Source organism: Saccopteryx leptura, chromosome 4 (genome assembly GCF_036850995.1).
Source record: "Saccopteryx leptura isolate mSacLep1 chromosome 4, mSacLep1_pri_phased_curated, whole genome shotgun sequence".
Taxonomy (NCBI): domain Eukaryota; kingdom Metazoa; phylum Chordata; class Mammalia; order Chiroptera; family Emballonuridae; genus Saccopteryx; species Saccopteryx leptura.
The window spans coordinates 77,867,015-78,011,193 of NC_089506.1; positions in this window are offsets into that span (position 1 = coordinate 77,867,015).

A 144,179-nucleotide genomic window follows, 5' to 3' on the forward strand; every position below is an offset into this window, starting at 1 on the left:
CATCTGCTTCTCCACCCCTTCCCCTCTCCTTCTTCTCTGTCTCTCTCTTCCCCTCCTGCAGCCAAAGCTCCATTGGAGCAAAAGTTGGCCCAGGCACTGAGGATGGCTCTATGGCCTCCATCTCAGGTGCTAGAATGGCTCTGGATGCAACAGAGCAACGGCCCAGATGGGCAGAGCATTGCCCCCTGGTGGGCATGCTGGGTGGATCCCAGTTGGGTGCATGCGGGAGTCTGTCTGACTGCCTCCCCGTTTCCAACTTCAGAAAAATACAAAATAAATAAATAAATAAATAAATAAGTAAATAAATAAGAGAGGACAAAGAGGCTCTTAAGAAAGTGTGGCCCTGGCTAGTTGGCTCAGTAGATAGAGCGTTGGCCCAGTGTGCAGACATGTCCTGGCTTTGATCCCTGGTCAGGGCACACAAGAGAAGTAACCATCTGCTTCTCTTATCCTCCCTCTCCCCCTTCTCTCCCTCTTCCCCTCCTGTAGCCAGTGGCTTGATTGGTTCAAGATTTGGTCCTGGGTGCTGAGGATATCTCAGGTTGGTCCTTGTGTTGGCCACAGGCACTAAAAATAGCTCGGTTGATTCAGCCTCAACCCCAGACAGGAGTTGCCAGATGAATCCTGGTTGAAGCGCATGCAGGAATCTGTTTCTCTATCTCCCTTTCTCTCACTTAAATTAGACAAACAAACAAACAAAAAAGAACTTTGAGTTTCACTGGAATCACCATAAAAAACTAACACTACAGAGATATATCCACCTCTCTTAGGCACAAGGGTTATGCCAGTAACTCTCAAGTCTGCTAGCTACACAGCGGGAAGAGAGTGTTGTTTCAGAAGAATTGCTGCCAGATGCCATTGTCTGGAGGCATAGTCTTAAGAGAACTTGGAGCAAGCCCAGCCTTGAGCCTTCTGCAGTGCAGGGTGAACTGTGGCTCCCGGGCTTCAGCCCACGATCACCAGAAGCCACACAGTTGTGGCAGTTGTGAGAAGGGAGGAATCAAGTAGGATTTGAAAATGTATTGGTAGAAGGGGGTACTGTAGATGCAGGAGAAATCAGCCCATCACTGCTGTATTGAGTCAGGTGTCTTTGTCAGTTAGGGATGCTGAAACCAGAATACTAGTAAACTGGGCTGCTTAAATAACCAATGTTTATTCCTCACAGATCTGAAGGTCGGAAGTCTGAGACCAGAGTGGCAGCAGGGTCTAGTTCTGGTGAGGTCTGTCAGCTTGGCTTGCACACAGCTGCCTTCTGGTTGTGTCCTTACATGGCAGAGAAAGAGAAAGAATAAAGTCCCTTTGTCTCTTCTTACAGTGGTACTAATCCCATCATGAAGGCTCCACCCTCATGAACCAGTTACCTTCCAAAGGCCTCATTTCCAAATACCATCACCAGGGGTTAGGGTTACAACTTATGAATTTTGAGGGGACACTAACCTTTAGCTCATAGCTCTCAGGTAGTGCTGTCTTGTGACTGGTGGTTTTGGAAGGAGTTGCTTAATGGAGCGGAGTTTCTGTAGCTAAAGGGAAACACACACACTCTCTGTTCTATCCTGGGGCAGACAGACACTCAGTGGACCATATTTCTAGAGCCTGACTTGGCCATACTGTCTCTTAATGGTTGGGTCTGGCCTTTGCACCTTTGGTAGGGGAGGGTGTGTCCTGACACTGCTCAGATCTGGCGCTGACTCAAGTGACAGAAAGCTCATGTCAATTTGAGGCCAATGGGGCTTTGGAAGCAATGTTTGATTTTTCCGCTTCATTCTTGGTCTATTTGTTGAATTTGTGTCTGTCTAGTAAAACATTTTAAAATTTCTTCTGCTTTTTCTGACTTTTTTTTAGCGACAGAGAGAGAGAGAGAGAGAGAGAGAGAGAGAGACAGGAATGGAGAGAGATGAAAAGCATCAACTTGTAGATGTGGCACCTTAGTTGTTCATTAATTTCTTCTCATATGTGCCTTGACCAAGGACTCCAGCTAAGCCAGTGACCCCTTGCTCAAGCCAATAACCTTGGGCTCAAGCCAGCGACCATGGGGTCATGTCTGTGATCCCACACTCAAGCCAGTGACCCCACACTCAAGCTGGTGAGACCTCACTGAAGCCAGCGACCTCAGGGTTTTGAACCTGGATCCTCAGCGTCCCAGGCTGACACTCTATCCACTGTGCCACACTGCCTGGTCAGGCTTGACTAATCAATTTTTTCAGTTAATTTCTTCTTATGCTATTTACTAGATTTATTTATTTAATATTGTGTGTGTTTGTAGACAGCATAATGTATATTTCAAAGTAAATTCCTAGTTTAAGGAAAAAAAATTTTTAATAAAAGGAGAACTATACTATCTAAAATTTCATATTTAGATGTTAAGGCAACTTCTTCAAACTGAAAGTTTACTGTGCATAGTAATTTCATTCATACCACACAGTTTAGGCCATGTAAGAGTTTATTCAGAGTTATTTTTTAAATAAAAGAAAAAAATGAAATACGTATTTTTAGCTGTTACATCAAATATTACACTATTTCCCCCCTCTAAACAAGTTAAATTTATTAAAAGAATAAGTTACTAGTGGCCATTGTAAGAAAATAAATTGCCTTAGTATGATTTCATTGTTAATTAATGAGAAAAATGAAATTAACAAAAGATTGTGTCTTTTTTTTTTAATTAATAGACTCTATGAGTTTTCATAGAGTCTATTAATAAATGGAAAAAGTTTAGAAACTTCCCACACAGCCTAAACAATTCACTTAAAAAAAAAAGCATTAGCTGATTTGCTTCAAATTATAACATCTTTGGGATATAGAATGGAAAATGTAAGGAATATTAGAAAAATTAAAATCTGTCACTTACAAAGATTATCTTCTTACCTTCTCCTCAGTCATTTTATTTTTACAATAAAATTTAGAAGATATCTTCTGACTAAATGTTATCTTCCTACTTATAAAAATCACACAGAACTGATAGTGAAGCCCTAGTTTAATCACCCAACTCTCCTCATCTTGTATTTAAGGCTGTGTTCTTTTTTCAAGGTCCTATTGAAATAAAACAATGAATTAGTGACCTTCACACCCACTTTCCTAACCAGCGGCTGGTTACCGACCCAACCTCCAGTCTGTCAATAGCTTCTGCAGTTTCAGATTTCATTTGGGGTGAAAAAAAACAACAACCTAGTTCCTTTCTATAAACATCATATTTCAATTGTTTCTTTTTAAAAAGCTAATTACATTTTCACATGTTACATACTATCCTAATCAAGACCTACTTTGTTGGTAAGCTTTATTCAGAAGTGGAGCTTGATTGAAAATGTTTTCTTTGAGACATATGGAGAAAGCTGCGATGGGGAAGCAAAATATTTATAATTCTTCTCTGTTTGGTTTCCATTTGTCAGTCTTTTCCCTTCTTTACATAAAATAACATCTTGCATACAAACTGCTTAAAAGTTGAAATTGTGGCATTCCAAATGTAGCCAGAGAAAGAACACTGTAATTAAATTTAGAAAGAGCAATGTAGGTAAAGGAGACCAATGCTGTTAGCTAAGATTTGGAAGTCTGAGAAGAGCTTCCAGGTCTCAGAAGACGAGGAGTTGCCAGCTCCTGAGGCTGGCAGCCCAGAGGACACAGCACACTGCTCAGTCCTTCCCTCTTCATCTTTGTCTTAAATTTTAACTAGTTTGTTTAGTACTTTCTTTCATTTTTTTTTCATTCTTGATGTTTCCACTATTCATTATGTTCTTTTTATTATTTATTTATTTATTTATTTTTTGTATTTTTCTGAAGCTGGAAACGGGGAGAGACAGTCAGACAGACTCCCGCATGCGCCCGACCGGGATCCACCCGGCACACCCACTAGGGGCGACGCTCTGCCCCTCCGGGGCGTCGCTCTGCCGTGACCGGAGCCACTCTAGCGCCTGGGGCAGAGGCCAAGGAGCCATCCCCAGGGCCCGGGCTATCTTTGCTCCAATGGAGCCTTGGCTGCGGGAGGGGAAGAGAAAGACAGAAAGGAAGGAGGGGGGGTTGGAGAAGCAAATGGGCGCTTCTCCTATGTGCCCTGGCCGGGAATCGAACCTGGGTCCCCCGCACGCCAGGCCCATGCTCTACCGCTGAGCCAACCGGCCAGGGCCCATTATGTTCTTTTTAAAAAACAATTTCCATCCGAATTTTTTTCTTGTTTTATATATTTATTTTTCTCTCTGCCCTGAAGAACAGAGGAACATTGATATATTTGTCCTTTTTAAAGATATCCGCAGTTGTTTCTGCAGAGCACTTGTCAGAAAGTCTTGACCCTGCATCCCATGTAAGTCTTCCAGAATCAGAAGCTCTCTAGTTTCAGCTGTACCAACAAATAATGCCCACTTTTCAGTAGTGGATTTTCTATTAGTGAATTCTTCAGGCTGTGACACATTTCCTCAAAGTCCGATTTCCTGAAGTTACAAACCTTTTATTATTTCCTTTAATCTTTCATGACTTTGCATTTCAACCCCTGGAATATTTATTATCCCTGAATCCTAGATGTTTTCCTACTGTGACCTTAAAATTGGTGACCATCCAGGCTAAAATCTGTGTTTGGTCCAGACTGGCCTCATACGGCTGTGGTGTTGATGCCTTTGAAGATATGTCAGATCAAGGTTAGAATTTTAGTTTTAAGGAAAAATTAATCCTCAGGATGGTTTATAATATTTCACATATTTTTGTTTAATGCTTGGAAGGCTTCTTGAGTCTTCATACATTTCATGTAAAGGAAATGCTATGTCTGAGCCTGTCTAGCATGGTCAGAGGGGTGGCTCACAGTGTGTGTTTTCCAAAACCCAGGGACTTGTGTTTTTGAGGCACTTTCTTCACATTGCAGGTGAGGCTCATGTAGTTACTACTTTGAAAGGCAGGGTGAAGCTAGAGAAAGATTGCCTTTATTATTATTGTTTTTCGACTTCTACAGCCTGTTTACTATGTAGGTCTTATTATTTCCCCCAATCTTCTCTCAAACTTAGGAAAGTCTCTGTCATCTAAAATGTGCTACCAAGGTAAAGGGTCATCTTAGGATGTCTTTTGCTATTTTCTCCTGAGGTTGATAGTTTAAAAAATATTTTTTTCACATGCTCTTCCACCTGTTTTTCTCTTGAAGCATGAACAGTCTTAATTTATTTAGACTAACCGATTTAGAAATACCTTCCTGGGACTCTTCCCTGCAAGACAAATAAACACAGACAGCTATGAGACCAAAGAGCTGACTGAGGAGAGGTGCATGAGAAAGAACTTCTGGCTTTGGCATTTGAGAGTGCCGTGTTCAAATCCCGGCCTGGGTTTGGTACATTTGGGCAACTTGCTGAACTTTGTTGAGTCTCAGTTTTTCCATCCATTAAATGGGATAATAGTATCCATTGTGAAGATTAAATACTGTATAATGTATATAAAACTCTCAGTAGACTTCAGTGAATGGTCACTAATAATAGTAATAAAATCATTGTGTCTTATTTAGAGTCTTGTTAAATGGTGCCCTTTGGGATTTACATTCTTGGAGTGTTAAAGAAAAAGAAACACGTCCTGCATTTCTTGCTTCCCAGTCTCTTTTTCTTATGGTATCAACATTGCTGAGCAAGAATAGAAACCAGAGTGTTTTCTACCACCTTTATTCAGCATAAGATGCTGCCTACCCTGGTTTACTTTATGGTAACCTGGGGAGATTTGACATCTCAAAAATTCAAAGACTGCCTGAGGGTTTTGCCCAGCAAATAGAATTGGCCTAAGGAACCCCAACCTACTTCTTAAATAAATCTCCATAGGACTAAGGACATTTGATACAGTTGAACGGTCATGTTCTTTGGAGCACACACTATTAGGGTTCCAGTCCTGGTTCTGCCACTTACATGCTGTGGTGTTTGAATAGCTTGCCTTATCCTCCTAGAGCTTTTCTTTCCCGATCTACAGAAGGGTGCTAATTCTGGAAATCCTGTCCAGGTTGTAAACTGCCTGCCATTATATATGTTTAGCACCCAGAGGAGGTTGCTAAGATTGCAAACATAAATGGCCTCAAAAAATAAAAATAAAAAATAAAGTGAAAATAGCCTTGGGCTTGAGTTTTAGCCTCAATTTTGCCGCCACCTGACTAGGTGCATAGGACAGATTAACCTTGATCTCTAAATTAACATGTTGAAATTAACCATTTATAAGAAATTACCATTTTTAAGGAACACATTGTGGATGTAGAGCAGTTAAGTACAATTCGAGTTGTACTTAGATATTTTTTCACAAATTGTCTTTCCATGCCACTTTCAGAAGAAAGAGTTACAGAGTCAGAAGCCTAACACGTTCCTCCATTTTGGTTATTTCTTTTGTTCTTTCGATGTGTGAGGAATGTGGGACAATTGCTGGGTTTTCATTCAGTCTCCTAGAAAGGTAGAGTGAAGAAGAGTCTTAGTAACATTTTCTTTCTCCTACTGTCCCGCCCACCCCCGCCAAATCTGGTACTAATACCAACTTGAAATAGATATTCCTGACTACTGCTGGCTGAGTGCATTTTGAGAGTTAAGTCAGGTGAGTCTCCGGGTCTCTGAAAACATGATAGCTCTCTAGTTAGACAGCAGACAGCAAGTGGCCATTTAGGGGTTGGACCCCAAATTGGGTTTAAATCAGTGGTCCCCAACCTTTTTTGGGCCACAGGCCGGTTTAATGTCAGAAAATATTTTCACGGACCGGCCTTTAGGGTGGAACGGAATAATGTATCACGTGACCGAGACGAGTGTCAAAAGTGAGTCTTAGACGGGTGTAACAGAGGGAATCTGGTCATTTAAAAAAAAATAAAACATCGTTCAGACTTAAATATAAGTAAAACAGAAATAATGTAAGTTATTTATTCTTTCTCTGCAGACTGGTACCAAATGGCCCACGGACCGGTACCGGTCCACGGCCCAGGGGTTGGGGACCACTGGTTTAAATGACAGTCAAGAAAAGAAAGGTTAAGCTTTGTGTTTTACAAAAGGAACTTGATATTTTTTGGTCATTTAGAATGTTTGTTGTGTTTAACTTGCTTTCCCTTTTTGAGCCTGAAAGGTGCATTTCCAGATTAATTTGCAGCATATTTAATTGTATGGGGAGTTTCTGTCTCGTAAGGCTATAGAAAATAACGAGCAGATAAGAAGACCTAATGGCAGCATCTGCATAGCAGTCCATGACACATTTATCTGCATAAAAATGTTCCCCTTATTTCTAAGGAGTAGTAAAGACAAATAAAAAAATACAGCCGATTGAATGACAAGGGAAATGGTAGTGCCCCCTGAAGGTTTGAGCTGGACCTCACCGGCCTGAAGGCTGTGACAGGGATTGCTAAATGGCAGACAGGAACTGCACTTCTGCTGTCACAGTTTCAGCAATTGTCACTGTCAGAATGTAGCACATTCATTATTCAGGTACAAAACTATAATTAAGAACATTGGCCAAGAAAGGGGGAGGGAAATTGGACGGTCCAGGGAGTTGGAAGTAGGATAAAGAGCAGTTCTCTTCTAGGTCACTAGTTCAAACTTCGCCCATATTGGTAATGACTGACAGTCATTAATATATGATGGCTGTTTGATGGCCTATAAGAGTAGGTGCCCATATCAGAAAAGTCACCATTGTAATTGGCATTAATTGGCACTTTTGTTGGCAGCGTCAGCCGAGAGGCTGAAGATTGAATGGGCTATAGCGAGTGAATTATCCTCTCATCCTGAGAAGTGGGCCTCCCAGGGCCGAGATGAAGCACCGTCGCAAGGCACTGTGGGAAAGCGGCTGCTGTCCCAGCTCCTTGTGCTCTGCAAACACAGGACATCAGTTTGTGGTACTCTCTGTTTGGCACCTTGCTTGATGAGCACGAATCTACTTAAAATCCAGCCTCACCTAAGTGAACAATGGGCAACTGAAAGCAAAAGGGCCCAAGGTGGAGATAACGAGGGGTACCTCCAGGGCATCATCCTCCCTGGTTTGTTTCCTGCTAAACCACACTTGCTCAGAGAGCCAAGCAGCTTCCTATGTGATCTGCAGCAATGATTGATTGTAACTTATGTTTCTTTCTTTCTTTCTTTCTTTCTTTCTTTCTTTCTTTCTTTCTTTCTTTCTTTCTTTCTTTCTTTCTTTCTTTCTTTCTTTCTTTCTTTTCTTAAAGCATACTCTTTTTCAGAAATTAAAAAGCAAAAGTTTCTCTTAACTGCTTGCAGTAAAACCCTGTTGAACAAGCCACCGTGTTGACTTTTTATAGTTGAAAATTAAAGGTCCACTGTAATCATTTTTTACTCTTCATTGATTTAAGGACCCAGTCGAATAATAATTTAGACTCAACTTTTCATCTCTGCGTAGATTCATGATTTGTAAGCTGTTTCTGGCAACTACCTCTGTAATATCAGTGAAATTTCTTTTATTCATCTCACTTTTTGGCTCATCTCCCTCATAATTAGCTTCTAGGTCAAAGTAGCAAGTGTTTAAGACTAAATTTCTATGGATATCAACTCCGAACGGACATTTCACACCAGTAGCACAGTCACCATTTCCTTAGCATTCTTCATTTATCTTATAAAAATGCTAAAGTATTTGGGCAATGTGTTTTCTAAAAAATTAAACATCAGAAAAGAAATTGATGTATTTGTACTGTAAATGACTATTGTTTTTAGGTTTCAAAAAAGCAGGTTGCTAAAAGTGTAGTTAACAAAAAGAAAAATAGAGAAATGTTTAAGAATAACAAAAAATGCAATAGTTTTTTTCGAATTATTCTTTATTGAAACCAGAACAAAAGCTATTCTTGAGGTTTAAATTATCTGCAATATCAGAGTACTTTTTCCTTAATTAGGAAAAAGTTGTCTTAGCATATTTGTATTTTTATTTGAATAAATTTTATACAGTTTATTTTTAAGGTGGTTCAAACTTATAAATTAAGCCAGATATCTTATTTCTTTGACATATTGTTTTCCTCTAAATTTTCTGCTTCAAAACCTGCTAACTTTATGGGTTTTTAGCATTGTAAAATAAATGTGGAAGTTTTACTATAGGTGGCGCTCTTGCATACATCTTGCTTTTAGAAACGTCCCTCTATATAGAATGAGTTTGGCAGGCAAGTTTAATGGAAGCTGCTTAATAGTATACATTATATATCATAAATTCTACTTAATGATTCTGCCCAGATAAAGAGCCATGAGCCCATTTCTCAATGATTGATATGCTTGTTTCATCCAAATTACCACCATTTGGTATATTATGACTTTTATTAGCAATCCAAGAATTTTAACAAGTAGATCATGGCTCACCCACATTAAAGTGTGAGAGAAATTTGGATCTTTCCGTTTTCTCCTCAACTGCAGAGATGGCATCATTTATGTTTCCAATTTTTAAAGATTAAAAATTTCAAGACATGATTAAAGAAAGGTGGACAGTGTACTGACAGGGCAAATTCACTTTCTTGGATGAAAGATCATGGCTCTGGGGTTCTCACACTGACACAAAGTAAGGCTTGCTTACTATCAAAATGTTGCCTTATGAGTTGACAGAATTCACCATGTGAGAAAACATTACATATTATACATATTAGCATTTATCTTAGGTGAAGGAAGACACCATGGAAATTTTAACTTATGATAAAGAGATAGAGTAGATTAAAAAAGGTAAGAACATAGTGATTTGCATGTGTACTTGGGAGATGACAGGATGAGAATGAGAGAAAAGTGAGGAGAGAAGGGAATGGAAGGAGGAAAAACTTTTGTGTAAGAAGCAAGTTGAACCTGACCTGTGGTGGCGCAGTGGATAAAACGTTGACCTGGAACACTAAGGAAGCCAGTTTGAAACCCTGGGCTTGTCTGGTCAAGGCACATATGGGAGTGGATGCTTCCTGCTCCTCCCCCTTCTCTCTCTCTCTTCTCTCTAAAAATAAATAAATAAAGTCTTAACACTAAAAAAACAAAATTCTTAAAAAAAAAAAAAGAAGCAGCAAGTTGACTGGGCTTTTCCTATGAGGAAAGAGCCTTTCCTCCTTCTGGTGTTAAATCTCTTCTCTGGAATCACAAGGATGCTAGTGTTCCTTTCGGAGGGCCTCGTAGTTGGATTTACATCTAGTTTCCAGGGATAATGTTTTCTTTCAATTGGTTAAATCTGTACTGTGGTTTAGCCACACACAAATATTCCACTTACAGAGTATCTCAAACAAGATATTGGGGAAAATATATCATTCCCATTCTGTAAATCTTTTCATGCTTTTTGGGAAAATTTTGGGATAAGTTAATTCTCTCTGATCCAGGCCTAGATCACCTTAGTACACAAAGAATGTGCAGAACCTTTTTTTCTGTTTGACATTTCATATTCAGAGAGAGCTCCTTGATTTTTTTAAAGCCTTCACAGAACAAGTTAAAAATAACCTTCCCTGATGATTTAGTAGCATGAACTGAGATTAGAACTTCAAAGACTGTTGCATACAAGATGTACTTATTGTTCTTGTGGTCCCTTGAAATATTCTAAAATGTCATGTTAAAAATGTCATTGCCATTTATTTACCTCTTTTTGTTCTATGTTTGTATGGGATCAAACTTCATTGTACCACTTTTAAGGCCTTCACATTTCCCCTTAAAATAACATTTTTTTACACGAAACCAAACTTTCTCTTTACAGAGGAGAAGGTCATATCATCAGTCATAATTTCAGACATAATATTTAAGAAGCAAAATGAGCAGTTTGATGTTAAATCTTGAGAACAGCAGAAAGTGCTTATTCAATAATCAATGAGATAGATCTAATACAGCAAAAATTTTGCAATAGTTTTCTTTTTTATTGTGTGACTAGATTAACTTCTCTTTGCTTCCCACCCCCAATTTTTAAGAAAAAAACTAATGATGACATGTAGCTTATAAAGAATGTGCTATTCATTATCTACATATGTCAATTAATGTCAGTATTTTAGCAATAATGCTATTAACTTTGGCATTTGGTAAGATGGTCCCCATGTTAGCTAAGAAAGTTCATTCATCAGCAAACCTTTGTCAAAGCCTATGTGTTTGATGTGTTTTAAATATATGACTTTATTGAATCTTTCCCCAAACCATAAAAGGTAGGTGTTGTCACCTTCAGTTTATAAACAGGAGTAGCACTTCCACCACCTCACTCTAGAGTTTACATGCTCACCTACCACATATGTGGCTTCTCAAGTACTGCTAGAAACTTTGTGGGAATACTGAGCACACTTTCACTCAAGAGCATATGTTTGATGGTCTGCCTGCATCTATGACTGGGAATACCCAGTGACTTTGTTTTCTAGATACCTGGCCATAATTGGTGTTTAAGTAGGACTTGAAGTTCATAGCTAAAGAGAAACCAAAGGGAATTTCAAGACTTTGTAAAATAAGCAAGGAGATTTATGACTTTTGCTGGATACCTAGAAATAAGATAAGGAATTTTGGGTTCCAATTTTATGTTCATCTGGAATTTTATGAATTTCAGGGTGGTTTTCATGTATTTTCTTACTTGTGGAAGAATGTTAGCCTACTTTAATAAGTAGAAGGGAGTGAGGGAAGTGTGAACCAAAGAAATTATTTTCTGCTTTGAATTTGTTGAACTACTAAAGATGGTGACAAAAATGAGGAGATATCCAGTAGGGGTTCAGGCTGAGAAAAGTGTCCCATTCTTCATTAAGATTGTTACATTATTTGCTTTGAGCACTTAAGACTTCTCAGAGCAACAAATATAAAGAAAGTTAAATAAAAAAATAACAGTTAGGAAATAATTCTCCAAATTATCAAATAAAATCAGAAAATACAGTTGGGAGATTTTCTCCATGGGTCTCATATGTTTTTAACCTTCTGCAAACAGGGATGCTGACTGCTTCTGCTCTGGACTATTTTTTCAAGAGTATTTATACAGTGAACAAACTTGGAAGACAGAGATAGTGTGTGTCTCCCTCTGGAGAAAAGATACTCACTATCCATTACAATAAACCATTCAGGATCCCTAAGCTCAGAGTTTGTCTCCTTGAATGTAACCTACAACAGGAGCAGCTAATGTCTCTTTGAATCACCCTAAGAACTGGGGTTTGGAAAACCAAAGCAAAATTAATGACTACTGCTGTTACTGATAGTAATAACATCCTTTTTCTCTGTGCTGGGAGTATCGTGTCTCCTGCCAACACCCATGAAACTACCATAGGCTAATTTGTGAGCTTGCAAAAAGTGTAAAGTCTTAGGCCCTTCATAATTCTTAATAAATACGTACTATTGAAAGCTCTTTGGATTATTCCTTGGATGATAATTTCATTTTGCTGATATATATAATTGAATTTACATCTAATTTCTTATATCAATGTAGATTATATAGTTTATTCTCTGAAAAATTTTCCATTGCAAATTTAATTATTTCCACCTATCTTTTCCCTTTTTCTATTCACATTATTTAGCATTCTCCTACTTGAGTGGACTCACATTTTTGTATTTGTATCAGAAAAGAGAAAATATATCTTATGGATATGTCAGTGAGAACTGAGAACACCACCTGGATATATGGTATGGACTATAATTTGAAAATCATTGTTTTAAATCATTACATCTCTGCAAGATGATCAAACTACATTTCTACCCTGCCATGAGCATAGAATATTTTATTCATCAGAGACCTTCCATTTAGTTTAGTAGCAAAGTGGTTGAACAGAGTTCTTGATTAGTATCAGGACACCTAACTTCTAGTACACACTTGGTCAAGAGTGCTGTGTCAGCAAACTGTCTCATTGTCTCTTTTTTTAAAAAATAGGGATAATAAACCTTGCCACCTGCCTGCCTCACAGCAATATTGAGAATATTAATGAGAGTCTCCTGAGAGAGTGTGAAATCTGTGGAAGGAATACGCTATATAAATACACAGCACCGATCATATCGTTTTAGGACTGAAGAGCTCATAGAAAGCACTTGAGCTAATCCCTTCATTTTATAGGTGAAGAAACTGAGGTCCTGAAAAGTTTAATGGCTAGTCTAAGGTCAGATAACTGGTTAGTGCGGAACAAAGTACAATAAGCTCGATGACTCAGTTCCCCTTTAAAAGAGTTGCTTAGTGGTAAAAAAAAACTAATCCCAGATGTTTCCAGGTATATAGGGATGTTATTTCCTCAGTGGCTTGGCAGACAACAGGTTGCCGCCCCCCACCCCGAGGCAAGTCAATTTAGTAATTGGAGTTCATCATGGATTTTGCTTGCATCAAGTGAATATTTGGCTTTTGGCAGTTGTACTGACTCTTCTGGAAGATAGCTTTGAAATAGCTGGTACCTCAGTTAGGTGTGGAAGATGTGGATGAACTCTTTCAGGTGACTGAGGTAATCACTCAGGCTCAAGGAATAACTCAACACACATGTGAGTGTGTTGCTATATCCAGGCGTCCATATTTTCTTTTCGGTAGTTTACTTGGCGTGACTGGATTTCTCTAGTTGCTTTGAATGTTTACTTGTGTACACTTGCCAAGGAGCACCAGCAACTTCCCTGGGCTCTGCAGTGCCAGTGACAGCTGAGAGCTGTCAGACAGCCAAGACTCACTGGAGACTGTTTGCCCAGATCCAGGTACAAACACTGGGAGCAGAACCTGCATCACTTATCCTGTTGATGCTCTTAATTAGGTAGTAATTAAATATTATGGCTGGAAACTTCCTCTTTCTGTGTATAGACGACCAGTTTGAAGCAAATGTTGTATGACCCAAAGAGAGAAATCAGCTAAGTCTCCGAGAATTTCCAGGTGTCTTACACTCTTAAGAGATCCTTATCCACTGTGTGGGCTACGTAGGTTGCAATAAGTTTGATAATACACTATTTGAAAATATGTCCTTATTCTTGGTTTTGTCTATATTGGGTACTAGAGTTTTGATCTTTATTTGTCCTTTAAACCAGGAATTTTTGGAAGAGATTATAGAGTTTGTTGATTTGTTCAGACTGGCTGAAATCTTGTTTGAAAAAATTGCACATGTGTTCTACTAACTGTACAATATATTCTAAAAGAAATACAGTGGCTTCTGATATTACTTTTCAGTTCCTCTACTTTTTAAAATCAAGTATCACTGGCATGGCAAGGGATTAGTCTCAGTTCTGGTCTAGCCTGTAGTCCCTTCAGAGAGCCCAGCACTGCTTTTGCTTCATACCATCTGTCCAGGTCACCAACTTCTGTTTCACCTGTACAAACTCTCTTTTAAATAGCATCTTTTCCAGTTAGTCTAGAAGTCCAAGCTGCCGGACCTATCGGTTGCCAGGCTGCCGACGTGATGCCGCCTGCCATGCTGTCTCTGTAGCCCAAGTGTCTTTGTGCTCTTCCTTGGGTTGACGCTCTGTCACGACTAGCAATGACTTTTGTGAGGCACCAACAGAACACCTCTTCCTTTGTCCTTCCACCCTCCTCTTCTTCCTTTGTCCTTCCCTGACCCTCCATTGTCATGACATTACTAGTGAGTTACCATTAATCATCATCTTACCTCCCAGCTCAAAGCCACTCTCTGTTTCTTCACTTCATTTTCAATCAGATAGGTATACATGTCCTGTTCATTCAGTCGGGTGCATAGGCAATAGTCTCCTGCCTCTAAGGTGTTTCTGACTTAATTTGGACTAAATAATCATTATTAATGGTAATATTAACAATTCACATTTATTGACCATTTACAGTGTGCTAAGAGGCTGTTTTAAATGATCTATGTGTATTAACTTATTTGACCCTCAACATATAGAGACAGATATTCATCTGAGTTATTGTCATGCTGTCTTTCTGGCAGCAACAAAGGGACAAATATGCAAAGAAATTTTTTTAGGCTAAAATATGATGATTCTATTGTGCATTCTACATTAGAGCAGAGGCAATTCACAAAGCGTTCTGTGTTAAAATTGTATATCGGTTGGTGACAACTGCCACAGGGACCCTGTATTTGAAGGAAGCTTATCTCAGGTAAGGAGAAGAGAGATACTTTCCCAATATTTCTTCAGAGACTGAGAGATATCTTTTAAAAATATCGGTGACAAATGTAAGATTTTACTGGCTTGAGAAAATAAACTATACTCGAACACCTTCTAATTGAAAAGGTTTACATTGTGATGTAATCATTAAAAGAAAAACATCAGGTGGGTGCTTCTTTGGGAGAACTGAGGGAACAGAGCAGTTTTTTCTAGTTAATATGGGGACTGGGATCCAGCCTGTCTTGGAATTTCTAAGGCATTATGAAACAACTTTTTAAGAAATATTATTAAGTTAAAAATATTTTTCAAATAAAAAATAGCATAAAAATGATACCAGTTTGTAGTTTAACTTTCAATATTTGGTATGTTGTTTCTTTAAAAAAATCATAAAGAAAATACAAATTTTCTATGGTCAAATTGATACATTCATCTTCTTTATGATTTTTATTTGTTGTGACATGTTTAAAGATGTCTTCTATTTAAAAATTATATTACAACTCATCATAGTTGTCTTCTAAATGCTTATAGGCTTATTCCAGAAATTAAAATATTTTATTTATCTGGAATTTGTTATACTGTAAAGACTGAGGTTGTTACCTACTTTTACTTTTCTTTTTTTTTTTTACAAACAATAAGTATTTTCCCTAGTGTTATTTATAGTTCAAATTTAATTTTTTAAAAAGCTTTATGAATTTTTAGTGAGAAGAGAGAAAGAAGAAGGGGAGGAAAGGTGGAGCAGAAAACATCAACTCATAGTTGCTTTCCATATGTGCCTTGAACCGGCAAGCCCAAGGTTTTGAACTGGGGACCTCAGCATTCTAGGTTAACCCTTTATTCATTGTGCCACCAAGGTCAGGCCATTCAAATCTGATTTGAAATGACATCTTTATCATACAATAGATCACACTTCCTGGAATGTGTATTCTGTTTCACTGATCTCATTACAACTTCCTGTGCCAGTACCACATTGTTTTAAGCATAATAGCGATACAGTACACTCCATCTTTTATGGCGCCTCCTCTTCCTCCTTGTTCTCTTTCTCTCCTCTTGATTCTCCTTTTAAAAAACTGTCCTGAGCCTGACCTGTGGTGGCACAGTGGATAAAGCGTCAACCTGGAAATGCTGAGGTTGCCGGTTCAAAACCTTGGGCTTGCCTGGTCAAGGCATATGGGAGTTGATGCTTCCTGCTCCTCCCCCCTTCTCTCTCTCTCTCTCTCTCTCTCTCTCTCTCTCTCTTCCCTCTCTATAATGAATAAATAAAATCTTAAAAATAACTGTCCCGAATAGTCTTAATATTTCTGTATACAGTATTTAGATAACATTTAGAATTATTACAAAATTCTCTGGGATTTTAAATGGAATTGCAGTAGATTTATACAATCATTTAGAAAAGACTAATTTTATTGCAACATTGAATCTTCATATCTAACACAGGTTTTATTTTTTCATTTATTCTAGTTTTGTCTTTGTCCTTTAGTACAATTTTATAGTTTTTAATTATACAACCTATACATTTACATGTTAATATGTAACATGTTAAATGTTTAAATTGCTTACGAATGGGATCTCAGTTTTTAAAAAATATTTTTATAAGATAGTTTTTTATTTGGATAGAATGATTAGCCAAATAATCACATCCACAAAATAACTACAAAAGAATGTTTTAAGTTCATCAATGATAGACTAAGTAAATTTTGCTTATATGTATTAGTGAGTACAATATGGCAATGAAAGTAATGATATAGATCCACACTGACTGAGATAAAAAGGATGAGCACAGCATATTGTTGAAAGAAAAACATATTAAGGAATACCATTTGGCATGATATAATTAATGTAACACCATATGTACATAATTCATATGTGTATATATGTTTGAAAAGAGGTCAAACAATTTTTTTCAAAGTATTAACAGAGATTATTTCTAAATGGCAAGTTTTTGGGTGATTTTTATCACCTTTTGTGCATTATTTAAATTTTCAATAGTATTTACCATAGTTTATCAAAACAGTAATGCAGTAAACTACAAACAGAAAACAGAAAACCCCATAAAATTAGTGCTTAGTATAATTTTTTTCTTCCAAAGATATTCTAATGGAATTGATATGGATGTTTTCTCAGTAGCTTTAACTATATTTTATTGGTCTACTAAAATCTATTCAGCCTATAAAATTGTTAGTAATTCTGTTTATTTAAGGTGCACTGATTACTCTGATAATGACATCAATAGAAATGTCTTAACATCTGAAGGACATATTTCTATTGCTTTACAATCACACATCCATGCTTGAGTTATTAAAAATGCTCTGCGTCCCTGAAACTTAAAACTAAACCATCTAAGAGTTAATTGGTTATTTAAAAAGTTCCATGTGAAGACTTTAAGAGTTTTGAGAATTCATTTAAATTAAACACTTTACAAGGAACTAGGTAAGTTGTGATGGAAAGTTAGTTTTCTACTTTCATATTTTGTTTTTATAATTTAAGCGTGATAAATCTGACAACTAAAAGAAGGAATTAAGTTGAGCTAAGTCTCACACCACCCATTTAATACAATTTTTTATACTTTACAATGATTTTGTGAATTGATAGAAGAGTTAGTTATAAAATAGCTTATTTTCCTATAGACATCATGATCATCATCCTTCTTATCGCCACCAGAATATTGGTATTACAGTCTTACTGTGTGCCAAACTTTATGCTTTGCATGCATAATCTCCTTACTGACTACTTGTAAAGAAGACATTGCTATTAAATTGTGATAGACATGCGGATTTTGAGGTTCAGAGAGGTGATCGAATCTGTTGGTTGTCACATAGGTTCAGGAGAAGCTAGGATTTGACCAAGGCTAAACTGTTTACAAAGCTCAATCACCAAAGTAAGATGAGCCTACTGGCAGTCTCCCAGGATTTACCGTATTTCCCCATGTATAAGACACACCTTAATTTTGGGGTCTGAAATTTGAGGAAAAAAATGTATTTCATAAAGTTATTGAACTCAAATTTTATTCATCATAAAATTCATTCAACTCCTCATCACTGTCAAAACTCCCATCCATTAGCTTGTCCTCATCTGTGTCTGATGAGGAATCACTGTCTTCAACAGTGAGTGCAAAAATAAGCATGAAAATACTGGAAATGTGAGTAAAAAAATCTACAACTGCTGCATAAGATGCACCCAGGTTTTAGACTCCCAATTTTTCGAATAAAGGTGCATCTTATACATGGGGAAATATGGTAGTTTCCAGTGACTCTACTCTAATTTCCCTCTGCTTTATTTTCCTTATTATATTACATAGTTTCCTCTTCTAATTATCCCCAAAAGAGGTGACTCAAGTAGAATTCAGAGGTTGTGCAATCACTTCATGTTATAGAAAAGGTTATTAAGGATCAGATAAGTTAAGTGACTTGTCTAAATTCACATAGCAACTTGTCTAAATTTTGTTTCATTGGCAAAAATTTATCCAACATTTACTTTGTTCCAGACATTGTTTTATAAGTCTTGTAAGTCTTAATTTGATCCTGATAACTCAATCAGGTAGGTGTAATTGTTCTAATCCTCACTTAACTGAGGCATTAGGAAGTTGACCAACAGGCCCACTGTAACAACCAGCAGGTGGTAGAGTCGTGATTGGAATGAGGTTAGCAGGTTAAGTTTTTGTCCTTAGTCACTCTGCCATGTTGCCTAGAACAAGAACCCAGGGCTCTGAGTTTCCATTCATTTTTCTTTTTACCATATTGGCCAATTATTTCAATTTTTGATCAGGAAGAAAGTTATCTGGAATCTGGCATTGATAGTTTTATACATTTCAGAAAAATGAACTTAAGGAATGCTGTTAAAAATAACTACAGTCTGCATAAGGTGCTGCATATATTTTTAAACCAATACTCTGAAACTGTGTTTAGAGTCATATGAGATATTTTTATTGATGAATGCTTTTTCATCCAATACCTGCTGATCTTCCATAATGCTAATACATACCCAATGTTGACACTTGCTAGACTGTCTTTGAATGCATAAACGTTAGACATACTGAAATTTGATTTTGGCTCATCTTTTACTTTGAATAAAGAGATCTAAAAATCAATCCTTACAGCTGTGTTTCATTTTCTATAAATAAAGGTCAAATATATCAGGGCAAGGGTAGTATTAAAGGTAATCTATGATGTCAATGTAAAATGGATTAGTAAGCAGTTTTTAAAATTCTAATTTTAATAGGATATGCAAACCTTGTGTATCTTATTTTTTACCGTCTTGCAACAGACCTATGTAAAATTAGTAGTAGTTCTTCTTGTATTTAATTTCTTTTTTTTTGTAAAGAGCTTCTATTTCCAAGCTCTGCGTTCAAGTTTAACTCTTACTAGCTATAAACTTCAATTTCCTCATCTGTAGAGCAGGAATCTTATTCTTAATTCATGGAGTCATGAGAATGAAATAAGATAATGTATTTAATTTATTTTGTTAATAGGAAATGCAATTTATTCAGTGTCATCAAATGCTATTAATTCTACTGCCTGATTTATCATCCAGTGGTGAGGCAGAATGTGGCAGTGGGCTGCACGTTTGATTAGGATTTACTCATTGGATTCTAAAATACCAACATTTGCGACGTGAACCAGGACAAACATCTGGGACTCAGATTCTTGAACAATCAAATTGGACTAGGAGAACTTTAAGATCCTTCCCGGGTCAGAAATTTAATATTCACGATGTTCTGTGCTACATGTGGTCAAGTGACTGGAACACAGGCTGGGATCACACATTTTAGAGCTGAAAATTGTGACATAGATCAGGTACAAGGATGAAAATCATGTAACTTTATAAGCATCTAGTTTTCTTTTTCTTTTTTTTTTGTATTTTTCTGAAGCTGGAAATGGGGAGAGACAGTCAGACAGACTCCCGCATGCGCCCAACCGGGATCCACCCGGCACGCCCACCAGGGGCAATGCTCTGCCCACCAGGGGGCGATGCTCTGGCCCTCCGGGGCGTCGCTCTGCCGCAACCAGAGCCACTCTAGCGCCTGGAGCAGAGGCCAAGGAGCCATCCCCAGCGCCTGGGCCATCTTTGCTCCAATGGAGCCTTGGCTGCGGGAGGGGAAGAGAGAGACAGAGAGGAAGGAAGGGGTGGGGGTGGAGAAGCAAATGGGCGCTTCTCCTATGTGCCCTGGCTGGGAATCGAACCCGGGTCCCCGCATGCCAGGCCGACGCTCTACCGCTGAGCCAACCGGCCAGGGCTTAGTTTTCTTCTTTTAAAAATGAGAATTAGCACAATTATGCAAAGACTCTCATTCAAAATCAGAAGGTTTCAATCTGTTTTTAAAAAGGAACAGAATTCTGTGAGGCACTGGTCATCTAATGGTAAGCATAACTGCCTTCTAAGAAAGCACCAGACTCCTTTTACAAATAACCTTTGTGCTGAACCCAATACGTAAAATAAATTTATCTAATCTACAAAATATGTAGAAATGCAGAATCTTTCTTAAAAGTGAAGACCTAGCATTTGAGCTCATTGTCTTCCCCTGTAAACCCACCCTTCTTTATTCTCATTACCCAGTTGCTTAATAGTTAATACCTGTGAATTATCTTAGACTTTGTTCACACTGACTCTAATGTGCCATTGATCACCAAGATGATTTTACTTCCTAAATAACTCCTGGTTCCTTTTTTCTCCGCCCGTTTACATCTGCTGCTACTCCACTCCATCGACCTTCTTGCTTCCACTGTTATAATAACTATCAACACGGTCTTCCTGCTGCCTATCCTTCACTCTCTAATCCATCACACTGCTGCCAGGTGATCTTTATGATCGGCAAACTTGAACCCACCCATTTCTTCTCCGGCAGGACTCCTAGCGCGCTGTGGTAAAATACAGAGGGCTCTGATAAAAAGTTTTAAAAAAGATTTGGAGTCACAGTCATCTACATATATTTTATGTTATTTTCATAGAGTTAAATTGGGAAGGAACATCAGAAATGCCCTCAGGCCAAGTTACTACTGTTGAGCAATCCAGTTTACAATGTTGCCTTCTTTTTGATAAACTTTAGTTTGTCAGTGCTTTCTTTTCTTATTCTTTATAGGAGCTTCTTTTTTTTTTTGCCAGCCATACATTAAGTTGTGTCATAGTGTGCACTTGTAGTCCACTGAACTTATGTAATTATTGTAGCTTTACAATTGCTTTATAAAAATACATTTAATATCTCCCAGGAAAAACCTTTCTGCAGTGTTCTTTTTAAAACTGTTCTTGATTATACTGGCACATTATTCTTCCAGATGAACTTCAGATTCATTTTGTCAAAAAATACTATTGAAGTTTTCAGTGGAAAATACTTTGTAGCTTAAGAAAATGGACATTCATGCAGTATTAAACCATATCAATAACTGCCTATGGTTTTCCATTTATTTTATTTGTTAAAAAATGTTGTATTTTTCTTCATCTAGATCTCTGTATTTTATTTTAATATATATGCTTAACTTGTTACTAAATATAAATAATAATGGCAATTATATTATTTAATAAAGTTTCTTGGCGGTAAGAAAAATTTGTATTTTGTTTTATTCCAAAAATGGACAGAACTTTCCAGTAGACCTTATATTTTATATATTTTGATACAATTATGAGTGTAATTTAAAAATTATATATTTCTAACTGAATATTGATGATATTTAGGAAATATACTGTCAAGAGTTTATTCTTTTATCTGCTTATTTTGTAGAGCTCTATTATTAGCCCAAATACCAATGGGTTCAGTCCTTGATTTTATATCAAAGCCTTGTTGATTTAAAAAATAATTTTCCCTGTTTAAGATCAATTATTATTGCTAGGCAATGAAATAAGTTTTATAGTTTAGAGTTTCTTCACTCTTCTTTTCCCAGTTAAAATCTATGTCTGTGTGATCATAAATATATTTTCTATGAACTTTATAATGTAGAACTTAACATTTAGCCCTCTTAATTTTCTCTCTTTTGAGTCTAGTATAATAAGAGGATATGTTTGATACCTCTTTCATAGAGCAAAAATGCCAAATACCACGAGTGTTGCTCTTACAGTGAATTTGATCTTTTCCTCTCAACGTTTTTCAAACTCCCAATGGATGTGACTTATACAACACAGCTAGGCTTTTGAAGTTTTTGTTGGATATTTTTTTAATATCCCTTTTCCATCACCATAAAGATGCTTGTTCTCACATAAAATAAGCCGAATTTTATAATCTGTATATATCCAGCTAAATTATTTCTATAAATAGCACAGTCTGAGTTATCCATCATTGTCAGGAAATGAGCTATTTGGGTAAGCAAATTTTCTGAGGATATTATCTTTTCAAGGGTCAAAACTTTAAATTTATTTTAGATTGACATCTTTTTAAATTATATGCAATACTATATTTGATATTTATTTTCCAACTGTGGTGGCCAGCTTCTTTAAAAACACTGTGTTGGAGGAATTTAACCACTAAATGTAAAATGCGTTGAAAGAGAACAGATGTTGGAAGTAAATATATTAAAGCTCACTTACAAACATTTTTACACTAAAACTGCATGTTTAAACAATAAGTGAGTACACTCACTAAATTATTACAGAACAATTAAGTTAAGAGAATATCAATGAGGTTTTGGAAATACTGAGTAATAACTGGTAGTTTGTACTACTGAGATATCTTCTCTCCTTTAATGAGAAGCTTAAACACTATTTTAGTTTTTATTTTGTTTCAGATAATACACATCTAGAGACTAAGAGACATTGATAAGAGTGTGGTGGTTACGGGGGGAGGGGGAGAGGAAAAGGGAAAGGGGGAGGGGCACAAAGAAAACTAGATAGAAAGTGACAGAGGACAATCTGACTTTGGGTGATGGGTATGCAACATAATTGAACGACAAGATAACCTGGACATGTTATCTTTGAATATATGTATCCTGATTTATTGATGTCACCCCATTAAAAAAATAAAATTATATAAAAAAAAAGATAATGCACATCTAGGTGGCACCATTTATTTTTGTAACTGGTTGTTATGGGTTGAATTTTGATTCTTCCTCCTCCAAATTCATATGTTGAAGTCCAAATTCCCAGTACATCAATAGGGTCTTTACAGAGGTCATCAACCTAAAATGAGGTCATTAAGCTGAGCTCAATATGACCAGTGTCATCAAAATGAAAAATGTGAACACACACACACACACACACAATGCCATATGAACATTAAGGCAGAGATTGAGGTGATTCATTTACAAGCCAGGAATGCCAAAAATTGTTAGCAAACCACCAGAAGAAGAGAGAGGTATGGAACAGATTTTTCCTTAGTTTATCTCCTGAAGATAAAAAATGGTTAGGATATTCATAGGTATATGTATGGCTACTCTTCAAATATATAAGATCATTTATCCACCTATGTAACCATCTGTCTATCCAACCAATATTTATTGTGTCTACCATGTACTAGGCTCTAGGAATATATAACTGGTAAAGCAGACATTGACTTTACCCTTGTGAAACTTGCATTGCAGAAAATATATACAGGGTTGGAATTTGCCAGGATTATATTAGCTTAGTTCATTAAAACTGCAAACAGAAAGTCATGAATCCTTCTTAAGCACATCTACACGCCCCCCTCTTCACTGATACAGCAACTGTAATTGTAATGCTCGAGTTTACTTTTTCTCATCATGTTTTATTTTCCTTAAGGCTTTTAGCACATGTGTTTGCTAAATCCTCTATTTCCTACTATTCTGTCATTGACTCCTCCTTCATTTTCTCTTTAATAACCATAATAATGAAATTCAGAATATACATGTCCCTGAAAGGAAATGATGATAATTCTAGAACAGGACCACGAAGATAAAGTGTCATATACTAGTGCTAGTGGTTGAAGGTCAAACTCGCCATTCATTCATTCAGCAAGTATTTGTACTTTCACCTTTTCTGGTCGATGGTAGCTCTGGTGAAAATGCCCAGGGGAGCAATAGGAAACATAGAAATGGCTGAGTACTGATTTTAGCAGGGGATGTGAAAATTTAGTTTCTGGAAAAAGAAAACCTTACATCGGCCTGCCTTTAGGTCATTTGTTTCTTTCTCATAAAAAAGGTGGAGTGAGACATGTGCAGCTGCAGGGCCTCTTGGGTAGCTGCCTTTCCACACATTTAATTAATGAATCAAAGGCGAGTGCTGTCTCTCTCAGGTGTTCTCCTGCCCTCAGAATCACCTCCTGGCTGCTCTCCTCAGCGTCTTCTGACTTACCCGCAATCAGCAAGGCCTCCTGGATCATCGCAGCCTGCCTGAAGAGACCAGTGTCTCCTCACCCTCCCTTGTCCTTGTGGAGAGCAAAGGGCTTGCTCTTTCTTCTCCAGAGACCTGGCCAGGCCAATGCTTCCTGGATTTGCCCGGTCAGAGATACTGCGAACTTTTACTTTTAATAACTATACCAGGTGGTTTCTACAATTAGGCACATTAGAAAAGCTCTGTGCTATAGCATTTTGAGGTAAGTCAGCACCTCAATTGACGTATATCTTGCTTAATACAGGCCTACATTCTCTAAACTTTAACAAGAAACAAATTAAAAACATAATTTTTTATGTTTTTAAAACATAATGGAAAGTCATAATGTGACGTAGAGGAAACTTTAGAGAGTCTGGGTTTTGGTTTTTTGTTTGCTAGTAGTCCAGGACAAATTCTTTACTTATTTTGGGGGCTACTATTTATAAAATGAAGAGGCTGAAACAGATTAATGCATTTGTTCATTTATTTTGACACTTATCAAATATGTATCAAGATTCTAATATGTTAGCTGTTGTTCTAGTTCCTGGTGAAACAGTAAAGAATGAGTCATTCATTGACTATCTGGCTTTAAAACTGGCCCATTTCTCAGCGCACCATGAATCTATCCACTGACATCCAGTACATGGTGGAGAATAGTATTGAATTATCACAGCAATTTTCAACCTTTTTCATCTCACGGCACAAGAAACTAATTACTAAAGTTCTGTGGCACACCAAAAAATATATTTGTTTGTTGATCTGACAAAAAAAAATAGGTATAATGTTGATTGATTTACACAAAACATAATAGTACTCATCTAAACTTTTTGCTCCAAAGTGACTTTTTAAAAAATTAGATTCCTATACTTTTATATGAGGATTTCTGGTACTTAAAATTAATCAGTCACGTGCAACCTTATTACGCAATGTGACCAATAAGATGCAACTTTATTATATGACCTATATATTTATGGTTCAAGATAGGATATTACACTGGATGGCTATTGTGTTGGCTGTTGTAATTTTTTAATTTGACAATCTAAGGGAAAAGATATCAGTGTCTCTGACTAAATAGTCATATTTAACGTTTTAAAAATTATTACTGCACACTGGGGTGCCATGGCACACCTCTTGAAAGTTGCTGACTTATCCTATTGTTACTGTAGTGCTTTATTTCCCGCCCAGAAGAACCTTGGAATTCCAGTTGTATACTAGTTGTTAAAATTCTGAAATTTGTTCTAGTGAAAGAAGTGATTTCCTAACAGAGGTATGATCAACTTTATCCTTAAGACCATGGTGGACTTTCCTAACTCCAATCAGCTTCTACTTGGTTTTGAGAATGAAATGAGTTGAGAACTGAATATTAGATAACTCCATTCTGAAACCAAAATGGATATGTTTAATTATGCTTTTTGGATGGAAAATCGTAGGAAGAAGTTTCCAAATAATTCAGTCAAGGATCCTACATTTTTTCAGGTGAGGCCACAAAATGTTCAGTTATGAGTGCAGGGTTTTAGGTTGAATCATTGGGAGGGTTGAAGCCAGGATGACTATTAATTTTATCCCACTCACTTTAGTATTCACTTTTCATTCAACTTGACTTCCTATACTGAATCCCATCAAAAGTCTGGAAAAATCTGCTTTCAAGATGAAATTTGCAGCAAGATCACATTAAGGGGCTCCCCAGGTGTGACTTTGCCTCGATGTGTTCTAAGGTTACAATGAAGATTTTTTGAGACATCCGGCTAATTTCATAAAATCCTTTAAATGCGAGACCCTAGATTTTCAACAATTAAATTATGTAAGAACTTTTATTTAAAAAATTATGTAAGGACTAAAAAGACCTTAGGTGAGAGAGCAACATTTTTCCTATAGCTTTCCTAAGCTGTCTTTGGATCTAGATTTATTGCTATTTTGTGGGAAACTTTAAATTCATAATTCGACTGAGTTATGAAGAGCTGTGGTTTTAGGTGTTTCACTCCCACAGAGCATTGTCTTTAAGGTCAAGAGGATAATTTAAAATTGGAATGGAGATCTGCTATGAGGGGTTGGAATCTATTTTGAGGGCTAATTATCCTTTGTTGAAGGGCTGGCTTATCCTTAGGCTTTTTAGCCATATGCTATTATTTTATTTGCTAAAGACTAAGAAAAGAAAATCTTAAAAAATTGTAAAATATAGTAAATAGTAAAGTAGGAAAATAAGAAAATTTTCTGTTATATGAACAAAAGACAAATTTGTCTGAAATAAAATGAAAAAAATATTGCCCCAAACTGACAGGCTTGATTGAGAACTTCCTGGGTGTGAGATGCTTGCTCAAAGTCTGAGAGGAGAGAGAAAGCACCCAGGCTCCAGGGTTCTGAGCTCGGACAGAAGCAAAGCACTTTCTCATCCTATAGTCCTTCAACATTGCAGCTGCAATCAGACCTATCATCCTGGGGGAGAAAAGCATTCTTCTAAAATATATCATCTTGGGAAAGTTGCTTTACTTCTCTGATTCTTATTTTGTTATCTTCTAAAGGAAGATAATAACATACACAACAGAATGTGGCTGTTCGCTTTGAATAGAAAGTTATAAGAGAATAGTCTTACACAAGCCTTGCACAAAGTAGGTGGTCGAATAATATTTACTAGATCTATGGCTATGTACAATAGAACCTGTAAGGAAATATTTCTTAAACATAGAAAATAAGGTTTGAATTTACAGGTTATTTAGACTTAAAATGTGTCCTGTTAGGATCAAAGAAATATTGTTGAAAATATGTTGGGTCCATCTTTGACGATGTAGGAGTATATCAACTGAGCCTTGGCAGGCTTGGATTACAGGTACTCAGAGAATAGTCTATGGAATGATTTGAGGTTCCCACCTGTAGAAATGAAAATGCATAAATGTCGTAACTCTTCTTGTATGTTACTGGGCAGGCAACTCCTGTTCCATACCTCACTCTGCCACCCGCTATCTGATATGTTGTCACCTTCTCAATTATCTAATCCTTTGCTTTGATTCATTACTTTACAGTGTGTTTGTCCTCTTGTAAAAGCTACCTGTCTCACACAGTGTTGGTTATAAACCTCATATCACATTTCGAGGACTGCAAGATTTGATTCCTCCCTTCTCCTCAGTATTTTATGATGATTTGACATTGGTGAAAAAACAGGCAGCCATAGTTTTATTACAGATGTTTTTGTACTGCAATAGGTCTGTGAGGTTAACACAGCAAGCATCTGTCCTTTTGTCTTAGGAGTGTTTCCATTTTGACACATAATTTTGGTACCTAAGAGCACAAAAATCAGGAAAAATCACAGAAGAGTGAATAATAAGGTTAGTTATATTTTTAAACTATTTTTCTTACTTCCTCACTATGTTGTAACTACACATGGTGAATCTATGAAAGTAGATAATTAATGTTGAAAATAAGAAGTTGAAGTTCATTTTCTTTCTTTCAATATCTTTGAAATTAAGAATTTTCTATCTTATAGTTCTTGATAATTTATACTTTTATAAACTTAAAAATTACTTATTTTCTGTTTCCTATAAAAATAGTATGATAATAGTATATACCTCGTCAGGTTTTTCTGAAGCTAAAATAAGTTAATGCATATTAGAATCTGTCATAGGAACACTGAAAAATACTAGATACTGTATTTCTATTTAAACAAAAGAGAGATTAACAGAGGTGTGAGAACATTTATTGTGTGTATGTATGTATGTGTTTAAGGCTCTCTATTTGGCCAATGAGAAATGTTGAAGAACCAGTGGAGGCAAGTGAACAGTTATCCCAGACTTGTCTTCATACCAAATATTGATGGGATTGTCAATTTTGGTGGTGTTTCTAGAGTTTAGTTCCCAGAACTCAAAAGGTGGATCCTAATGTGTAAAATAAGTTTTATGTGCATAGTATAACTGTTATGTTTAGGTTTTGAATCTGGATTTTGTTTTATTGATTAAAAGAGAAAAATAACACAGTGGCAGATATTGTTAGAGAGTAAAACAGTTGTCTCCCACAGGTCTGAACTCACAGTCTTGTTTTTGTGCTTTATTTCAGTGATCTCCAAATTTATTTGCTTATGCATATTAATTAATAAAATTATAATTTATGTCTATATCATACACACACAAACACACTCTCCCTTCCTTATTTATTAGATTCATGTATAAGTGTACTGTATTCTTTTGGATAAAAACAAGAAGAAAATGAAAAAGTTAACAGATATGTAATCTTTAAAACAGGAAGAGTAGTAATGAGGGAAGCAAACTTCTGATTGCAGTGGTTGGAGAAGGGGAAGGGTGCAGTGATGGGAGGTGAGTTGGGTAGTCCCCTAAGAAAGCTTTTATTTTTTCTCTGTGTCTTGCTCCTGGATTTTCTCCAGAAGCATGTCTCCTCCTGCTTGTGTGTGTGTTTGTGTCAAGCAGTCACCTCTCCTTTAGTCCTTTCCTTCTGAAACAACAACATTTATTACATAAAGACCCTCAGGAATGATCCTTCACTTACATCAAAAACATGTCAGAACAAAGCAAAACTTCCAGCTACCAAGATTTAACAAGCATGGTACAACTTGACCGAACTCAGAACATCTGCCTTAGAAATACTTTCTGTTTTCTAAGAACAGACCATTTGTTGGTCAGAAATGATAAATTAGGGAAATCATCAAATGTATCCATCTTTATTTATATGTTTATTTTTCAGCAAACATCTGCATTTGGGTTTTTATCCTCCCTCTGGGGTAGAAAACAAACTCTTCTTTTTAGGTTAGGTTAATTTCACTCGTTTTATTAGCACTTGAATATAAAGATATCTTCTGTTAAGAATTAGAAAGTATTCTGAGGCCCCTGTTAATCTTAAAAGTAAAAAAGATGGAAAGAAAGGCATGATGAAGACGAGAACAGCTGCTTTTTGGAAAGATGTGTTCTATTGTTCAGCATTCATCCCCATCCATTTCCTGAACCTGTCCCTGTATGAATCTTTTGAAGGCCACCTTCACTTTTTTTTTTCTCTTTCCTTGCTACGCCAATAAAATCAGTCATCCCCTCAGCAATAAGCATGTGAAATGACTTCTTTTGTAGAACAAACCCTTTGTGTGTAAATAATTTGTTAGCTCCCTCCTCCTTCCAAGCACTGCATTGAAAAAAAAAATATCCAACATAAATTGATTGTATAGATAGGCTGATTGTAAAGCAAGATTAATATGAAAACACAAGGAGTCTGCAATAAAACCTACTAACTTAAATCATTCACATTTGTGTACAAGCATTCATATTTAGGAACAGTCCCAAGGCTGAGATTAAAGCTGTTTGGTAGGTTACTTCAAGGCCTTTTTATTGCTAAATCTTATTATGTCTCTAAAATGTAGAAATTAATCACCTGTCATCAAAGCTGCAGTGGATTATTGACTTCTAAATGTCTCTACAAATTGATTCATGACAGAATGAAACAGGAGACTGAACTAGCATTGAAATTCTTTTCCATGTGATAAAAAAAGGTCTATTAAAAGCATTTCAACAAATGCTGCCTATTAGGTAATCATCACAAAGTACTTTCCTATCAAAATGAGGTTCTTCTGGAATAGTTTTGATGAGACACATTTCCCCCCCAACACTGATATGGTAACATAAAATTATTTTGAAACCCCAGGAAGCTGAATTGGAAATCCATTTAATTTTTATATAACTGAATGCACAACTTGTTCTATACTAACACAATATAAAAATGGTTAGGAAAATTCTACTTCATTTGTGTATGTGTATTTGGGTATGTGCATGTGTGTCAAACAGACTCTGAAGATTATTCAGGTTAAGAATTTAAGAGAATATTTATAATCTGCAATAGTAGAATTATAATAATTTTTGCCATAAGTATTTCTCTAAATTTTTTTGATTATGTTCTGCCTCTTTGTCCTTGTTAGTTTAAATTAGTGGTTCATAGAGGAGTCAGTTTTGCTCTTCATGACACTTCAGACAATATTTGGAGACATTCTTGTTTGTCACAACTGATGTATGTTTAGGGGTGCTACTGGCATGCAGTGGATAGAGGCCTGGGATCCTGCTAATTGTCCTAAAATACACAGGACAGCCCCCCACAACAAAGAATTATCCAGCCCAACATGTCAATAGTGCTAAAGTTGAGAAACCTCCATTTAAAATATGATTTCAGGAAAACATTCTTTGAATAGAGATAAAGGAATGGTTTAAGTAGAAATCAGACATTTTTCTTTAATTGAATTTCCCCTCTCATTTTATAGTCCCCTACTTTTTCTATCTTGGTAAACATTTAACTGCCTGTGAGGCTTTCCTTTTGTTTCAGAATTTTCTCACAAAGAGCTTCATCCTACAGCCCATTCTTTGTCATGTCTACTCTACACAGATCTCTTTCCCTTTCAACTCTATGCAGCTCTTTATTATTTTAGCTCTGTAGAGACTCTCAAAGGTCAACAGAAGGAACAGTTATTGAGCTCATCACCAATCAAAATGCATTTTGATTTTCAATTAACACTCAAGGATAGAAATTACTATTTTTTATTACTATTACTGTTTTTGATTAAGAGAGAGAACATAGTGGAAAAAGAGACTTCTATTTTGGGTTTCTGTCTCAAAAGACTTAACTCAAATACTAAAAACAATTAAAAAAACTTTCCACAAAACTAAACAATCATTGTTTGGACAACACGTAAGTTAAAAAAATACTGCCTTAACCAGACTATGAGCTCCACAAAACCAAGAACAAGGTAGAATCTTCTTTGCATCTTAGTGCTTAGATCTCTAAATAAGCGAGTCATTTTATTTTAATCCTTAATGTTCAATTATAACTTAAACACAAGCACACGATGCAATACAGAGAGTCCTTTGTGTAGACCACAGAATCATTTACATGTCTTCTATGCAGAGAGGCAGTCATAGGGTATTGATCAACAATTTTTCCTACCACTTTATGTTCTGTGCAGTTCCGTGAATATATCATGCTCTTTCCCTGGTCTGGCTATTCCCTTTGGGAGGCATTCTGTTGTCCCTTTTACTTGTCTACTGCTTGGTTCTCTCAGACATCAGTTTTGCTAGGACCACACCTGATTGGATTAGAGCCCTTTCTTTGAGCTCTTGAGATCTTAACCATGATGTACTAGATCTGCCTGTTTACTCATCTAGATTTTGCTTTAGACCAGTGGTAGTCAACCTGGTCCCTATCGCCCACTAGTGGGCATTCCAGCGTTCATGGTGGGTGGTAGCAGAGCAACCAAAGTATAAATATAAATAAAAAGATTTAACTATAGTAAGTTGTTTTATAAAGATTTATTCTGCCAAACTTAGCAAAAATCCGACATAAAGTACTTGGTAAGTAATTATTATTATATGCTTTAACTTGCTGTAACTCTGCTTTATAAATTTTATAAAGTAAAGTTACTTCCCTACTTTATAAATCACCATTACTGTGGAACCGGTGGGCGGTTAGAAAATTTTACTACTAACAGAGATACAAAAGTGGGCGGTAGGTATAAAAAGGTTGATTACCCCTGCTTTAGACAGTCAGCTTCTCAAAGCGAAAGGTTTTGTCTCAATTACCATTAGATTTCTCTGAACTTAACAAAAAACCTAGAAATGTCACATAACTGTTGTCCATCAAGTATAGTGCAGTGAATAAAGGTTATGTGGAATACATCAGTTGGATCAAGTTAAAAACCCCTTCCATCAGTTGAGGTAGCACAGTTGACATGTTAGAGATCTGGTACTATCAAGGCATGCCACAGAGCCCCGAAACCAAGGGCCCAGGCAGGGGAAGCTGAATGCACCCTAGGTTTTATTTCTTCTTTTCTTAAGCTAAGAAGAACAGAGAGGAGAAGCTCCCAGTGCCGCACAGGACTGCTGTCTCTAAAGACCTGACCTCTGCTTCATTTTCAGGAAGAAGAAGAGTTACATTTTTTTATTTAGGATCTTAAGGGAACAGAACTAATGCCAGTGGGTAGAAAATGCACTGGTTATTACAGAAAAATTGGTTTTGGAGAGATGAGCTGACCAAAGATGGAGAAGGCTGCCCGGGGGACAGGGCATCCCCTGACTCTGTCTGTGCAGGTGAATGAAGCTGGAGTGCGGACGCTGGTGAGAATGGCCACACCCAGTAAGATCCCAGACTGGCTCCCTGTAAGGCCCTCTACGAATGTAAGATTCTCTGGCGGTGAGATATGTACCTGCAGGTCATGGCTGTAGAAGAACAGTCCCAGGTCTGACAAACCCTTAGCAAAGCCCCTGTAGATGCCAAGACTGAGTTTATAACTCTCACCCTGTAAATAGGTGGGATCCCTGGTAGTATCAGAAATGCTGCCCAGGCGCCTGTCACAGTAGGAAGTCACAATCCTTCTGTCTGTAAGAGCTCTCCACACACGAAGGGATTCCTGTCCCCTGCAAGGCCTGGCAGCTGCTTTTTATCGTCAACTTTACTGTTGAGGGAAACCCTCATCTAAGTGTACATAGTACATTCATTTCCATTTCACTCCCTCTCCCTCCCCTACCTCTCTCCTCTCTCACTCCTTCTTTCCTCTGTGAGTCTCACCTCTCACTTCTAGCTGAATATCTAGTACGATGTGCGAAACGGTAGAGGGATGTAATGAAACTAATATGCTGTCTCTATGGAAGATTCAAATACAAGCAATTAATTGTTAGGAAACTGAGGCGAGAGACTTAAAATGGAATCTATGGAGATTACTCTGATGTAGAAAGAGGGTTTTAGACTTTAGACCTGATTTCTTAAAGAGCCTCTGCTAAGCCTCAATTCAGGCATAACAGCTTTTAGTAGAGATTTGCCTGCGCTGTGTAAAACAGTACTTATCATTGCTTCATGCATAATTATTCTATTACATTCCTCTTAAGACTTCTGAGAAATCTCTCCTGAGATATTCTTGGGAAAGTGGTGGCAATGATCTTGAACCCTCAGCCGCTTTGCAGTCTGGAGTGCCACCAACCATTTCCGCTTGTATTTTATCTGTGTATTAATGCCATGAAGCTTTCTCTAGTTCTAGTTTTTAGTTTCAGAACTCAGTGATCATTTCTGGCACTCACATAATGTTTACAGGGAACTAGTTAAAATTTAACTGATATTTGGGGGAAACTCTTGTTAGCAAAGATTGTTTATGTAAAAGTATATCTCATAAAGAATCTCCAGTCTTTTTGAAGACAGAGATCTTAAAAGTCAGCTTTTGGGCTGAATTCATATGTCTTTGTCTCTCTTGCAGTTAGTTGTTCTTGGCAACACCTCACATGTAACCCAAGACCAAAATAAAGTTACATTTAGGAGGCAGTCACGAGTCAGTGATCTTATCCGGCAGAATGCCTTCTCTTGGCGTTACATCATATAGCTTGCTAAGCGGTTCGCACATTTACTCCTGCGATTTTCAAGGGGCTTTTATAGTCTGCCAAGTGGACAAATGTCAACGGGCTTTAAGGATTGATATACTAGGATTTCTGTCTTTTGTGGACAGATTACTGTAACTCATAATAAAACACATGTAAACAAGCCCAGCAATCTTACTGGAAGATGCAACTCCCAACAGATGAGGGGCTTGATCAGGAAAGCCTCTGTCACTACGCCGCTTGGAGTAGTAACAGTTTTTTCTCTCACACAACTGTTCTGGAACAGTTCCCTGGGTCTGCACTGCCTGTGTGCAGCCAGGGAGTAGAAGTGGCAAGGTGTCAACACCCGGGAGTCTGAGGCTCACATGCTGCAGCTCTCACGGAAAACTCCTGCATCCGCCCTGTGACCTGACCCGCAGGACCTTGACTCCGCCCATGTAATCAACGGCCACGCCCTTCTGTGGCTGAGAAAACTCAGGACCAGGGTGGCAGAAACCCAGGTTTAGACTACAAGTGGGAACTGACTCGAAATCTTCTGCAAAGCTGTTAGTAATCACAATTTATTGTTCTTTGTAAAAGAATGTCAAATTGTGCCATTTGTGTCTTTTAATTTCCATGTTTGAAAATCTTTGAACAAAAGAAAAGACAAGGGTCCTTGGTTTCTCCAGGCTTTTTGTCATGTTTCTCACTTCCCGGTCACTAGCGGATGGGACCATAATCTCCATGTCCTCCGTGGACCATGTAGATTTTCTCTACAATTTTCATTTTCTGAAGATTTGCAATATTTATATCCTCTACTTACTGGTTTTTTAATCTTGAGTAAATGACTTAATATCTGTTTAAAAGGGGGATACCAATGCTAAACTCTATTCCATAAGCTTACTGTGAAGTTGAATTAAGAAACATACATGGCCACGTAGCTCAGTTAGTTAGGACATCACCCCGACGTGCGAAGGTTGTGGGTTTGATTCCTGGTCAGAGCACATATAAGAATCAACTAATGACAGCATCAATAAGTGGAACAATAAATCAAAGTTTCCCTTTCTCTCTCTGTGTCCCTCTCCCTTTCTCTCTAAAAATCAATTAAAAAAAAAGAAACATATATAAAAAGCCTTGCAGGTGCCTGGCACACAGGAGACATTCAAAAACCTTAATGCTCAGTTCCCATCCAGGTCAACCTGAGGTACCATTTGCTGACTGTGTGGGCCACCAACAACTCACATCGGCTCTTTCAAATCACATCCTAAGCTCTTTTGGACTGGCCCCAGACATATGACATGAGCTGATTGAATTGAATTGAAACTTTCAGTTCTGCCCTGAATTGGTTCCCCTATGTAGACAGTCTGTGTGATATCAATCCTCTACTTTTGTGAGAAAGAGGCTGTTTGGGCATGGGTATTATTTTCTTAAATGCAGAATGAAACAGGATCAGCAGGATGTTTCAGAGAAATATCTCATTCGAACTTTCCTATTCATTTGCTCTTTTATGCATTCACAGCCAGGGGTTCCCAGCTGATCCATTTGACTGCTCTCAAGTACAGAGTGTAGAGATAGCAAAGAGGGGATTCCTGTAGATTCTTAACTTGTTAACAAAGGCTGCTATGACTGCGGCAACCCCTAGAGCTGACAGCCACTTTCAGTCCTTTGTAGGGGTTAAGAGAGAAAGACAGGGCAGAGAATGAGGAGTAGGAAGTTTTCATCAAGACACTGAATCTGAAAAGCACGAGGGTGTAGAGACAGGCCATGAGGAGGAAAGCCGTGAGCCCTGGAAAACCAGACTCTGGACTTCGAGTCTCTGGGCTTGTTACCACTTCAGTCTCCTTTTAACCAGATGTTCTGCTGCCTGCCTTGTGACTGGAGTGCTGGGCCCAGCCTCAGGATACCCTAAGACCAGTCTCAGGACTATTAGCTATGTGATCACAGGCATACCTTATAACTTTTCTGTGGCTTTTTATCATTTTTTAAAATTTGTAAAATAATACATATAAATAAAGAGGGTTGCTTAGAATTTCAATTGTAAAAGCTAACTATAAAGCCAGTAGCCATGGCCACCATCACAGCCGCCTGGCCCATGCAGGTTCGCATTAGATTCGGACAGACGGTAATGAAACAACGAAGCCAAGAACTGGTGGGCCATTACCTTTAATCCTAGCTTGCACCCAGCAGGCAAGTAAAAACACACACTGGGCTCCAAAACCCACTCATTCAGTGCTCACAAAGATACTGACTTATCTGAGTTTCCTAGAATCAAAGGTTTCTAGCTCACTAGCCTTATTCACCTCTGTTCCCCATTTCTTTCTCTCATACATACTCTGCACAAACCAGCTTCTTCAGCATTCCTCCATCTTGGCTGCCTCTCCTCTCCTCCACGTGGCCTTACTCTGCTTTCCTACAGCATGGGCTCCTCCTAGTATGTAATCCCTCTTCTCCTGGAACAACGTGATCTCTCTTCCTTTTGAAACCTTTTGGCATGAAAACCCTTCCCCAACACACATTAGTACAATCACACCCATCCCAAGCAATCACCTGGGCAACAGGCTTCCATGTGGGCAGCGCCATCTTTAACAAAGTGAGCATAGTATATTTTATCTGCCCAACACTAACATTTACATGAAGTGCTATGAAACAAATAGTAGCATCATCAATCATTTCCTCATTCAGAGTCTGAATGTGAATATTCTTGTAAAGCCAGTAGCCACGGCCACCATCACAGCAGCCTGGTCCATGCAGGTTCGCATTGGATTCGGACAGATAGTAATGAAATAACGGAGCCAAGAATTGGTGGGCCATTAGCTTTAATCCTAGCTTGCACCCAGCAGGCACGAAATACACACAGTGGGGAAACACTTCCCTTTCCATTTAGGACTCCCAAAGCCACCGCCTTATCCGAGTTTCGTAGAATCAAAGTTTCTAGTTCACCAGGCCTATTCACCTCTGTTCCCAATCTCCGTCTCTCTGCACAAACTGGCTTCTCCCTCAGCACTCTATCATCTTGGCTGCTTCTCCTGGCCTCCTCCATGTGGCTTTCTCTGGTCTCCCTACTCTCTGCTCTCTCCTCTAATGCTAATCTCAAGAACCGAGAGAGAACAAGCTTCCAGTCTGCCCTATTTTATAGTGTAGAAACCAAAACCTTTGATCCAATATACAAACAAAGAAGGAAGTCTCTGATACAAAATCACTTATCTGAGGCATAATGGTCACTCATGAGAGTGCACCACCCCACATCATGCAATCAGTCAAAGGTGTGGGGAAAAGCTTAGTCTTAAAACTAAGCCTTAGGCCAGGGGTCGAGAAGCTTTTTGGCTGAGAGAGCCATGAACGCCACATATTTTTAAATGTAATTCCATGAGAGCCATACAACAACCAGTGTACATTACGCATTATCCAATAAAAATTTGGTGTTGTCCTGGAGGACAGCTGTGATTGGCTCCAGCCACTCACAACCATGAACATGAACAGTAGGGAATGGATTATAATACATGAGAATGTTTTATATTTTTAACGTTATTTTTTTTTATTAAAGATTTGTCTGCGAGCCAGATGCAGCCATCAAAAGAGCCACATCTGGCTCGCGAGCCATAGATTCCTGACCCCTGCCTTAGGCTATAATCACCCTGCCAGCTTACAGCCTGTCCCCCACACCCAATGGAAACTATAAGCGAGCAAACATATATCATATTTAAAATCTTATTTGACCAACAATTCTGATTCTTAGTTTCTTGTTGAAAGACATTTTGGGTCTGGGACAAGGACAGGGGACACAGAGGAGATGTAATCGAAGATGTGTGGAAACTAATATGTATTGTACTTTTATCTTAATTTTTAAAATTTATTTATTTTAGTGAGGAGGGGAGGAGAGGAACAGGAAGCATCAACTCCCATATCTGCCTTGACCAGGCAAGCCCAGGGTTTTAATCTGGTGACCTCAGCATTCCAGCTCAATGCTTTGTTCTCTGCACCACCATAGGTCAGGTCTTATCTTAAATATAGGCACTAAAGTTGGCTGGGTTATCACTCTCATGTGTTAAGTGTGCAAGGAACATGTAAGATGGACATAGTCTCAGCGATGAAACTGGGCCACAGAGCTAGCAAGATGGTGTTGTAAAGTACCGAACCTCACTTCCGTGGGTTTATGTAGAGACACTGTTGGGCAAATAAAATATATTATGCTCACTTTGTTAAAGATGGTGCTGCCCATGTGGAAGCCCATCACCCAGGTGATATTAATGTGTTGGGGGCGGGCTGTGGGCAGGCAGGATCCTTGTAGCCTGGGGCTTGGTTTTTAGGACTAAGCCTTTCCCACCCTTTTTGATGTGGGGTGGTATAATCCCATCATGCCTCAGATAAGTGACTTTGTATTAGAGACTTCCCTATTTTGTATATTGGATTAAAGGTTTTGATTTCTGCACTATAAAGTGGGGCAGACCGGGAGCTTGCTCTCTCTGGGTTCCTAAGATTAGCATTAGAGAGGAGAGCAGATAAAGGCCACATGGAGGAGGCCAGGAGAAGCAGCCAAGATGGTGGAGTGTTGAGTGAGAAGCCAGTTTGTGCAGAGTTTGTGCAGGGAGAAGAAAGGAGATGGGGAACAGAGGAGAATAAGTCTGGTGAGCTAGGATACTTTGATTCTAGGAAACTTGAATAAGTCAGTAGCTTTGTGAGCACTTAATGAATGTGTTTTCGAGCCCAGTGTGTGTTTTTACTTGCCTGCCGGGTGCAAGCTAGGATTAAATGTAATGACCCACCAGTTCTTGGCTCCATTGTTTCTTTACCAACTGTCCGAATCCAATACGAACCTGCACGGGCCAGGTGGCTGTGATGGTGGCGTGGCTACTGGCTTTACAGACACCAAGTCCAGATGAATTTTGAAGGGGTTTTAAAAGGAGATTTATTAATATGCGGCCACATATGACTAACACGGGGCATATTTGACCCAAATTGTGCAGCTCCAAATATATCTCAGAGGCTGGTTATATACTCTTTGACCACATACAGGTTGTAGGGAGCATGACAGCATGACACAATCATTAACAAGATTATAACATTTGTCTAGGGGATTTAAAAATGTTAAAAACTTTCAAAGTAAAAAAAAAAACTTTCAAGGTAACACAATGGTGATGTCATTTTACATATCAAAATACATTCATAAACCTTTTAGTGTCTATCTCCCTTCCTTTGCCTAGAGCAAGGGTCGGAACCTACGGCTCGCAAGCCAGATGTGACTCTTTTGATGGCTGCATCTGGCTCGCAGACAAATCTTTAATAAAAAAAATAATAACGTTAAAAATATAAAACATTCTCATGTATTACAATCCATTCATTTCCTACTGCTCCTGTTCATGGTTGCGGGTGGCTGGAGCCAATCACAGCTGTCCTCCGGGACAACACCAAATTTTTATTGGATAATGCGTAACATACACGGGTCGTTGTATGGCTCTCATAGAATTACATTTTAAAATATGTAGTGTTCATGGCTCTCTCAGCCAAAAAGGTTCCCGAGCCCTGGCCTAGAGGTACACGTTAATCTCAGGACTCCAGGTAGGGAGGGAGAGCTAAAATCAGTGTAGGATGGTGTAAAGCCAGGAGCCACAGCCAGGGCCAGCATCAGAGCAGCCCAGCCCATGCAGGTTCGCATTGGATTCGGACAGTCGGTAAAGAAACAACGGAGCCACAAACTGGTGGCCATCGTCTTTAATCCTAGCTTGCACCCGGCGGGCAAGTAAAAATACACACTGGACTCCAAAACCCAGTCACATTCAGTGCTCACAAAGCCACTGACTTATCTGAGTTTCCTAGAATCAAAGGTTTCTAACTCACCAGACTTATTCTCCTCAGTTCCCCATCTCCTTCCTTATCCCAGATACAAACTCTGTACAAACTGGCATCTCACTCAGCACTCCACCATCTTGGCTGCTTCTCCTGGCCTACTCCACGTGGCCTCCTTCTGCTCTCTGCTCTCTCCTCTAATCATCCCAGGAACCAAGAGAGCAAACTCTGGTTTTGCCCCCACTTTATATTGTAGCTTCACAACCTCTAATCCAATATACAAAGTAGGAAAGTCTCCAATACAAAGTCACCTCTGAGGCATGATTGGATTGTACCACCCCACATCAAAAAAGGGTGGGAAAGGCTTAATCCCAAAACCAAGCCCCAGGCTACAATTCTCAACGCACATTAATATCACCTGGGCAAGGGCCTCTTTAACAAAGTGAGCATAATACATTTTATCTGCCCAACAGATGGGATGTAAATTTTGTCTCTTATTGAAAGGAAAAGGAAATTTTTCAGATAACCTTAATCCTTTCAGAGAACTAAAACTAAATGACCCAGTTGTCCTTGTAAGTCAGGAGACTTTCATATCCTTTTCCCTCCATTTTCCAAAGAAAGGACAGGACAGAAAGCCTGATTTTTCCTATTTTAAATGGTTTTGCCAATAGTAAGGTTTACAGTTCTCTGGCACCTTAGCATAATGGAAACCTGTTTTCTCTCTAAGTCTCTGAGTTTACCTTCTGCAACAGCACAGAGCTAGTTACCATGCCTTTGTTTTCCAGTTTGAGAGGTTTTCACTCAGGATGGCCTATAGGTTTTTATGAATTAAACTGATGCTTGTGGAATTCAACAGTGGCCTTTGCTTATCATTGTGGCTGTTGTGAACCTGCTTAAGATGCTTCAGTCTGCTTTTCATTTTACTTACCCTGAAGCCATTTCTTAATAGCAAATCCCACCCCCCCAACCCCCAACCAAAGAATCTTTGATAAGTGTAGATAACTGGGAAAGGTGAGTGGTCAACAAACAGTAAAATGAGTTAATTTTCAAAATGCACTTTTTTGGTATGCCCTTAGGACTTCTAGTCGGCAGTCACTAGGCTGTTTTATAGCTTGCTTTAATTTATCTAACTAATGACATGAAAGATATAAAATTGCTAAAACTATAGTGTTTGGCTTGCTTAAATTAAGTTTATGAGTTTTGCTTAAGCCTGCCAAACAAGTTAAATATTTCATGGCTTTCGCAGGCTACAGTTCTAATATTTATAACTCTTGTGTACAGATTTCAAAAAATTATAATTACAACTCCCAGGATCCCAGATATAGCAGATGTTCAATATTTTCTACAATGTTGGCAGAAATGCTTCTCATGATCTTTTTGATCCCCAACCCATGTATTGTATCTGTTGGAACAAGCTGTTGATAAGAAAGTCTACTGTCATTCTTTCATTCTAATGACCTTGGAAAAAACTCTAATGTGAAATAGTAGGAGAAATGGAAAAGGTGACTTCTATCCTCCTAAAAATATATCACTGCATGGAAATAACTGTTTACTGAAAGGAGAATGACATAAAAGCACAAATTGCCATGAGTTGCATTTTATTTACTTTACGACCACAATATTTTTCTGTATAATTTCCATCTTTCTTTAATTAAAAATGCAAATTTCCCTTTTGGCTGTGACTCACTTCCATCAACCACTATAACAAAATATCTACCTCATTTGCTTTTTATGAAAATAAAAATACCCTTATCAGTTACTTCTTAAAACTTGGGGTCACTATATAAAATAATTGTACTATCAGCTCTGGTCATTGTTAAATCTGATATGCAAATGTATTAACTCAGAGGAAACAGGCAGAGAGCAAATTTGTTTTGTGTTTGGAAGTTTCTGGCTAATGGGTTCTACGGTGCCTTCTCTCAGGAGGCAGCTTTAGAGGGCTTCGAAATACTCAACTTTCCTCTTCTTCCCAATTCACCTAAGGCCTGTGTTGGATAGAAGAAAGATATGCTAATTCTGAAGTGAAATAGAACTGACTCTGTTCCTCACTCAGCTTATGAGCACAATTAATAGCAAACAGAGACATTAAAAATACGACTTACATTTTAGTTGATTTTCTTAGCATTTATATTTAAATATTTGAAAGGTTTCAAAACACACAGTCTTTGTAACATTATTTATATATAAATCTACAAAATTTTTTTTAAAAATATATTTTTTCTTGAAAAGTCACAAACCTCAAATTTAGAGACTCATGTATTTCTCCTTCTATGGCACAGGTGATCCTTCTGTCTTCATTCTCAAACTTTAACAATACTCTGTGGTAAAGTAAAATGGGACTTCCAGGAGAACTTCCAGCAGGCGGAAGTGCTGGGGAAGTGTGTCTGAGAGAAGTGCAAGTATCGGGAAGTGATGTACGGGAAGCTGTACTTGTAAAAAACTAAGAATTGTAAAAGGCACCCAGCGACTAACTCGGACTGTGCAGGAGTGTGAGTGGGTTTTCTGGAGACCCCAGGTAGGAAACAAGTGCCTTCTGGCTGGTATGACGTAACAGTATATTGGCGCTGACTCCGTGGGTGCATTTGAAGCCCCAAGGAGGTGCTTGGATGGTTCTTATTATGTATTTGGTGAGTGCACATGGGGACATTTGAGGAGAAAGACCTAAACTGAGCTTTGAGGGTGCAGGCTTAGAGGGTTCCATCTGTTTTTTTTTAGGTCTTCCCACTCTCCAAGGCTTCTTAACCTTCTCCTTCCTAGACTTCCTTAAGTGACACAGAGGAGCAATGTGAAAGAGTGTTCATCATCAGCTGTGTCCATGTTGCTGTTGAGAATGAAGAAACTAAAAGAAACTCCTTCTAGATGCTGCATATTTTCCTCAAGACTGCCCTGAGAAATACCCAAAGCCAGGCTGAGACATGTGTTAATGTTCCAGCTGCTCTGTAAGTGGAAGAATGGAAAAAGGGCCTGGACCGCAGGCCCAGAGGTGGGTGCGTCTGAAGCCCCAAGGAGGTTATGAAAGGAATGCTAGAGATTTCATCTATAAAAGAGGGAAGATGATTATTCTATAGAGTTATAGGATTCCATTGAGTACACAAATGCCAAGCAACTAGCAGATGATTAAGACGTGTTTCCCACAATTTCCTTCTCTGCACAGTTTACGGGCTACAAGGATATCAGGAGTGACATTTGGAAGATGGAAGTGAAACTTTCGCCATTTTCTTTTGGCTTGGAAGATCTGTACAAGGCACGAGGCTCTGTTACAGCTTCTGCACACTGCCGTGCTCATCAGGTTGGTGTGGGGCAGCGTTTGAACCCACTAGATCTCTTCCTTTAGGTTCTCTCACTTATAGGCCAGGTGTGTGTTTGGATTCCCAAGGAGGATGTAAAGCCAGTAGCCATAGCCACCATCACAGCCACCTGGCCCGTGCAGGTTCGCATTTGATTTGGACAGACGGTAATGAAACAACGGAGCCAAGAACTGGTGGGCCATTAGCTTTAATCCTAGCTTGCACCCGGCAGGCAAGAAATACACACAGTGGGAAAACACTTCTCTTTTCCTTCAAGGCTCCCAAAGCCACTGACTTATCTGAGTTTCCTAGAATCAAAGGTTTCTACCTCGCCAGCTCCATTCACCTGTTCCCCATCTCCTTCTCTCTACACAAACTCTGCACAAACTGGCTTCTTCTTCAGCATTCCACCATCTTGGCTGCTTCTCCTCTTCTCCACATGGCCATTTTCTGCTCTGCTTCTCCAGCATGGGCTCCTCTGCCCCATTTTATAGTGTAGAAATCAAAACCTTTAATCCAGTATACAAACAAAGAAGTCTCTGATACAGAAGTCACTTAGGATGGGAAAGGCTTAGTCTTAAAACTAAGCTTTAGGCTATAACCACCCTGCCTGCTTACAGCCTCGCTGACAATGCAGACTATAAGCGAGCAAACATATATATCATATTTACAATCTTATTTGACCAACAGAGGAGCCTAAGGTTCACCCGCAGAACACCTTCATCCTCGAAGCTCCTTCGTCCTCACAGCTCAAGTGTTGGAGGCAGTGAGAAACTGATGTGGGCTCTGGTTCCTCCTTGCAGATTCCCTCATCCTTGCAGGTTTCATCTTGCTCTTGCTTCCCCTCTTCACAGCTGTCCTTTCTTCTCACCTGCTTGCCCTGCTGACTTAAGGCGTCAGTGTGAAACACAAAAGCAACAGGCTCTGTGTACAGGTTAAGCAGCTCCCACAATAGAGTAGAGCCAAAGCCCTACTCTATAAATTCCTTAGTATGTATCTGTTTCTTAGATGTTCTGCTTCCCTCTTTGAACTCTGACTCTTAACCTATCGAGACGCCTAACATAGTCCTCTGCCCATAGCAGACACTTACTCATTTCACTTCATTCACAGTCATTTGGTGAGAATGACCTCTGCTGGACGCTGGGGATACAGAGGTGAACAAAGCAGGCTCTGCCCCCAGAAGTCACACACAAGCTGATGGAAAGATGAAAGCTCTTACAGTAGCATGATTAACTCCTGGGAGTTCTGTTCTTATGTTCTTTTTAACAAAAAAGTTGGATTGGTTAGTTCATCTGGGCTGGTGGAGGAGCTTGCTTGGTCACATTCTGAGGTAATTTTGACATGGAGGAAATCCCAAATGGTCACAGTGATTTCCCAGGTATCGATAATGCTGAGAGTTTATGTGTCTAAAGCACTCACACTTCAGAATCTCTTTCCAATGCAATGCACTTATTATCTCATTGGACTTCACAAGGACATTGAGAAGTGGGCAGCACAGGTATTATCATACTATTTTATAGATAAAGAAACTAGGGTCTGGAGCAGGATTTGAATCTATAATTTCTGACTCCTAGGATGAGATTCTACTGTGACACAGGTTTTCTCCTTGACAATTGCAGACGGGAATCTTGTTCAGCAAAACAAAAAGCCCAGAGACTTTAAAGACTTATGATTGTCCTATAAAATGTGTGGTTATCTGAAGGATCACCTACAGTGCTTTTCTTTTTGAGTAATGCCTAGAACAAAGTCCAGGCCCTGGTCAGATCTGTGTTTAAATCCTGAAGTACGTTTATTTTGGATGCCACCTAGTATTCAAAATAATAGCCTATTTCTTAAAACCTAGCACCCTACTTTCTCATTAGGCATGCCTGTGTGTACTTCCCACAACAAAATCCACTTAATAGCCCACAGAGATTTGTCACATTGGATTTATCTTCCTGCCAGCTTCCAGAAATCTGTAACTGCTACTATCTCCCATTTTTGATTAAATCTGATTCAATTCCCTCCAAGTTGAGATATTTCATACAACATTTTTAGGCTAGGAAAACTGAAGCAAAGACTATCACTGCTGGAAACAAAGGAAAAAAAAGACAAAGACTTCTGTAGAGAATGTTAAGGGCTCTGTCTTACCTTCTAATAGACAGTGTGCGTGATCACCTATTTTGGTAAATCAGTGTTGGGCATGTGCATGCAAGTTTTAGTAGGTGATTGCTCAAATTATGTAGCACTTTACACCAACTGCTTGGAGAACAATATAGCTCTCTCAGTTGTGGAATTGATTTGCAAACTCATAACGCCTGAAATGATCTGCTTGTAGTATTCTCTTATTTAATTTAGCATGAAGTAGTACCTTTGAAATTGCAGGTGCTTAAAAACTATCCAGAGACAATTTAATGCTTGTCTAATGCCTAGAAAATAGTTATCTCTGGTGGAGGCCAGTATTGTGGGATGGTATGAAAGAGGCTGGCATGGTATGAAATGTTTTGTACTTCTTTCTAGGATGCATTTGTCATTGTCTTCAAAATGTATATATTTTTCATGTTAAGTCTTTCTCTTTTTCTTTTTCTTCCTTAACATCATTTTAGAGGAAAGGTTGTTGAACACATAAAGAAATTTTTCTCAAGTCACCAATACATAATGTAAAACCATAAGTGGTCTTAATAATGTCAGGGCCGAAATGTATTTTTTTGTGTCTGTGTTTATTTAGCACACAAAAACATACGTGTTCTTCTGTGCTTTAGTGAAGTTTCTGTGCACCTATACCATATAGGTGAGAAGTCCATGTAATCTAATACAGCAAAACAAAACAAAATATGACAGCCAGAGATTTGAAACATCAGGAAATACTATAGTTATAAACGCTCTCTGTGTTGATCGGATTTCCTCAATCGTCATTGTTGCTCTGAGTGGTTTACCTTTACCCATTGGATTAGAAAAAGTAGCAAACTACCCACTGCTTTCTTAAAGTACTGTTTGACTAAATATCTTTGAGAAATAACCTCAGAAATACAGAAACCTTCCAATGCAATCTTCTATTGCAGATGGTTAGTATAGGGACCATGGTTGTTAGAGAAACGACTTGCCCTTGATGCTGCTGTTGGCAATGGGACTCTTGTTGATAGCAGAGGAGAAAGCATAATAGGGTCCTTTGGCCTTAGGTGATGGATTTTAGACTTGTTACTGCCAGACTTCCTAATACTGTCTGTGGATCTCAGTTGGTGTATGGGTTTTATTTATCTTACAGGAGAAATTATCTTTCAGATATAAAAAGACTAAGAAAAAGTTGAGGATTAAAGTGCTAAAGAAAAAAGAGAAACATTATCTGTCATTGTACTTTTTAAAAAAGCATAACAACATTTCCTTTTATAAAAAGGCGAGAGTTCAGATTTTCCTCCCACAATGAGTTCTGAGTACGGGGGAGTCAGAGTAATGGAGACTTACTCTTCACTGTGTGCCTTTTTATACTCTTTGAATTTTATACCATCTGTATGCATTACCTAATAAATTTTTTTTTTTAATTTGAAAAGAGAGTTTAAGACAGGATGACTTTAATGAACAAGATTTGGAGCAGTATATTAATGTACTTTTTAAAAATGGACAGTAGGTGGCTTTTACTGAGTCAATTCAATTCAGTTTCTTGAACAACTATGTGCTATGCACAAAACTCTGGGCGAGGCCTGGTGAGGTTTACAAAGAACCTGCCTTCAAGAAGTTTAACACCCTAGTTCATTTAAACAGAAGCTACTGTTTAGCACTGCTCTCCGGAAGCTGTTCCTTTCTTTATAGAACTAAATGGTTCTACACAAGGGAAGTAGTTACACACAGTGGTTACAATTGGGGACAGTTGTTCTTCCATCTGTTCACTCAACACACAGAGCACAGGGCCCCTTGCATTTACAGTTCCTGTCTTCAAGGTGTTACCATCTACCTGGGATGTAGATTCTGTTCTGAACTTCTCATGACTCCTCATGTCTGAGAAAAGGTACGGTATTTGGGATACTTAAAAAAAATGTGGCCTAAGAGATTTTGTTGGTTAAGACAACACTAATTCAACATTTAATATTCTTAAGGGCTTAGCATATGTATAAATAGGGATATTTCAAATATGTATTGTATTTTTTAGACAAATCATCCCTTTCTGCTAGAGTGAGTCGTTTATGGGATAGATATAAAGAACACAAGAGGATTACTGAACTGCTTTCGGTTCTATATGTAGCTCAGTTGAAATGATCATACTTCTCCACAGGTAAGTGGTGAATTATGCAATGTGATTTGTTGTTAATGAGGTCACTTGTCTAAAAGTAGATAACAGAAATATTTTCATCACTTGCAATGGAGAGACATAAATTCTGTAATTTCCATAAGCTAAGGGAAATTTTAAATGCAACATTATATTAGCATCATCATCAACAAAAAGACCTATATAGAGAAATACTTGATTAGAAAGACAGACTGTTAGAAGTAGAAGGCGTTCGTTTTTATGGGAGACAGTGCTTAGAGTTCTGATTTATTTGTATGAGAGAAATATGTCTTTTTTATGTTAGTAAGAAGAGAAACAGACTGTAAAGCTGAAAAATAATTCAGTCCTACAACATCCCTTAGGTTTTAATAGTTTACATATTTTTTTTCACCTTTAAGAAAGAAATCACACATGAAAATAAAAAAGTCCATGCATTTATGTTTACATTATTAATTTAATATATACATCATTGCCATAATATTTACATTCATGTCACTTGAAAATTAGAATATTTTCTCATTGATTTTATTGTAAAACTTATAATCAAAATGATATCTGCTGCTTTGCTTAATTGTAGACTAAAAGTCGTAATTCCAAGTCTCCAGCAAGGTTAGGCCTTCTATGGCAGGATAGACAAATTGAATCTTAAGAGATTTAATCTTCACTGCTTTTTTCTTCTTGTAGCTGTTCTATTCCAAAAGCTAATATAAAACGTTTGGGACTTGAATTGTTTTATGTTGTATATTTGTCTTTGTTTTTTATAAATTTAATAGTCTGTAAGTTCATCCTCAAACACTAAACCACTACACAGTAGAGATGAAATCTGATTTGAACCATTCAGCTCTGTATTGCTAGTGATGTTATCAGAGGAGCTACAAGAAGAATTTCTCTAAATGGTCGTATAAATCTCACAAATGTGAGGCTGGTGCTCTGATTTGTATCCCACGTAATGGGAAGCCTTGTTTGAATGAAGGGCTGTTTTGATGCTAGGTTGATATTAGATCATTGACACTTAACCCAGTGACTTTAGCCTAAAGGAACTCCCTGATGGAAATGCACTTGGAGTTTTCAGCTTACTTTGCTTCGGACTGAAATTCTTATCATCACCAAGCCCATAATTAGATACGAAACAAGCACAGCCACAAAAACACAAAGAAAGTTCCCACAGGATGATAGAAAAGAGAACAGGAAGGATGGAAAAGATTATTCTCTAAGGATACAAAATTCATGTCAGTTTAAAGATACGACAGTAATTGTTTGACCTGGCTTCACTGCTTAGCAGGGCACCCAGCAGTCTGGCTGGCTCCTTCCACAGTGGGTCTAAGCCCCTTGCTTTGTGCAGATAGCTGTTTCCAATGGCTGTGCACTGTCAGTTTCACAAACAGGACTGATGAAGACACCACTGCCAAGAACTGGGATTTTTGTTTAGAAACACCTTCTAGCAGATTTTCATAACCTTTTTTTGATTCCACTCCTTTCTCAGATGCTCTGGAGCAGTACTTCACAACCTTGAATGTGTATACAAACCCTCTGTGGATGTTGTGAAATGCCTTTCCAACAAGGTCTCAGGGGGTTTGAACTCCAGCTGGGTGATACTGACCCTTTGGTCTGTGGACCACGCTAGAATCACAAGCTGGACTGGAAGTTTTCAAATTGTGTCCCCCATACCAACAGCATCATAATTATCTGGCCATTTGTTAGAAATACCACTCTTTCTCTTCTACCCCAGATCTATCGAATCAGAAACTCTGAGAGTGGGGCTCGACCTTCTTGTGTTTTAGCAAATGCTTCCAGGTGATTCTGGTTCGCCCTGAAGTTTGAGAACCAATGCTCTGAACCAATGGTTTTGAACCATGCCTGTATTAATAAGCTGGGAGCTTAACCATTACCAAGGTTTAAACCTCATTCCAAGTTAGGAAGGTATTATTATCGCCATTATTATCTCCATCTTACACATGAGGGACATAAAAGGAGGTGAAGTGCTTGTTTGTTTGAGTTCCTGAGTGGGGCGGCTGGGACTGAAACCTAAAACTTGTTATCCCGAGCCCCTGTCCTCTCAGCTCCCCTGGCCTGTCTGCTGAGGACAGTTACAGGACGGAATCCAAAAGCAGAGACTGCTATTGTTTGTACCATTCTGCCTGCAGCCTGGGCTGAAAAGCCCATCCATCTAGATTCTTTCAAGAGAACTCTATTCTATGAGGTTCTTTACATTACTTGGCATTTCTCCCACTCAGTCACCAAGAATATACACTTAATTTCTTTTTAAAAGCCACCTGGTTTTGTTTTTTTTGTTCCTGGGTATGCCTTTTTGTTAAGTGGGTGAGGGATATGTTATCTATCTCATGCATAATTTGTTTAAGACAAGTCATTAAAAATGCACTAAAGTTTAATATGCTGTATATGTTCCTGCTTAGAGTTCTTTTCCCAGTGTAAATGATTTTGAAAGTTTTAAAAATAGTTTCTAAGGTTTTATTGCATGCCATTGTTTGCAATACCTTGTTTTAAAGCTCTAAAATTAACATTTCTATCCTATCAATTTTATCTTCTGTTTGCCTGTTATTGATTTTTTTACCCTCTGCGTGTCTAATGGAAACAGAGCTAATGGGTCTTTGCTTTGTTTATTCCCTTGCTTATGCAGCAGCATTGTTTTGATGTGGTCAGCAGAGCTCTAGGAATAGGGCTTTGAGCAGCAGCGGAGGGAGTTCACCAACACACTCCATTTTACTTGTGTGGATTCTAAAGGAGTCCTCCCCACTGCTCTCTTCCACTGTCACTGGTCCTTTTTTGTTTCATTTAGTTGTGTTTTGGGGAGGCAGCCTCATTTTCCTTCAAGGATATCCTTGTGAGAGATAATCACAAAAGATATATAACTTCCTAGACTGACTGGGAAGATCAAACTAACTGCCACCTGTGAGAAGCTTCACTTTGATTCATGAGGCAATCGCGACTTCTCACTAATCCGCCACCACCAGCACCAGCTCCGTAACCGTGGAGAATCCTTGAGGGGGGGAGCCGTGGCCGTATTTTATGTACCAACCCACAAATAATATGGCACAAGCACACCTTTCATTTATTCCTTAATAAATGTAAGTTATATTTATTGAGGTGTCTTTTCTAAGGGTGGGACAACACAGAATTTTAAAAAAAGTGAGCATTGTCAAAATCCATCAGCTAGATGCTTGCTTGCCCCGTTTGTCAAATTTCAATTATCTTTGATAATAAGCACCAAGCATAGAATTAGAGAAAAGAAAAAGGCAGACGGAGTGGACCTTTCCCTGACAAATGAATTATTACATTATCATTTGTTATTGAGTTTAACTCTCTGATCTAGTAAGAATGGATTAAACCTCGAGAAAATCACAAAATTTTACATACTCAGTGGTTTCTACATCTTTACGCATCAGATCTTTTCACCAGACTCCCCAGCAAAGCAGCAGATCTGGCCCTTGATGCAAATATTAATGAGCAGTGAAATGGCCGAAAGGCAGGAAACAGTAGAGAAGAAAGGGGCCCTGATAAACCACAAATGGATAATTATTCTCTAGATAATTAAAAGCTGACACTGTCCAAGGGATACAACTCAGAATACTAATATGACAGAAAATATTTTTTTTCACTTGTGGAATTCTCTTCCACACTTTCTACAGATTTCATTTATGGAACTCCCTTTTGAAGGGTCCAGAAATGATCAGAATGAGCCCTTTTTATCAAGAGATTTGCAACTCTCAAGTGTCAGCTTCCTCCTGTTCCGAGCAGGTGCCGGTAGAGGCATCCACTCCCCAGCAGTGGTGGGAATTTTCTCCCTAACACTTGTTGGGCAGCTTTAAACAAGCCACTGTATCAACAGCTCTCTATTTTCTTCTCTGTTTAGGCAGGATTAAGTTGGCTGCTCACCCAGCAAATATATTTTAAAGATTAATGAAAGAGTGCTTGCAGAGTAACTTTGAACTCCTTATGTCAAAATGATACACCATTCTTGTTATACCATTAAAATTAATAAAGAAATATTGAACTCGGTTTTATCTAAACACAGAACACCACCAACCCAAAGGCTGTTTTTAAAAAAACTTAAGCATTGGTGTCACTGGCTGACGGAGGTGAGGAACTGGGAGGGTGGAGCCTGACCTCTGGCTAGTGTTTTCTCACAGAAGTATATCGCATAGGCCACATGGTGAGGATTTTCTCCTAATTTTTGCTTGACTTCAAAAATGTTTCTTTTCCTTTTTTCCCCCTCTATCCAGCCCATCACCTTGTTCCTGGCTGTTCAGAATAGAAGGGAGCTAGCTGCTTTTGTCCTAGGCCCACAGCAGCTACTCTTTTGGGAATTTCAGTAATCGATGAGTGAGGACAATCACTTAAATTTGGTTCCATGAAGGTCTATGAGGAGTTAACTAAAGATAGGGAACAAAAGGCTAAGAGAAAAAAATATATATCAAATGGTTGTGATCAACGGAGACTAATGCTTATTTGTGCTAAAAAAATAATTTGGCTCTGCTGGTGGCTTTTCAAAAATTTTCAAATGTAAAAATATATCACTGCACATTATATTACATGTTAGTAAATACATGCATTGGGGGTTACAATATAAGCAGCAATGACTGGATTCTGGTAAACTGCAAAATGTGGAAAAGGTGTATTTTCAGAAAGATTACAGCCTTTTTGAGTAGATGAGATTCCTTGAAATTTATAAAACTAAAATTAATGCACTGATCTTTCCCGTAATTAAAATCTCAACGGAAAGCCATTGCAAAAAGCAATTTTAAAGTCAACAGATATATAATGTGTAAATCTTTGCTAATTAATGCCTGCTTTCTTATATTTAAATATTTTTAAGTCAGATTTATTCCAAATGTTGTATAAACCTTACTAATTAGATGTACATACTGAATATCAGAGCATATTCAATTAGCTCTAAGGTGCAGCCAGCTCAGAAAGAGAATGGGACAAGTATTTAAAAGTTCTTCATAATTTGAAAGAGCCTTTTAGGTCAGGAAATGAGGACTGTAACATCTGGTTAAAACTAAAAGAGAATTTTAACTAATTGTTCAAGCTGGACAATAGCCAAAACCCTGGAGTTAGCACACCTGGATAATATCGACATAATGTTTCTCGAGAAATATATTCTGGTAGGGAGGCAAATAATGAAACTTTTAAAGGCTAATGAGGGACTGAAGAAATTTTAGGCAACACGTTTATAGAATGATTTTGTATAATCATGTTTGAAACTTTAGAAGACAACCCAGGTTATAAACACACAAGAAAAGAAGCACTGTGTTGGTTAAAACATTTTTTAAAAGTCCTATTTACCCAAACTCGGTAGGTTAAATTCTTCAGTTTCCTGTGTATATGATATATATACTGTAGTTGCCATGTAGTAAGGTAGATTTAAGTTTACCTTTCATTTCAGTTTTGATAAATACTTCAATTTCCCTAAAAACCAAACAGAATGCACTACATTTGAGCAAGTCACAGTTAGTGAAGACAAAAGAGAAACAGGGGAAATTTCTAGTTTTATAGTAGAAGTCAGAAAAATAAAAATCCTTAGAAAATGTGTTTAGTGACCCTTTGGCATTCTTGTTGCTCAGCCAACCAAAAAAAAAAAAAAAAAAAAAAAAAAAGAAAGTTTGCCAAAGTATTTAAAAATAACTTACTGAATGATTGAATTAAAAAATATATAGCAACTTTCACGGTACAGTGACTGCACAAATGAACTTACTCTTGGGTTATTATTAAGAGAGCTGGCCTTGGTCGGGTTGCTCAGTGGGCAAAGCGTTGACCCAGCACACCAGATGTTGTGGGTTGGACAGTAATTAATGAGTACAAAACTAAATGGAACAACTAAGTGAAACAACAAATTGATTCTTCTCTTTTTCTCTCTCTTTCTCTCTTTCTCCATTCTGCTGTGAACTGTGTATAGAAGTCATTTTAAGAATCATGACCTGTTGATAAGACCATCTCTTATTTACAATGATATGTTCAGACTGAATGCCTTGGCTTTATATTTATTGTAAATTTGGAGACAGAATCAACATTTTGGTGTACAGCTGTGAATTGGAAAGTAAGAGTGTACTAAAAACAGTAAACCAAAGACCATAGTTGCCACAACTAGAGTCACAGTATTAATAAAGGGAGGTATGACACAGTCTTAATTATAGACACTAACCTTCCCATCTGCATAAGATGCTCAAGCAGCAGAATTATTAACCTAATACATATTGGGTTTTAAAGAATCAGTATGAAACTTTAAATTTCTAAATATAAATTAAAAAGCAATGTCTTATGGGTTTAAAAGATGAAAGAATCTGATAAATCTAGGTACTAGATATAATTAGTTAGACTCAACTAAAACATTAGAATAAATATGAAAGGAAAAAATTACTAATCAACCTCTAGATAATGTCAGAACAATGACCCTAAGTATTTAAAAAAGAATAAATAATGGTAAGAAAATCTGATTACTTTCTTGATAGAATTCTGGAAGATTAAGTCAGTGAAATTGCTATATTATACTTTGATTTTGGTTTTACAGATCATGAAATTATATTTGCAAATTTTATGCAAATTTACTGAGAGATTAATGTTGTCATGTTCTATAGACTTAGGACAAAAAATATCCTGTTAACACCATTGGTTAAAAAATGTATAAAGATATTCCAAGGTCATGGATTCTGTGTCTAGAAGAGCTGGATAGCTTTATTTTCTTCTTAGAGCAACATTTCTCACCCTCTTTTGAGTAAATGTATTCTCTCTAGAAAGCTTGTGGTTGGTCACAAAAGATGTCAGAGATGTCAGCACACTTACTGATAAAAGTTTATGTGGTATCATCATTATATCATTTGTTTTTTTATTTTTATTTATTTATTTTTTACAGTGAGAGGAAGGGAGATAGAGAAACAGACTCTAGCATGTGCCCTGACTGGGATCCACCTGGCAACACCCATCCAGGGCCAATGCTCTGACCATCTGAGACCTATGCTTGCAACTGAGCTATTTTTAGTACCTGAGGCAGAGGCTCCATGGAGCCTTCCTCAGTGCCCAGGGCCAACATGCTCGAATCAATTGAGCCATGGCTGTGGGAGGAGAAGAGAGAGAGATAGAGAGGAAGAGGGAGAAAGAAAGTGGAAGGGAAGGGGAGGAGAAGCAGATGGTCACTTCTTTTTTGTGCCCGACTGGGAATTGAACCTGGGACTTCCACATGCTGGGTCGATGCTATATCACTGAGCCAACTGGCCAGGGCCTCATTTATTCTATCAATGAGGAACTTTTGTGAGCACTTACTATATCACTCAGGCACTGTTTAAAGTAACATATTTCCCCATGTATAAGAGGCACTCTTTTTTGAAAAATTTGGGGTCTAAAAACTGAGTTCGTCTTATATAGTGGTTGTAGATTTATTTTACTTGCATTCCCTGCTTTTTCGCGCTTGTTGTCTTTGAGTTCATTGTTTTTCACTTGTTACTGGTATATTACAGTAGGTTACATTTTGCCATGTTCTTCCCAGAAATGGCTCAGAAAAGATTTTCATACAATGCTGAATTCAAGTTAAAAGTGATCCAGTTTGCAAAAGTGGATGAAAATTGTGCTGCAGAATGTAAGTTGGGTCCTCCTCCAACTGAGAAACCAATCCAAGACTGACTACAGAAAAAACCCTGCTGAAAACTCCATGTTACAAGAAGGCTTCAAAAACAAGTCAGCAACATGGCCTGATTTAGAAATGGAATTGAGAATATGAACTGAAGAGCAAAGGGCAATTGGAATTCCTGTGTCCACAAAGATGGTTCAGCATGAGGCAAGAAGACTTGCTGATGAAAAAGAAGTTACTGATTTCAAAGAAGGACAGAATTACTGCTTCAGGTTCATGAAACAAAATGGACTATGCATGTGTACATGCACCAGACTTGCCCCAATGATGCCTAAAAGCTGTGAGAGAAGGTCCTTGAATTTCTTTGTTTTGTCATTCAATGTTGGAAGACACATCAGTTTGAATTGGGACAGATTGCAAATGAGGACAAAGTCCTCCTTCAATTTGATGTCCCAAGTAACAGAACTGTTGATAAGAAAGGGGTGAAAACTGTAACTGTGAAGACAAGTGGACATAAAAAGAGCCATTTTATAATTGTTCTAGCTTGTTATGCCGGCAGAACCCAGCTGCCTCCTATGCTGATTTTCAAATGCAAAACAATGCCAAAAGAAGACATTCCTTGAGAAGCAATTGTCCACATTCATGACAAGGGTTGGATGAATCAGGATGGGATGAAGATCTGGTTTGAGAAAGTTTGGAGAAGGGGACCAGGTAGGGTCTTATGCAAACCTGCCCTATTGGTGTTTGATCAGTTCAGGGCACACATAACAAAAAACACAAAGGTGATTGCTATAAAGCAGAAAACAAAACTTGCCCTCATACCTGGAAGCTTGACATCCTAGCTCCAACCACTTGATGTCAGCATTAACAATCCCTTCAAAGCTGCCATGAGAGATGAATGGGACCAATGGATGAAGTCTTCTGGAACAATTTGACATCAGCAGGAAGAGTGAAGAAATCAACTATAGAAGAAGTTTGTACCTGGGTATAAAAATCCTGGGTTAATATCAAGATTGAGGTCGTTGTCAAGTCATTTAAGAAGTGTATTTCAAATGCCATAGATGGAACTAAGGACAAGGCAATATATGAAGACAGTGAGTTGTCATCAGACACAGATGAGGACAAGCTAATGGATGGGAGTTTTGACAGTGATAAGGAGTTGTATGAATTTTATGATGAATAAAACTTGAGTTCAATAACTTTATGTAATACATTTGCTTTTTTTCAAATTTTGAGCCCCACAATTAAGGTACGTCTTATACCTGGGGAAATATGGTATGTAGGTCACATTGGTGGACAAAACAGATGAAATCCTTTCCCTGGTCGAGTTTATATTATGGTGGCTAGAGGCAAACATTAAACATAATAAATATGCAAATTATATAGTATGTTAAAAAGTGATATGTGCTACAGAAAAAAGAAAAATTGGAGCAGAATAAGAGTTATTGGGTTTGTGAAGAGGAGTGCAACGTTAAGGAGAGTGGTCAGGGTAGGTCTAATTGAGAAAATGACATCTGAACAAAGACTCAAATACCATGAGTGAGTTAGCCACGTCAGGGAGAAAAGGACTGTCTTCTAGTCAGGGAACAACACAGAGGTCCTAAGGAGGGAATGCAGATCTGGGGAACTCAGTAGTAATGATGGCAGTGAGTTAACAGGTTTGCAATTGTGTTAAGTCTTTTTGGCTATTGTAAGCATTTTAGCTTTTACTCAAAGTGATAGAGTCATTGGATATATTTGAATAGAGTGAACTGATCTGACATTATTTGAAAGAATCACTCAGGCAACCTTTGAAAATAGACTCTAAGTGGACAAGGATAGAAACAGCATGACCTATTACCATACAAGGTCAACTTTACAGAATATAATTATTTTAGGAATTGCAGCTTTCAATTTTATAGCCTAAATTCTATGACTACAAATATTTTAATTTCAGTATATATTTAAAATAAAATTATTTCCAAGGGTCATTTATTGAAACAATATTTGATCCTCAATTTTTCAAGACCATAAATCAAAAACATACTTTAATTAGTGTAATGATTTATGTGTGTAATATTTTATAGCTTTCTCTATGCTTTCACAGGCAAAGAAGTTATTGAAACCATATAAAGACCCTAGAAGGTTGGAGAGCTGACTATCATCATCTCAGCTAAGGTAAAGACAGTTTCTTCAATTAGTGACAGAACCAGAATGGGAAGCCAGGCATTTTACCCCAAGGCCAACGCTCTTCACACACTACCACATTACTTCAGAAAAGTCTTGGAATTTGTTGTAATAGGATAAGACCTACATGAAAATTACTGTCAACAGCCAACAAAATAAAAGTAATTTTCAGAAAGTATTAAATTGGAGGAGAAGGGGTAGTGCTCAGGCAATTAATGAGAAAGAAATAATAAAAATCAATTTTGATAACTTTGATACTTTATTTTCAGACCTCTTATTCTCATCTAAAAGTCACTTATTCAAATACTATTAGAAATTGGAGCTCACTCAAGGTCAAAACTTATAGTGGTGTGGCTATAAGCCAGAGCTAACTTTCTGTCAAAATTATCTTTAAAAGAGGCTAAGCTGAAGGTGCTTTTTAGGTCAAATATAAAGGTATTTCAAAAACCATGGGTCAGACACATCTCTTAAAAAATTAAATGATGTGAGAATTGTTAAAAATTAGTAAGATCTGTGAAACTCCATTTAAGGAGTTAAACTATCATAGATCATGATGCTTGCTAGCCTTTTAAGCTTGAACCCTCTCCTTTCAATTCAGGTTAAAAAACAATATAATTGTTACTTTAAACTTCACTGCCAATGGCTAGCCTTTTCATACCCCATTTGCATCTAAAATCTTTTGAGCAACCCTTTTTAAAACATGCTGATTATGGGATATTTTATGACATGATTTCAAGTACTTCAGCAGGTTTGACCTTGAGTAACTGGTTGAACTTTGCCCTACATCTCTGGGATTCTGCCACCATCATGCAACGTTGACCAGGCTTAGAAGCCACGTTTTCTGTTGACCAATAAGCCCACCTGATTGGGCCCAGCTGTGATTTCAGAGAATTTATTGTTTCATTATGTTTCTTTTGCTTGAGAGGGAAGAGAAGTGAGGAAAGTTGGGCTGGTAAAAAGACAGAATCTCTTAATGAATAAAGTAGATTAATCAACCTCAGTTGAATATAAAACCATTTTTGATGAGCTCTTTCAATGTGTCAGGCACTGGATTGGGTGCTTTCGTATTTATTATTTTGTGTATTTTCTTTCAATTCTGTGAGGTGAATGTAAAATGTATTTATATGTTATTGATATATAAATTGAGTCTCAGAGAAATTAAGTAACTTTTCAAAGAAAGAAGTTTCCAACCCAAAATTGACTCTAAATCTCACAGACTATTTTTTTCTGCCATACTGACTTTCAAAATTAATCTAATCTAGACTTCATACATACCCTCTGAGCCCCACTGCTGACATATCCTTTACTTTGAATATAGATGTGAATGCCTTTAGGCGTCTGGAGATGTCATGTCCACACATATTGTGGCTATAGAGTAAATTTGTTCACTCATTGGGTAAATAAATATTTATTGGATTGAGGATAGCTCTGTCAATATGAATTGTGGTGAAAACTGAAGTTAATTAGCTGAGATGGATGTACGTCCTAGGGCCAAATATTATTTAATGACATCTACTCTATATAAGTGTGCTTTGTACAAAATTGAAGACTCACTTGCTATCAAGAGCAATATCATAGCTAAAAATCACAATCCAACTTCAAGGAATCTCTTTTTTCAGTTTCTAGTTTTGTTAAATATAATTATGAAAGTGCAAAAATATAAAAACAGGAATAAGTCACAAGAAAAGGTAAAAAAGTTATTATATATTCATCCAAGTAAAATATTGATGATTTCTGAACAGAATGCTGACAGACTATAAGACTATAGGTGAAATCTGATTAGAAAGTTAATGTCAGATATATTACCCAGGAATGATCTCTCCATATCGATCTAAATCACATCACTAAAAAAAAAGAAAAAGAAAAAAGACCCCCTTCTAAGTCTGATTCTTTTATAAGGTATACTGACCAGATTCAAAGCAATACCTGCCAGTCCACTGCACATTTTTTTTTCAGTGTCCTTGGGAATATATATATATTTGGCAAGGTTGAGAGAAAGAGACAGACAGACAAGAAGGGAGAGAGATGAGAAACATCAACTTATAGTTGTGGCACCTTACTTGTTCATTGATTGCTTTCTCATATGTGCCTTGACCAGGGTGGAGGGCTCCAGCTGAGCCAGTGACCCATTGCTCAAGCCAGTGACCTTGGGTTCAAGCCAGCAACCTTGGGCTTCAAACCAACAACCTTTATGTTCAAGTCAGTGACCAAGAGGTCATGTCTATGACCCCATACTCAAGCCAACAACCCTACGCTCAACCTGGCAACCTTGGGGTTTTGAACCTGCATCCTCAGTGCCTCAGGCTGATGCTCTGTCCATTGCACCATCACTGGGCCAGGTCTCGGGAATATATCCTGACACATATTTGTTCTTCCTTCCCTAAGTCCATAAGTTTGTTCCCTCAAGATCATTATGCTTTCTACAAATTAAGAAGAAAAAGACACTTTCCCCCTAGTGATAAGAATCATACCCTATCATTTCATTTGCAGTGTTTTGAAAATACACTATCATGTCTTGAGATCAGTCATTACCATGTCGCTTGCTGTCAGTAAGGCTACCTTGTAGAAGCTGCACAAGGTAATTTATGAGGAATATTATAATATAAAACCTTCTCAATTTTATTTTTCTCTATTTGCTTAATATTTGAAGTTATCTTTTTGAAGAAAATAAAAGAAATTACATTTACCTACAAATTGTCTGATGGAGGCAACCTTCCTTAGGTTTGTATATTTAAAATCATAAGGAGATAAAAACTGAGATGGCACCGAGTAATCTTATGCCTCTCTCCCTCCCTTCCTCCCTTAATTTTCTTCCCCTTTATCTCTATCCTTTTGTTCTTCTATTTATTAACCTCCTAGTTGAAAAAGGCAATAACTTGAACAGGCACAGCAGAAAAAATGGGTATGGTTCCTTAGTATCATAGTGTAAAACAAAGACATCAACACTGATAAATACATATGTAGTGATGAGCACACATACCTAAGAATGCTCTAAAACAATTATGTACTATTTCCCGAAATATATGCATTGGTCATGATTCTAAATAAAGATGTTTAACTAAATACAAGTTAGGGTTTATCATTGTTATTTGTACTTATTCCTTTACATAACAAAGGGTTAAGTCCATTGTTATTTGATTAATCAAATTTCCTGGGAATCAGTTTTCTTATATGTCAAACATGGGGTTGTACATGTGATGTCTGAAGTTCTTTTCAGTTGTAAGACACTGTGACAATAAAACATGCCAGGAAACATCAGGTTTGGTGTCTATACATGCTACTTTTATTTTTTCTTGTATTATGAATCTATCTTTCACCTCAAGTAAGAATTACCTTTACCCTCAAATCTTATGGTTTTAATTCCTATTTCCTTGGGGAATGACAGGCATGAAATCCCTCAGCTTTAGTCTTCCAAAATTTCAGAGAAGGTGTACAAAGTTCCCAGTTCCTGGTGATTGTTTAATAATAGTATTGATTGATAATAATTAACTTGAACAATAGTATTAGAAAATCTGTGCCACATTGCCTTCTATTAAAGACCACAAAGAGGTGGAATTTGGTTTAAATAAAGGACAACTTGATCTGCTTTTAGATCTAGGATGGTTTAGAGTCATCTTGTGTTCACCCACTGAGAAACAGAATAAAGAAACAGGCTTACAACAGACAAGGAGAAGGCTGCCTCAAAAAAAGATTTTAAGAGATGTAGTTTTGTTAGTTTTCTTTCTACACTATATGTTTATGAATTCCTTTAAACTCCTAAGCAAATAGCATATAGCATATAGTAGGGATGACAAAACCTAAACTTGCCTGTTTCAAGAAAGATTCAAGACACTTTGCAAAGGTTTCAGCTTTATCAAAACAAAAAAGACATTTCATTAAGAATTTTTCTCTTAATTATTAAGCACATGTGTCCATAAAATTTATTTATTTTTTTGTTCACTTAGACTAATTTATATAAGTTTGCTTAGCAAGACCCTTTTAAAATCTAAGAAACCTTGTGAGTTCATTTTCCCAATAGAAATGAAATATTTTCACTTAGAAGATGAAACACAATATTTTCCTAAGAAATTGATTATTTAGTTAGATGGTTTCACTGAAAACATAAGATGGTTATAATAGTTCAATTCAGTGATATGTGAATGTTCTGATGTTAGAGTACAGCTTATATTCATTAGGTGTGTGACTGAATTTCCTGCTTAATTTTAGGTTAATGAAATAAATCCTTGAATATAACTCTCTCTATGTTTTCTAATCCTAATATTTTATGAATGGAAAGGGCAACAATCCAAGTTCTGGGTTCTCACACCCGGTCAGAAGGCTGGGATTACTTAGCAGATTGTCTGTCCCTCTCAGAACAACAAAGGAAGAACTCTTGTGAGAAGAATGCAGTGTTTTCTCTGGGGATGGGCTAGTCCACTCTAAAACCCAAGAGGAGGCAACAAAATGGGTTCAGTGATCTCTTTTGGGGACTTAAGAAACAGTGGCCTCGCTAAGCTACTAGGGCAAAGTGAAACGACACCTTTCCAGTTACCAGCAGCTCGGAAAACTCCCCTCTGACATTTTATTTTACCTTGGCAAACACTTGTAATGAAAAATAGCCGGGACACATTAGAGGATATGCCCTTATGCATGATATTTTGTATCAGATAGATCAGTCACATTGCAAAGGACTTAGATCAACTTAAAAAAATAAAACCCAATAGAATGATTACAGCCGCTGCCTAGAATGACAAGTATTATCAACAAAAATTAATCAGGCGCATCTTTTAGTGAACTCAATTAATAATGTGCAACAACAGGGTCTCTTTTCTTAAGATGAAAATTAATTAGTGGAGGGAAGGTCACTTGGAGATGCTGACATCACTCATCAGAATGCTCTGGCAGCTCTAATTATTTGTCTTCCAGGCTTGGGTGATCAGAAATTATTGCAATACCTGAGCAACATTTTGAAAAAGCTTTGTGCATGGCTCTTTTAATTAGACCTGGTATTTGATTAATGCAGTGGAAGCGTTGAGATCAGCCTCTTATCATTGAGTGACTTAGAAGTTTTAGGGAATTATACTGTGTGAGACAGGGTCACCAAAGAGGTTTTGAATCTATATATTTTTATTATTAAAAGAGTTACAATGTTAAATTAGAATGATCTTTCTCTTACAAGCACTTTGTTCATTGTTAAGCAGGGTAGTATATGGGATAGAATTTTATTAATTCACATTTCAAGCATTTTTTTTGCCCCTCAATTAAATAACCATGCTTGGAGTTTTAGAATTGGACAATTTAATTTGAAAATCTTTAAGGACTTAGTGTAGGACAACAACACCTCAAAAGAGGAATGCAATTATTATGTCAAAATTCAACATTAAACAAATTCAATTAAGCGGTTTTTTATACACAGACATTGCAGGCTCATAATGTTTCCCAGACACACTGTCTTGGGAGACTAGACCAGGAAAAACATTATGAAATTGATAACATTGATATAAATATACTGTTTTCATTAGTTGAATAATTGCATTTCTAAATTTTTGAGGATTAAAAATCTATGTGATAAAACTTCTCTATCTTAAATATGGCATAATTTATATATACATATATATTTGTTTTTTTTAATGCAATTTACAGGGTATTCACACCAACGGTACCCTTTTAATTGATGTTCACGTAATATATTAAATTGGCTATGGCTTGGCTATAGGTTTTTTTAAAGACCGCAGGATAAAGTGTAGTTAGAGTGAATATCATAATAACTTTTTTAACTGCAGGGGGTCATATTCGAATCTTTAAAACTATGATCTATAAAACACACCTAACATGATTATTCATTTCCCTGAAATTATTAATGTAACTCTTCCCTTTTATCATAGAACAGGGAGGAGAGAAAGCTCAGCTGTGCCGACTCCCTTGCAGAGACTCTGTACGAGACTCCCGTGCAGACCAGCAGCTTGGCCTGGAGGTCTCAGCTGAAGACAACGAAAGTGAAGTACACACTCCTCCTTTCCTCCTCTACTAATCCAGGGGAGGCAGTCCTGTAAGAAAGACTTTGCAAGACTGAAATGTGTTTTCAGAACTCTTACAACAATGGAAGGTAATACTTCATACTTTTGAGAAAGCATTCCCCAATGCTCTGTGTCCCTTTGTACTTATTGCTCCTAGTCTTCTTTTCCTTCATCCTTTATTACCATGCAGACCTCTAGATATGTGCGATCCCTTTGAATGTCTATTTGCAATAAAAAAATCTAAAGCTTTTTAGATAAAAGACTTATTAGAGAGCAAAGCTCCCTCTGTCTCACCCATTCCAGCCATCATCTTATTGAACCCCAAATACCAAAAGCTCTTCTTGCTAGAAGAAAGAACTTTAAGAAGAAAATGTTTGCAAGGAGCTGAAAGGGTATTTTTGTTGAGCAAGAAGGATTAAGTAGGTAATAGACCCCAAATTTGAACCTTGCAATTCTGCTGGCATTGACCCGCCGACCTAATAGTATGGGTGTACACACACACACACACACACACACACACACACACACACACACACACATCTATTTTCAAGATCATACCTTTTAAAAATGTAATTGTTGACCAAATTAGAGAAGCAGTGTGAGGTAGTAACAGGGTCTTTGTTTTGATCAGAGAAATTTGGTGTGAAACCCTGACTCTGCCGTTCAATATCTGTGTGATCATGGCCAAGTCACGTCATCTCTCTGGATCTCGGTGTCTTCACCTGTAAATGAAGAAAATAGTACTATTGTTATGGGCAACTGGAAAGATTAAATGTTTGAAAATGCTTACTGTAGTGATCAAAATATTATAAGAGTTTAATAAATGTTAATTTCCATTCACAATGTTTTGAATATCTTTGAGCTATTTGTTGAAGGATATAACTGGTTTGCATTATATTCAGTTTTATAAATGAACCTTAAAACCAAATGAACATTATTTTTAAGACAATAAATATATCCTTAAAATCAACAACCTGATGATATTTTGTATCTTAAATATATAGCTTATGTAACCCAAATAATCAATATTGGAATGATTTCAGATATAGCTATGATTCAGATACTAATGAAAAATAAAGTAACTTGTCCTACACTCACTGGTAAAACATTTTGGCTACTTATTTCTACGGATGAATTATGCATGCAAAGACAGAATGAGGTACACTGATTTATTTTCCCTCTTTTATGCCTTGATTTTCAGGCTGTGTGCAAAGCAGTGTATATTTTTTTCTGTCTTGCACTCCCACTGACTATATTATGCTCATGGGGCTCTTCAAGTGGAGGAGACATGCAGCTTTGCTCATGGATGGCAGGTCAGCCTATAAAGCCAAGGTAGTGAGCGGACATTTGGGAGAAAAGATTTTAAAATTAGTGTCAGATGTGGAATTGTTAGGCTGAAGTACGACATCTCCACTCAGTCGTCAATTCCATTCACATTTCTATTATGCTTCTCAAAACTCCACCATCTAAAAAAATCTATGAACAAAAATCTTAAAAACTTAAAACTGTGGGCATAGAGTAGATGTGTAGAATAATGAACCTGGATAACTTTTACAATTTAACAAATACTTATGTATCATTTACTAAGTGCCAGGTGCTATTTTAGGTCATTAATGAGAAAGGAAACCCTAAATCAAAAACAGCATACAATTTCCGGAAGACAACAGAGAGCAATAAATAAGGGGAAAGAAAAGCCTTACAAACATATATTTGACTGCCTTTCGAATTAATTGATAGTACACCAAAAGTGTCACCTGTCTCTGAAAAATGAGAAACACCAAGTCATTACTTGCCATGAGAGAAAGATTAAAAAAAAAATCTTATTTAAAAATTTTATTTTAAAATTGTAATTCCAATTTACATTTAATATTATTTTGTATTAGTTTTAGGTGTACAGCATAGTGGTTAGATAATCATATACTTTATGAAGTGTTTCCCCTGATATTTTTCCATGGCTGCCCCTTTCAGATTTTCTGCTGGGGGGACTATATCCCACTGTGAAAGGCGATTGTGTTATTGGCTGACAACAGTCAATGCTGATGCTCTTGTGTAGGTTTGTAGAGTCCCCAGATATATGGGGACTGTCTCTGGCATTCCTGCTTTCCTGTTCCCACCGATTGCAGAGCTATGGATGGGGCAGAGTGCGCTGTGCTCTGTCCCACAGTGCAGCACAGTGGTGGAGAATCAGAGCCAGAGGACTAGGGGTCCAGGAATGTGGCTCAGTCTCTGCTCCTGTCACTAAAAAAAAAAGCTCTTTAAGGTTACATCTAGCTCCGTGACTCTAGGGATATGTCCCTATTAAATTGGGAGTTTACCAACATTAGCAACTATATCTAATTCATATTTGTATGTCTGATGATAAAGGAAGAAAGGGTGGAAGGTACAATTTTCCCCCAGGACAGTAGTGTCCTCCTTCCTCTCCTCACCCTGCTTACTTGCTGTAGAACCAGTTTCCTAGTGAAAGGGCAGATGATTCTCTGCATTATGACAACTGATTCATTTTACTGTTAGAGTATGCAAAGAGATCATCAGCCTGTGGTGCCATGACAAACACCCCATTTAAATGTAGTGATTGAAATTTCTTCAACATTTTTTAAAGTAATTTTCCTAAAATAGGACCTGCATTTCTCAATAGTAGTGAACATAGTGTGTTAGCCAACATTTTAGTCATTTCATGGTAGAAATCACTTCTCGTACTTGTTCAGTATATGAAAACATATACAGTTCTCTTTTAACTGGCAGAGTTGATTGGCTACTACTAAAAGTATGAACTGAAAGTTTTCATTGAACATTGTCAAAGGCAGAGAAGTTTAAAAAGTATTGCATGGAAAAGCGAAGTATCACTGAGAAGATAATAAACTTTTCTTATAAGATTCCAAAGTGAGATATTTCAGGGTACTGTTTTAGGGACATCCGTGCTGATTAGTTATCATTAAACGCCGCAAACCTTGGCTAGTTTGGGAATTTAGACAAGATGCTTCATCCTTAAACCTCAGCCATCTTGTTTATAAATCAAGTCTGAGCTGAGACAAGCTACCAGGTCTTTACAGCTTCCTAGAGTTAAAATCCTGAAAATAGTATGTAAATAACCTGAAGGATTGCAACAACCTCAAATCTAAGGAAGAACCTAACATATCTAAACTTCAAAATGATCCCAGGTTTTCTCCATCTATTTTGCTACTGTAGGCAAATTATAAGGTCTTTTGAAATTCAGAAAATGTCTTTTACAGGTAAGTCTTTCTTTTTTACTCCTTTCCTACTCATGAGAAAGACAACCAGGAAGAAATTTTCCTCTAGGATTATTTACCAAACAGACCTACCTTTATGTACCTAACTTCCCTATTAATTTAAATACATTATTTAAAGTCCAGTAGACTTCAGGTGTTTCCAGATTTGAAGTAAAATATGGTACTTCTGAAAAGATTCTATTATCAGTTGCCTGCTGGGATTTATGTTAATTTATAGCATTTGAAGCAAATTACAATAAAGAAGCCCTTTACCTCTTAGCTTCATACATCTTATTGTCTACATGATCTGGTGAGTAACTGATGAAATTAGCACAACCTTGCTCTGCTTTGAGACATGAGGCATTATTGACAATAATATATATCATTTCTTAACAAATTCCTCTGTGCTTTCTCTTAAGCCTGTTAGTTTGGTTCTATTCAATCAATAGAAAATGTTCATATGAAAAATACCGCTAGTACATTCTTATTCTTTCTTAGGACACATCATAGTTTAACTTGTCAGAAATATTTCCATGTATACACAATAAAACTTCCCTCTTTGACAAAATAAGGATGCTGAAGCTTTTTGTTTTATCAAGTGTATGACCTTAAGCTATATAGCTAACAATAGGCATTTGATTACCTTGCCAACTGTTTTATATCTGAGAAACAAAGGAAACTACACATGTATATTAAAACTGATTAGCATTGTACCCTAAAGCAATTAAATAAATATGAGAAGAAACTCCCACAGCCCTTTGTTTTGCTATAAGGGGCTCAGCTGTGCTCCTTCTAACCCTAACTACATCACTTCAAATTACCAGTAAATTAACAGAGGAACACTTTCAACCTCAGAGCAGATTTGATCCAAATAGTCTTTAAATGCCATTTCTGTTCCTATTAACCTAAAGATCGGCATAGCAGATATTTTCTCGAGGCTGCCCAGCAGTCCAGGGCATTAACGGCAAGTTGTGACAGCACTTTTCATGATGATTTATGATTCCGTGTTTAACTTGATTACGCCAATGCTGACTCTGAATACTATTTCAATTAGTGCGCAGAAGGTCACATCACAAATATTCCTCTATAATCTATTCCTATTAACACTAATATACAGAGTAACCAAATCTTTTCACCCTTGTTGATTCACATCATCCATAGCCCTAACTGCGGGCTTGTTTACCAGTTTACTGCTTTGGACACTTCCGAAATGGTAATTTTCACTCCTTTGAGTATCATTAATAGCTGTACCATGACATAGGGAATAAAGCATCTCTCTGCTGGCGTTTGTGCATTAATAATTATCAAAGTCTCAGATTTATTAAACAGGAGGTACACTTTCTAAAATGCCTGTCTGAAGCACTATTTCATGACCAATTACTAAATAAATATACAAAAGATTTTTTAGGGAAATGAAGCTGGCTTCCGCCTAAAATCAATTTTACCAACAACTTTCTCTCATTATTGCTCCCTTAACGACTTCAGGGAATTGTTTCTATATATATGTAACCAATCATCATCCAGTTTTCTTTTTTTTTTTTTTTTTTTTCACTAATTTCTACGTCTAATCATTGGGGAAAACAGAGAATATTGGGTCATCAGGTCTTTCTTTTCTACCTGCAAACTGCTTATTAAACAGTCCCTGTGGTACAAAATTAAGACTACAAAGAGAAACGGAATTTTACGGAAAAGAAAAAGTTTTCAATTTGTCCAAAGGTTAAAGTGGAACCAACTGCTAGAGACCAAATCCACACATCATTTAAACAATTAGTGAGGAATGTTCAAAGACTTTGTGTTCAAAATGCACACAATTTGTATTTTAAGTTGTATGTGGAGGGAATCTAGACTTAAAGTTAATTAACAATAAACGGAGCGGGCTTCATCACAGACGTTTAACTGTGCAGGGGGAGGCTGGCGTCCAGCAGAGAGCGTGGTGGGGAGTGGGAGTGGGAAGCTGGAATGTTACAGTGCTCAGTGGGCCCCCAATAAATGCCTTATTAACAACGATGATGTCAGCCTTGCAACATATTAAAGGGGCCTTGTCTCTGCGGATTGCTTTTTTCTCATTTTTAGTGACCTGAAACAATTTTTTTTATATATATATATAACAAGCTATTTACAGAAGGAAAGGAAAAAAGCAATAGTAGAGTATTGTTTCACAGCTCACTATTCCCAGCTCCTTGGCAATCTTGCTTTCAGGGATTCTCCAGGATTAAAACATCATATTCAGGCGCTGGCCAGTGAACTCAGTCCATGAGAGTATCTCTGGAGACACCAGGGTTGTGGTTTTGATCTCTGGTCAGGGCGCATATGGGAAGCAACTAATGAATGCACAGCTAAGTGGAGAAACCATTGAATGCATCTCTCTCTTTCTCTCTCTCTCTTTCTCTGTCTCTCTGTCTCTCTCTCTTTCTCTCTCTCCCTCTTCTTCTGTCTTTCTAAAGTCAATAAATTGAAAAAAATCATATTCATATTCCTCTCATAGATGATTTTGCTGACTTTTTATGAGATAGTCCATATAAACCTAGTACTTTTTGAAGCAAGAAACAACTTTCCTTTTTGGTGGGAGAGAATAAATTTTCATGATTATGGCGTTTTTTAAAAAAGACCTAAAAACAGCCAATTGAATTTATAAAAATATCAATTAACACTGCCTTCTTTTTTTTTCAGTGTTTTCACACAATTTTTCCACGTACCACTTCAGCAAAATGTAGAGAGATAGCCAATATTGATTATGTATCAATCTATCTCTTCATCTTCACACACCAGCACACCTCCTTCTGTTCAGTTTCTTCCCTTCCTTAACCCTTTTTGCTAGACTTAATTCCTCTGTTATCTTTCAGGCCCATGTCTCCTATTCCAAAGGAATTGGTCCTCTCTCACTAATCCTTGCTAGACTGTTAACTGACAAGATAGTACCCAATGCTGAAATCAACATGTGACCCCATCTATAGATTTCAAAAGGGAATGTGGAGAAGATAGAAATAAAACTACACTGCCAAAATGACACGTGAAGGGGTTACGATTTGTGGATGAGGATGCTGCTAAATAATTCCTTTAAAACACAGTAGAGAAGTTATCTATTTCATTTGTCAAGCTTTCCCTGCTTATTGGGAACACATCCTTTATAGGTTTGACCCCCCAACAAGATCTAGGAAGATGCAATCCCTATATCTGAGATGTCTATGTCTAGTCTTACACATAGAAGATTCCTGAAGCCAAAGGGAAAATTGACTCCAAGCTCACAAGTTTCCAATTGTTTCTTACTTTCATGTTACAAAGTAAACACTTAAAACCAGAGAAATTGGGAAGAAGCTATTCCTTATGATAATACATCAATTTGTGCCTGACACATATTGGATGCTCAAGGAAAATTAATTTTCTTTCTCCCATCCTCTCTATTGGTTTCTACTTTCCCTCTTTCACTCCCCATACTCTTAACTCAACTTTCAAAGGTAAATTTGCTGGAAGATGGAAATTGGTTATTCCTGGAGGTGTGGGTTCTATACCCTGCACCCCCCAATCTTTGCCTTTCACCTTGGTTGATGGCAAAACAGTTGGAACAAATAACTGCAGAGATTTAAAAATACATGCAGGATGAACTTTCCATTCTGGAAATTAACTTTCCATACTGGCATGCTAATGAAAGACTTATTTAGGCATAGAGGGAAAATCCAGAAGGGGAGGGAGGATGAATTTCATGCCAGGACAGCAATGTGGGAGAATCGGCTAACTTCTCTTAGTTGCCTGAAGACACACTTAAGGGGGCTGAAGTATGGACTGACAAAGATGAATGAGGCTCCTTATTGTTGTATTAATAGGATAGTTAGAGTTCAGGATCAGTGAACATTTATTCTCATAATAAAAGCTTTCTTTAGTTTCCCATATAAATGTACTTCTTTGTATAATAGTATCTGTATAGTAATCATAAGTGATGCTTCGCCTACACGTCTGAGTGATTAGGGAATAGTTATAAATTTTTATATGCATATATCTATATCTCCACGTGGATATAGCCTTCCTTCCTTTTACAGGTGGTTCATAAAAGGGTTGTAATAGAAAAGATCCACTTCAAATGAAAGGTTGAGTTGTTATGTCTAGATTGAGAGCGATCACAGAGATTAGCCCCTTGCCCTGAGTAATTTATAAAAAGCAAATGAGAGACTGGTGGCCATGAAAACAAATATAATTAACCCACTTAGAAAAACCTTCACCCTTGTTATAGATAGTTTCTGCTTGATCAGGCTGACTGGAGTAACATGCAAATAAATTAAGAAAAAGATTCTAAGATTTTAAAGTTTCTTTCTAATTTCTTCATAAATAATTGGACTAGAGAAGAATAGGCCCATTTTTCAAACTCTGAATAAGCACCTCATGTATATGAGTCAGTTCATAATTTTTGCACAGATGTCACACTCCACAGGATATAAAAACAAACTAAAGATAGCCGGCCATATAATGTGTAGATATATCATCGCTACAGATGCTCAGTAGAGCTTGTGCATTTTTTTTTCCAAAACAAATCTCAAATCTACATATCTTGAAGATATAAATTTCTCATTTTGTTATTCTTAGACATGCTCTTTATTATTTTTTAAGTGAATTTTTAAAAAGTTCCAGGCCCAGAAATCTGGCATGAAATTGGCATGGCTGGAAAAGCATCCTGTCCATCCTTACCCAAAGATACAACAAAGATGGGCTATTTTTCTGACACTGCCTATGGAAGTCTGCTTAGGGAGAACGAGCAGTGTCCTCGCCAATTGATCCAAGCTTTTGGCTCAGCCCGTTGGAGTCCTGCACCCTGACAAAGAGCCCATGGATGTTCCCAACACGTTCCATTTACTGCAAACCTTCCTTTTAGGCCTGCGACACACAACAAGGTGTTCCTTAGAAATGGGTGGAAGAGGGAAAATCTCTTCCTAGATGGTTCTTCCAGTTTGTGCCCGCAAGTGATTTGAGCAGAACCCCTCTCTCAGCGAATGGATGCAATTCAATTATGTGACTGTGGTGCACTGTATTTCTTGAGCTACCTAATTGAAGGTTTGGATGAGATTAGGTGGTTGTCTGCAGATTCTGGGGACAGCTGCTTTGTAAAAGGGAGAATAACAAATATTGATCATCATCCTTCCTCAGGACACACCCTAAGAAAGAAATGCCCAAGTGGAAGTTTCATCTTGGTGGCAGAATATTGTTTGTTTGTTTGTTGGAGGTCTGATAGCCTAAGTTTGAATCCTGACTTTTAGCGTGAGACTTTAGTTGTGTTGTTTACCTGGCAAAGCACCAGTTTTTGCACCTGTAAGTTTAGAAACATAGTAGTACTTTGCTTTGAGTTACAGCGAGGGTTGAAGAAGAGAACGAGCGGAAAGTGCCGACTTGTGGGAGACAGGCTGTAAACTGACAAAGTTCTTATGGCCTAGGGCTTAGTTTAGGACTAAGATCTTTCCCACACCCTTGACTGTGCATGGTTGGGGGTGGTGCACTTATGAGGATTCCCGTTTATGCCTCAGATATGGGACTTTGTATCAGAGACTTCCTTATTTGCATATGGCTCTACACTATATAATAAAGCAGACCAGGGGCTTTGCTTTTGCTCTTGCAATCTATGGGTTGTGCAGAGACCTCCCAATTCCATCCTTTTTCTCTCTGAGTTTCATTCTACGCTGGTCTCACTCAGGACCTGGACAATTACAAGCCCCGCTGGTTTGCAGCACCGACTCACAGTTTTTACCCTTTGTTTGGTTGTCAGTCTTAGCAGCAGGAATCACTGTGAGGGATTCAGCCACACTCCCCTGCGGGACGGTGGCTGATTGAAGTATTTTTAATATGCATGATATTTGAAGGACTTATCGCTGAGTGTGTCCTGTTCTATAATGGTATCATAAGGGATGAGAAGAGGGCACATTTATGCAGTTGTAAAGTTTGTTGTAAGCAATTTTTCTCCCCAGTTTTTGACATCTTTTCCTAACTTGTTCTTTCTTTGAATAAAACTAACAAGCACCTACATCTGCAATGTAAATGTACCTCAAAAACTATATTATGGAGAAAACCCTGATAAGATAGTAAAAATGATCGATGATGTGTGTGTAGGGGGCAAAGGAGAGGCAGATCAGGAAGACAGACTGCCCTGGATCCTGCAAAGGTAAAGGCTCTTTCTTCTACGAGTGGGGTGGGCAGGGCTGTGGATTGGGACAACACCTGAGCTGGAAGGGGTGTGGCCTAGAGTCAGAGAACCGCCTTTCACAGAATCCGCTGTATTCTGTCAGTCTAGTCTCAGACTGGGCATTTATCCCTGTGATATTTAATGTTCTCATGTATATAACCATAATACCTGCCTCACAAATTTGTTGTAAGAATCTAAAACATGATTTGATTCTGCATGAAAATCTTGGAAGATTATGAATACTACCCACCTGACAGCTATTAATACTTGTATATTAAAGATTTCCAGTACTATAGAAAAATGATAAAATAAGGGTGAACAAGAATGAGAAAGCAGCCCTTAAAGCTTGAAAAAATATAACGTTGGAAACAGTCACCTAACCTAGTTGGGTTTAGAAAGGTTTCTCTACCAGGTCTGTGGGAAACACAAGGAACAACTAAAAAGCGCTATTCCAACAGAAGGAAAACCAGGGAAATCTTTCTTCCAGGGGTGATAGAAGTTGAGAAAAAAATTAGTACATTTTTTGGCAACAACAATAGTAATAGCAACAGCAATATAGTAATGGTGATAATAATAGCTAACTCATTTGCTTAATTAACCAAACCAGACTTTTTGGTAATTATTCCAGTATTGGAATAAAAGTTCTTTAATTATGAAAAATCTTTGCAAACACCTTGTTAGACATTAATATTGGTGGAGTGAAGAATGGACTCCTTTAGAACAATGATTTTTATCTTTTGAAAAATTAGTTTGAAAATTGAATCCAGAGTGAAGGGAGGCAAAGGAAGGGGGTGCGGGTGGAAGAATGAACTTGAGTGGAGGAAAGAGAGACTGATATTTCCTGGGCAGCTCTTATGTAACCGTACTGTACAGAGTACATCTTGTGTGCATGTGTATTGTAAGGGATAAAGAGAGATATCTTAGGTCATGGAGTCCAGTTTGTGACCTGAAAGTAACAGACAGAACTTGAAGACAAATAGGACAACGTATTTCCTAATACAGCATATTTCCTACTTTCATTATTTAAAATATTGGGTTGGACAGATTAAAAATCTATTTTGTTTGTACTTTTGTACTTTGACCCCACTCTGAAATTCTCAAAGTCAGCAAGTAAATGAGTCTCTTTACCATTTGTTTGACAACATATTTTCCTGATATTGAGAGGAGAATTTAGGGTTAGTATATTATTATAAATGACCTATCAGGAGGAACATTATGAAACATGGTGCATTAAAACAATAATGCACTGACGTACACAAAGGCACTGAATGGTTTTTACATTTTCTTTCTGTTCCTCTCCTCTCCCTCCCCCTGCTTCCCTCTCCCTTTCTCTCTCCCTTCCTTTCTTGGCGTTCTTCTGTTCCCAGTAATTGAAAGCGAGAGCAACTACTTTTCAAGTCACTCCCATTACTATGTTTATCACATTATTATCAAAAAGTTTGATCTTTTATAACTACTTGGTAATTATTTTTATTATTATAATATAAATATACTTTCTTAATCAAGGCTAGTTAAAAAAATACCCAAACTGCAGCTGGCCGAAATGGAATTATGAATGTGACGTCCACATTTATAGTTCCTCGTGCAGCCTTCTTCCTCTGTAGCAGATTCAGAGAAGATAAGTGCGCACAAAGGCTGTGGTGGGAACTCATTTCTGAGGTGAGGTTGATTTCTAAAAAACTTAAATTAACAATTTCTCAAATCTTAACTGTTTCCTCAAAACAAGCTTTGTCCACTATATTTTTGGTAGACTCGGGTTTGATATACTTTTTTCCTGCATATTATAAATTGGCTATAGAAATTAAAATGCGTTAGTTGTTAATTGTAAACCTTAAATTTGGAAAAACAATTCTAGATTTTTTTTTTTGGCCTATACAAATACTTCCTATACAAAGTGACAATGCTTATGGTGGTGACAGCCAGAGAGCCTCTTGGGGTTGCACCAGTCTACAATGAGTGAAAAGCTCTTTCAGACTGAATTTTAGTTGTGTATTGTTATTTGTCTTAGAATCCATGTATTAGCCCAGAGATAATGTGACACTTGACTCCTACAGTAATGCAGTACTCATTAGCTAGCTTAACAGGGAGGTGCCAACATGCACTGGAGATTGTATTTTATTAATCTTCAAGGCTCATTTGGAAGCCCAGCTGGCTATCTTGCAATGTGTCCTCATCCTGACTGAAACAGGGGTGTGTAGCTATGCTTATGATTGAAGAATTTAAACTTGCAGGATAAGATCTTTCCCTTTCTTTGACCTGAAATGCAGAAGTTTAGCATAGCCTTACTGGGATGTTGTAGTGTCCAGTGGAAATGTTCTTTCTAAGAATCTGTAACGTTCCTTCGAGATGCAGAGGATAATTTGAATTTAAAACCTCCCAGTGCCTGATTGATATCTATGCTAAAATCTGAGGACAGACTGAATTAAGTTTAAGGTGAATGTTAGAAGGCCTTGAAATAGTATAATTTGATCTCATATTTCTGTTTTCTCAATTCTTTGTGTGGTGATAAAAATAATATTCAGAATTGATTTTCATCAAACTTACTAACTTTGCATATATTCTAGTCTTTCAGTCTTTGAAAAATTTCAGCTTGTGTTTGATCAAGCTGAACCAACATCATTACTCATAGCTTCCATGTTCTTATTCTGTTGACTTTTCAGTTCGATTTTTGTTGTGAATATATTTGGGATTTTATTGGGTTCTTTACCAATCATACAGAAATCTCTTATAAGGTAGTTGCTTATTTTAAAAAATGATTTTGAAAATTAATATTTTGCAAGAAGATTGAAAATTTTCCAAGCCATTACACTATGGTGACTTTCTAGACAAATCAGTTAATATTGGGTGATTAAATCTTTCTATATAGTAAGTACCCTAAGTCTATATTTCTAAAAGAGTTTTCACTTATTTCTTACCAATGTGTGTTTTACTGCATATTAACTGAAAATAGATTCGATTTGGATGTTTTCTTTGGCACTACACTAATAAGGCTAATCAAGATGAGATTCCAATCCTTAAAAAAATGAAATCAACATGTGGTTTAATTCTCACTACTAATACTACCCTGAAAGACTGTTAAGCCTCTGATAGAAAACAATAAAAAACAAGGAAATTCACTGTTAAAACGGCAACATACCATATGTCCTTTAATACCTAATTACAACAGGGGCACAATAAGAAAGTCATTAAACCTGCACCCTATTGTGCATAGGTATCTGAGGACATATGGTGCATTTGAACCATTAGTATGAATTTGATTGCATCTGTGATTTCTGTTAAAACTTTGACTGTATTTTCCAGAAGAAATTGTTGGTAGACATATTGGTCATTGAGAAAAATTGCCAACAACGAGAAACGGGACCATATTTACCCCTCCAGAGACAGGTGATTCTAAATTGCATCAAGGCCTACTAATAACCTTCTTTTATCCTCTGACTTTCCATGTGTTTTGCTGCATTATTTTCCTCATTGAAAATTTTTCATTCAAATAAATTATTTTTACTTGCCAGGTAAAGGAATTTTATCTGAGTTCTTGCAAAACATGGATTTCTCACTAAATATTTTCCTATATTATAAATGTACATGTCTGCATATCAAAAATTATAGGTGATGAAAGGGAGTACCACATCCATACATTCTCTCTCTTACAGAGAAGGAATTAAAAGTAAAAATTAATTTTCTCTAGGACAGCTTCAAATATCTATCTATCATCTATCTATCTATCTATCTATCTATCTATCTATCTATCTATCTATCTATCATCTATCTATCTATCTATCTATCTATCTATCTATCTATCTATCTATCTATCTAACCACCTATGTACCTACCTAGTTACTTATAAATATGCACACACAGAGACATTTGGAAAATGCCAGGTATGAAGGGTCAAGGATTAGTAGAATGAAGGCACCAGGTCTCAGCCTTCCTCTCAAACACCTAACTTATATTAGCACAGTCACACCACAACAGCATAGTCACATGGCTACATGACACATTTATATGCAGTATATATGTATATATATATGTGTGTGTGTCATATATGACTTGATTTGAATCTGATTTGTATGATTTCTTTGTATTTTATTCATTCAACTATTCATTCTTTCATATGTCAAATATTTATTAAGCACCTGTTATATGCTGTGAGCTATTTTAAGTGCTTAAATTACGCTAGTGTAAAAAAAAACAAAACAAAAAACAGGCAAGACCTCACCAACCACATATTCTAGTGGAGAGAAACAATGAGACAAATATAAATTTGGTTTTACAATTGATGATAAATGCTATGAAAAAAAAGAGCAGTAAAAGAGATAAGAGTGTAACAGGGACTCTAGGTAAGGGTTTTGTTGTTTCTCTGCTCATAAGCCATATGATAATTAGAGTGCAGGGCTGAGGGACTAGCTGGAAGTCCCGGGCTTCATTTTCATGACCCCTGTGAACAGAGATAGGCGGCTGAGATTCATCCTGATGATCTCACGGCAGGCAGCAGGTCAGGGGATGGTGGTGAGAGTCGCGGGCAGAGGGAAAGGGTCTTGCATGTTCCTGGAGCTTTGGGTCCCTTTTCTCACTGTCTCCTGGAGACCTCCTCTCACTCCTCCCCCTAGAGTTGTGGGGGGCATACCAGGCATGGAGACTCTTCCGTCTATCGCATATTCTTTAAAGCTGTTATTAACTCAGAACTAATTTGGAGACTTCTCGTAGATGACAAAAATCTTGAGGCTATTTACTCCTGTTCAGGTTTGTTGCAAAGTATATTTTTCATCTAGCTGTCAAATCTTCATTTATTTGGAAATCCTGAAAAACTTCTGAATATTTTTATGGTTATGAAGTCTTAGTAATTGAGAATGTTGGCGTGTGTTAAAAATTTATCCTGGAATCTACGATGAATTGTTCAGGCTGGAAATATTGCAAATTGCATTTGCTGTAAAATACTAATTTTATCACTGTTTATACACATTGGTCTAATTGAGACACATGCTTTTTTCAAAGGACTTCTACCATTTTGGTTTAAGGAACTTGGCTCCTGAAGCTTTCTGCAAGCTAGGGTCTAAAATCATATTAGAGCCTGGTCCTAAACCCAGAGCAACTGGAATTTAAATTCTTGAGTTTAAGAATTTGCTACAGTAAATGAAACTTATTGCAAAGAAGTAAACTGTAACACAAGATTGCTGAAGATGGCGGTTTTATTATTACACAACAAGAGGTCTTCTTACCCTGTTTATGCACTTTTATAGAACTTTTCAAGCTTAGAATTTTTAGCAGAGGGCAAGAAGGTGGTGGGAAACTTATCTTAAATATTGACTTCAGAGGATAAAGTGAGGATTGTACATTGGTTAAGGTTCACTTTTCATCCTAATGGATTCTTAACATAGTAGCCTAATTAGTGATGTTTAAATATCATTTCACTTCTCTTGATCCTCATCTGACCAAAATCATTAAAGGATATAACTGCAAATTTAAAATATATGAAGTCAAATACCCATCATCATTAAAATCTAGTTAAATTACTATTTCAAGTTATTTTTTAAGTGACTGACTTAAGACAAGCATTAAAAGGGTTGTATTTCACTAAACTTTTGATGTAATTATAAATTGAGAAGTTTCCTAGTGTGTGTAACTGAACACGGGTCTTCATTTCTTACTACTGTTTAACCTTAGAGTGATTTTCCAAAACTGGTAATTACTTCAAGGGCCAGACACACCACTACGTCACTGAGGCTTGAGAAAATGGACTGAAGTTCTTTTCCTCAGGTCTAAGCAGTGCCATGAGTGGAATAAAAATTAATAAGATAAGAGTTAAGCTTAAAATTTTTTCTTTAAATTAATTGACCTTTGAGAGAGAGAAGAAGAGCAAAAGAGAGACAGAAACAGGGACATAGACCTGTTCCTGTTTGTGCCCTGACCGGAAACTGAACCGGCAACCTCTGTGCTTCAAGGTGAAGATCTAACCAGTCAAGCCATCCGACCAGGGCAAGAGTCAAGACTTAACATTAGAGGCCCAAACTTACTACTGAACATTTAGAGAGACTGACCCACTCACTTTTTCCTAGTTTTTTTTATCTATAGCTTTGTGAATATAATTTCTCATGCCTGTTTCCAACGGCAGTCAACAGTTGGTTGGGGAAAATATTCAGTGATCTTGAATAAAAATACTGAAATACTATTAACATAATTAACTAATGCATTTACATATAATCCGCCTTGCACTGGTGACTGAACTGCCCATGGCGATTCCTTAGAATTTACAGACCTTCCACTTGAGCTGTGATAATCCATCTGTCTCTGTCCTACTGTCCCCTTCTATTATGAATATAGAATACGCCTTAACTTGACTGAGGGTGCCTCAGTGACAAGGACTCTTGTAACTATATATGGCCCATTGTAGGTACTCAATAAATGTTTGCTGTTTATAAGGATGAAGGCAGATCTCTCTACATAATAAATAGTCAATGCTATTATGATTGATCTGTTTGGAAGGATAATTATTTATTGAGAGATTGAAATGTTAATCTCTTTTACTCCCTCTTCTATGTCAAGAATTTTACCTAAATATTTTGTTCCCTTGCCTCAAGATCATATTTCAGAGCATAGATTAGAATTTGCTGGAAGATACTGTGAAACTGCTTCTCCTGCATCCAAGCCATATTTGCTACCTGTTTTAGTTTTCAAAAGCCAAAACTCCCTGAGGATATTCTGACAGACTCTACCAGAGGAGACAAGAAGAATGAAAAATGCTGGGAGAAAGAGAGGTGGAAGTGGCTGCAGCTGGGTCAGAGAGTGAGTCTTTAAGGTGAAGAGAGAATATACCATACTTCCTCTGGCCCTCTGCAGGATGCAGGGCTCTGTGGGAGGCTCATGGTGCATCCCAGGAGCTGGGCTCTCTGCATTGGGGCTCCAAGCTCTGTAAGAATTCCCATAACCTAGTAGCCAAACACACATCGCTCCAACTCCTAATCAGGGACCATTTGGGCTGAGACAATAGCAGAGAGTAATCAGCAGTATTGAAGATCAGAAAACACCCTTCATACAATGATTATGTTGGCTGAAGATTCCTGGGGATCCCTAGAACAAGTGGGCGATGAAGAAGACCCGAGAGTAAACCAGGAAAAGTGTTTTTTAAAATGTTTATTTAAAACATGGCCGCAAGACTATAATTACCCAGACCGAGTGAAGGAAGAAGATAGGTGCTATGAAAATGAAATCAAAATAAATATACTTTCGGGAGATTTAGGGATTTAAGTCCAAATCCCTTTCCAGACTCTCAATATTTTTCCTCAATCATATCTCTATAATTTCTTTTTGGGGTATTATTTGACCAGCACAATTTGACCTTATCCTCTTTTTCAAGCCTTACCTTTTTATTTTTTTTAAAGCTTAGTTTTTTTTAAAAAAAATTTTATTTACTTACTTTTTTAGATTTTATTTATTCATTTTTATTAGAGAAAGAGGGGAGAGAGAGAGGGAGAGATAGAGAGAGAACAAGGGGAGGAGAAGGAAGCATCAACTCCCATATGTGCCTTGACCAGGCAAGCCCAGGGTTTTGAACCGGCGACCTCAGCATTCCAGGTCGACGCTTTATCCACTGTGCCACCACAGGTCAGGCCCAAGCCTTATCTTTAATTACACTCTTTCCGCATTTGACCATATCCCAGTCCACCAACCTCTGCCTATGGAAGCTGGAATCTTTGAGTGACCACACTGAAATTACACTCTTTGTACTTTGATGTCCCCGTGGTACATCTGAATCAAGTGTCTTGACTGCTTGAACAGTTGTGTTTCCTATTAAAAAATGAGTAAGTACAGATGTGATGCAGAAGAATAATATTTTTCACTTTTGAGATTATTATTTATTCTAAAAATTTTGGTTCCATTTCTGTAAAATGCAGGCACTTGACTGAAACAGAAGGAAGCAGTGAGGAGATCTGGGATAAACAGCGGCATCCGGCCCGCGGGCACTGCCCGCCAGCTCCTTTCTCCTGCCTTCTTCCCACTACACCCGCGCTAGTGCTGAAGTCTGACCCTTCCAAAGGAAACAGCAGCTGAGGCCCAAACAAAATGAAAAATAACAGAGCTTGGGCAGAAATGATTAAAATCACCTAAGGTGTTTAATAGCCCCCAGGGCACATGGTGGTATTACCCACCAGGGGCCTCTTGAAAGTCAGTATCTGTAGTGGCTTTTGTGACCTCATCTACTTGGGAGAGGACATTTTATAACTGCTCTTCCCACATGCTAAGTTTTTATTTTTCTATTCAGTTTAGAGAGGAGAGAGAGAGAAAGAGAAAGAGAAAAAGAGGGCAGGAAGCATCAACTCCGTATATGCCTTGACCAGGCAAGCCCACGGTTTCCAACTGGCAACCTCAGCGTTCCAGGTCACTGCTTTATTCACTGTGCCACCATAGGTCAGGCCCTAAATCTCTTAATATAAATCCAGGAACAAGACATATTGTGCTTCCTGGTGTACAAAAATAAGTGGCTATGCTTTATTTTTCTATTTTGGTCTTTAGCGAATTAAGGTCTAAATGTTAACTTTAAGAAGATCGGACCCCATAGTTCTTTGTTACTTTATTTTATTTTTTTAAATGAAAGGAGGAGGAGACAGACTCCTGCATACACCCCAACTGGAATCCACCCAGCAACCCCCACTTGGGGCTGATGCTCAAATCTACCCATCTATCCTCAGCACCTGAGGCTGACGCTCAGACCAACGGAACCACTGGCTGTGAGAGAGGAAGAGAGAAATTGAAGGGGAGAGGGAGGGAAAGAGAAACAGATAGTCACTTCTGATGTGTTCCCTGAGCAGTAATCAAACCCGGGCCGACGCTCTACCCACTGAGCAAACCTGCCAGGACCAGTTCTTTGTGACTTTAAAAGACAACATAGCTTATTGCTTTTAGTGAAAACATGAAAATGTTTAAATTAGGTACTTGATTTCTCTTCAATTATTCTTCAGTTTTTAAAACATGCATTATTCAGCATGGGTAAAGAAATAAATTCTGTATCATCTATGGGTGTAGCCCTTTGAATAACATTTGCTTAGGCCAAGGAACTAATTTAAGAAATTATGCTTTAGTATCAATACAAGACTTTAAAAATTCATTTCAGTGTACCTTATGAACCTACCGTTGTTATTATGATTGTTAGAACTAAGTTTTTAAAATCATAATTTCATACTGGGTGAAACAGGTCACTACAGACACGCTTATCAATGATGCAGAGAAAAATGAAATACAGAATATAAAATCAGAGGTACTTTGCAGACATAATATAAATATAGTGTTATGTTGCTCTTTAATTTTAAAATGAATTTTGGAAAGGACAGTTGGGGATTGTTTCTTGACCTCATATAATAGCTACATAACCTTGACCTGATAACCTTACTTTCCTTTACCTCAGTTTCCTTTTCTGCTAATTAAAAGATTAACACTAAGATCATTTCAATTGTAAGGTTTATTGACATTCATATTAATAATGAACATATTTTTTGAGGCCAAAACATTATTTTAAAGGAACTTCTGATCAGTAGTTTGATATGGCATAGACGAACTTTAGTTGGTATTTTAACTCAATATCATGTAGAATGTTAAATTTTATCTTCTTGGAAGAAAAAGCATACTTGTTGTAGGCCATGGGTGAAAGTGGTGAGAGAGGCATGCCATAAACATTGTCTTTTTTCTGTATTCATTATCTGTCCTGATAATAATGAAGGATAGGCAATAAAGCATCTTAGTTTGTGACTAGTTAGATGAATATATATTATCAAAGACAATAAAACCATATAAAGGTTTGCAATAATTTCTGAAGATCTTTGAGTTGAGCAAACCTGACAATGAAAGAGGTTAAGGTGGTTTAAAGTGTTGCTGGTCACTTTCATTCTTAGGGTCATTTAAATATTATGCTAATGAAAGGAAAATAGAATAAAGTATTATTCTGTTAGTGAATCTAACAGTAGACCTTAGTAGAAATATATGATAAATAAATACAATGTCAAGTTAGAAAAAATGTTGTAGTTTCATGTTGTTGGTTTGCAAATTGAATTTTTACATAAAATTTACACTAAATGGAACCTCATTATATAGTGATGAGGTCCAGTATGATCCAAATCATTAAAATCACTGTACTGCTTAATGATTCACTAAGTGGTACTGCAGTGCCATAAATTTAGCACTAGTTTCATGATTCAAAACACCAGACTGAGACACCAGCAAATCGTATGTGGATCATTAAATTTACAATGAATGTCAGAGATGAAATAAGGGGGAAAAAACACTTTGAGAGATAGGGATAATATGTGCTCTAAGGTGACATACATCAAGATAAATGATCTTATACCACTTGTGCTTGGATAATAATAGGGGGTAGTTTTTTTTGTTATTCCTCATTTCATAATTTCCAGAGGGGCTGGAAGTCTAAACTCCTACGAATTAAAGCAGCTGTCACTTTTTGACTACTCTGTGATCTGTTTCATTTATATTTATAATATATACATTTATATATGCCATTACATTTTAAACTTAGATGATTTTGCCTAGACATTATGGCTCATCTAATTTCCTATAATATTAGTTCAAAATGATTTTTATGGTTGAATGAAATCTGGACTAGTATTACATGAAAGCTACTAAGAATATAAGGTTTAATTTTAAATTCCTTAGCAATGTTTTAAGTCACAATTTTAGTGAAATCTTAGCATTATCTTAGTATTTATTGACCAGTATTTGTTTATGTGATCATCCGTGTATTGCAACTTTTAAAATATAAAATTAAATATGCTAAAGATATGTTAGATCTTCATAATTCATAAGTTTTGCTGTTCAGAAAACTGATGAATGCATGTTTGAAAGTATATTGCTTACACATATGATTTGGGACACGAAGGGCAAACCTTTTTTGGGTTACAAGTAAATCTGCCCATAAGCGTTTTACATAGAATGTGCAAGACATTATTATTTTTAATATTCTGATGAACATTGAAAAGCGACACCATGTATGTGATGTCTCTAACACATTGTGTTAGCCAACAGTGCTATTCTTTTGTTAGAAAAACCTTAATATTTGTCACATGATGGAGATTATGACATGCTGGCCTGAAGGTCTCAGACGTGTTATACTAACTTCAGCATCCAGGGCAATTTATTAATCTTGGAGTATACAGTAGCCTATTTTAGTCAATTATATCAGCCAAACTGCAGACTCTCAGACAAGAATTTTGCCCGTATGTTATCTTTATCAAGTAAAGTGTATTAAATAAGCCTTCGTGATTTGTGATTAAGATTCTTTTTTTTTTTTCTTTTGGCTTGGCTGTTTATGTCTATAAGAAGAATGGTATCCACAACCACAGAAATCTCCAGAAAGTCCAAAACAGAACTGCAAACTTAGGGGGCTCCTGGGGATCATGGCCTTAATTTCAATGATTTACTGTTAAAAAGTTAACTAAGGAAGAACTGTGTGCTGGCGAGGACAATGCGCGGAAGTCACACAGCAAACACTGCTTTCACTTTCTAGTCCAGCATGAAGAAGGGTGGGCTTTCTCTTCAGCAAAGATAGTTGATTCTGGCTGTGGGGGCCCTGAAGTAGAACACTGAGCAGGAGATTATTTATTCCTTCTTGTAAAAATAGAAGTGCTTTTAAATCCTGCTTTTGCTTGGGGAAAAGTCCAATTGAAAGATAAGAAAAGAGGAAATGTATTCAATGAAAGCCGTTATGATTGATTAGTCTACTTAACCCTTGGGATTTTCCCCACTTACATCAGGAATATGGAGTTTTATTCAAGTTGGCTAAATAGTTAAGATAATTTCTTCTTTTGGAAAGTATTATTATCAGTAATCATAAAAATGAATTTGTACAGCTTTTTCCCCTCACCCAACGTTTATGAAAGTCTTGGACTTTCCAAGTCAAACATGGGACAACAAACAAATCAAACACCAAAAGACCAAAGGGAACCATAAAAATGAAATGTATTCACTTTGCCCTTGAAACTATGAAAACAATTTCTAGAGTAAACAGGTTGTGAAAACAGGATAGGATATTCTGTCAGCCCATGCAGGACCTGTTATCTAGAAATTGCTTATAGCAGAGGGGTATAGACAGTTAGAAGAGAAGATAAAAAGTGCTATTGGACTCTTCCATAATAAGCCTTAGGACAAGGTTGTGAAATGTGGCAGTTTAGTAAGGTTCTGAGACAAAACAAATGGCATATTGCATTTCACTCTTTATCCTGAAATCCACTCTGGCCAAATGCTGGGCTTTGAAAGAATTTTCCCTCTTTCTTATTTGCCCCTGAGATTGCTCCTAAATCTATGCAAGAAGTATAATATTTTATACTTTCCTGACTTATATGTCCTTAATAATAAACCAGTTTCCCTCTATCAGAACTGGGTCCAGGTAAGAGGGAAAGAAAATATCATTTTAAAGAGATAAGATGTGATATAAGGGAAGGAACATTCTACTTAGGCAAAGAAAATGGATTCTTCCAACTCCCCTAATCTTCAGGTCTGGGAATTTGGTGGGGACAAGATGAGAAACCTAGGGTGGAAAAGTTATCGGAAAAGTGACCCAAGTCAACACAAAGAAGAGGGGCTTTTGTTCTAGATTTTGGCTTTTGGTTGGTGTGTGGGGGCCTCTGAATAACAGGGTGCCTGTGTACTCACATGGGGTGGCCTATGCACTATAAAGAAGCAGAACATCAAGTTTAGGCAGATAGAAGTTTTAGTTAGTTTGTATCCCTGAACTTCCATTTGTGAAAATGTGGCATGAATAATGAGATGAGAGCCAGTGGACAACCCTGGAGCTTGACATGCCTCTCAGGGGCTGAGAGGGACCTCAGAGGATAGGAGTTGGATGAAGAATGTAACAGAGACTCAGAGGAGTCTGCAGCTTCAACAAGAGTGGAGGAGTGAAGCAAAGACCAAGTTTATAGGATAAGGAACCAGGCGATGACCAAGCCAGCCAAGAAAGAATAAATTGCTGATTCATGAACTGCAAATATTAGCTGTGGAGTATAAAGAAATGACTGTATGTGGGAATGAGTCAGCCATTGCACAGAAGATGCCAGGCATTGTGTGTCTAAGGACCAGTGCAAGGCCAGGGAGTCCTGTTACTCCCACACCCTGATGTTTTACATCACTCACCATATATACCACGACACTGTTTTGGACTGCAGAAGGTAAGGAAACATCTAATGAGTGAACATCTTCCAAAGACTGATTTAAACCAAAAGAGAGACTTCCAATTATTGGCTCAGACTACATTTTAATCTAGATTGGACTAAATTTAATTTTCCCACCATTACTAGATTGGTTGGAGCCTTTATGAGGAAGATCGTATCAGTTATATTTTCCTTGCATATTTGCGTTGTAATGTGATAAACATACATAATGGGGCAGAAAATGTAATCATCTTGATAGTTGTTGGTTCTCTATGGGCTGAAACTAGGAGGAGCTGCACTTCCTTGAACTTGAACAAAGCTGGAGAGATCAGTGGGATGAAGTCGCTACAACTAGGGCATTAGGCTGGGGGCCAACTGAATGTGTTGCCCAGAAAGGCCTGGAGGTCCCATAAAGGAACGCATATGTCTAGCTTGCAGAGTATAGGCAACAGCATAATGATGAAGCCGCTGGTGGGAAATTTCAGTCTGAATATGAGAGCATCTGGGATGAATGACTTCTTTGTAAATGTCTGGCTTGTGTCTGAACGATCTGTTTCTCTACCATTGTGAGCATTGAGTGTCCATAAAAAGCTCATCATGGTCAGAGACAATGTTCGTTCAGCTGTTGGTCAACAACATAAACAGTCTTGTTTGGATCAGGACTTTCATCTCTTTAATGTGATTCCAGTACTTAATATATTTTGCATACTAATGTCTTTTGACTTGAGAAATATCTTTCTTGCAATCTCTCTTTTAAATTGTGAGCTATTTCTTTTGCTTAACAGAAGATGTTTTGCTATTTCTTAATTTAGGGATAAGAGGTTGTGCTTCAATCACTTTATAAATAATTTTAACTTAATCTTTTTCCAAGGGGTTTGGTTTCTTCTCTTTTAAGAGCAGTGATGAAGAGTAAAAAAGAGAATAAGGTAGAATGGCCTAACCTGTGGTGGCACAGTGGATAAAGCATCGACCTGGAATGCTGAGGTCAATGCTGAGGTTGCCGGTTTGACACCCTGGGGTTGCCCGGACAAATCATATATGAGAAGCAACTACTACGAGTTGATGCTTTCCCCCCTTTTCTCTCTCTCTCTCTCTCCTCTCTCTAAAAATCAATCCATCAAAAAAAATCTTTAAGAAAAAAATGAGAGAGAATAAGGTAGAATGGAGAAAGGAGGCAAAGAAATGTATAATTATTTTTCCTTTTTACTCTTGCATATTTTAGTTTATGCAGGTATCAATTTTTACTCATATCATTACCTTTTTGAACTGTATAGACCCTTGAAACTATTTAAAACTCAGATGTAGAATATCCCCTTAAGAATGTTATCTAAATAGCCACGTTTGATTTTATTTTCCTTTAAGATGTGCGTCCTGAAAAGGTCTCTTTTTCAGGTCCTATTTTAGATAACCCCTGTTATGAACCATGAATCACTGTGTTTTGAATATCTATACAGAGAGTCCATCTCCCACCTCACTAAAGTGTCAGGCAATGAAAAACAGCAAAACATTTTTTTTTTTTTTTGGTAGTGGGAGGTTGCAGAGTTACGGGGAGAGTGTGTGAGAAATGGCGGAGAGATCAAACATGGGAAGCATTTCTTTCCACACATACACTTAAAGAGAGCTTAACAAAAGAGTGGGATGACCTGGGTTTCTAGCTCTGCTCTGCTTCTAACGCCATGGGTGATTTTGGCCATGTTAACTTTCTCACCGCTTTTAAAATAATCTCTGACTTCATGGAGTTGATGTAAGCATAAAAAAGAGCTAAAACCCATGAAAATACTGAATCATTCTAAAATATCACACATGTCTGAAATATTAACCATATTAAGTTCTTAAAATTATCTAATATTTTTATTGTATTTTTAGATAATCTGCATAACCTGATCTTCCTCTTATTCCCAGTCTTAGTTCAGAATTATAAGGTTGCTTTTTTCTCATCAGGTTAGTGTGTCTTTCTTATCAGGATGAGAAGAATGTTCGGGTTCCCCATCTTTCAAATGTACAAGGACACCCAGCATCCTCACCTATGCTGAGCGTGTGACAGCTGATTGATCGTTAATAACCTTGACGATGTTATTTTTCTTAGTGAAAAAGGACACCTGATAACTTCTTTGTTCAATTTCACCCAAAGAGTAGTGTTGCCCAGTGCACCCTGTAAGTGTCATTGGTAGGGAATTGTCCAGGAGGCATTCAGTATGTAAATGTTCTAATTAGATCAATGTAAAAGCAGTCGTACATTCTGTTATAGCAGTGTGTCTGGTTCCATTAATAAAACCTCCCGAAGGCATGCACTACTAGTTTTCTCAATTAGTTTGTCCCAGATCATTTCATCTTAGGGTAGGGAGGGGAGGAAGAGTGGAACGAGAGTGTGAAGGGAGGTGGCAAATTTACAGGTATTTTTTCCAGCTCGGAGAGATGTCCAAATTTGTCTCCTTTTCCACCTGGTTACTATTGGTCATTAGAAAGACACATGCCAGCATCGTATTTGGGAAAATGAAAAATCAAAATGCAACTTTTCCCCTTCCTTCCTCTTTCCCTAATGAAACAAACACCCCCATGGCCAGCACTGCCTTTTCCCTTCTTTCTCTCCCTCCTTCACCTCTTCTGCCCCCTCCCACACCTCCTTATGTTTACTTTCCAGGGTAAGTAACACTATGTAAAATTCTTAACACAGTGCTTGGCACACAATTGCAATTAATTAAGCATTTTCTTCCTTTTCTTTCTCAAGGGTACAACATGCCACAGGCCTCTGAAAATGCAAAATGAGTATCCTGGTTACAGGATATAAAGGGGTCAAATCTGTAATGATTGGAAAGACTGCGATCCTTTCTCTTTCCTGTGATTTTAAGCTTATGGGCTGTTTGTACAAAGGTTCTGAACATTCATAAAGAGAGATATGTGCAAAAGTTTGTTTTTTTTTTTTTTTTTTAAATCTCTGGAACTCTAGAGGAACAGAATGAGGTAAAGAGGGATAAAGTCCTGGCAGAATATATATATAAGCAGCTACTGCATTGTGGGCTGTTGCACTGTGCTGTTTGCCTTCCCTTCACTGCTCTTCCCACAATTATTTTGTTCACTATTTAGAGGTAAGCCTTGGCTCAGCATTATTTCCAAATTCTTCTCTTCTATCCATTCCCCCAAGAGTTAAAAAGCCATAGGGAATATGGAGAGTAGTCAGAAGTAAACCCGTAGTATGGAGTCAGGCAGGGTCATGATCTTAGGAAGTCTGGTAGCAGAGGATAAGTGTTACTACCCACAGGCTCTGAACAGTCCTAGTTTACCTCGTCTACCTAGTCTATCTAGTCTACTTATTTTACCCCAGAAAGTCAAAGAATTTGCTTTAATAAGGTGTCCTGGCTTTCTTCAAGTGCCCCGCCTATCCCTCCTGAAAAACATAAACCAAGAAGAAGTGAGGAATGGCATAGAAAAAATCATAGAATTAAAAAAAGTAAGCATTAGTCTGACTTTATCACTTCTCAATTGCCTATATTATAATCATTTATATCTTTGAGATTCAGTTTTCCTGTCAGTAAAATGGAGACAATATTACCTGCCTTACATAATTTACAGCAGTGGTAGTCAACCTGGTCCCTACCGCCCACTAGTGGGCGTTCCAGCTTTCATGGTGGACGGTAGCAGAGCAACCAAAGTATAAATAAAAAGATAGATTTAACTATAGTAAGTTGTTTTATAAAGATTTATTCTGCCAAACTTAGCGAAAATCCGACATAACGTACTTGGTAAGTAATTATTATTATATGCTTTAACTTGCTGTAACTGTACTTTATAAATTTTATAAAGAAAGTTACTTCCCTACTTTATAAATCACTGTTACTGTGGAACCGGTGGGTGGTTAGAAAGTTTTACTACTAACAGAGATACAAAAGTGGGCGGTAGATATAAAAAGGTTGACTACCCCTGATTTACAGGATTGTACTTCAAATGTGATAAAGCATGTAAAAACTGTATGTAAATTTTATTACCTTGTATATTTATTTGTTCATTTTGTGCAGATGTTACAAACATAAGACTTGTAGGGTCATTCTAGGATAGGTGTTTTGAGAAGAATGATAGGAAAAAATAACTATATAGTAGTTTATAATTAGCCGCATGGCTATTCTACTGAAGAGAATGAAACACCTTGTGCTTATATATATTTTTTGAGGATAAATCAAGAGGGATAGGTTATGAAGTAGTGTGTGACTGTTTTGATTACAAAGAGTTTTTTTTCAAGTCTTAATGAGCAAAATGGGTAGGCATTCAGTATAGAATTATAATAGAAATTTAAAGGGAGATCCACTAGTTAGTAGTTATGATAACGGCCAATTATCATATAGGTTTATTCAGTGATAATATATTAGTTAAACCATATGAAATTGCTGATATTCACCAACCCTTGACCTACAGAAAGGGTGATTTCATATTGTTCAGTTATTCTAGAAGGAAGAAATAACAAAATGAATTGTGGAGGTGATCTAGAATGTATGATTGAGAATGATAAATGGGTTTGGAAAATGTAAGGGGATCTAGGTTGCTCAAGACGGCAGGTTAAAATATCTAAACATGGGTTCAGGATGGAGAAAGTCCAGCGTAGTCGTAAGAGGAAAACTGGGAAAACTGTGTGGGTTGAGCGAGCGTCTCTTCTGAGAATGCTCCTCGCCACCTTTCCATCTGGCTCCCCACTCCTCATCCTTCAGGTCTCATCCCAGAGAAGCCCTCCCTGGCTGAGCAGAAAAGATGTTATTTCTTACACGATTTTGCAGTACTCTTTGATTTCTCTTTACAATGCTTAAGCAAATGGTTATTGTGTATGTAGGAGTGTTTACATTTCTGTCACTTCCACTAGACTGTGGCACTCCATAAGGACAAGGACCACATTCACCTTGCTCATTAGTATAGCTCCCGTGTTTGGCATAGTGACTGGCATTCAAGTTTCAAAATGTCAAGGGGAATAGGCTGGGCAACGTCAGGGAGGCTGAAGGGTAATTGGTGAGGATGGTGCTGGTTAAATATAGAAGTACAGTGGAAAGGAGGAATGTGGATCAGAGCCAAGGAGGACGGGAGAAATAAATCAGGTGTTATGGGCCAGGGGTGAAGAGGCCGCCAACAACCAGCGTGGTTTGAAGAGTTTGGAATGGACAAATTGACTTTAAATTATTAGAACTGCAAAAAGAGGTTGGCTGTATGATATAGTTCTGGAAGTGCCCTTAGTAAATAAGAAACAAAACTGCTCCCTTTTACCCCCAGTCCCACCCACTCTTGAGAAGCCATTGTAACCTCAAAGAGTCAAGTTCTTAAAGAGACATTGTAAAGCCAGCAGGCAGGGCCGGGGCCACTATCACAGCAGCCCGGCCCTTGCAGGTTCGCATTGGATTCGGACAGTCGGTAAAGAAACCATGGAGCCAAAAACTGGTGGGCCATAGCCTTTAATCCTAGCTTGCACCCGGAGGGCAAGTAAAAATACACACTGGGCTCCAAAACCCAGTCACACTCAGTGCTCACAAAGCCACTGACTTATCCGAGTTTCCTAGAATCAAAGGTTTCTAGCTCACCAGCCTTATTTTCCTCAGTTCCCCATCTCCTTCCTTATCCCAGATACAAACTCTGTACAAACTGGCATCTCACTCAGCACTCCACCATCTTGGCTGCTTTTCCTGGCCTCCTCCACGTGGCCGCCTTCCGCTGCTGGCTCTACTTTCTCTGCTCTCTCATGCTAATCTCAGGAACCAAGAACCCAAGCTCCCGCTCCGACCCTATTTTATAGTGTAGAAATCCAAACCCTTAATCCAATATACATAATAGGGAAGTCTCTAATACAAAGTCACTTCTCTGAGGCATGATTGGATTGTACCACCTCACATCAAAAAAGGGTAGGAAAGGCTTAATCCCAAAACCAAGCCCCAGGCTACAATGATCCCCAACACACATTAATATCACCTGGGCAACGGCCTCCTCCTGTTATCTTTAACAAAGTGAGCATAATACATTTTATCTGCCTAACAGACATAAAGGTGAGAAGTGAGGTTACAGAAAAGACAGTGAACCCACAATGGAATTGTGATCTCAAAAGACAAGAGGCAGGTGCTGAGAGACAGCCAGGGATGGGGCAGAAAGAATTCAGATGAGATGGAGTTAGCAAATTTTCAGGGGAGGGGGGATGAGTGAGAAAAACTGAATCCGGAGCGCTGGATGGGGACAGTGTAAAATGAGCAGGTCCCGGAGGAAAGAGGTGGAATGAAGTAGAGGAAGAATTCTCACTGTGGTGAGTTTACAGAGCTGGGCTGTGGAGCTATTGCTGCAAGTCCCAGGCTATTAGGCAGACCTGCGGTTTCTGAAAAGATGGCTAATCAGGCAGTGTTTCCCAGGCCTTCTTCCTCAGCTAATTTAAGATAAAAAAGGTAGAGGTTGAAGTCTCTGCCCTAAAGTTTAGTAGTGAATCAGGAGAACAAGCAAATCTCTCTATAATTATTCAAGTTGTTTAATGATATGCTTTAACAGTTATTTTGCTGCATGGCAATTAGATTCAAATGGTAAGTCAGTCACATAAATGAATATAATTAGTAGCATTTTTGCATAGTTAAATCAAGCATTTAGAGGCCTGTTAGGCAAATGGTGGTCCAGGGAGAAGGAGAATTTGTGTCTCCTGGCACTTCCCTTGCTAAAGGGAAGGATTGTTGATTGCTCCAAAATTCTCTTTTTGGTGTGGTTGTTAGGAAGGTGGCTACCTCTCTTCCTTAAAATCATTATGTGACTATTTATAGTTTATCCTGTCCTTCTCCCGAAACTGGAGGATAGAGGAAGAAGGAGAGGTGGAGAAGGTGTGGGTGGGTAAACAAACATGTTTTGTCCAGGAAAGTATAGAAAATTCCTGATTTTGGAAGAATATCATATCTCTTACCTCAGTATTTTTTTTTCTGTTTTATAATATATTTTATTGTCTTAAAATATTTCAAACACAGAGGAAAAAGAAGGGGAAAGAAGGTAAGTACCCCCATACATTATGAGTTTTAGCATATTTTAACATTTGGTCTATTTACTTCAGGATTTTAAAAAATAAAACAAATGGTATATTACTGGTACAGACAAACTCTTTTCTCATGTCACTTTCTCATCTAATTTTTATGAACATGAAATAGCCACCATGTTGAAGTAGGTATGCATCAACGTGATGTGTATTTTTATACTTTTACTACATGTTTTTCAACATTTTTATAAATATAAAATTTTCAAATTTTTATAAATATAAATTTTCTTTATTTTTAAATTTAAATAAATGTTATACTGTACTCTTGAGCTTAAAAGGGGCAATTCAAAAGAAGTTAAAGAATATTCATGTTGGTCAAATAAGTTTATAAATATGATATATATGTTTGCTCGCTTATAGTTTGCATTGGGTTTGAGGGACAGGCTGTAAGCAGGTTGGAACATTATAGCCTAAGGCTTAGTTTTAAAACTAAGCTTTTCCCCACACCCTTGACTGATTGCATGATGTGGGGTGGTGCACTCTCATGAGGAATTCCATTATGCCTCAGATAAGTGACTTTGTATCAGAGACTTCCTTGTTTGTATATTGGATTAAAGGTTTTGATTTCTACACTATAAAATGGGGCAGACCAGGAGCTTGTTCTCTCTCGGTTCCTGAGATTAGCATTAGAGGGAACAGCAGAGAAAGGCCACATGGAAGAGAGGAGAGGCAGCCAAGATGGCAGAATGCTGAAGGAGAAGCCAGTTAGTGTAGAGTTTGTGCAGAGAGAAGGAGATGGAAACAGAGGTGAATAAGGCTGGTGAGGTAGAAACCTTTAATTCTAGGAAACTCGGATAAGTCGGTGGCTTTTCCTGAATGGAAAAGGAAGTGTTTTCCCACTGTGTGTATTTCTTGCCAGCCGGGTGCAAGCTAGGATTAAAGCTAATGGCCCACCAGTTATTGGCTCCCTGGTTTCATTACCATCTGTCCGAAATGCAAACCTGCGTGGGCCAGGCTGCTGTGCTGGTGGCCATGGCTACTGGCTTTACAGTATCAAACTTAAGCGTATGACTTAGCATTAAATGATCTTACAGATAAAAAATTCTGGAGGTAGGTGATTCCAGGTCAGGGATAGCAGGTTGAATGATATCATCAAAGATGTAGTGCCGCTTGTACCGTTCTGCTCCGTTATGTTCAGAAGTTGCAATTCTTTTCTTAGGCTGGTTGTTTCAGGTTAGCAAGATGACTGCAGCCAAAAGTCATAGTCTCACACAACTACATTCAAGGCAGAAAAAAAAGAGAAGAGAGAAAAATATTTCCCTTATTACCGCCCCCTACCCTCTGCATGGTCTGGAAAGTACAGTCAATATAATTAATTTAATTCCCATGGTTTGAGTATGTTTAATGGCACAGTTAACTTTAAAATAGAGAGATTATCCAGGTGGTTCTAAGGTAATCCCATGAGCCTTTTAATAGCAAAGCTTTCTCTAGTGGTCACAGAATTGGAAGTCAGAGATTCAAAGCAGAGAACAATTCGATGCTTTGTTTCTTGCTTTAAAATGGAGGGCAACACATGTCAGGGGATGCAGATATTCCCTTGAAGCTGAGATAGATCCTTGGCTGATAACAAGCAAGGAAATGGATACCTCACTCTTAAAGTTGCAAGGAACCAAGTTTTAATAACCTAGATTTACCCCCAGAGCTTCCAGATGGTTACTCAGTCTAGTCAACACTTATTTCTATTTTTTAAAATTTTTATTTTATTTATTAATTTTAGAGAGGAGAGAGAGAGAGAGAGAAGGGGGGGAGGAGCTGGAAGCATCAACTCCCAAATGTGCCTTCACCAGGCAAGCCCAGGGTTTCGAACCGGCGACCTCAGCATTTCCAGGTCGACGCTTTATCCACTGCGCCACCACAGGTCAGGCAACACTTATTTCTAACTTGAGATACCCTAAGCACAGAACCCACCTATGCAGTGCCAGACTTCTAACCTATAGATGGTGAGCTAATAAGTAAGTATTGTTTTAAACTACTAAGTTGTGGCAATTTGTTACACAACAATAGGAAACTAATACAACCTAACTAATAATATTGAGTTAAGTTAAAATACATCCAACAGATAAAGTATTCTACTACTCCTGGAAACTATGTTATTAAAGCGTATTTAATGACATAAAATGCTCATGATATATTAAGAAAGAAAAGCAAGGTACCAAACTATCTGTAACTGTATGTGACTAAATATAATAATTCCAAAGTGTATTTGAGATCTTGTTAACCAAGGATCTTCAATGCACTTCAGTGTCTTCATCTGTTAAATAAAGACTGTACATTTTACACATAAAATAAAGGTTCTATATCCCCCCTAGAAAACCCCCTATTATAACCTAATTAACTATTTTGTTTTTCTAAAACACAATCAAGAAAAGCAAAATGAATGCTTGATTATTTCTCTTAATTTACCAAGTTTTTAGAGTAGTAAATTGATGCTCTATTAACCTCTCAAATTGACTAATGAGGTTTTAAAAGAAATCACTGTGAATGCATAAACTTTAAAAATGTTAATTCATTTCAATATTTTAATTCATTGTAGTTATTATTCAGTTTGATGATCAAATCATTCCGTCTTTGGCTGGTGCTAACATCATCAGATTGGCCCCTCTGTCTTTAAACATGACCTTTGTGGTCTTTGATAACTTGTTTACCTTCAAGCACAACCACATATTACAGTCATAGCTTAGTATATTTTCTACCCCTGATTGGTACTCAGCCATTTCTCTGAAGAACTCTGGCTGTGTTAGTAGGGAATAGTATGTAGAGACCAAAGTGTGTTACAGATAATCTATGTTATTTAATTCATATGGTTTCTAAACCTTTCTGAGGTATACAGCTAGGAGAAAATCTTATTAGTCAATGACATTAATATAAAACTTATTTGCTCAATTTTTTCCCTTTCTATGTAATAGTTTAAATAACAATATTACTAATAACAAGGCTAAGGAGTGATGTTTAAGATTTTTTCTGTGCTTTTTTGTCTTTATAGTATATTCAACTAAGAATGTACAGTCATATTGGTATGTTTTAAAATTTTTTGATATAATTATTCTCTGTGTGATTATGATTCTAAATTGATATTTAATTAAATATTATTTTGTTTTGGTTTGTTTTTTAACATTAAAGATTATTTAATTTCCTTTTTTATTTAATTAAAAAATTTACATAATTTATATGGTTTGAAAGTCAAAATTATAAACCAACCTGTTTCCGAGGGGTTTAGTTACTTGTTTATACAGTGATTACAATACACCCCTCTCAACAGAGGGTGGCAGTGATTCCTTCTTATCAAAATAGACATTGTAGTAGACCCAGGTTTGCCTTCCTTGCCTATAGAGCACCTCCCAGAACCACCATCTGAAGACTTAAACAATGTTTCATATATGTGAATAACATTCTGTACAACATTATTTCAGACTAAGGGGCCCATTTTATAGCAATAAAGAGATTGTGACAGTAGGCGCAAGTTGACAGATCTTACCTAATAGAATGGTGGTATGGCTTGAGGCAACAGCTCAAGAATAACTGCTAAAGGTGGGGTGTTGTCCTCCAGGAAGCAGTATATGCTTTGAACCCTTGGCTTGGTTCTGAATTCAATAGTTGGAATCTAAGAGTCTAGAAGTCAAATGGTATAGGCACAATTGGCCCATCTCCCAATAACTCTCAGTGACCCATTTGTAAAATTTGTACTTCTTATCTTCATAAACTGGTTCTGCTGGATTAGAAGTTCTGGTTTATGATGAGGGTGGGAAACATTGTCTTTGTAGTGAACTTGAAACTATTACTACCATCTAGGTTCTTTGGACTCTTCATGCCTAAGAATCAACTGTTACTATACTGATGGAAAAAATTGAACTCTATGGTCATGAAGTCTTACCTAAGCATGCTGCTACACAATAGGGCAGAGAGAAGCATGCCTGAAAGAAGAGATTCTCGCCCTGGCCGGTTGGCTCAGCGGTAGAGCGTCGGCCTAGCGTGCGGAGGACCCGGGTTCGATTCCCGGCCAGGGCACACAGGAGAAGCGCCCATTTGCTTCTCCACCCCTCCGCCGTGCTTTCCTCTCTGTCTCTCTCTTCCCCTCCCGCAGCCAAGGCTCCATTGGAGCAAAGATGGCCCGGGCGCTGGGGATGGCTCCTTGGCCGCTGCCCCAGGTGCTAGAGCGGCTCTGGTCGCAACATGGCGACGCCCAGGATGGGCAGAGCATCGCCCCCTGGTGGGCAGAGCGTCGCCCCATGGTGGGCGTGCCGGGTGGATCCCGGTCGGGCGCATGCGGGAGTCTGTCTGACTGTCTCTCCCTATTTCCAGCTTCAGAAAAATGAAAAAAAAAAAAAAAAAAAAAAAAAAAGAAAAAAGAAGAGATTCTCTAAGGTGTCTCTTGGGGCTTTCATGCTTGGTCATAAACAACTTGCAACGGAAGCAACCTCAACAAGAGCAAATAAACTTAGGTCTCAGACCCCTTAAGAAAAATGGTTCGGTTCTCTCCCATGCATGCAATCTCAAAGAGCCAAAATGTTGACACGCACTAGATCACCAAATCCCTAAAAACTTCACAAATGAGTCAGGCTTCGGAATTTACCTCTCACTATCTAGAGGGTATTTTACCAAGGCATCCAGAGTGTTGCCACTTCTTTCTCAGAGGTAAAAATAACAGGATGTCATCTATATAGTGAACCACGGTGTTAGTCTGTAGATTGTCCAGATGGTCCAGGTAACTTCAGACAATATTTTTTTCTTAATTATTTTAATGTTTTATTTATTTTTGAGATTTGTTAATTTTTTTGGGTGACAGTGGTTAATAAAATTGCATAAGTTTCAAGTGTACAGTTCTCTAATAAAACATCTGTATATTGTATTGTGTGTTTACCCTGCAAAGTCAAATCTTTTTTTGTCACCGTATATTTGACTGCCTTTACCTTTTACTATTACCCTTAACTCCCCTACCCTCTGGTAACCACTGTCCTGTTTTCTGTGTCTATAAATTTTTGTTTGTTTGTTTGTCTTCTTTGTTCATTTGCTGCTTTCAGTTTTATATCTCACATACGAGTGAAATCATACTGTTCTTAACTTTTTCCATATGACTTATTTTTGCTTAGCATGTTTTCTCAAGATTCATCTATGTTGTCACAAATGGCAGTATTTCATCTTTTCTTATGGATGAGTAGTAAGTATTCCATTGTATATATGTACTGCATCTTCATCTAATCATCTTTTGAAGGACACTTTGGTTGTTTCCATGTCTTGGCTACCGTGAATAATACTGCAATGAATATAGAGATGTATATGATGTGAATAAATGCTTTCAAATATTTAGGGTAGATACTCAGAAGATGGATTGTTGGGTCACATGGTAACTCTATATTTAATTTTTTGATAAGCCTTCAAATTGTTTTTCATATTGGCTGTACCAGTTTAAAAGGAACCTTTATTCTGTCAATGTTTTAAGAGAGTAGATTTAACATAGTTCTGGGGCCTCTCTTTATAGATGAGTTTCTTAAATGTTGCTAGGGAGGCCTTCACACTGCTTTGAATTGGTGATAAATTGCTCTGGTCCTGCCCATTTCTTTCTTCAAAGCATCTATAGTAACAGCCCTTTATTTTCACAGACTTTATAATAATCATCTCTCTTGTTTCTCCTCAAACACCAGCAATGTTGTATGGCCAGTGTTTCTCTTGCCTATATTCTCTTCCCGTTAATCACAGGCATAATTCTGTTACAACATGCTAGGGACTATAGGCACTTTAGCTGCTACCAACAATGGAGCCCCCATCCAGCTGACTGGCAAGTTATTCAACTCTAGTATATTAATGTTAGTGCCTGTTTTCTAGGAACACTCCTAGTACCAACTCTTTTAAGTCATGTTGTCTAAAAGCGGAGCCTGAGATAGGGGTTCAGGTGGACATTATTTATTTTATCAGAAAAGAAGGAGAGAAACAGAGTAGGCAGTAGAAGGCACTAAAACTAGGATGAAAATCCAGATGGTGTTCTAGCTTTAGTTAGTATTCCCTGTGAGGCTGGCTCTAGGGCATGAATTGCAACACTAAATTGCTTCTTGAAGCGAACCTAGCTTTGCCCCCAGGTAGTTATTGGCTGTGATCTGTTTTCAGGATTGGAGTGGGGTATAACTTCTTTGACTAGGCAACTTTGCTTTATTAAGGGCTATAACCTCAAAAAGGTTTTAGTTTCATGCCCTTAGTAGCCAATAACAACTAGGCTGTGAGCGTCACAGTCCTGGGCAAAAGGATCTGGCCAGACCATTAGCGCCATTCACTACAGCAAGAAATGTGCTTTCAGCGCAAGATAGAGATTTGACCAAATGGATTGAAGTAGCATTTAAGTTAAATTTTCAGAGATAGTTTATCTTCAGGTGGGCACAATCTTTTTCTTGTGAAATCGAATAATGCTGGTAGTGCAGGCATTTGCTACTTAAACACACCTGGATATTACCTCTGAAGACAACTGCATCATTAGGATAATTTGTATTTGATAAACTCTATGAATCTCTTCTAAAATTATGGTGTTGTTTCCATCAATTAATTCTGTAATTCTTCAAAATATTTGAGTATTTTGAGCTCTGAGTGTTCAGGCATGGGAAGTGAGTACCATCCCCAGCTGCCATCTGCTCAGTCCACATGTCCACATATAATCAGCATACTCGTGCTTTGAACAAATCAGCAATGCTCTTTTGTTCCCCTGCAGTCTCAGGTTCAGGGTGCTTAGATGTCTTGTCATATTCACAAGGATGTACAGCCTTCTGAGCCACTGGGGGTCTGACAAGTTGGGTCTCTCAGAGCCTATTAATTCCAAAAAGTCCTTCATCTGAGGTAGCAGCTCAATAAATATCTTCAACAAGTTTCTGTAACTTAGTCATCTGAATGCATTAAAATAAAAGAAGTCTCCATGCACCTGTTATTCCAAACTCTTCTTTAAAAAGCACATAAACTCTTTATGATTAAGGGTATAAGATGAAGAAAATTCCATTTTGATCACTTCTCTATCATGCAATGAAGTTGAATTGCACAATGGTGCTTTGGAAGCAGAACATGCCATCCTGTTTTTGAGTTTAATAAATTGCTGAACTCTTTCTTTTCTTTTTACTTCAGGTGCCTTAATGATGGTACTTAAACTTAACTTTTCCTGTTTAAATTTTGTTTTCAAATTTTTTACTAACAAGCTATTATCAGTTTTTGAGTGCTATCTAATTAGAGAAAACTTTTCTCTCTTTTTCTTTCTATTTGTCTCTTCTGTCATTTTCCCTTGCTCCTTCCTTTCCTCCGTCTCTCCCTTTCTTCCTTCCTTGTTAAAATCTTTGATTGAAAGCTTCCTGGATGAATCTGCAGGGCTCACTTTTACTTTAGGCCAAGTGAATGACTTTCAATTCTTTCCAGCAGAAAGTTTGAGGAGGTAAGAAGTAATACACAACTTTCATGCTGTACAGAATGAAGAAACATTTTGATAGCTTTTAAACTTAAAACTAAATTTTCTCTTTGAAAACATCTTGCAAGGAACTTTTAAAAATTTAATTACCCCTTCATTTTCAGGACAAATTTCTTGAAGTCCTATGAGAAAATATACCTTCCATTAAAACATTAAGCCAAGCAAACCACTTTCTCGTACAGAAAGCACTAATAACCAAAATGTCAAGAGTGATATTCTGCATTAAACTTATTTACTTAAATAATTTATTTAAAATAGATTTGACTTCTTAAAGAAGTCAAAGTACAAAGGAAAAAGAAGAAAATAAAATGTATGCAGACTTGTTCATGACTCTTTTTCAGTTAGAGAAATGCAGCGATTCAAGATACCTTTTTCAGAAGGAATAGGCTGAGCTTGGTTATAGATTAGATGTGGATTTGAGAGAAAGGGAACTATCAAACATTTGTTCATAGAAACTGAAAGGATCATAGTACCATTTTCTAAGACAGGAGAAACAAAATTGGTACATTTGGAGGCAGGAAGATGAGTAGTATTTTAGATTAAGGCATATTAAATTGAGAGGCTTTTGAGTCATCTAAGAGGAGAAGTGGAGATGTCAAATAGGCTATTGTGTAAAGGACATTTGGGCTCAATAGAATGATCAAAGCTGGAGCTAGAAGTGTTAGATGTTGTTAATTTAAAGATGATATGGGAAACCTCAATCACCTAAGAGATCATTAAAGGAAAGAAACTTCATGCAGTGCCTAGAAGGACTTCAATGTTTGGAGGTCAGGGGAGTAAGAGAAGACCCTAAGAACTGGTGTCCACGTTTCAAAGAGGATCAAATGCCAACTTTGTTGACTGCTAGTGAGAGATCAAGAAGGATGAGGCTAGAAGAGTGCCGATTAGAATTGAAACACGAAGGTTGTTGCTCTTCTTGGCAAAATTTATTTCAGTGCAATTGTACAGATGAAAATACCCCCAGGATGACTGGAAAATAAATAGAAGGTATGAATTTTGATGTAGAGTTTGGTGTCAGATTTTTAAAGCAGTTTGAATATGATATAAAGCAGAGCAGAGGAGAGGAAACTGAAAGGGAGTAAATATTGTTTGCAGATGTGAGAACACTAGAATATATTGGTGTGCTAGTAAAAAATACTCGCTCTAGATGGAGAATTTGAAGATACAGGAAAGGGTGGATAATTGGAGAATAAAGTCTGATGAGAAGGACAGGAATCTGGAGCTCCCGTTGGAAGGGGCTAATCCTTGGTAATAGAAGAGACATTTTCTTTGATGTAACAGAAAGAAAAAAAAGTTGGCAGAGTTGCAAGAACATTTGTAGACCGTGTAAAGGTTTTCCTAATATTCTCTGTAGCATAAACTATCATCTTAAGATGGACACGGATCATGTGTAGAATTTTCCTAGGTATTCTAGTAGCCAAATATTGGATCAAACCTCGGCGCTCCCTCTAAGTGTCTTACTTGTCACCATTCATAATCCCCCTTTTAACACTCATATTCTCCTTAGATACTCTGCCAGCAGATCTATATGGCTTCTGTAAGTTCAAACCTTTCAACCTCTGTGCTTTTAAACCTTTCCTAAGAGTTCAATGATTGGCTTATTAACTAACACAGCTACTCACCTTGACCAGCTGTGACAAGTTAAGAAAAGGTTGTTCTTCTCTCCAAGCTTGTTGGATATGTAAAATGATATTTCTCCTCACTTTATGCACATTTCTGCCAACATTTAATTTCCTTTGGACCTGCCATAAGGAAATAAATAGGCACTAACTCTAATATCTCTGCAATAGACAAAGTGTCCCAGAAATCATTAAGCCTAGAAAATATTCTTTATTATTTCTATGGTAAGAAACAGTAGGCATAGGAGAAAAAAAAATGTCAATGTTACAATTGTGAGCAATTGTAAATTCTGACATTATTTTAGTAGTAAGCATTAGGTGTTAGTAAATATGAAACTATTTAAGGATGGTTTTTCTTAATAATTTGAAAGATGTGGCAGGCTCTTCACAGCTCATAGAATACAACAGATAGGGATAACCAATCCTGAAGAAAGATTGAAGCAGACGGGAATTAACAGATAACTTTATTGCTTTATTTGTTTTTACTGACTTCATTTCTTACTTTTTTCTTATTTATTTCTTAAGAATAGTGTGTATATGGTGAAAACTAGATCTCCCAAATACTTATGCTGTCTACTTTTAATGCCTGTTAGTAATAATAGTATAAAAAAGGAGTACTTTAGGGTCAAGTGTTTTAAAGTGCAATTAATACTTGAATCAAAGTACCACAAATTATAACTCCCTGCACTTAACTTTACGGTAAAGGAGGAAATTGCAGAACAAGATATCATCTGAAGTTTGGATGGAAATAAAAGCCCCAGACAAACTTGCTTGCATAGCTTTCTTGGTTCTTGTTCTTAAGTTAGCTCACAATGAGCTGAATTCCTGGCCTGGCCCCTTGGTAACAGGAAAACTTATGCTCTTGCCTGTCCAAAGCAAGCTCATTGCTGTGTTCTGCAGCTATTTTTTCCTGCCATCTCAGTGAACTTAGGTGGCAGGCTGTCCTTTCCAAAGGTGGCCATGCATACGTATCCTAAATTATTGTACTCTTCCTACAATATAATATTGACCCTCTTTTGTTAAAATATGAAATCTATATTCCCTCTTCTTTTATTTTTATTTTTTTATTTTTATTTTTTTAATTACTAAAAGCGCCTGGGGCAGAGGCCAAGGAGCCATCCCCAGCGCCCGGGCCATCTTTGCTCCAGTGGAGCCTTGGCTGCGGGAGGGGAAGAGAGAGACAGAGAGGAAGGAGGGGGTGGGGGTGGAGAAGCAAGTGGGCGCTTCTCCTATGTGCCCTGGCCGGGAATCGAACCTGGGTCCCCCGCACGCCAGGCCGACGCTCTACCGCTGAGCCAACCGGCCAGGGCCTCCCTTTCTTGAATCTGTGGTTCTGTGAGTACAGTAGAAATGACATTGTGTGATGTCTGAGGCTAGGTTAGAAAAGACAAGGCACCTTTCGTCTGGTTCTTCCTCTTGAAATGTTTGCCCTTCTATTTAAATGCTATGAAGGCGTCCAGACTAGGCCATGCGCATAAAGAGGACTGTGTGAAGAAGATCGAAGGCCTCAAGAAAAAAGCCAGCATTGTCTGCCGGACGTGTGAATTAGTAGGCGAGCCTTCCATTGATTTCAGCCCCTCGCCACTGAGTCATTCTGGTTTACCCTACATGCAGGAGAGATAAGCCGACTTTGCTCGAAGATTTACAAACAATATTAATGTTATCACTTACCGAGGCACTAGACTTTAGGAATGTTTGCTACATAGCAGTAATTACTGAAACGCCTTGCTAAAAAACATCCCTTCTTCTTTTAGAATGTTTAATTGTTAACTTTTTTTCTCATCTATGAATTTATTCAAGTTTCTCATTTGTAAAAACTCAGTTTTTCCTTTATTTTACATTCCTCTTCCAGCCGTCGCTCTAGAAATCTCTTGGGTATTCTATACTGGAACCTGGCCATATGGAAAAAAAATAATCAATTACCCAAAAGTCAATTTGCTGGAAATAACATGCACAACCATCTGATTAGCACAAAGCTGTTTGTGTCAGTTGTCTGGTATGGATTGTAAGTATTCAGGAGGCTGTGTGGTGTCATGGTCCTCAGACTTTTACCTGCCTGCCCTCTGTCCTTCACTCTTTCTTTCCTTTACTAATTGCAGCCTTATCTTCTGATTCTCTGTTTTTGTAATATCTTCTCCAGCATATTAACTCCCCATAGTCTCTCCTTCCTGCCCTCAGGTCTCTCCTTGTGATCTCCTCAGTGCCCCTCCTCTACCCTCCGGGAAGCTTTCTCTCCGGCATCAGCAGTCTGGATTGCGCTGTGCACCCACTTGGCTTGCTGCTTGGCTGAGACCTATTATCTCCATTCCACCCACTAATTTGTTTAGATCCCAGTACCAGATGCAACCTGCTTCTTTAAAATGCTGTTAAAGTCAAAATAAAAACGAGCCAATTAGCAATTCATAATCCTTTATAAACTTTAAAAGGAAAATGATTTCGGCAAATTTGTAGAATTAGTCATTTAACAAATTGGTCATTCGGCAAACTGATTATCCAACAAATTGACATAATTCTTGGGGTCCTCATCAGATCATGTTTGTTCCTTGCTCAACAGACATTTCTGTTACTCAAAGGACAAACTCTACACTCTTTGCAGGACATACTTAGTCTTATCTAACCACTGTGTACAGCTTCAACATCTTTTTCTACTATTGTCCTTCATATCTGATTAAAGCACCTCCCTGCCATGTTTCCAAAACCTTGCTGGCTCCCTTTCTTCTGTTTGTAACACTGGATTTGCTCTTGACCACTTGGCAACTGTCTTCTGAAGTCTCCAGTTTCTGCCAACCTCCGGCAGTCCAACGGCAGCCTGTGTATAGACTTCCATCTCCAGTAGGGTGTTTCACTACAACTGAACTTCTCCATTGGACTGTTAGACCTTTGAGGACAGAAATCATAACATTCATCTCTGTATATTCATAACTCAGAAATATTGGCACATAGTAGGCTCTCAATAAATCTCTCTTAAAAGAATACCATTTACCCAGAAAATACTACTCTACCATCTGCTGTTTGAAGATAATTCCTTCACAGAACCAATTTAAAATTACTCCCTCAAGCTATATAATAAAGAGACATATAAAGAACATGTCTGCATTTGGTTTAAGACTTCTACTAAAATCACAGTTGACTTGGTAGTTTAAAGCCTCCTGTATAAATATCCACATTACTAATTTTGTTTTAGTTTTAATGGAAGGTAAAAGCTTGTATGTACTGGCCCAAGGCATGCTTCCTTTTATTATATATTTTATCAGATAACAGGAGGTATCCCCTACCTCCCCGTTCTCTGGCTCCACAACCATTTTTGCCTTTACTTGCAGGGAGCTCAGAGCTATGTTAATCCTTGTGTGTGTACTTTTCATCACCTGAATTCAAGTCTTAGTCTGCTTCTTTTAAGTTCTGTGACCTTTCTGGGCCCTAATTTCTTCATGTATAAAATTGGGTTATCATAGCTGGTCAACAGACTCAAAAGACTTTTGTGAGAATAAAATAAAAGTTAAAAAAAAGTTTATAAGGAGAACTTTTTAAAAAGTACTATCTAAACATGTTATCATTTTTACTGTTCTTCCTGAAGAACTGATAATTTAAAAAAGAGGATTTATACAATTTAATATTTTCAGTTTCTTCCTATGCAGCCAGGAAACATGTTCGCTTCCATTTCCTTCACTGTAGGTTACCTTTTCTATTTATATTTCCATAACATATTGGACACATATCATTAATTGTAAGCGACCTCAAATCCTTTTACCAAAGCAGATAGGGTATGTTAAATCAAGTAAAACTTCAATAAGAAGGAGCTGATTTACAAAGATTGATCATTTTACCCCCAGAACTTTTCCTTGATGTTCTTACTAAAATGATTTATTCTATGCTTATTTCATTACTTACATCTTTACTGAGAAGTCACTTACTGTCAGTTTTTACCTTTCAAATCTTCTTATACAATGTCTATCTTGATTATTTCTTATTCTTGTGTGCATAATTATATTCTTTTTCATTATTATATTTTAGAGTTGAGTTCAATGATTATCATTCCATTCCCTTAAATGTTTTAGTTAATTGTGTTTTTTAATATCTTGTGATATACTTTTTCTTTTTTTTTAGCAAGAGAGAGACAGACAGACAGGCACAGACAGAAGGGAGAAAGACAAGAAGCATTAATTCTTTCTTATGGCATCTTAATTGTTCATTGATTGCTTTCTCATATGTGCCTTGACCAGGGGGCTCCAGCAGAGTGAGTAACCCCTTGCTCAAGCCAGCAACCTTGAGCCCGTGACCATGGGGTCATGTCTATGATCCCACACTCAAACCGGCAACCCCACACTTAAGTTCATTAGCCTATGCTCAAGCTGGCGACCTCGGGGTTTTGAACCTGGGTCCTTAGCATCCTAGGCTGATGCTCTATCCACTGCGCAACCTCCTGGTCAGGCTTCTGATATTCTTGAACTACAAATTGAAAACAGTCTTTTGGATGTAATTTTGCCTTTTGTTAAGGACCCTATCTCTAGCCACCTCCCATTGTTTAATCAACCAGACTCAAGTTGCCCATTGTGAATTCTTTTTTCCTTTTTGTTTGGACTAAAAAGTTGTATAAATTGTTTTATGAAAAAAGATTTCATATATATTCATATATGTGTGTGTGTGTAGTACTTATAGAAAATGGAATCTCTAATTGGATGTAGATATATTTGGGTAAATGTTTCATCACTCTACAAAGATGTTCCTCTTGTATGTGAAATATACTGCTGTTCATAAAGTGATTTCGGACATAACTCAACCTGCTACCTTTTGTCAGTCTTCAGTCCTTCACTTCACAATAGGTTTAAAAATCACCCATGAGCTTAAAGATCCAGACTGGAGCCTTCTTTTAGCTCCCTCTTTACCTAATTCCAAGTTATTGAGAATATACATATAAATGGATAGGTATGGGTAATGATCATACTAGATAGATGTTTAAATTCTTTTCTATGAGTATAAAAATACATTATCATAGAAAATTTGATATATATATATATACACACACACACACACACACACACACATACACACACAGGGTGGGCAATAGCAGGTTTATAGTTGTTCATATAAAAATGATACAATCATTAATAAATAATAATGAAAGAATGAACTGTTTCATGTACTCACAACTGTGAGCCTACTGTTGACCCACTTGTATTTTATAGCATTTAGCAGTGTGTCCGATACTTAGTAAACACTTGATAAACTCTTGCTATATATGTCCTTATCATTTCATTGTACACCTCAAACATAAACCATTATCATTTCTTTTCTGTTCTAACCTAATGTTTCTCCCTTGCTATAGTCTCTTTCTTTTTCTCCCTATAGAGCAGAACCAGAATAATTTAAAAAATACTATCGCACATATAATCTCCCTAAAAAAGTCTTCCAAGGGCTCTGGTTATACCTCCATACTCCTTACCTTCTCTTTTAACTTAGCTCTTATCTACTTCCCCAGCTTCCTTTCATTGTTCCCTTACATGGATTCTCTGCTGAAAAATAACTGATCTATTCACCATGTCCCAGACCCAGGTCACACAATCGCACAGAGTCTTTCCCTTTGTCTAAAATTCTCTCTCCTCCTCTCCACTGATTTGAGTACTCTCCTTCCTACAGGCTGCAATATCAAATTCCTTCAGCAATTATTGATATTATAGGAAGTATTTACTTACTTCACACTGTAACTTAGCCTTTTTCATAAATGCCCTGACTCCCCAAAGAGAAGATGTGTCTCTAATTTTGCTTTCTTCTTGGCAGGTCATCAGTAAGACTTCGTGAGTAACAGTGATTTTTCTCTTCTTGCTACAGTCAGAAACACCTGGAGTACAGAGCAGTTACGTAGCAGCTTCTTGCATTGGCTTGCTTTCTCATCCAAATGTCTACATAAGCTCCATGGTTTCATCACTCGAGGTCGACCCCCTGAGGTCTTCGTTTCCCTCTCAGAGCAGAGTGCGTTGGGCCTGGATGCTGCTCCCTAGAGCAATCTCTTCTTTATTTTCTGACCTGAAATGAACCTAAGGTTAACCAACCCAGTAGCCACAGCCCATTTTCTGTCTCTGAAATATTCTGTCAAGAATTGATTTTCATTTATCTACCTTTGTTGTCTTCGTTAAAGATGCTTAGCCTTCTAGATCTTAATAAGTTTCATTAAGCAATTAAAATAAAGTTCTTTCTTTCTAAGCCACCTTTGATAGCTCTTAAAAGAGCCGCCCCCAAAAGGCAAAACTTATTTGGGGAGACTTTTGAACAATTTCATTCACAATTTAAAATTATATATATATCTGAATATAAAACATTGTAAAATTTATATTTACAATATCCATTCCCCTCCCCCACCTGTATAATAAAATCAGACACTTTATTAATTATACCCAGTTATTTTACTTGTAGAAATATTTGACTTTATTTTAAAAAATACAACTGCAATGGAAGAGAGAACTGCTTTAATATAGTCATGGATTTTTATTGCTTCAGTGAACAGGTGAGGAAGAAGCAATTCTTTATTTCCAAATTATAAAGTACGAGCAAATTTGAAGCTGTGAAAATATTGAACTTTTGCTAGAAAAAGAAATAAATGATTTGAAGCGCTGGTGATCACACAGAGAATCCAGACAATTTGACAGCTATGAATTTATCTCACTTGTGAATGAATAACCTTTGTAACTCACTTGGGACTTAAATATTCCAAACAGATTTCCCAGGAAACACTTCAAAAGGCATAGTTCATTTCTGTCTTTACCAAACAGCTCCTTTGGTTACCTTTAGTTTGCTGGCTTTGTGGTTTGAGTACAGACTTGAAAGTTTGAAAATTAACACAGTTAAAGCTTGCCGGTGTGTTTTACTCTTGGAAGAATGAAACAAGATTAACTCTTTGATTATTTTATGGTGTAAACAGCTTCATTACTTCTATTATAAGGGAGCCTCATTGACATTTCCTACAAAATTTTAGCTCTGTCTCAGAGCTAAAGTTCAATATATTTGTATTTAAAAGAGAAAATATTCCCACCAAAGAAAGTGCATGTAAAGTGACTAGGATTGCATCTGATTTAGTTGAGCACCCTGTAGATATTAGACACTTGCTGCAAGAAAACTATACAACTCACAAAAATCAGGGGATATTTCAAAATGAATATAAAATGATAAAATATCCCCTAATTTTTGTGAACAGTATAGTTTTTAAAGCTAGACCCAAGATTTTAGTTCAAGTGTAAAAATTGTTTTAGAGAGTTTTGTGCATGTAGTTTTTCAGGATCAAAATAGTACAAATCGGCCCTGGCCGGTTGGCTCAGTGGTAGAGCGTCGGCCTGGCGTGCAGAAGTCCCGGGTTTGATTCCCGGCCAGGGCACACAGGAGAAGTGCCCATCTGCTTCTCCTCCCCTCCTCCTCTCCTTCCTCTCTGTCTCTCTCTTCCCCTCCTGCGGCCGAGGCTCCATTGGAGCAAAGATGGCCCGGACGCTGGGGAGGGTTCCTTGGCCTCTGCCCCAGGCGCTAGAGTGGCTCTGGTCGTGGCAGAGCCACGCCCCCTGGTGGGCAGAGCGTCGCCCCCTGGTGGGCGTGCCGGGTGAATCCCTGTCGGCGCATGCGGGAGTCTGTCTGACTGTCTCTACCCGTTTCTAGCTTCAGAAAAATACAAAAAAAAAAAAAAAAAAAAAGAAAAAAAAAGAAAAAATAGTACAAATCCACTCTTAGCACTGGGCTGGGTTCTGAAGATTGCGAATCATGCCGTACTGTTTCTTGGTGTTTAGTTCCCTTGCTCCACTCCATCTAGCAGGAACTCTGAATATTGTTGATGGATTAACATTCCTGGTGACTGAAATGACAAACCTGTTCTTAACTATCAAATGATAATACTTTAACATATTGCATAAAAGTGTACAATTAAGACATTAGTACAGAGGGTCTTCAGGTTATGACAGTTTCAACATATGACGTGAGTTTCTGATGCTCACTCCCATAAAAACTTTAAAAAATTGAGACATGAGTGTTTCAACTTATGCATTAGCATCGTACTTACAGATTACGTGGGCAAACTAGTTTGGTTGCATGAGGTGGAAGAATACACAGTATTCTTATTCTGTGGCTTAGTTGTGTTTTATGTTCTAGATTATGATTTTACAACTGTGTTAGGATAGGTAAGTGACATAGGCAAGGGTGTGTTTCAATTTACACCAAAATTCGGGTTATGTTATTGTCTATATGAATGGAACTGTGTCGTAACCTGAGGACCCCCATATTCAATTTAAAAATACGCTCATTTGGGGGTAGTCTCAATTTTTCTTTTCACGTTTAAGACTGCAAACTTCATCTCTTTACTCATTTCCTGGGGAAGTTTCATGGAGAAGTAAAAACTTTAGCTTGTAAGAGAAAAGAGATTCATCCGTTCTAGGTTTGAAGATCTTTATGGGAATAGACCTAGAAGATAAAATGTATTATAGTCAAAATACATTTTAAAACCTTCACTTTTAGAGGCTGAAATTTAACCCATTTACTTTTTGTCCTCATTAAAAGTAAAAATTCACTTTAATAAAATTCGTTTTGTAAGTGTCTTATATTTCAAAATAAATATTCTCGTCTTTCTTTAGCAAAGGGTAAAGGAACTATGTCAGCATAAACATGGCTTACCCCCACCCCCCACCCCCACTTACAGCTCATTTTTATAGGGACTTCACTAGAAACCTGATGTTGTCTTGGACCACTTCTACCAGGTTTGATTCTTCTTCTTGCCAAGGGTCTCTGTCTTCTGTCACACATGCTCACAAGTGAGAGAATTTCAACCATCATGTTTACTTAACTGACTAGATTGACATCTCCAGCTCCTGCCCTAGCTTCACTCCTATAATTCCAGTGTGTTAGATGCAGAGACCTGTTTAAAAAATGTACTCCCCATCTCCTGGCTATCTACTCCTAAAATTATCTTTTCTTCTTGGCTCTCTTGTTTTAGTTTATGATACCTTGAGGTAGTAGGATGATGTTTTCTTTGCCAGGAATGGTGTTGTTGCAAGGGACAGGCATCCTTTCACTTTAGCTTAAGCAAAAGGAGACATTTGAAGAAGGACACAAAGCATCTGACTGAACCACAGGCAGGAAGTTCTGCTGGGTCTCATTAGGGAGCCAGGAAGTAGTCAGTAAGATAGACCAAGCTGATAGACTTGGTAGGGTCTCAGACTCTTTCTCTCCAATTAGATAGACAAAAGATAGACTCTTTCTCTCCCTTCTGGTTTTAACATGCCTCATCCTTCCTTTTTTCTACTTATCTGCTGATTTCTAATTTTCTCCCTTCTTTCTTTCTCTCACACTCTCACTTACTCTTACTCTCAACTATTTTCCTTTATTATATTTGTATATGGCTAAACCCTTTATAGATTCCCCTAAATGGTTCTCTCAGCCCTAGATTCATATCACCTTAATATTCTAGTACCTGCAGCTGTCAATCTTTTCAGATTTCATTTCCAAATATCTGGGATTGGATGGCCCAGAATGCCCCCATACAGTCTTCGTGCCCAGCTCAATTCAATCCAAGCTTGGTCAAGAGAGGGATCTGGCTTTTTCAGTTGATTTGCAGGTTGGATTTCTGGTCAGGGCACATACAGAAATCAACCAATGAATACATAAATAAATGAAACAACAGAATCGATGTTTCTCTCTCTCTCTCTTGCTCTTTCTCTAATAGTCAATAAAAAAAAAAAGAGGGATGGATGTTGCAGTATAAATATAATGAACTATAAAGAGTTATGCTCCAAAGCTGTGAGGGGCCATTTCTGAGCAGGAGCATATGTGCCAACAAGCAGGCACCCATCAAATACCTACTATGTTATTGAAAGAACATTTTGTATCTTCCTATAAATGGATAATGTTTGCTACAAGAAAGTTTGTTTCTTTATTTCCAACATGAATTTGTTTTGCAAATTAATTGTAGTGTGCAGCATGAATGTAAGATGGCACTGTCCTAGTCACCTAGGCTTTAAAGTTTGATCTCATGGGTGCTGTTCTTTGTCTCCCCAACCTTACCAGTCATGACTTTTGTCAACTCTTTCTTCAAAACATTTCTGGTTCCATTTCTTTCTCCACTCTTCCACTCCCAGTAGCACCATTCTTTCTGAGCTTTATTATCTTTCCCTATTTCTTCTATTATAGAAACTTTTTAATTTTAATTATTCACCCTAGTTCCAGTCTCTCTTCTTGCCAATTCATCACTCATATTGCTGACAAATTGGTTATAAAACACTGTTTCAATCTTGTCATTCCCCCACTCAGAGGCTTCAGTGACTCCCCGCAGCCTACCAAATGACTTATTCTGACAGTGTGAGACCCTGACCATTGAGCTGTAACCTTTCAGACAGCTCTAACTGTTCTCTTCATTGGCACTGCTCTCCAGCTAAACTCTGCCCTACGCTGCTTTGAACTTTTCTGATTCTATGCTTTTGCTTAAAACAATCTTGCTGGCCTGGAACACACTGTTTTCTCTTTGTCTCTCTCAGTCCCATCCATCATTCAAGTCATAGTGCAAGTCCCTTCTTCTTTGTGAAGAATTCCAAATTCAGTTCAGCCCAAGTGATGTTTCATTTCTATGAATTACTGTTGAGTTTTCCCCCCCTTTCTCATTAATTTAACTAGTCCGATACTTCTAAGAACAGAGTTCTGTTATTTTATATAATTTTAAAACTTTTCAATGGTTTTGTTTCTACAATTGAATTTTGTATCTCATGAGGCATAGATTAGATTTTCTATTTTACTATTTCTCCTTACAATACCAGTTGACATAGCTTATACATAATAAGCCCTCCTGAAATACTGACTGTTAGGACAAAAATCTCTTAGAACACTTTGCTACAATGCTGAATGCCTATCAACCTGCTAAAACTTTGTTGATTTTCTATTTTAATGAGTTCCTCTCACTACAAATAAACCAAATTGGTGAATATGTTAAATTATAGCCTTCTAAAATAAAAAGCATTTTTAAAAAAAATATATTTACCTTGAAGTTCTGGAGTTTTCAGGTTGGAGTACAACATGCTGGGTGGCAGTGTGAAAGGCAGAAGTAAGAGGTAGTTGACTAACCCCTAACATCTTATTGTTCACATAATAGAAAAGGAGGCCAACGGAGTTAATTTGCAGGCATGGGAGAATGTCCTATGAGTTATAGGACTAGGCAAAAGGGAAGGAGTTTGTCCAATGTTAAAATGAAGTGGCCTGTTTCCAAAAGAAATGCAAAACAGCATTAAAGAAGCATTGCTTGACTTAAGGAGTGAACTGTTTGTCCTACAAGTTCTTAATGGCTTAGGACAGGATTTCTGTCAAGGAGAGAAGTGAGCCTTTAACTTCTCTGTCAGAAATTTCCACTCAGTTCCCTGGGAACTTTTTCCTTTTCTTCCTTTTGGGAATAGATCTATGATAATATGTTTGGAATAAGTGGAAAAATAAGATTTAATTAGAAAAAAAGTTTAGCAGTCAATTTGTTTATTCAGTAAATCAAAGACTTACTGGGCTAAATACCAATGATACAATTTAATTATAGATGTAGTTTCTTTTATTTCAACGGGAAAAAGTAGAATCCAAAATAATTATAAACATAAGGCTACAGAAGCCAGCTATGGAAACTGAGATATTTCTGATGCAGGTAGAGGTAGGTGGGGTTATTTTAAATTTATCTGTGCCTTCCTTGATTAAAATTGTATGTATGGAGAGATGACTTCTGGTGTTAAAATCATATTTATCCTCTCAGTTTGAATTCTTCCTTTCCTCTTTTAGTGTGTCATTTCTTTGCAATTCTTATCCTAAGGGCTCTTTGGTTTTTTTAAACTTTAATTGTATTTCAGATCTTCTTAATGTAAACTAATTGGACATTTTCTTAAATTTGTATCTTTCATTCCATGTAGTTCTGAAACTGTTAATACTAGTCATTCATCTATTCTACATTCTACTGGGTGTGAATTATTTGCCAGGCTCTGTGTTGGTGCTGGAAGGGAGGATATAAATGGCAGAATGACAGAACCTTAGTATCAGGAAGGGTCATTTTTAGAGTTGAGACCATGGGTCTCAACTTTCAAATATACAAGAATGGTATATTTGAAATTGAAGAGCTCTAGTTACCATGGGTCTTAAGTAGTGAACTTATTCCTCTTTGATCTTTTTGAACCTATGAACCTACGAAAGCATCCTAAGCCCTTTTGTTTCTCTTTGCCAGCCATTTCTTTGGCTTTACCTTCTCATTTGAATATGTCTCTTTAAAACTGGAGCTTATCAGAAAGCTTTCTCTTCATTTATAAAGATTTCTTTATATAACTACTGTTTTAAATTCTTTGTGGAATTATGCCCCTAGTACAGTTGTCACCAAAGCTTAAATTATAATAGAAAAATGCACCTGGCCTAGAGTGTCATGCAAAATGAAAGGTGCCCTTATAGAGAAAGGAAATAAAGGTAACAAACACCAAAGAAACAAACAAAACTATGTAGTTTCTACATGTTTTTTTTACAACTAGGAAAAGAAAACAATGCCATTATTTTTATAAAAAGGAAATAATACTATAACAAAAAATATATATTCAAGGAGCTATTATTTAAATGGAGGATCAAATACAATAACAAATACCCCAGATGCTTAGAAGAACATTCCGAGGACATAGAACCCGGCCTATGAGGTTAAGACATGGCATATGGCAAGGTAACAAAGCGCAGATCTCACCTGAGGGGAGGCTGGGCAGTTTTTTGTTTTCTGCCTATTGTGTTGAACTTTCTATTTTCCCATAAGGAGTCAAATGAGTTAACATTTTTTTATGGAAATACTATTTTTTTCCTATTTGGTTGACAAAGAAAAGTAACTTCTTTTTTCTTTTATTAAGTATGGGGTAGGGAAGCAGAGAGACAGACTCTCACATGCACCCCAACTGGGATCCACCCAGCAAGCCCCCTATGGGGCAATGCTCTGCTCATGTGAGGCTGTTGTTCTGTTGCTTGGCAACCAAGCTATTTTAATGCCTGAGGCAAGGCCATGGTGCCATCCTGAACACCTGGGGCCAACTAGCTTGAATAAGCCATGGTTGTGGGAAGGGGGGAGAGAGAGAGAGAGAGAGAGGGAGGGAGAGAAAAGGGAGTGGGAGGGGTGTAGAAGCAGATGGTCACTTCTCCCGTGTGCCCTGAACGGAATTGAACCTGAGACTTCAACACACCAGACTGATGCTCTACTGCTGAGCCAGCCAGCCAGGGAAGAAAGGTAACTTCTGATAAATTAAGATATCAAAGAAGATCATAAAACTGGGTGTTAAGATTTAACTCCTAAATATGAAGACTGTGCCATTTCTACCAGGTGCCATACCACCCAGGTAGCTGATGTGGAGAGTTTGCCTGTCAAATCAGTCATGTTCTGCTTTCTGTTTTTGAAGTCACAGACTTGTAATCTTCACATCCATGGGTCCCATAGAACTCTTTCATTAGGAGATCATATATGAGAGCAGGTATTCAAAATGTTTAGAAGAAGTTTGGTAATAAAACTAAGCCTGATGAGTGGTGGTAAAAATGTAACAGGTGCATCTGAAAAAAAAAAGAAAGAAAAAGGAAAATATCCTTACTTAAGAAACAAATTCTCAAAAATGTATTTAGGCTTAAGGAGAATAATTAGCCCTGCTTATATTCATTCAACTATTTATAGACGACATAGTTCTGTTTTCAAAGTATAAAGAAGGTTGAGACAACTTGGCATGTAAAGTAGTATTGCTAAAATTTCTGAAAATATATATAGCATTTGCTGCACTATATTTAATTAATTATATTTGTATAGTTTTTTGTTTGTTTCTTTGCACTTGGAAGGTGAACATTTTAAATGAAAAGTCAATGGAAAAGAGAACATTTGGAATCATTATAAGATTTGAAGAAGAAAGTTCCTACTCTTTCTGCCAAAAAGTATTTAGGACTGATTCCAGCTTATTCCTTCAGCCAAACACCTACATTTTTATTTTTTCAATATTTTCAGTATTTCAGAGAAAGAATGAATTACCGCCTTGGTTACCTGATACATTTAACTCAAACATCTTTATATATTCCTTAAACAGATGTGACCCCTATAGCAGAATGAACATTTTTTTTCTCTTTGTTCATCTATATTTTTCACAATTTGGAAAGGAAAGAACAGTTTGATCACATTCATAACTGTTATAGAGATTTGGTCCACAACTGAATGAGAAAGAGACTAAAAGTTATAGATATAAAAATGAAAGAAGTAGCTATTTTTTACTCCTACATGATTCTTTACCTACTAATTTGTTTGATGACTATCATGAGCTCTGGTGCATTTTGTACTTCTTTATGGACTTTATCTTAAGAATTAAAAAAAAAGGCAAGAATATTCCAGCCTTCTTCTATAGCAATACATTCAAAGTTAGTTAACTCAGGTAAATGAGTTAAAGTACTAGTAAAATACCTATAGCATATAATAATTTAAAAGGCATTATTATGAAAATGCTGTAATTTTTAAAACTAAAAGTCTTTTCTTCTTATTCTTCAACTTCTAATTATTTGGGTGCATTGTAGTCTGGTATAAACTTCAAGAGTGTACAAGATTTAGTGACCATTAAAGAAACACCAGAATGTGGGATGTTAAGAGTTAGTTAACTTATGATCATTCTGATGGTGTAAGAACATATATCATTTTCATGCCTAATCAGTTTTCCTTTGAGTACTATGAGAAAAGTTACTTAATTTTTGGTGATGCTGGTTAACTTTTTACTCTTCCTTCTTATGATTCACTTAAGAACTATTTGGTTTTATATAAGCTATCATTAAATAATAGCATCTGCTAGAAGATAACAAACATTGTTAATCTACATTGCCAGAAATTTAAATTCCTTATCCCCAAATAAAATTTCCTAAGGAAGCTCTGAGTATATCTATAAAAATCATCTTTTTTTCTGAATTGACAAGATAAAGAAATAATTCCTCAGATATCTTTTTTTTTTTTTTTTTTTTTGTATTTTTCTGAAGCTGGAAACGGGGGAGAGACAGTCAGACAGACTCCCGCATGCGCCCGACCGGGATCCACCCGGCGTCCGCTCTGCCGCGACCAGAGCCACTCTAGCGCCTGGGGCAGAGGCCAAGGAGCCATCCCCAGCGCTCGGGCCATCTTTGCTCCAATGGAGCCTTGGCTGCGGGAGGGGAAGAGAGAGACAGAGAGGAAGGAGGGGGCGGGGTGGAGAAGCAAATGGGCGCTTCTCCTATGTGCCCTGGCCGGGAATCGAACCCGGGTCCCCCGCACGCCAGGCCGATGCTCTACCGCTGAGCCAACCGGCCAGGGCCCTCAGATATCTTTTGATTTCAAGTTATTAAAAATTTTTTAGTAATAGCTTTGATGAGATATAATTTAAATGTCATATAATTATCTTTTTAAAGAGTATGATTCAGGACTTTGTAGTATATTCACAGAGCTGTGCAACTATCACACTGTCTAATTTCAGAACAGTTTGTTGCTCCAAGAAGAAACCTGTAGCCGTCAGTACTTCCTGCCAGTCCTCCTCTTCCCAGGAGCTGCTGGCAGCCACTGATCTTCTCCCTGACTCCATGGATAACTTAGGTTTTCCCTTTCTTTCTTTCTTTCTTTCTTTCTTTCTTTCTTTCTTTCTTTCTTTCTTTCTTTCTTTCTTTCTTTCTTTCTTTCTTTCTTTCTTTCTTTCTTTTTAATTTTGTTTATTGCTTTTAGAGAGAGGAGAGAATGAGAGAAAGGTGGGGGGGAGGAGCGGGAAGCATCAACTTGTACTTGCTTCTGTTAGGTTCCTTGGCTGGGCAAACCTGGGATTTGAACTGGTGACCTCAGTGTTCTAACTCGCTGCCCTATCAACTGCATCCCCACAGGTCAGGCTGGATATTTCATATAAATGGAATATAGAATATGTACCCTTTTGTGTTTGACTGATGTCCTTCACTCAGCATCATGTTTCCAGGGTCTTCCATGTTGTAGCATTTATTAATATTTCATTCCTCTGTGGTGAGTAATATTTCAGGAATAAATATACCACATTTTGTTTATCCAGACATCAGTTGATGGACATTTAGGTTGCTTCTACTTCTTGGATAGTATAAATACTGATGCTCTAAGCATTGTGTGTATAATTATTATTATAGACATATATTTTTAATTATTAGGTATATGCCTAAGGGTAGAATTTCTTGGCCATACAGTTTCTTCGTTTAATAACTTGAGAAACTGCCAAGGTGTTTTCCATAATGCTTGTACCATTTTACAGTCTCACCAGCAGTGCATGGGTTTTCAAATTTTTCCTAGCCAACATATTGTTATTGTTGGTAACTATATTGTTTGAATCTGTGGGGAAGCAACCCCAAATTATATTTATTAGATATTTCATAGAGAAATTCTTCTTTTCCTCATGTTTGTTTCTATGACTATAATCCATTTTAACCTAATATTTTTGTTGGACAATTAGAGGTATGTCTTATTTATTTATTCCTGTTGTATCTTTATTTATACAGTGGTCACAGGGATCTTTTAGAGAACATATATGTCAAATATAAATGTTATTTTGAAAAATACATATGCTATAATTTTTGCTTTTGATAATATTGTATCTGCAAAAAAGCTAACAAAAATCTAAGTTATTTTCAGATCCTTTGAATTTGGATTATATTTCTCTTCAGCATATCTCTATGACTTGATTTGTTTTAACATAGGTAGAAAATGTGCTTTATTGGGTTTAGATTAGAACAGCAGTAAAAGTCAAGCAGTTCTAAGGTAATAATAATGGCTAAATTTTTTTTTGAGTAGGTACTATATGTACTAAGCAGTATACTCAGTACTTTCCATGTTAATTCATTTGTTTTTAATGAAAAAAAACTTCTATTGTATAATGTAGGTATGATTATTATTAAATTCCTTTTTAACATTGTGTAATAGAGCACAGACAAGTTTTGTAAGTTGCCCAAGGTCAGACAGCTAGTAAATGGTAGAGTCAGTATATATATATATATATATATATATATATATATATTTTGTATTTTTCTGAAGCTGGAAACGGGGAGAGACAGACAGACTCCCTCATGCGCCCAACCGGGATCCACCCGGCATGCCCGCCAGGGGCCATGCTCTGCCCACCAGGGGGCGATGCTCTGCCCCTCTGGGGCATCACTCTGCCACGACCAGAGCCACTCTAGCGCCTGGGGCAGAGGCCAAGGAGCCATCCCCAGCGCCTGGGCCATCTCTGCTCCAATGGAGCCTTGGCTGCGGGAGGGGAAGAGAGAGACAGAGAGGAAAGAGGGAGGGGTGGAGAAGCAAATGGGCGCTTCTCCTATGTGCCCTGGCCGGGAATCGAACCCAGGTTCCCCGCATGCCAGGCCGACGTTCTACCGCTGAGCCAACCGGCCAGGGCTGGTAGAGTCAGTATTCTAAGTAAGAAATTTGTTTCCAGAGCCCACGAGTGTAGCCACCAAGTTAAACCATCTCTCTGTCTTACTGTCTGAAATAGATAAGGTTTAAAAAGAAAAGCGTGCCATTTTCTGCTGTTTAAGATGGTTTCAGTTAGGTTTTAGATGTTTACAATTTTATTAGTTCTTGGTTAGTGTCCTTATATGTAACTAGAAGGTTAATTATTAAGAGCTCTGTTTTTTTTTTTACCACCTAGAGGTTTACAAAGTCAGTTTTGACAAACTTAAATAGAGCAGCTTAAGCAATAAAGTATTGAACTACTTAAGGGATAACTTCTAAAAGACATTCTCAGAAAAATAACATTTCCTGAAATATTCACGATAGTCAATGCCTTATTATTATATTGCCTGCTAGTTTATGTGCTACTCCCTCTTTCCTCCTACATCTTTTTAAACATCTAACAGAGCATTTTGTGTTTCTGAACATTTACATTCAATTTGTTAAATGTCACTGAGGAAAAATAAAGCGGAGAGGACATCAGTTAATAATGTACTCTTACATTCCGTCATCCCATGATTCCCCGTCTCGCCATGTTGACCTAATTTGCCATGACAGGAACATGGTCCTGGTTTCAGAAACATTCCAACTGTAGAAATCACTAAACCTTACTGGGAATTTTTGCTCCCTTAGCAAATTGAACCAGATTGCTTTTCTCAAGACCATTTGAGATGAGTATCTGTGACTAAGGGGGTGAGTTTGATGGAGAGTTGAGGAGTGGATCTTTTCTATTAGAAATATACTGAAACATAATGTAAATGTGTATTATTATAGAGTGCTTAATTTTTACTGTTAAAGTAGTTTTGAGGAGAAATAATTTTAAAGTACATTTATTAACACTTCCTAAATGTGTGGCCTTGGACAAATCTCTTTTTCTGTTTCCTTAACTTTAAAATGGGGATGATGATAATGATATCTCTAATATAATAATAATATCTATATTATAATAATAATATTTATATTTCAGAGTTGATCAGGCAATTAGATGAGAATTCATTCAAAGTAAGCATTTAGAACAATATTCAACATTCAAAAATAATAATTCTAATATAAACTTTAACACTTTTAAAATAAAAATAACTTTATATTTACAAGAATAAGCAATTTAAAAGTATTTAGTGGCTCAGAAACCATAATATATATATGAAATGTATTATATTTCTATAACAACTTATGGTGCATTAGAGATCATAGGTATGCAGTCTATCTGTAAGTCACGGGTTCCACCACACCACAGGTAAGAAGGGCAACTGATTTCATCCAGATTAATAGTTGACTTTTGACAGTGCCTGGTCTGTGCCCAAGATGTCAGCTCCCACTCTTTTACATTTCTCTTGAGAACCCCAAGTGTCAAGAAAGGTCTTGCTCATGCTCTGCTCTTTGAGTTTCTTCATCAGAAGCCTTACTGGGCTCCCATCAAGGAGCACTCAAAGAACCACAGCTGTATCATGGGACAGGGACGTGGGCAAGAATGTCTGCTCCCCAAATCTCAGTTACTCGTTGTCATTGGGACCCCTGATGGACTACCACTAGGGCCCAGAACTTCACACTGAGTTTGTTGTCTCCCCAGTCCTTTCACTTAGGAGACTACTGCCAACACTATCTTGTAGATCAGGGGTCAGGAACCTATGGCTCATGAGCCAGATGTGGCTCTTTTGATGGCTGCATCTGGCTCGCAGACAAATCTTTAATAAAAAATAAGTAACGTTAAAAATATAAAACATTCTCGCCCTAGCTGGATAGCTCTGTTGGTTGGAGCATCCTCCCAAAGCACAGAGGTTGCCGATTCAATCCTCAGTCAGGACACATACAGGAACAGATTGATGTTCCCTCTCTCTCTTCCCCTTCCTTTCTCTAAAATCAATAAAATAAACATTAAAAACAACCTAAAAAACTTAAAAAAATATAAAACATTCTCATGTATTACAATCCATTCATTTTCTACCACTCATGTTCATGGTTGTGGGTGGCTGGAGCCAATCACAGCTGTCCTCCGGGATAACACCAAATTTTTATTGGATAATGTGTAAGGTACATGGGTCGTTGTATGGCTCTCATGAAATTACATTTTAAAATATGTGGTGTTCATGGCTCTCTCAGCCAAAAAGTTTCCCAATCCCTATTGTAGATAGTGAATTAGCACTTTCTTTTCTTTGACAGAGACAGAGAGAGAGAGTCAGAGAGAGGAACAGACAGGAATGGGGAGAGAGATAAGAAGCATCAATTCTTTGTTGCAGCACCTTAGTTGTTCATTGACTGCTTTCTCATATGTTCCTTGACTGGATGGGCTACAGCAGAGTGAGTTACTCCTTGCTCAAGCCAGCAACCATAGGGTCATGTCTATGATCCCACGCTCAAGCCAGTGACCCCGTGCTCAAGCTGGTGAGCCTGCACTCAAGCCAGATGAGCTCAAGCTCAAGCTGAGATTTTGAACCTGGGTCCTCTGCATCCCAGTCTGACGCTGTATCCAATGCACAACTGCCTGGTCAGGCATGAATCAGCACTTTTTAAGTCTCCCTTTTAATAATTACATTCTCTTTAATATTTCAGCTTTTCACCTTCAAGTGTGAACCATGTGCTTATTGCTCAGGGACGGGAAAGCCGGATGTTGCCTGGCACAGAAGCATTTACACCACTGTTAACTCTTTTGAGCACTTAGTGAGGCTGTGGCTTTGTGGAGAGGTCTCTAAATAACATTTTTTAATATGGCAAGAAAAGGGCCTGGGAGACTAGAGCAGCAGGTCTTGAATTTTTGATCTAAAGATGCTTTTCACACTTAAAGAATTATTAAGAATCTCAAAGAGCCTTTGGTTATGTGAGTTACTAAAACTTACTTCATTAGAGTTTAAATCTGAGAAATTACAAAAATATTTCTTTGAAAATTCACTTTAATGTCAATAATAAATAACATATTTTCATTTAAAAACAATATTTTTTAAAACTAGAAAAACTTAGTGAGACAAATGGCACAGTTTAACATTTTTACAAATGTTTGGCTTAATATATAGAAGACAGTTGGATTTTCGTATCTGTTTCTGCATTCAGTCTTTTATGATATCAGACATCATGCAGCTTCTGAAAACCCTGTTGTATCCAAGAGTGAGAGGGAGAAAGACAAATAACGTGGTAGGGTTATGAGAATGGTCTTGATCTTGCAGAACTAAAGGGGGCTCCCTGGATCCTCCTCTGAGAACTCAGTTGGCTTAGGTATTTTAGTCTATGAGATCTCAGAATAAAATATAAAGAAAAGTTCACTTTGCCAGCCTTGAAGATTGTGGGATGAATAAAGGGGAGAACAACATAAGATAAGGTGAAAAGAGATTCATCTGATCTCCTCTTTTTGGACCCAAGTCCTGCCTTCATAGCCTTGGGAGTTGCTTCTATCTAAAGGTGTCCCTGGGTGACACCCCAGAGGGAGGGCAAGTATGCTTCTGTGAAGGAGGGCTGAGTTTAGCTTTCTTGGGTTGTGCCTTGTCCCCAGGTGGAGCAGGCTGGACGCTGAAGGTGGGTGGGAAAAGGAGTCTGAATAGTTAGCTGGCCAAGAAAGTCAGGATAGTTGGGATAAAGCAATTCTGTAGTTGAGGGCTGTGGGTTGATCACCTGGGACCAGGACCAAGGGGGCAGTCTCAGGGTTTCCATTACCTGCAGGAGCTGAGCTCAGACCTGGTCAGCAGGGACAAGCACCAGGTGCAGACCCTGACCAAGTAACAAGATACTTGACCACAAATCCTCTGTGTGTTGGGGGGAGGGTAATGTATGGGTAGGGGGGCTCGGTGAAGGGCAAGCTAACAGGCAGCAGAGATTCGCTGCCAGAGGACAAGACCTACATGTGATTTTCCTTCCGTCACCAGTCCCGTAAGGCTTCACTTCTCCATGTGCCCAGTCGCCATTTTAGAGATAGGCAAGATGTGGTAAAAAGAAATCAGACAGTTTAGACATGTGTGTAATAAAAACTAAGTTATCATTTTTAACAATTCAAGTTGGTAGACTGACAGAAATGACAGATTATACTACAAAATGTAGTTTTATTTTCTTCCCTGCTACCTAATATGTTGTGACTTTATAAGTGAGCCCAGATAAGCATAGAAATTTTAAAGATGTGATACTTCCTTGCATATTTGAGTGAAATATGCTTTAATAAATAACCCCACAACAGCTCAAAACAAATTCAAGAAATGTCTAAGAGAGGGAGGATATTGAAGTATTTTTCTATTAGTCTCTCCTCTCCCTATATCTCCATGTCCAAAACTTCTCACCTCCTTTTAGCCCCAAATTAAATCTTCATGCATACCACCTCTTGTGTATTGAGCTTGCAAAGGATCCAATCTGCCAGTTCCCAACCAAACCTTTTGAATATGTAGTAACTAGAATACTTTGCTGTATATATGTAGGCAGGTATAATTGTATGGTTAAGTTCTATTCAAAACTTTTGAATTGTCTCTATTAGAAAAATCCAGGGTCAACAAGTTCTTATCAATGAAATAAGGAGTTCGAGCATTTTCCCTTTCTATTGTTCTTTTTGCTTCATATATTTTCTGTTTGCAATAATATGCCTCATTTATATGACTAATGTGATATTGTGGCTTTCTGCGAGTAGTCCTCTAAATCTCCTCTCCATCCTACTTACTGAGCCATGCTCTTTGCTTCTGGGGGGATTTATGGGCACAGGGTAGTGGCTTTCCTTGCTCACTGGTTCTTTGTCCACTCAATTTCACCAGTGGAGTACACAAGATGAGTATCAGAAGGAGGGGAAAGTGAGGTTAGGGTAATGCTTCTCTGGTTCTGTGTCTGAGAGTGACCAAGGGCTGGCTGTATACCTTAAACTAAGATCGCAGATGGTCTTCTCCTCACAGCTGGGAAGAATGGCCATCTACTTGTACTAACCCTGGGTACTGCATTCTCTTTGGAGTTTCCCTATGCCCTGCTCATAGCTTAGTAAAGTTTATTGAACATTCCTCTCATTACCCAGTGAGCCATCTGCTTCTACTAGGACCATGACTAATATGTGGTTTTCCCCTCAGTTCATCTAGTGCAGTTTTCTCAATAAGTACATAAACTCCTTTTAATTTATTAAAAGTGCTGCATCTGGAGCCCAGAATCTAAAATAATTTATAAGTTTTTATAAGTTAAGGCATTGTTTTATTCTTAAATTTAGAGCTGTACATCCAACTTCTGAAAACCAGGGAATGGGGGAATCCTTTCAGGCATATTTTGGGAGCTTGTATTTTTGCTCAGTTACTTTCTTCCCTTTGTCTCTTCTTCCCTCACTCCTTGCCTCCCCCACTCCCTCTCTTCCTTCCCAAACATGAGTTTCCATCGGTTAAATCCACCCTAACAATCTGTGTAGATTGGCAATAGTAAAAGAGCTTTGAGACAGTTAATGTTTTTTTTTTTTTCTTCTGTTTTTTTCTTTTTTCTTGTGAACCAAGATAAAGCTTTTTAGGACAGTTCTTTCTTTTCCTGGACGATGGGAATTTAGTGGCTACCGTATTTCAAAGGTCAGGCCCAATACATGGTGGAAAGCTGATGAAAATAGCTCTTGAGTTAAATCTAGATAAAACTGGTGGTTTAGAATAGTAATTGATAAGAATAAGGTTTTGGCTAGGAACATCTTAAGTTTACAATCAGTTAAAGGTAGTGAAACCTGCCCAGGAGAATTTGGAGTCTGAATTGGCTCATAGCAAGGAAAAGCATCAAATCAAGTTCATCATTCTTTAAATAAAGAGCAAGCATTAGATCTCAGGCTAATATTATAACTGAGACTTTGTAAAAGGTATCTTGAATATTACATGAAGATGGCTGTCAAGATAACTCTGTATTCAATAGCACATCAAGGATTTTCCTATTGACAGGATAAAACCCTGGGACCAAAGCAGCTGCGGGTGGAGTAATGCTGCTCTCCATGTGCTGGAAGTGATTTTGCCAAATGTATTCTCATTTGCATTTTATTTCATAAAGGAATTCTTCTTTCTTTTAAGGAGTACAGTAAAACAATGTCCAAAATAGAGAATTTTAATTTAGATTTTCTCCATATGTAAAAATTGAATATTTAAAATATGAACCTCATCTACAGAGACTATTTCACTACAAATAATTTAGTGAATCACCAAATTCCTTGAGGGCTATCTTACTGTGGTTATTGAAAATGTACATTAAACCTCGGGCCTCATTTCACATCTCCAGTGTAAGTTTGAAACATTTGCTTTCGTGAAAGTTTGATCTGAGTCTCAAAATCACTACCGAATTTGAGAAAAGCCCCTGAATCATGGAATCTAACCCTCCCTTTTCCCTCAGACTTTCCCACTTATCAAAATTCTACTCAGTGCAGCCGGCCCTGAGGTCAGCCATGCTATTACTTGTCTAGTTTTGCTGCTTCTCTGGGCCGGGAGTGGAAACACAACTGAGGCCTGGATGTATATGATGCAGGTGAAAAACATTGCAAATAAGGCAGACAACACCAAGCACGTCGCAATTGGCCCACCGTGAAAGCTGGAATGCCCACTAGTGGGCAGGAGGGACCAGGTTGACCAGCACTGTAAAAGTGGGCAGTTTTTATAAAAAGGTTTGCCATCATGGCCCTATTTCCTTCTACTTTATAGTATAGGAATATGGAACATGAGCTCTTTTAAGTCAGCTTCTAACTTTAAAAATTCCAATTCTAGTATAGTTTTTTTGGGTGTTTTGTGTGTGCATGTGCTTATTCAAGACTGTTGAATAAATAAATTAGATTTATAAGCAGTTTATTTATTTGTTTGTTTATTTATTGATTTATTAAAGTACCTTTAAGTAGTGTGCTCAATGATCATGGAATGTTCTGAGCAAGTTGCAGAGACATCATCAGTGCTTAGCATACCACACAAGAAAGATGCTTTTCTCCCGATTTAAGTTTAAAGAGAAAGTGCTTTGGGACATAAATAAAAAGAAGTTTCCCTTTCTAACTGGAAACATTTCAATGAAGTGAGGGTATGAGAAATTTTGAAATTGATAGACTCTGTCCATGCAAAGGAAGATTCTTTGAATTACATTTATTTTTAACAGTTTGGGGAACTTGCAATTTGTTAATGATAACACAGAAGAGAAAATTCCGACTAGTAACAGTTTCCTTGTTAGAAACCTCCCTTTGGTGCAGGGTTTTCATGCACAGCATGCAAATGCGTGTCATCCTCGTAAATCCAATCACAAATGATGGTTTTACGACCAAACTGTATTTCTTCCAAACAAAGTGGCGGTAATATTTTTAAAAATCTGCAAGCCCTTTGAGAGTCTTCAAAAAGAATTCCATCATCTTTTCACATTGAAGTGCAGATATTTATAACAGAGAGGATGCTGTATTGCCACTATGGGGAAGAATTGCATTCCCCACCTAAAATATAGCCACCAATAGTGTACATGTTTTGCATTTAGCATTCAAAATATATGGGGAACAGGATCTAAGTAGATACAGTAGGATCTCGAAATTAGCCTAAGTCAGCTCTGGAGACCAGATTTAGGGAGGACTGTAAATCAGACCCTTGGAATAGAACATTACTGTGCAGAATACTCTAAAATGGACCGTGGGTCAGAAACCTTTTTTTAGTTGTTTATTCTCTAGGTTTTGTCAGGTTCCCTCTGAGCTGTAATAAAGGTGAGTCACTAAGTTTGGATGCTATTTTAGGTTTATCCTGTAAACACTGAATCTCATAGATCCAGCAAAGTTCCCTGAGGGTCTATATCTGTGTTTTCAGAAAGGTTAAAACCTAAAGACTGAAGGCTATTCTTTTCTGAGAGGCATCACATGACCCCATTTCCTTGTGGAAAATATGTTTTTAAAATGGTTTTTTTTTTTTTTTAGTTCTATGAAAAGCTGTATTGCACATTCTCAGCATAACTTCTAGGAACATATATGCCATAATTTTGAAGGGTGCATAGTGATTCTAATACTTCAGCAAAAAGCATTGTGAAACAATATTTTGGAAGGCATCTTTGGTTTATTGACTACCATCAACTCTATCTTATCAGTGGCTTACAGCTGGGATGAGCAATGCTGTGAAAGCTGCCGTGTCAAGAACCCTCCTCCCTGGCCTGCTAGACTTGCAAAATAATACAATGCAGTTTTGTTCCTGTGAGTGGCATAACCCAAATTTTGGTGCAAGTCAAAACACACCCTAGCCTAACACAATTGTAAATTCATAATCTAGAACCTAAAAACACAACTCAGCCACAGAAAAAGGGAAAAGGACATAAACATCCTGTACTGTACACTGTACTGCATATTCTTCCTCTGCGCGCAACCAAACTACACTGTAGTTCTCCCACGTGGTCCTAGTCCATAAGTAAGATGCTAACGGTGTAAGCCAAAACACTCATGTCTCAGGTTTTTAAAGTTTTTATGGGATTGAGCATCATAAACTCAAAACATTGTATATTGAGACTGTCATAACTCAAGGACCCCTTGTAATGAAGATCATGAAAGAGTGAGCTGTGATAACAGTCATGAAATTCACTTACGATTCCTTTTCTCTCATAGATTCTAAGCTCTGCATCCTTGAGTCTAGGTGGAGCACAGGTGCAATCTTCACATGTAAGACAGATACTTGAATGTCTGAACCTACCTACCCATCTCTGGCTCACTTAGTTGCTGTGATTAATCACCACTCTGGCGAGAGTGTTCAGTCATTCATTTGTTCAAAAAAGACTTTGTGGTCACCCTTTTTGGGCCCAGCATGCTCTCATGCTGTGGCTGCCGTGGCGAACAAGGCAAGTCCTTGTCCTCATGGGGTTTGCATCTAGTAGAGGAGAGGGGCAATGCACAAGGAAACGAACATCTATCTGATAGGATTGCAGAGAAGGGTAAGTGCCATGAAGGAAAAGAAATAGGTTAATCATTTATTTTTGGGACATTGTCATAGGAATCATCTCTGACAAGATATAAAATCTATGTTATAATCATATATTTTATTTGAGACCAAATAGAGAAAACAAGGAATTCTATCCCAAAGCAGAAGAGGTTTTCTTGGTTTATCACACACATCCTCTTTGGTTTCTGTAGGCATTGTCATTGAGGGCTCTGGATAACCTCCATATAGTGGCAATTCTTCTGCAGCACTAGGAAGGCAGTGACGAGACAGGTAGCACAGCTTTGCAATAGGTCCACCAATGTCCTCCTTGGTTGTTGACTTTTGCTGTGAAATGTAAATCTCTGAGCAATGACCCCTGGCATTGGCTAGGAAAAGCCTTTCAAGATCCTTGCTGAGAAATATGCCTTTCAAAGATTCTTGAAAATATCTTTTTTTATCTAATTAATTGATTCTTTTACAAAGTAGGACACAAAATGGTTAGAATTCAAAGAAGCAGAAATTATCTAGAGGGGCTTTCAAAAATATCCCGTTTATTTGCTACTTAGAATAATGCTAAGTACTAATTGAATAAGACTCACACTGTTTTGGCCTTGGCCAGTTGGCTCAGCGGTAGCGCATCAGCCTGGCATGTGGAAGTCCCGGGTTCGATTCCCAGCCAGGGCACACAAGAGAAGTACCCATCTGCTTCTCCAACCCTTCCCCTTCTCCTTCTTCTCTGTCTCTCTCTTCCCCTCCTACAGCCAAGGCTCCTTTGGAGCAAAGTTGGCTCGGGCACTGAGGATGGCTCCATGGCCTCTACTTCAGGTGCTAGAATGGCTCTGGTTGCAATGGAGCAGTGCCCCAGATGGGCAGAGCATCACCCCCTGGTGACATGCAGGGTGGATCCTAGTCGGGCTCATGAAGGAATGTGTCTGACTGCTTCCCCACTTCTAACTTTGGAAAATACAAAAAGAAGAAAAAAGAAAAAAAAGACTCACACTGTTTTCTCAGTGCTCTGCTGCTGAGGTCTTTTTTTTTTCTTTTTGGTTAACTTCCCCCTTCTCTCCATTTCAGAGCATTCAGTGGGCATGAGCTGATTGTTTCTGAAAGGCAATCATCTGCAACCTGCATGGAGGACAGCAATGACACCCAATTATAACTAAGAGGAGATGTTCTTATTATTTAATAGAAATATTGTTAGTGTATGACTGTATTAAACATTATCATATATTCAGACAAAAAACAAGACATAGGAACTTTGTGGACTGCTTCATGCTTTCATTCTCCCCCTTACTGCAATTTACTGTATACTATTGATACCTTTTGGAATGCAGTGGTCAAGGCTTTGAGGTATCAAGTTCAGAGGCCATTAGTGATAGTTCATAGATCCTCATCTTTTTTTTTTCAGATGCAAATATTCAAGATTTTGAGCAATAAGGCAAGATTTTTCAGTGTTCTCTGGGATTAAGGCTCAGAGAGATCTTTTATTACCCGTTTGTTCAGACTTCATAAATCTTCAGGGATGCATTTGGCTGTTATTGTGAACACTGAGTCTTGTTTGTGAGCAGAATGTAAAAGGATATCAGCATTTGAATTCCCAAAAATAAATGGCTGATGTAAACTCTTCAGCATCCCCCTAAATCTTATTTAAAACGTATTGTAGTCCCAAGTTGTTGGTTTTTTTTTTTTTTTTAATAAGTGAGAGGCAGGGAGGTAGGGAGGCAGAGAGACAGACTCCTGCATGCACCTTGACCGGGATCTGCCTGGCAAACCCCTACAGAGTGATGCTTTGCCCATCTGAGGCCATTGCTCCGTTGCTCAGCTACTGAGCTATGAGATAAAGCCATGGAGCCATTATCAGCACTTTGGGCCAACTTGCTTGAACCATTCAAGCCATGGCTTCAGGAGAAGAAGAGAGAGAGAGGGGAGGGGGAAAGATGGAGAAGCATATGGCTGGTTGCTTCTTCTGTGTGCCCTGACCAGGAATTGAACCTAGGATTTCCACATGCCAGGCTGATGCTCTACCACTGAGCCAACCAGCCAGGGCCAGTCCCAAGTTTTAAAGTGGAGGCTGTATGTAAGTGTTTACTCCTAGTATTACAGAGTCAATATATAATCTTGGCTGTTAAATGCATAGATTTCTCTTGTCTGACTTATATGCCTTCATTGGAGAAAATTATTCTTGTTGATTCCACTCTTACACTATCAGCATCCTTGTAGGTTCAGAATAAAGTGAAAGAAAAATATAAGAGAAATGAAATCAGTGGGACGTTAGAGCACAAAACACTAGAATGTTGCCATCAAATTTAGGTCTCATATTGTTTAAAGATATCCATTGTTTTTCTATTGTACACCCACAGTTTAAACCTTATTTTATTGAAACTTAGTCATGTTGCACTCAGTCATGCTACAACTGAGATATTGGACTTTGTAAGATTTCCTTTATATCCAGGGAAATTTTCTGACAAATAAGTTGGACAATAAAATAAACTCTTACATAACAGTAAACAGTATTGTTATTTCCCCCCCCCTTTTTTTTTTTACAAGTAGGAGAACGTTGAAAGAAACATTTTTTTTTTTAAATAAATTTTTATTAATGGTAATGGGATGACATTAATAAATCAGGGTACATATATTCAAAGAAAACATTCTAGGTTATTTTGTCATTAAATTATGTTGCATACCCCTCGCCCAAAGTCAGATTGTCCTTCGCCACCCTCTAGAAAGAAACATTTTGATAGGGGTAATAGCAAATGCCTTTTGAAGATATGTTGCCACAACAAAATGTACGTAGTTTGAAAATCTATGCATCTACTATGTAAGTTTAATATTTTTGCCTTTTATACAAACATTAATACTCTATGGCAATTAGAGAAAAAATGGCAAACAGTCGTTTTGGGAAATGAGGAGAGGTATTTTAAAAATCATCATGGTAAATTGGCATAACATGAAACTTATATGAGACATAAATATGACTATGTTGTATTTTCAAACTAATTTTACAAATAAAGACTGCCGTATATTTTATATGTACACACTTACATCACACATTTTATTTTGAAAAATTTTCTAACTTTTAGAAAAGTTATAAGAATTGCATATAAAACTTCTGTAGATTCAGGTAGATTCACTGTTTTTTTTAACATTTTGTCACATTTTTTTTATCATTCTCTCTCTCTCATCCTCTCTATTTCTAAACTATTGAGCATAACTTAAAGACAAAATGCCACTTTATTCCTAAGTATTTTCTAAGAATAAGACATACAATCATAGCACAGTTATTGAGATCAGAACATTAACATTGATACAATACTGTTTTTTATTATACACACTTCATTTAGATTTTTATCAATTGTCATTCTTTAGAGCATTTTTCTCTGGTTTAACATTTAATTCAGTATCATGTTTTGGATTTAGTCTTCAACTTTCTTAATTTTAATGACTTTTTAATTATGGAGGCTAACTTTTAATTTTGATATAATTTGAAACAAAAAAAACAGAAAATATATACAATACTTTTTAAGTAATATAACTGTTTTGTATATATATAAATGAACAAGCTGAATAGTGAGCTCAGATGAAATGAGCTAGAACTAGGTGAGGCAAAAATCAGACGTACATCGGGATCTCTAAATGAATTACATCTATTAAAACATACTGTATATATGCTTTTCAATATTCTTCTTCTTCTTTATGAAGTTCTTTGAATGAAGAAAGTAACTTCAACATGTTGACAGGAACCCATGGCGGTGAAGCCACAGAATCATCTTGTGATTCGGCCTCTGCCAACTTGTGGTTCAATTAGAGTCTGCAGCAAAGGGAAACTTGAGAACAGTAGATGCAGCGTGAAGTCTTTTTGGACATTTTTGGTGTTAAAACTTTTTCATAGTTAATAAATAAATTCATGAAGTCAGGGAGGACATAGTGCATCAATAGTTGAGCAAAGATTCAACACTGTGGGGTCTAGTCACAGCCTCAATTAAACTCCAGGAGCCTTCGTTTAAGCAGCCTTCTTGGAGGTCATTTTCTCCTGCTGACAATGGATAGGTGTCGGAATACTGTCGATTCAGCAGATACTGTATTTGGCATGTGCTAATTTACTGGAACTATATGATCTGATCTCATCAAGAAACTTTTGGATTTGTCACTAGGCAGATTCTGATAAGCTCATTCCCTTCAGCAAGGCAAACAAGGGCATCATTTATGTAAGCTGAGATTCATTTTAGACTGACTTCGTTTTCTAGGATGAGGGAGAGGATGTCAAAGATGTGTTTTCTATTGAATTCATTGTGCTGAAACAGATGTTTGTGAAACGAGGCTGGCACATAGTAGGAGCTCAAGTCATCAGTGTTGAAATTAAATTCTGATGTTGAATCTCTGTTAAATCCGTTTCCTTTTTTTTTAGAGGCTAATAAGGTAATCTGTGAATTTGATAAGATGTTAATTGTTTCTCTCACTGACTGCTTATCTATTTTACATTTTCACAGTTTGTGAAGTTGAAGAAAGGAAGTAGAGGGGATGAAGGTCTGGCCTGACAATTATTTGTTAGTGACCTGGATTCATGATTTAGTGGAACTAAGTTTAACAGTTATTTTAAAACTGTCGAGTATAGAAGCACATTGTTTTTTGCTTCTCTGCTCTACCATTGCCTTGGACAGCAGAGGATAGGTTTTGTTTGTGGTGCTCTTTTACTTCAATTCTGCTAAAATGTTCTGTGATCTATGTCATTTTTATTTGCTGGTATTTATTCTTTTTATGGTATTTGTTTATTTTTCCACTTCTTTTCTAGACTTTCATTTATTATATACTGTATTTTACTTTACATAATAAGGCTGTCTATAAAAATTTGTCAGCCATTTCATGAGGAAAAAATCATGCAAAAAATACGGTACTACATAGTTAGAATTGAATCTCTTACGTTTTATATCCCTAAAGGACTTCTAAGTTCGTTAGTCCATAGTTGTTAATGAATACATACATAAATCAGCAAGGGTCAACCATGGAACATGAGAATGATATGATAGGTCACTAGTGTATTAACTAATGGAGTTCTTTCATGACTGACTTACTCTTTTATTTCTCAAAGAAACATTTTTTTTTAATGGAAGAAAAAAAATGGTCCTGTGGACCTGTGTTATCTTTTTACTGGGAGCACCTCTCACACCTAGAGGCAAAGAAGGATTTCCTTCTAATTTTAGATGACAAAGGCAGACTACAATCATCCAGTAAAAATTAGGTTTAACTTTACCTGTGTTTTCTTCATCAATAGTGGACACAGTCACAAATACTTAGTTTTTAAAATGCTAGGTGCTCTTCCGATGAAGGTAAATATAGAATAGCACCCTGTCTTCATTCATGCAGGAAATCCTATAAAGATTTACAAAATATCCTAAATGTCCCTGCCTAAAAATCTTACAATGTTAGAATTCATAGCAGCCATTCTGATTTGCCATTAAAGGATAACAATGACAAAATTTCAGAGTATAAAGATATTTCTGAAGTTTTAAGCACCCACATTTAGTCATTTTAATTTAATGAAATAAAAGAAGTATATTTAAACAATCTTTGAGCTATAAGGAGTCACTGTGCAAGTGGATTCTTAAGAAGTCTCATACTCACCCCATCTGGTGCTAGGGAAAGTAACAAAGTTTCAAACAGCTATTACAAGGATTCTTAGGGGAATTTTGAAAATCTTCTCATCCTGTGACTAATGTGTAATTATCTGTCACCAAACTAGATGTGGGATAGAAAATGAGGACCAGTGGTACAAAAAAATAAATAAAAAGATCAGAACGTGTGTCTTAAGCTGTTTGGAAAGTGCATGAAATAACTGAGCATTCTGAAAAGCAGTTGTTTCACAAACCACAGAATCCTGGTTAACCACAAAGCAACTACATCAAAAACACAGCTGCTCAGCAACACTACCCTATCATCACCACCAAGAAAGGTCATAATCACTTCAGGGACATGACGAGGTGTCGAACATGTATGTGAAGTTGTTGACAGGGCGCTCCTGATTAAGGTGGAAGGAGCCTGGGACTTTGGTTTTCCTGCCTGAATGAATCATCACATTCTAAATGGTGTTCTTCCCAAGTAGCATTAAAAAATGTAGATGATAGACAGACAGACAGATAGATAGATAGATAGATAGATAGATAGATATAGATAGATGATAGATAGATAGAGAAATAGTCAGCAGATATATGTTGGCTACAAATATTCTAGACCAGGTTTATTTGGCTTGTTTGTGCAATAAAAATTTTGATTTGTAGAAAAATGGTCCTGTTTTTTTCCTTGGATGGGTGTCAGAAAAGATGGGTTTCTCGAGGTAAATAAATAGATCTTGCCAAGGGTGTACTTGATTTAGGAAAACCTCCATAATTTTCTTTTTTACCTTCATAGATAAAAATTCCATTGAGGAAAAAATGATTTGAGAACATTAAAATTGTACTAGTTTGCTTTATAAATTGTCTTCATTCTCTAGACAATTTTAATTTCACTTCCTCTTGGCAGGCCCAATTTAAGAATCCAGTTTCTTTCAATAAAGAAAGAAAACTGAAGGAAACAATTTTGGGAAATCCTGTGAGAGTTAAACTCTTGATTGATAGTAAAACATATATTAAGAGAGAGAAATTAAAGAAAGACTTCACCTTCACCAAAATCTATTCCCAAATAATTATGTCCAGCTATGTCGGAGAGAATAAAGAACTTTCTCTGTGTTTTTGTACTTTGTGGTCAGAATGCATCCTAAGCCAAGAATTTAAAATAAAACCACCAGTTATAATTTAATTCTTTCTAAAAAGAGCTCTAGTAGTAGGCAAGAACTGTATACAATAGAAAGAGGAACAGAGTAATTATACTCAACACAAAGATAAAATTGTAAGATAAATCGAGAAAGACTACTTTGCATATATAGGAGAAACAAGCACATGTTTTCATTGTGGTACAGAACATTAGAATTCTTAAATAACAATATCTGTAAATGAAGTTTTAAATAAAAAGATTTCTTTCTTACAATCAAAAACATTTATTAACATTTCTCAATATGATCTGTGTCAGGCATTTTTCTTGCTCTGTAGTTTTATAATCCAAGATAAAGTTGATTTGCATATACAACAGAATCTACATGTTAGGCCAATGTGATAATAAAAATAATAAAATGCGTATATGTAAAGAAACAGCAGGTAGTAAGTGACTGAAGAGTTTCTTGTTGAATCAGGGTAATAACACAAAGAAGAATTTGTTACCTTCTTGGCAATTAAATCAAGCTTCTTGGAAGAGGCCAAAGTCAGCAACACCTTCCATGAAGAAGTGACAAATGCCTTCCAACAAAGAAAAGAATTACCAATTGAATTTTTCTTGTGTTTATTTTTTTTTTTTTTTGGAACTTTGTCTACTATAATTATTTAAAAATGATCTTTCCATTCCCTTACCTGGCACTTTTAGAAAATAACAGGGCCCCATCCTAGCCAGCCTCCCATGTTGCTTCTTATCTGTTTAGTTTGGTGTTTTTCTCCAAGTTGTCTTTAACTGTGTTTATTACCCATATTCCATGCTCAGTCAAGTGCAAAGGTAATAATAACAACAATAATAATAATGTCAGAAATTGGTTTGACTAACAATGACATTGTAAACTATTTCTCTACAATATATATACTTATTTTTATAAAAACTGTAAAATTGATATGGCTGGTGTTGCCACCTCTGCTTTAAATATGGAACCTAGATTGAGAAAGGTCCAATGACCTTTGCCAAGGTCACAGGATTAGTCAATTAGGAGGTGGGAGTTGAAGTTTCTAGTTGGTTCTCCAAAGACAGTGAGAATTCAGAACAGCAGTGTTATGGGGTTGGACATGGAATGCATCCTGAGCTGGCCACCTTTCCTGGAGCTGTGCACACACTTGAGTCTTTGACTAAAATGACTGCTAAGTTGCTGGGTGTTCGAAGCACAGCACTGAGAGAATTCAGCAGGAGTGAGACTCCCTAAAGTAATGTATTATTTTGTCATGTACCCAAATCGTTCATATTAATAAACGGGATTAATGTGAAATGTTGCAGTGTATAGTTTATATTCCTTGATTTGTAAAAATATATCATGTTTATTGGTATACATTTTTTTACTCTGTGAATTAATATTTTCAGAGATATTTATGCATTTCAAGAACACATAGATTTACACCAAAGTATTCTAGACACATGAGCTAGCCAGAACTTAGACCCAGCCTCCAGAGAAAAAAAAATTACTCTGTCTTAAGTGGAGAGTTTAAGTTATAGGACATGACTCCATGCAGCTTAAAGTGAAATAGAGGACTGTGAAACTGGGTAGACTTGTTAATCAGACTCATCCTTATTTAAAAGGTTCTCCATATCTGAAAAGACAAAAACCAAAAACAAAAAACCTATAGCTTTCCTCTTTTACCATTTCAGTTTGGCTACACATTACATATTTTACACAGACACACTTACATATATAAATCCTTTATATATAACTATTTAAAAATATTTTTAGCAATGTTTTAGTGCTTCCCTTTTGTAACACTTAGGTTTGGTTCTCTCTTTCTTTCATATTAAAAATATTGTTTATAAGTTAAGCTCTAACTTTTATCTCTTTGATATATAAGAATTTGGGATATTCTTGAATAATTGAGGCACATGTCTTCTCAACATGAGCTGTCATTGAGGATAGTCTTATATTAACTTCTCTCAATTTCACTTCATCATTTTTTTTCTCTGGTAAATTATAATAATATATAAACATTTTCCATAGTTTGATGTGACCTCTCAGCTTAGGGTTTATAACAGCATTAAACTGAATATTCTTTCATACACTACACTAGAAATCATTTTATGTTATCTCATTGTAGAAGTAGTTTCTAGAAGTATATAGCAGCAATTTCCAACTAGTGTGCTACAAGAATTTTTAAAACATGCCATACCTGGCTATTTAGTCGGGGGCAATGACCTCTTTTCCTTTAGTCAAATAAAAAAGAGACAACAGCCAAAACAACAATAGCTATCTGGTGTGAATGAATCAAAATTACACCTATTTTGTCTGATAAACAAAACATATATTTTTTTTTGGTGTGCTGCAGAATTTTAGTAAATAGTTTATGTGTGCCATGAGATGAAAAAGGTTGAAAATCTTTGTAATAAACTGTAAGGTAAGCACTATTATCTGGATTCACTTTAAGAAGAATTACTTAGTAAGTACAAAGCAATTAAGCTACAAGACGTGACAGGCATTGCATTTTGGGGGAGTTATTGCACATCTCAAATGTCTTGAGAGGTTCAGGCCAAAGGCTGAGTAGCTTCAACCACAGAAAAAGTATAATAAACCCTCAAGAACTGCACCACCTGTCATATCTTATTGCTATTATGGAATGGAAATCATGAAACCAAAACAGGGGGAAAAGGTTAGATCTGTGCCCTTGCTGGGGATTACTTACATGCCTATGACATCATTGACAAGTTCTATTTGTGTCCAGAGGATTCTAAAGCCATTGTATAATTATTGCACAAACAACACAACTCATTTAAAACTGCTGCTTCAGCATTCTCCAATGCCAACCTTGTCATATACCAGTCCCCCAATGTCCTCTTTTTGCAGAAATCATATTGGTGTTCTTAATCTCAAGCTTTCCTCTCTCACTGATCATACAGTTTCAGGGGAGGGTAAGTGGGAGGAGGTGGGGATTGTTATGTAGAAATAATCTTGCCCTCTAGAGGATTGGAGGCATTTGGTTCCTTGTATGCCTTGCAATACTCCAAGGTCATTATCTCATGATAATCACATCTCCTGGAGTTGCCTTATTGCTTAAGTGTAACTCTAAATTTTAATTACAATGAAATAGAGCTCTTCTGGTAGTTTATACAACATCTTGTGTTCTCATTGCCAGATGGAAATAATGCAGAGCTTTTTATTGTAATCGCAAGTGGTGGTCCTGGGCTCCAATGCAATAAACACATATTGTTGGTTTGTTCAGAAAAGCACTTTGTTTCATGGAACTATTTACTTTCTATTTAGAGTTGACAGTTTATGAAAAAATTTCGACTTTGTTTAAAAATAGTGAAATACAGTAACACTTTTCCTCCTCAATTTGACTGCAATGGGTATAAATATCATTAAAAAAATTAAAATAGATTGCTGCTCATTGATAGATAAGACAGATATTTTATATGTTGAATTTTATTTTCCTGGTTTCTCTTTACTTATTTCTGTCTTTTTGACATTCGATGAACCTGAATTCATATTTTTAAACAATGTTATATTATCTCATGGATTCGCCACATTTCTCCAAGTGATTGCTATGCATATCTTTGTTCTAACATTTGGGCAGTTTCTTGGGGTTCCCTATCATTCTGACTGTAGGTAAAGAAACAATTATCCAAGAAAGGATAGGTGTAGCAGCCACTGAAGTTGGTCTCACAGGGGGGTAGAGACACTGGATTCAACGCCAAAGTGAAGAAGGAAAAGAGGGACTTTATGACTAAGGAGCAGAGAAGGAAGCCAGTGGATGGAAAATTACTAAGAGTACAGTTATCCCTCGCTATATCGTGCTTCACTTTTCGTAGTTTCACTGTATTGCAGATTTTTAAATTGTATATATCTAATTTTGTATCGCGGATTTTTTGCTATATTGTGGGATGTTGCGGTATATAGGAGTTTTTATATATATTTATTATTTTAATTATTTTTGTAGTAAGATAAGCATTATCTAGCCTAAAAAATTGAAAACAATATAAAAATATAAAACATATTAATTAAAACATATTAAAAGAATATTAAATCAAAATAAAATACATAGTGTATAGCAGATGAGTAGACAAAGACTCGCAAGCATGGCAAACACAGCTACGGCCACTTCTGCTGGAGCTAGTTTGCCCACGTGAGAGTGTACACCGCACACTATTGGCTGATGGATGGGAGATGACCAACCAGAGCACTGTATTCCATATATATAAATAATAAAATAAATATAAGGTCGCTACTTCACAGGTTTTCGCCTATTGGGGGGTTCTGGAACCTAACCCCCCTGGTGAGGGATCACTGTAAATGTCGGGGAAGAGGGATTCTGACAAAACCTACTAGGATTCTTGCTGAAGACAGTGTGATCAGACATTAGCGGGGGATGGTGCAGGATGAGGAACACTATTAGGTATCATAGGTGATTACCTTTGACGGATGGGAGATTCTGGATAAACTGTCTTAGCAGAATTCTTGCTAAAACCGGCCAATGCAGAAACAAAGAAAAAAGTCTCAAAATCGAGGACTAGAAAAAATAACTTAGTGAAGTCTATCTGGGGTTTGGACAAGGAGGGAATGTTTGTCACTGCTTTACCACAAGGGTTTGCCTTGTCAGATAAGTGCATGGTCTTAGAAAGTCTCTGAACCTTAAGCCTGAGCACTTTGGGGTAGATGGGGGAGGAGGTGATACAATCATTCCTGAAAATGATAACTGTAAAGAAAATAATAAAGTGTGAATAGATCATCTTTAGTATATTTTTATGTTCTTATTATTTGCAACAAGAATTCTGAGTAAAACAATACGCTTCCTGCCAAAATGTGAGTTTCTAGTAACTGTTCTCACCACCACCATTCCTTCCTTCCATGTTGCTGCTTTAAGGAACTCCTTTAATAACATTCTGGGGCTTCACTTCATGGGCACTGGAGAGGACAGAATTATTCTCTCCCCTGTTCCTGCTGTGCCTGCCACTCAAGCCCCTTGCTGTTCTTCCAAACTGCAGGCCTGCCTTCCTTAGGGCCTTGCCTAGAGTGCTCTTCCCTCAGATACTTGGAAAACCTCTCACCAACTTCAAATCTTTGCTTACAAGTCACCCTCTCAAGGAGATGCATGCCGATCACGCTACTTAAAACTAACTGCTCCCTGCCTCACTCCTGTGTCCTCCTTTTCTTTTTCTGTCCTGTCTTTCTGTTCCATGGCATGTCTTCTTCTAAGCTGCTATGTATAAAATTTAGTTATTTATTATGATCAATATTTAATGTTTGTCACCTGTTAATACTAGCTCTCTCTGAGTGCAAGTCTCTTTTTAAAATTTTGTTTTTCAATTACAGTTTACATTTAATTTATTTTGTATTAGCTTCAGGTATATGTACAATGGTTAGACAATCATAAACTTTATAAAGTGATCCCCACCGATGTTTTTAGTATCCCTCCGGCACCATACATAGTTATAACAATATTGCTGACTATATTTTCTATGCTGTACGTTACCTCTCAGGGACTATTTTGTTACTACCAATTTGTACCCCTTAATCCATTCATCTTTTTTAACTAACCATTCCCCCAATGACCCTTCTGGAAACCATCAGTTTGTTCTCTGCATTGATGAGTGAGAGCAGACATCTTTTGTTGTCTCGTTCACTGATGAATCTGAAGTATCTATGACTGTGCTTGGTACACAGTAAATGCTCAGTAAAATACTTTTGAATGCACGAACGAGTGAATAATAAAATTCAAAATAAAACACTCCTGAATTTTTGACAGTCCCTAGTACTTCAGGGTAGAACCAAGGTTGGCCTATTTACTGCTGGGGCTTGTGATAAATAACATATGGTAGAGGTAAGTATCCTCCTAGCTCTCTGCTTCAAAACACAGAACTCAGTCAGCAGAATCAGAAGGTCTGGACTCTCCATTTGTAGTATTATTTTAGAAAGAGGTTCAATTATTATGCCTTTAATATTTGCTTGTCACAAAATACTTTAACAGATACAATATCATACCTGTAATATTGTTTTACATTCAAGTATTTAATGCTATATTACTTCACATTCTCCCCTTTTTTTGTGTGACAGAGACAGAGAGACAGAGAGAGAGGGACAGCCAGGGACAGACAGGCCAGAAGGGAGAGAGATGAGAAGCATCAATTCTTTATTGCGGCTCCTTAGTTGTTCATTGATTGCTTTCTCATATGTGCGTTGACGGGGGGGGGGGGGGCTACAGCAGAATGAGTGACCCCTTGCTCAAGGGGCTTCAAGCTAGCAACCTTTGGGCTCCAGCCAGTGACCATGGAGTCATGTCTATGACCCCATGCTCAAACTAGCAACCCTTCGCTCAAGCCGGATGAGCCCACAATCAACTGGCAACCTCAGGGCTTTGAACCTGGGTCCTCTGCATCCCAGTTCGATGCTCTATCTACTGTGGCACTGCTTGGTCAGTTTTCATCTACTTTCTTGAATGCTGGTTATTTTCTCAGATCCTCTTGAGTAGTTGAACACGTACTACCACAAGTCTATCAATTTGTGTTTTCATTTGTGATGTTATTCTAAGCATTTCTGTAAATTTGTTATAATTCTATTGCATGCTAACCCACAAATCAGTGATGTTATTATATCAAATTATTCACTTGTGATCTTGAAGAGAGGCATAGCCACCCAAATATTTATTAAGCTGCCAGTGTGGAAAATAATACCTTTTCCAAATGTTAAAAACCATTTTATTTTTATATTACAGTGTGAATGAAATATTAACAGTAAGTAATTATTTCTGAAAGCAGTGACTTTAAAAATTAATAGTTTAAAACAAATTAAGGAGACTATACATAATATTTTGTGTTAGTATCCAATTTAATCTTCTTGAGGTGAAATTTCAATAGTTTTATCAAGCCTGAAATCCTAAAAAAAAAAAAAACCCTCTGTCTCAGAACGCTTAGGTCTATGCATTTTTATTTGACAGCACACAGGAATATGATCGAAACTGCAGTGTGATATATCAGTGTTCTATGCCCAGTAGGTTTTTAAAAAACCCTTGTTTTCCATGACAATTTAGTATTTGCCACAATGATAACTTGCAAAGTTTCCAGGATATGGGTTTGATTTAACTTCTTTTAGACCCTACCTTGTTTACATATTTTAAAAATCCTTTTTCACTCCTAAATATTTTTCTTCTTAATCACTCTATTGTTCTAGTGCCTTAAAATCAGATTTCATCTTATCACATGCTATCAAAGACTGTTTAAAACTCTTAATGACTTTAGAATAAAATCCAGACTCTTCTTAGGACTGTAAGGCCTGATGTAGTTTGGGCAATTCCCCCATTTCATTTTCCATTTCATTTTGTGCACTTTATCTTGGTCATTAAATCTTCAGTCACACTGAATTTTCCCAAGTTTCTAGAACTCTCTAAGCACTTGTGGTTCCTCAGCACAAAACACCTTTCACCTGATTTTCAGATAATCATCCAGCTTCTTCTCCTTCTAGGTCATTGCTTAAATATCATCTCCTCAGAGAAATCTGCCCTAACCGGTCTGTTTCATTACAACACCTGCTTTATTGTATGCATTGCATATTGCAGCCTATAGTTGTTTTATATTTAATTTTTGTTCGTTGTTATTCTCTTCCATCTATATAAGCCTCTTGAAGGTAGGGTCCTTATCTGTCTTGTTCACCATCGTTTCTCCAGCGACTCCTACACATCAGGAATTCAGTGTTTGTTGAATGAGTGAATGAATGAATAGCTGGATTAAAAGCTGGGGTAGATTTACTAAGTATGCACCCACTGTTGTGAAATTTTCTTTATTTCATTAATAGCATTTTCCCCCAGGATCATTGTTTGGATTATAAACTGGGCAAGAACAGGATAGCTTTGAAATAAATATCTGTGGAAAATAAGGGTTTAAGATTTGGCAGAATTTTTTATTAGTACTGTATAGCCCACTGGTAGCCACCACATTTCTCTTTATAACTCTTCATCCTACATTCTTTAAATTTGTGCTTTTAAACACTATATTCATTTTGCAGATAGTCGTATTTTGATATGTTTTGGTTTATATAAGGTTTTGCTAATACAGTTAAGGCCAATGGGAGGATTTACAGGGTGTTTAAAGAAATGTTCTCTCAGCTGTTCTTTCAATGAATTCACGGAGTCTCTTTGCAAAAGTTCTGCAGACACATTAGTTTCAATGAGAAATCATTTTGGGTCTTGCACAGCTTGAAAGTTCTTAATATTTTCTTTGAAGTTATCATTTATACCATGAAAACTCAAATTTCCACGCTCTCTGACACCTTGAAATTTGATCAATTTTTTATTTTTTCTAATTGGCCATATGAAATAATACAGGGTGTTGTAGGATGCCTCAAATTTATTGTTTCATCCTTGGTAGTTCAATATCAACTAAACTTGATTCTCTCCCTTAGCATGACCAAGTGAAAACATAACAAAAACATTCAACATCATTTAGTAATTGTCTAGAAACAGGAAGCCCAACTATTATCTATAACACAGGGCAATCCTATTGTGGAAATTTCACCCTGTCTGTAACCTCTTATCTTGTTCTGCTCTTACACACGGGTCATATTATGCACTGCTTTATGCTAGTTTGACAAGAACTAATGTGGATGCTTAAATATTTTAAAGGCTGAACGCTTCAGAATGATAAAATACAGAGCTGATCAACCCTTCCTGTTGCGTTTGTGGTTAATGATAAAGTAATTTAATACCTTTTTTTTCTATTAGTAGTTTTAACAACAAACATTAAAGTTCCTTTAAGGAATAAAATCTTCAAATAAGGCCATGCAATGACACTTTTTAACTACAGTTGTTTTTTATTCAGCCATAAAATCTATCTTTCATAAAGAAACCCACTTACATGTCTTACTTCAGTGAAGGTTATTTGTAGACTGAAGGTCTTTTCTTGTCAAGATATGATGAATACCATGTGTGAAGACAGAAGAGCATCAGACCTGTATTAGCTGGAAAACCCACTGATCTGTGAATAACCTAAAAAAGAAAACCTGAAGATTAGCAACGTCGCTTTTAAGAATGATCCATCAAATTCAACAAGCAGATTCACAGAGATGAATCATCTGGTTCCTTTTATACCTACTATACAGTAAAGGTTATTTCCTTTCCCTACAAATACAAGTTTGAAAATAAAGGAAAGGGAGACTTGGGACATCCTATGGTGTAAGTCAATAATCTTAAGGTGTTTCTGATGTTTTAGATATAAATTTTCTAATGATGTAAATTTACTAATGATGATTAAAACAGCCAGTTCTTTTAGCATTGAGTTCAATATTTGGGGGAATCATCTCTATTCTTTTATTAACGTCTTGAGGAGAGGCCAAATTCTCAATATACCTATTCAAATATTTCACACCAAACTTTAATTTCATAGCAAGTAAAAACATTTATAGAGCTTGCATAGTAAAGTAGCATTTAGATAAGTAAAAATAATCAGATAAATTACTCTTTTGGGTATTAGGTTAGTTGACTAAAAGATTCAAAGCATTTAAAAATCATTACACGGAGTTATACTTTTGTTAAAAGTTAAGGCTTTGTTTTCTAAATTTTTAAATTTCAAAATAGATTCAAAGTATAAATTTAAAATACGTATTTCACATGATAATCTTACTCATGTTTGTAGCATTTCATTAGTTTTTATATTGAATTTGAATGGATGGAATGATCTAAAAATAAAAAGCACTAATAAGGAATCAGTGTAAGGATTTAAAAAATTTCTTTCATGTTGTTTATGGTAAGTCACAACTCCTAATATAATGTAAAAGGAATTATTTTTTAAAAATTTTACAGAGATAATATTAGATAGCAAAAAGAATTAATTACATTATAATACAATCATAGAAACTAAACTTTTTCACCTTATTTTCTAAAGAAGATTCCTGGCAAAATATACTTTAGTAACTCAAATTAGTAATTGGATATTATTTTTTTTGTTAAGTTTGCAATAATGTGACTTCAAATTTATTTTCTCCTAAATATATATGATAGATCTCATTATGGAGGGATGTCTTTTAACCATGCCTATTTAAATAGTTAATTTTCAACAT